The 112116-nt window shown below is 42.3% G+C and overlaps 6 protein-coding genes across 6 annotated transcripts in view; 2 read left to right on the top strand and 4 right to left on the bottom strand.

Annotated features, from left to right (window-relative positions):
• Positions 1 to 19114: 19114 nt before the first annotated feature.
• On the bottom strand, positions 19115 to 32523 carry LOC129823780 (vesicle-trafficking protein SEC22b-B-like). Its single transcript, XM_055882750.1, has 5 exons — positions 32283 to 32523; positions 24648 to 24757; positions 22887 to 23047; positions 22246 to 22392; positions 19115 to 20062 (listed from the first exon to the last, which is right to left on the bottom strand). Exons 1-5 carry the CDS (start codon positions 32355 to 32357, stop codon positions 19908 to 19910), a joined length of 648 nt encoding a protein of 215 aa, XP_055738725.1. The 5' UTR covers positions 32358 to 32523; the 3' UTR covers positions 19115 to 19907.
• A 60-nt stretch (positions 32524 to 32583) lies between these two features.
• On the top strand, positions 32584 to 44831 carry LOC129823782 (uncharacterized protein C1orf21 homolog). The gene is made up of 6 exons (XM_055882752.1): positions 32584 to 32870; positions 34493 to 34612; positions 37219 to 37301; positions 41756 to 41826; positions 41934 to 41994; positions 42320 to 44831. Exons 2-6 carry the CDS (start codon positions 34504 to 34506, stop codon positions 42356 to 42358), a joined length of 363 nt encoding a protein of 120 aa, XP_055738727.1. The 5' UTR covers positions 32584 to 32870; positions 34493 to 34503; the 3' UTR covers positions 42359 to 44831.
• LOC129823781 (tRNA-splicing endonuclease subunit Sen15-like) lies at positions 44520 to 49086 on the bottom strand. The gene is made up of 4 exons (XM_055882751.1): positions 48884 to 49086; positions 48677 to 48758; positions 45824 to 45959; positions 44520 to 45397 (listed from the first exon to the last, which is right to left on the bottom strand). Exons 1-4 carry the CDS (start codon positions 48962 to 48964, stop codon positions 45229 to 45231), a joined length of 468 nt encoding a protein of 155 aa, XP_055738726.1. The 5' UTR covers positions 48965 to 49086; the 3' UTR covers positions 44520 to 45228.
• Positions 49087 to 53297: 4211 nt separating this feature from the next.
• On the top strand, positions 53298 to 62753 carry LOC129823778 (procollagen galactosyltransferase 2-like). The gene is made up of 12 exons (XM_055882747.1): positions 53298 to 53615; positions 54642 to 54752; positions 54967 to 55084; positions 55346 to 55480; positions 57552 to 57756; positions 58018 to 58137; positions 58633 to 58706; positions 58904 to 59010; positions 59571 to 59703; positions 61165 to 61292; positions 61452 to 61658; positions 61952 to 62753. The coding sequence occupies exons 1-12, from the start codon at positions 53377 to 53379 to the stop codon at positions 62235 to 62237; spliced, it is 1863 nt and encodes a 620-aa protein (XP_055738722.1). The 5' UTR covers positions 53298 to 53376; the 3' UTR covers positions 62238 to 62753.
• Positions 62754 to 64137: 1384 nt separating this feature from the next.
• LOC129823779 (Krueppel-like factor 9) lies at positions 64138 to 71614 on the bottom strand. The gene is made up of 2 exons (XM_055882748.1): positions 70712 to 71614; positions 64138 to 67409 (listed from the first exon to the last, which is right to left on the bottom strand). The coding sequence occupies exons 1-2, from the start codon at positions 71205 to 71207 to the stop codon at positions 67156 to 67158; spliced, it is 750 nt and encodes a 249-aa protein (XP_055738723.1). The 5' UTR covers positions 71208 to 71614; the 3' UTR covers positions 64138 to 67155.
• A 38451-nt stretch (positions 71615 to 110065) lies between these two features.
• LOC129823777 (agouti-signaling protein-like) overlaps positions 110066 to 112116 on the bottom strand; it is an 8193-nt gene continuing 6142 nt past the window's right edge. Inside the window, exon 3 of the mRNA XM_055882746.1 lies at positions 110066 to 111230. Coding sequence (XP_055738721.1) covers positions 111063 to 111230 — 168 coding nt within the window. The 3' untranslated portion in view covers positions 110066 to 111062. The remainder of the gene's footprint in view (positions 111231 to 112116) is intronic.

Below are 112116 nucleotides of genomic sequence, written 5' to 3'. Positions count from 1 at the left end.
ATCACTGACATCATGATTTGACCTTGTATTTTTCCGAGTCCCCAGTTCTTTTGAACGCAGCATAACTTTCTTGTGTCTATAAAAACAGATGGATGTAACGAAGTCACACCGAAAAATAACACTTTTTTGCAAAAAAACTACAGTGTTGAATAAATATTTAGTGGTTGAAGTGTTTCCATTACCCAATTTAGGCAAATTGCGCATCCATAAATTGCCGACAGCCTGTATACCGTTCCATCTATCTATATTCTAATAATTCTCATGTGCCACGGTCCGTACCATGGTGAAACTTGCACTCTTGTAGATCTGAAATAATTGGATGGTGAAACTTGCATCCAGCCAACTAGAAAAGTAAGGCGAAGCAATTCAGGCATTCTTGAAAGTCCAGACATACATTTTTATTGTTGACCATTTTTGTTTTGCAATGAGTAGGAATTCAGAAGTTAATGTGGAGTGGAGCTTATAGTTATGTGATGACATCCTGTGCCCTACGTACCTTCAAAAGTATTGTGCCTGTTTTTTAATTATTTTTAACCTTTATTTAACTAGGCAAGTCAGTTAAGAACAAATTCTTATTTACAATGACCGCCTACACTGGTCAAATCCAGAAGACGCTATACCAACTAACCCTACACCCATTAAAACCTCACCACTATACTAACTAACCCTACACCCATTAAAACCTCACCACTATACCAACTAACCCTGCACCCATTAAAACCTCACCACTATACTAACTAACCCTACACCCATTAAAACCTCACCACTATACTAACTAACCCTACACCCATTAAAACCTCACCACTATACCAACTAACCCTGCACCCATTAAAACCTCACCACTATACTAACTAACCCTACACCCATTAAAACCTCACCACTATACTAACTAACCCTACACCCATTAAAACCTCACCACTATACCAACTAACCCTGCACCCATTAAAACCTCACCACTATACTAACTAACCCTACACCCATTAAAACCTCACCACTATACTAACTAACCCTACACCCATTAAAACCTCACCACTATACCAACTAACCCTGCACCCATTAAAACCTCACCACTATACTAACTAACCCTACACCCATTAAAACCTCACCACTATACTAACTAACCCTACACCCATTAAAACCTCACCACTATACCAACTAACCCTGCACCCATTAAAACCTCACCACTATACTAACTAACCCTGCACCCATTGAAACCTCACCACTATACTAACTAACCCAGCACCCATTAAAACCTCACCACTATACCATCTAACCCTACACCCATTAAAACATCACCACTATACCAACTAACCCTACACCCATTAAAACCTCACCACTATACCAACTAACCCTGTACCCATTAAAACCTCACCACTATACCATCTAACCCTACACCCATTAAAACCTCACCACTATACCAACTAACCCTACACCCATTAAAACCTCACCACTATACCAACTAACCCTGTACCCATTAAAACCTCACCACTATACCAACTAACCCTACACCCATTAAAACCTCACCATTATACCAACTAACCCTGTACCCATTAAAACCTCACCACTATACCAACTAACCCTACACCCATTAAAACCTCACCATTATACCAACTAACCCTGTACCCATTAAAACCTCACCACTATACCATCTAACCCTACACCCATTAAAACCTCACCACTATACTAACTAACCCTACACCCATTAAAACCACACCACTATACCAACTAACCCTACACCCATTAAAACCTCACCACTATACTAACTAACCCTACACCCATTAAAACCTCACCACTATACTAACTAACCCTGTACCCATTAAAACCTCACCACTATACCAACTAACCCTACACCCATTAAAACCTCACCACTATACCATCTAACCCTACACCCATTAAAACCTCACCACTATACTAACTAACCCTACACCCATTAAAACCTCACCACTATTCCACTATTTTGGCCCCATCTGATCCTACTCCAGGCCAGCAGCCTGGGAGAACGGGACACTATCGTTCAAAACATCATGTAACTCTTCTGCAGTAAAATCTCGTACACCCAAGAACTTCTTTGAAGCTGCCACCACAACATCTATCCTCTGTGATTTACGCTACATTCCTGTGGTACAATTGACAACCATGGCCATGAACGGCAAAAAAACACACCATACTATCACTCTCTATTGGTCTCGGCCTACTCACAAAGATCCTCTTAGGATCCCTCACCCTGGACCCATCTTCCACTACTACTCTCTTCACTGCCTCAACATAGGGCACCTTCTGTACTACTCTGATCCTGGCAATCTCAACCTGCCTTTCTCTCATCGGACACACACACACACACACACACACACACACACACACACACAAAAAGTTTCCCAACGATACTACACATTCCTTTGTCTCACGTCCTCCTGCACACTTCTCTCATCTAAAAATCTCCCTCCTACACACTGCTTCCACATGACCATAAGCTTGACACGTAAAACACTGTAATGGATTCGGGACAAAAGCTCTCATGGGATAACTGACACATCCTAACTTGACTTTATCTGGTAAAGACTCTGCATCAAAACTCAGTAGTACAGACAGTATCTTCTCAGTTTCACCACGCTCTCCACCTGGTCTGCGTCGCACCAAACGGTGGATTTTTTATTTATTTATTTCACCTTTATTTAACCAGGTAGGCAAATTGAGAACACGTTCTCATTTACAATTGCGACCTGGCAAAGATAAAGCAAAGCAGTTCGACACATACAACAACACATAGTTACACATGGAGTAAAACAAACATACAGTCAATAATACAGTGAAAAATAAGTCTATATACAATATGAGCAAGTGAGGTGAGATAAGGGAGGTGAAGGCAAACAAAATATATATATAAATAAATAAAAATATAAAAAGGCCATGGTGGCGAAGTAAATACAATATAGCAAGTAAAAAAAACACTGGAATGGTTGGTTTGCAGTGGAAGAAGGTGCAAAGTAGAGATAGAAATAATGGGGTGCAAAGGAGCAAAATAAATAAATAAATACAGTAGGTAAAGAGGTAGTTGTTTGGGCTAAATTATAGATGGGCTATGTACAGGTGCAGTAATCTATGAGCTGCTCTGACATGTCACAGACTTAATGCCACTCCAGGTACCATTCCTTTCAAGGGCGCTCTGCTCCGGAGAGGAAAGCAAGTCACAATTCTTGTCCCCAGTCGCATGGGGCTCCTTCTTCCTTGCTGTCCATAACCACGTCTATCCATTCACCACACTCTTAGCGCACCTTCATCCGCTGTATGGCTTGCAGAGTACGCATTGTTTGTGTTTTTCAGAAAACCCAACTTCTGTTCCTTAGCCCAAGTTACAAGTATGGCTATCTCATTACATTAGCTCCTCATTGTTGTTATGATTTTCGACTTCGATGTTGTCATCAACTAAACCACCCACACAGATTATCAGAGGATACTGATTGGTCTAGCCATACGGTGGACGGAAGGGAGGGGCTTAAACGGTTTGAATCTGGTCGTGGTGGAAAAAGTACCCAATTGTCATACTTGAGTAAAAGTAATAGAAAGTTACTCAAGTAAAAGTGAAAGTCACCCAGTAAAATAATACTTGAGTAAAAGTCTAAAAGTATTTGTTTTTAAATATACTTAAGTATCAAAAGTAAATGTATTTGCTAAAATATACTTAAATATCAAAAGTAAAAGTATAAATCATTTCAAATTCCTTGTATTAAGCAAAGCAGACGGCACCCTTTTCTTGTTTTAAAAATGTACGGATAGCCAGTGAATTTCACAATTTTCCTGTTCTGCTAAGCATTCAAAATGTAACTAATACTTTGGCTTGTCAGGGAAAATGTGTAAAAATTTACAATATTTTCTTTAGGAATGTAGTGAAGTAAAAGTAGTCAAAAATATAAATAGTAAAGTACAGATACTTCCAAAAAATACTTAACTAGTACTTTAAAGTATTTTAACTTGAGTACTTCATACCACTGGTTGTCATCAACTAAACCACCTCCACAGATTATCAGAGGACACTGATTGGTCCGGCCACACGGTGAACGGAAGGGAGGGGCTTAAACAGTTTGAATCTGGCCGTGGCCAAACTGTATCCATGTAGCGAAACAGAATGTAAGCTCGCGAGATCAGGATGGTTCAGACGAGGCTAAGCTAAAGTAGCTACAGTGGTAAAGTCTTATAGGCTTTTCCAATGGAGGAAAGACATCCAGTTTACATTTGGGATCCACTGCACTGGGACACCATTATTACAGTCCTAATTGTACCCCAATGACAATTCAATTTTGTGTGATTAGGAAACATTTTGAGTATTTCAGAAAGGTATCATGTGTTGGGCTAGATGTTGAAAGAGGTTACAGAAGACAGAAATGCAAATAGTTATTTATTTTGAATTCACTCTAACCGTTGAATCAAGAAATTATTGTAGGCAGAACTTTTTAGTACAGTCCCATTTACCTGGGACTGTATTCAAGATATAACACTGCCTTGTTGCTTTTATAAATCTGTTGCCAACACATATTAAAATAGCAATGAATGTCACGCCCTGACCTGAGATATCTCTGTTTTCTTTATATTTTGGTTAGGTCAGGGTGTGACTAGGGTGGATACGCTAGTTTTTGTATTGTCTAGGGGTTTTGTAATGTCTTGGGGTTTTGTATATCTAGGGTTTTGTAGGTCTAGGTATTTGTATGTTTATGGTTGCCTGATATGGTTCCCAATCAGAGGCAGCTGTTTATCGTTGTCACTGATTGGGGATCATATTTAGGTATTATTTAGTATTTCCCCTTTGGTGTTTGTGGGTTCTTGTTCTATGTTTAGTTGCCTGTCTGCACTATTCATATTAGCTTCACGGTTAGTTTTGTTCAGTGTTCATTCTTTTAATAAATTTAGAATTTACGCATACAACGCTGCGCCTTGGTCCGATTCATACGACGAACGTGACAATGAATTACATATTTTCATTCAAATGTTATTTTGATAAGTCAATTCATACAATTTCACTCTTCCACCAGAAGATATAGTTCCGATAAAAATCTGTTTTTTCGTTATTTTGGTCACGTTGCTACAGGCGCAACCAAGTCATTCATTATTTTTCCATACCGGCTATGCAAAAGGACTGGTTGTTCGTTCTAAATAGAATCAATAACGTTCTTGTCACTTACTAGCTAGCTAGCCAACTCAGTCACATCAAACATTGAACCTGGACAATACACTAGCTGCATTTGTTTGAGCTTTATTTCTAATGGCATTTACTTGGATATTGTACAGATCTCCTTTATATTTTCGCCGTAAAAGCACATGGACGTATTTGAAACGGATAAGCAAATACTTTGGGATTTAGTTATTGTTGATAATTGGATATGGAGAAGGGCGAGCCGGTCAAGGATCGATTCAGACAAGGTGATAAATTGTATGACAAGCGACAGTTTAATTATGAGTAAAGATATCTGGTACAAGCGTATACGGTCTCGTTCCTTCGGCTCATAGAGAACCCCCAGAAAAAGCCCAGATAACAGAATGCATAGGCATTTTATACAACAGAAAGTAGGTTGAGTCTGGTAGATCTGGTTTTCTGGTTGGTCCTGATCAGGTTGTTGTCTTCTCAGATTGGTCCTGATGAGCTGGACGTCATCCTTCTGAGTCTTATAGCAAAAGTTCTTTGTTATCAAATGTTCAGCTAAGCAGGAGATTTTGTGTGTGCGTAGTCAGCCCTCTGTCCTTGAGTATGTGTGTGTGTCTGCACCCTTTTCTTATCAGTGTTTCTGAATGTTCTGTGTCAGCCATCTGTCTCTGGGTGTGTGAGAAACCCTGCTTAGAAAGAAGTTAGTTATAACAATGTAATAGCAATATGCTTGTGTTATTTTAAATGGTATTTCTTACATTATATATGCGAAAACTAGTCTTATGAATTTTGTCTAAGGCGACGTTAATAAGTAGTCTAGTCAAGGATGCGATGATAATGTATTATTGGCACTCTACACTTTAGACAGACCAAGTAAAAGGGAACAAAAGTAAACCTTTAATTTAGAGGTTTAAAGAACGCCTCTAAAACCCAACTAATCCCTTTGGAAACAGTCCGTGTGTCATCGATATGAGTCAGAAACATTTATTCTAGTGTCAAAATTGACTACAAAGTGTAAATAGGATCATTTTGGTCATGAAGTCAGTATTGTCTGACAGAGTTTGGAACCTGAGTACGTCACAGCAAGTAAATTAAGGTGAGGTTTGGATTACAATTATGTCAACAATTCATGCCCCCTTTTGCCAAGCTCCACGTGGAAATCGCTCTTCTGCCCACTTCACTTCCCTTCATTGAATAGGGCTCCATTGTTTCATCGCCCCAACGTGTTCAAAGGATCAAGGCCGTTTGAGACTGAAAAACCCTCTCCGGTTCGACAATGCATGCTTCCAGCAGGATGTACCGCCAACTATTGTAAAAGGTTGCATCAATCGAATCTGGTATCAGGATAAAATGTGATTGAGTCACCGAACATAGTTTAATTATTTTTATTTAACACAAGCGATAAATGGTAAATGCAATTTTCGTATATACGGGTTCACTGTATCACCACGCAGGGTAAAGCAGAGAACTGACTGAAATAGTACAGACATCTTCTTTTATACTGTGACAGAGGTAGTTCCAACTTTAGAGTTAGAGGCTTAGCGTGGTTTAAACTTGCTAGCCTATCGGTGGTGCCCAGGCTGGTCCCAGCATCACAGCGCACAGGATCCAGATATCCGGAAATGTTTGTTGTGAAGTTTGAGCTGAGTTGTCGGTGGCTACACTGCTCAGTTCCTGTTTTCTTGTTATTCAGCATTTTTCCATCTTGTCTCAACCTTCTGGTTAGCACAGTCAACACCCTAGATTAACAACAGCTTTTCTGCAGTCACACTATGTTTTGTGATTAACATGTCCTATTTCTATAAGGCATATATTTTTGTTAAAAAGAAAACAAAACCATCCTTCACACTATGGTTTGTTTGCATGCCCTGCTGAAACACCCTACCATGCTGTATAGGTGGTTGGAGTTCGTTGGTCCCCAACGGTGGTGAGTATATCGGTAGCTAGACCATAGACTGCTGCTTATGTATCTGGCTATGTATATTTTGATAATCATTATCCTCGCTAGCATAGCTGGCTAACATTAGCCAACCTCAATACAACTCGGATTTAAAATGAAGGCAAATAATAAGTAGGAAAACATTTAGTCATGATTGTGATGTCGCCAGATTGACTGTAGAGGCAGTATAACTTTAGCCAGTTAACTAAGATTGAGGGGACCACCGTATTATAGCTAGCTAACATTACCATTTCTAGCTATTTTTGACAAACTTTACTAGTAACAGTAATGGCAACATTGCCATCTCTCTAAAGTCAATTTGACAACGTCATAATATGGCAAAGTTGTTTCCTACTAATTATTTGCCTACTTTAGCGATGCCATCGTATTTCCATGACAATATAAGTTATAAGGTAGCCTAGTGATTAGAGCAGGGGTTTCGAACTCCATTTGCCCCAGGGGCCGCATTCGGGCTTCAACGAGGTCCAGAGGGCCCGAACTGAATTTTTGTAATATTTCCCTTGATATAAAAATTTGCAAAAAATTGTCAATTTTTAAAAACATTTTCTACGCTTCCTGACTTTCTACGGATTATTAGCGAGCTGGACAGTCAAGAAACTGTATGAATAATGTCCATTATTATTTCTACACAGTTCCGATTTGGTTTTAGTAATTTTAAAGTATATTGAGTTAATTTCCCTCCACAATGTTTTGTATTACTATTATGATTTAATGTTTTTTTACCCCTGGGTTAGACACCCCTGGGTTAGAGCGTGGGGCCAGTGACCCAAAGGTTGCCGATTTGAATCCCCAAGCCGACAAGGTGAAAAATGTCAATGTGCCCTTCAGCATGGCACTTAACCATAATTTACTTCAGGGACGCTGTACTACTATGGCTGACCCTGTAAAACAACACATTTCACTGCAGCTATCTTGTGTATGTGACAATAAAACCGTATTATTTATTTATTTATTTGGGACGAAACAGTCACATTAGCCCCTGAGGTGCAACCCATGTCCAGGGCACAAATAAATATTGGATGCAGCTATTGTGGTACTAGCTAACTTATGTCTGACTATAACAGTGTACTACCTAGCAGCAACAAACCCAAACCAACTCAGGGCCATAGCGAACATTTCACAGTTGGTTACATAGTGTAATGGCGTCACAGGCCTGACTCCAATCTGGAGCCAGTCAGGCTACATCTCTGAAGCATAGAATTATCTCCCAAACAATATTGATATTTCTCGAGCTACATTATGTTAAGGGATGATGACCCTGTTTTTCTGTTAGACAAAGTGCACAGTTGGGTGCCAGGCTGATTCCCTGGTTATGAACAGATGCCGGGACCTACCAGAAGGAGGAATGGTGGTATCATAATATGTCAAGCAATGTGATTGCAATGGTTTAGCGACTTCCAAAAATAATTGAATTCACTGTTAACTTGCTATTTTCACAGCTTGTCAGGCAAGACCTCAGAATAAAAGAGTATCATCTGACACAAGTAAACACTTGTGACACCTGTGTTGTTGGCAGTCTCCCTCGACTCCCTGTTAATTGAGGTGACTCCCTGTTAATTGAGGTAGGTGACTACCTCATGAAACTGGTTGAGAGAATGCCAAGAGTGTGCAAAGCTGTCATCAAGGCAAAGGGTGGCAACTTTGAAGAATCTAAAATATATTTTACTACATGATTCCATATGTGTTATTTCATAGTTTTGATGTCTTCACTATTATTCTACAATGTAGAAAATAGTAAAAAGAAAAGAAAAACCTTGGAATGAGTAGGTGTGTCCAAACTTTTTACTGGTACTGTATATTTTCAGCAAAACAGTGTTCTTTTTAGACACAACTACAAACTTAAAGGAGTAGGGCGTTCAAGGAGTTAGTCTGATGGGAATTGGTGATGTCATCAGCCTCCCCCTTACTTGAGGAACAATAGAGAACAAAAGAGGAAAGGAGTAAAGCACACATGTGCTATTACATGACTTACATGACTTACATGTGCTATTACATGGACCACCCATTGAGATTTGCCTTAAGTAAATCAGGTGTTAAATGAGGTGAAAATGAGACTGGAGTGCTCTTACCCTAACTGTAACTCTTACCCTAACCCTTTTTCTAACAGATAGTTTGTTGATATCATGACATTCTATAGAGCATCTACTTGGGACTATCCAAATAAACTCCACGTTTTTCTAATGTTCGCAATTATGGCCCCACCACGATGTGGGATGACTAACAATCAATTGTATTCAGGCCTTACACAGTTATTAACACATACCTTGCAGAGATATGCAGAGATCTAACCCACACCCCTGGAACACAAGAAAGCAATACACATTTATTTATTTAACTAGGCAAGTCAGTTAAGAACAAATTCTTATTTACAATGATGGCCAAACCCAGACAACACTGGGACAATTGTGCGCCGCCCTATGGGACTCCCATTCACAACCGGTTGTGATACAGCCTGGAATCGAACCAGTGTCTGTAGTAACACCTCTAGCACTGAGATGCAGTACTTTAGACTGCTGGACCACTCGGGAGCTGCCACATGATGAATGCCCAGAAAGTTTGATATCAGAAATAGAACAGAGACTAGCCTGGTTTCAATCTGGTGTTTCTGCTCTCTTGCCAACTCCTTATGGAATTGTCATGTAAAACATTTGGCTTGACAATAAAAAAGGATTAGGCAAAAGTACAATCAGATCTCGGACCAGTACAGACAACATGTTAACTTGAAATACCAGCACAAATGGCAATGTATATATCATAACAATTAATCTCTTCTGAACAGAACAATAGACATCACACAACTATTAACTAGTGAGAGGCAGAACTTAATCATCGACTTCTATATTATCCTACATTATCCTTTCTAAGTGTGTATACCACCCTACTTAATCAGTGGTGTGTATTCATAGACGCTAAAACATTGACCAACATATATATTTTTAATAATAATCATTTATATTTTGTGTCTCTGTGTTGTCATAATTTTCCTTCACTTCGCATGAGGCTGAACATATCTCACCGGAGAAAGCATCCGAGCGAGCGAAACAGCGCCCCTCTGTCTCTGTATGCCATCTATCTGATGCTGTCTGGTCGTATGACATTGTTGCCGCGTGTAGCATTGAATGCAAGGGAAGCCAACGAGCATTTGGCCTCCCTTGATCATTTTTTCTTTTAAATAATAGCCAATCAGCGTCGAGCTAAACTGAGTGAGCTCAACTGTGAACGGTCCTGGCGCACCAAAAAAAGTGTCAAGGGAAGCCAGTTTGGATTTGGCTTCACTCCTATCACAGAGAAATATGTCATTGACAGAAACAACTTGAATTGATTGACAGCGTCATAGACCAATTTGTCAACATAAAAGAGAGGAGGATGGTATTGGCGTTTCTCTACAAGTAGGGTTGCATGTTTTTTTCTACTCACAAGAACGCTCACACACATCAGAACCATGGACAGCCACATCATATTCAGCTTACGATGATTGGACTCAAATTGTGTTGTTATCTTTTAGTTGCCACTGTGTTAGACTAAGCATGGGTGATTAGATGATGTTGAAATGTTTAAGGTGAAATGGTGCTGGAATAGTGGAGGCATCTCCTGTTTTCTTTGCGACTTGCAGTAACTCTCCATGGTTCTAAATCAATAGTTGTTTAGTGGTCTGAAAATGTCAGAAACAAACTTTCTTGACCATGCTGTTACTGTACATGCAATATGCTTTGTGAACTGCACTGGACAGAGGTTGTTATCCGGTTTTGTGATGAAACAAGGTTGCATTTATTCTGCCACTGTGTCTTCTTATTGTCTCGGCCTAGAGCAAACATCGCAATTATCATAACACATATACACACACATTCGTATACGATCAAATACAATACCTGACCAAAAGTATGTGGGCACCTGCTTGTCGAACAGCTCATTCCAAAATCATGGGCATTAATATGGAGTTGGTCCCCCCCTTTGCTGCTATAACAGCCTCCATTGTTCTAGGAAGGCTTTCCACTACTAACACTGCTGCGGGGACTTGCTTCCATTCAGCCACAAGAGCATTAGAGAGGTTGGGCACTGATGTTGGGCGATTAGGCATGGCTTGCAGTCGGTGTTCCAATACATCCCAAAGGTGTTCGATGGGGTTGAGGTCAGGGCTCTGTGCAGGCCAGTCAAGTTTCTTCCACACCAATCTCAATAAACCATTTCTGTATGGACCTCGCTTGGGGCATTGTCATGCATAAGCCGGAAAGGGCCTTCCCCAAACTGTTGCCACAAAGTTGGAAGCACAGAATCATCTAGAATGCCATTGTATGCTATACCGTTAAGATTTCCCTCCCTTCACTCGAACTAGGGGACCTAGCCCGAACCATGAAAAACAGCCTAGACCACTATTCCACCGCCACCAAACTTTACAGTTGGCACTATGCTTTGGGGCAGGTTGTGTTCTCCTGGCATCCGCCAAACCCAGATTCGTCCATCAGATTGCCAGATTGTGAAGCGTGATTCATCCCTCCAGAGAACACGTTTCCACTGCTCCAGAGTCCAATGGCGGTGAGCTTTACACAACTCCAGCCGATGTTTGGCATTGCATATGCTGATCTTGTGTGCGTGCGGCTGCACGGCCAAGGAAACCCATTTCAAGTAGCTCTCAAAGAACAGTTATTGTGCTGAGGTTTCTAAAAACCTGTTCTCTAAAATTTCAAAAAACCTGTTTTCACTTTGTCATTATAGGGTATTATGTGTAGATTGCTGAGGATTTATTTTTATTTAATCCATTTTAGAATAAGGCCGTAATGTAACAAAATCTGGAAAAAGTCAAGGGGCTTAATACTTTTGTAATATGGCTTTTTTTTCTGGCTTGACTTCACCACTGATTTTACCCACACAAGCTACTACTACTAATACAAATACATTGCCAATGCCGAAATACAGATAGGACAACCAAGATGACCGGACTAGCCTGTCTGAAATATATAGCTTAATATTACTGACCATGCCTTTACTGAACCTCATGCACACATAATAGCCAAAGCCCACTTTGTCTCAAGACCAAGAAAATACCACAATGTGCTTTCACTAACATGTCCAATTTACCCAACCTACCTTTCCTGAGCAACTCATAATCCTCCCCAATCAATAAAACAAGACAAACCATAGCAGGACGGCTGAGAAGGCAACGCGCTCCTGGAGGTAAAATCAGCCCGGTCACCTTGGAGAGGCAGGATGCCACTCCTTCCTATGTTTTAGCGCTCAGTGACTGGTGAGCCAGATGGGAGAAGCAAATTCAGTAATGTTGCAAGATCTAGGTCTAATTACTGGAAAGTTGTCGACAGTTACGCATACTGACTGGGCTAGCCATAGGCTCACTCACAGGCAGGCACAGCTCTTAAAGGAATACACTCAAAAACTATTAGTCCACTGTTGATACAGTCCCAAAATGTTTTGCATTTCAGCAATAAAGCTTTCAAGATGTAGGACTTTCTAAAAGCTAATTGTCACTCGCCACATCAACACGATGCAAAGGCATTTATAATTTTATTCAGGCTCCCGTGCAACAGTAACTTCAAATAAACGTGTATCTGATTGGAAAGACTTTTTCCTGTTCATCCAGTTTTGCATTTTCCCATCGGCACCTTCACTAACCTGTTTTGGGATTGCGGTTGATTCTGCTTATTACCTTAAAGCTGCTATATGTAACTTTTTGGGCAACCCGACCAAATTACCATAGACATGTGTGTTATAGATCTGTCATTCGCACTGAAAGCAAGTCTAAGACGCTGTAGATATGTTCTGTGTGCACTATTTCTATGCTTCCTGTTCTTGCTTACAAAGAAAGATGGATATGCAGAACAGAACCCCTACTGTAAAATATGGGGGTGGATCTTTGATATTATGGGGCTATTTTGATTAAGTTAAGTTTTTGCGTCTTTTGGTTTCGGCTTTGTACACCAGCTTCAAACAACTGAAAATACAATAAATCTAAACTAAGATATTAGTTTAGATTTAGTACATTGATGTTCTACACTCTATTGCTCTATTCTCTATTGCTTGTTTTTAGTGACCAGGAAATGGCAGAGTGATTTCTGTATATTTGTCATGCCCTGACCTTAGAGAGCCTTTTATTCTCAAATTGGGTTAGGTTGGGGTGTGACTAGGGTGTGTACTCTAGTTTTATTATTTATTATTTTTATTTCTATGTTGGCCTGGTATGGTTCCCAACCAGAGGCAGCTCTCTATCATTGTCTCTGATTGGGGATCATATTTAGGCATCCTTTTCCCACTGGGTTGTTGTGGGATCTTGTTTGTGTAGTTGCCTTGAACACTGCATAGCTTCACGTTCATTTTGTTCTTTATTGTTTTTTGCCGGTTCACTTAATAAAAGATGACGAACCCAAACCACGCTGCATTTTGGTGCGATTCTTACAACAACGATCGTGACAATATTACACCTTTAAAGTAAGAGAATGTTACCACTGATATATTCGTGAAGACCAGTATGAAGGGGATCTACTTTCAGGCATGTATTTTACGGCTGCTACGTTAGGTAGATGAGTAGGCAACGTGGGTGCAGGGAGAAGGGCTAAAGCTGAAAGAGCAGAGCAGAGACGTGACAACGCAACAACACACTAGCCTCTTTGTGTAGACACTCTCAAGCTGCTGCTAGTGGGGAGTGGCCACACAATCCCTCTGTGTGTGTGTGTGTGTGTGTGTGTGTGTGTGTGTGTGTGTGTGTGTGTGTGTGTGTGTGTGTGTGTGTGTGTGTGTGTGTGTGTGTGTGTGTGTGTGTGTGTGTGTGTGTGTGTATATATATACCGGGATGGGGAGGAGGGTGTGGGGATGTCAAAGCACTGGGTAGCCAGAAAGCCGCCCTTCACACATACACACCCACACGTACACACACACACACACATGGGTTCACACACACACACACACACACACACACACACACACACACACACACACACACACACACACACGCCCTCACACACACATGCATGTGCACACGCAAAAACACACACACACACACAACCACTTCATAGGAATCCTGGACGTACACACACATTCCCTCTCACTCCAGTAGTTTAGCACTGAGGACCCAATGAACACACAGTTGAACGGTTACACACTCACACACCTATTCCCAAAAGGCATTATACTGCACACTGTGTTCACTAAGATACTTTGTAAGTGAACACAGAATCCTTTTGATTAATTATTAAGCATGAGATCAAAATGAATGACAATGGCCACTGGGCACAGACAGACGTCAATTCAACGTCTATTCCACGTTGGTCCAACATATTTTCATTGAAATGACGTGAAAACAAAGTTGATTTAACCAGTGTGTGCCCAGTGGGTGATGTGTGGTAAGCAGGCATTTGCCACAGCACATTTGTTTAATTTGGTTTAATAAGACATTTTAATGCAAGAATGTTGAAAAAAATGGGCAAAGTAGGCCTACTGTTTTTAGACTGACTTGCCTTCGTCATTCGTCAACTCGCGCACTATGTCCATCTGATAAAAGTGCTGCAGTGTGTGCGTGCGTGCGTGCGTGTGTCTTTACCAATCAGATTCACGGAAATCACAGGTCGGGCATGGCACATCCTGTTCCCTCCAATATTATTTTAGCAAATAGGGAAATAACTCCAGACAGCCACAAGCAAAAACTCTTCACACAAATGTTGTAGCAGCCTACCTAAACATTAGCAATCAGATAACCTGTATTAGTCTGATCAACTGTAGGCCAGAGGTGTGTTCAATTCGCTTGAACGTTTGCTACGTTGCGGAACAGTTTATACTGAAAGACGCGTTTACCCAAAACACTTTTTTTTGTGTTGATCAAATCAAATGTTATTTGTCACATGCTTTGTAAACAAAAGGTGTATTCTAACAGTGAAATGCTAACTTACAGTTGAAGTCAGAAGTTTACATACACTTAGGTTGGAGTCATTAAAACACGTTTTTCAACAACTCCACAAATTTCTTAAGGTTAGAAGACAGGGTTAGGACAAGAGATTTCTACCATGCTAAATAGTTGCAAAGTAACTAAAATGTAGTAAATAGTTGCATAGTTGCTAAATAGATAAAATTCTAAAGTTGTCCGTGATGAGATTCGAACATGCAACCTTTGGGTTGCTAGACGTTTGCGATTTTGCCTTAAGTAACCTTCATCTGTCTTATGTAAACATACCAAACGTAACATATTACACAAATTTGAGTGTCCCGGATTTACATTTACTATGTTACGTCTAGTCTGAGACCAGTCTGCTCTGTCAACAGAGATGCAAATGTAGAGATTTATTCCTGGGGGCACTTTCTGAAGTTCTTTATGTACACTTGGCTCAAACTACCAGCCCCTCAAGTAGTCAGAAGAAAATTGACTACTTCAAAATGGAGATGGCCTCTGCCAATGGCACTGCCCATACTCTCACAGACACCATAATGGGACAGATACAATGATGTGATGTCTATGGTTTCAGTCAACTTTTTCTTCATATTGTTTTGGAACTTGGGCCTCAATAAAACTTTACATTGATTTACACCTGCTGGATCGGCATGTTAACATTGACTGTCTGTCTGCAGTGTAGCAGAGTCTCTCACACTAGGCCTATGTCATCCTGAAGTCTAATCCCTGCTCTCTGCAAATTTTTTCGCCAGTGGATTTTACATATATACTGAACAAAAATATAAACACAACATGTAAAGTGTTGGTCCCATGTTTCATGAGTTGAAATAAAACATCCCTGAAATGTTCCAATTTAGCTTCCGTCCCTCTCCTCGCCCCTACCTGGTCTCGAACCCTCTGCACACATCAACAACTGCCTCCCACGAAGAATCGTTACCTATCGCTCCACAAAAGCCGCAGCCCTTGCAGAGCAAGGAAACAACTACTTCAAAGTCTCAGAGCAAGTGACGTCACGAATTGAAACGCTATTAGCGCGCACCTCGCTAACTAGCTAGGCATTGGATGCAAATCTGTATTCCCAGTCATGTGAAATCCATAGATTAGGGCCTGATTAATTTATTTCAATTGCCTTATTCCCATATATGAACTGTAACTCAGTAAAGTCTTTGAAATTGTTACATGTTGAGTTTATATTTTGCACATTGTAGTTTCCAGAAGATACCGACCCCAGTACCATTATGCTTGTTTACACTGAGCTGCACTGGGGTCTGACCGCAATCATAGTTACATTAAGACACCGTGGAGCCAGAGCGAGATATGGGTCAGAAAACAAACCTCAGTGTAGGTATGGGATATGCTACTGTACTAAATTTTACCTTTATCCACACTGCTCCATCAAGAAGATTGAAATACTGCTACTTTTTTTTGTGGTCGTTGAATCTTCTCGGAGTAACAGTTGGGATAATGGGACAATTCGGGAGTACAGTGCATTTCTCATTCCTTGTACGTTTTGAGGCCATATCTCATACCGGCTCTATGGTATCCTAATATACACTGGAAGGCTGTCCAAAACTAGTGCAGCTGTAAACAAGTGGGTCAGATCTGCTGGCTAACCTACAGGCTTCATTTGAGTTGGATGATAGCACAGATAGGATTATCTTTAATGATAGCCTCAATGTCGACAGAGATCCAACCATATATTAGCTATTAGCAACATAAAAAAATATATTTTTTAAAGGTTGCGCTGTTGATAGAGAACCCCATAATGCTAAGTCTGATAACCCCCAGAACTCTGTCCCTACTTAACAGCCTCAGTGCTAGCCTATTTTACAACATGAGAGTGAAAGACTTACACCATCGTCTCTTAGCCATGGTAACAGTCTGATCTTTAAGCAACCTAGGTGCTTGTTTACCAGGCTGATAAATCAGACGTTCTGTTTACACACCCTGAAACTAAGCACTGCAAAAACTTTCCTTACAAGCCAGAATGTTGAATAAAATGACATTTGAACTTACTCTACCCGTTGTCTGTGCAGTTGGTCCTTCTGCTGGTCGAAATTTGAGATATAATATCTACTGGAAAGTATTGTTTACCTGACTTTTTAGAGCGCCGGTACTGCCATCAGCTGGCACATGCGCAAAACCATGTAAACACATGCACGATTTAGATTTGTATGCATGCATCGTGTGCATGTGTTTCTGTCTTGTGCACTTGCCTTAGGTCAGTTTTTCCAAACTCCATTTCCTTGAGTACCACCAACAGCGCACAATATTGTTGTCACCTAGGACAAGCACACAGACTGAACTTGTAAACTAATCATCAAGACTTCAATGAGTTGAATTAGATACGTTTTGCAACAACAAACGTGTGCTGTTGATTGTACTCAAGGAGTTGGGAAACACTGCCTAAAGTGATGAGCAAACAAATCTTGATTGCCAGACAGAGACCAGCGTTTTAAAGACGGTTTGTTTTTTAATAATACTTCCTGTGGATATTTTGTCTCAAATTTCGACCCGAATAAGAACCAACCACATGGATAATCGACAGTAAGTTCAAATAAAATTGTATTCAACATTCATGACAGACAAGGGATGTTTCATTATTTTTCCTTATAAAAATGCGTGATTATGCTATACAGGCAATGGAAAGCATAGTCACATTCGGGACTAGTTGTTTACCTGCAGTCTCCACATGTACAATAAGCTGAGCCGTAACATCAGAGAGCTTGCTCAAAAGATCTGTGATCTGGATGGCTTCAGAGCCCACAGCACAGGTCAACTATTTGAGAAAATGTATCACTGTGACCTACTGAACTCGAACTCAGGTCCCCTGCACCCAAACTGTCATCTAAAATGAACGTGTGGTAACACAGGTTTACTACAGAGTGATGATGGTGTCTAACATTTGCATCTCTTAAGTAGGCACTGGGCTAATCCCTACCAAACAGAACTTGGCTCTCAGAGAAAGTCACAGCCTCTTCATTCTGCTGGTGAATGAACCCATTCCATCTCTCGATACCAAAAGTAGATTTAGATCACGTTATTCATCAATTGTACACAAGGTCCAATGGAAATTTGACTTCTGCTTTATCCCAATCCTTCTGGAAGACACACATACTTACACAGGTTGGAGCAGGGGGCTGCCACACTGGGCACCCGTGAAACAGTTGTTGTGTGGGGGGGGGGGGGGGGGGGGTTAAGCAGTGGTGTAAAGTATTTAAGTAAAAATACTTTAAAGTAGTACATAAGTAGTTTTCTGTACTTTACTTTAATATTCATATTTTTGACTACTTTCACTTCACTACATTCCTAAAGAAAATAATGTTATTTTTACTCCATACATTTTCCCTGACACCCAAAAGTACTTTGCAGGACAGGAAAATTGTCTACATCTCCATCTCTGATTTCCAGGAGGTGGCAGCCCACCATAACGGTTAGCTTACAAATGGCTCAGAACCTGAACATGAATGTACATGAACGATGTAGAGCTGTGTGTATGTGTGCTGTGGCAATGTATTTTTCAACCCTCTGAAATGTTAGATTGTGCTTCTGTGATTATCTACAGTATTTAGTGCTTTGTGGCATTGACTGTACCTTAGCGTGGGACCAGAGACTGTCACAGACCCAGCTCTCCTTGTCACTAGGTAAGTGTTGGGTTTTGATTTTGTCTTGACTACTTTTTTATTTTCTAACATCTTGTCATTGCTCAAACCAGCTGCACTGTCCCCAAATCCTACATTATTTATTTAATCAGAAATATGATAGACTTTGTAACCTGGACTGACTCTTCAAAAACTAACTGCATGTTTGACCTACAATGATGTGAGACCACTATCAAACATAAACTGCACTTTGTCACACTTATCTTGAGAATATGTTTGAAAGCTCAAAAGTTCCAGGCATACGTTTGGATGAAGTAGTCTATGATGGTAAATAGTGTTGTACAAATGGGGATTCTAATCGTCTCATTGGTGCCTTTTGTTTCCCAGAGGGAGAATCTTGTGGCGCAGACCTATTGATCGACTGGGTCATTGAAGAGGCTTGCATGCTTATGTGTGCATTTCAAGTATGAGCGTGTGTGCGTTTAACCGTGCCACAATTTTTTGGGAGGATTATTTCTAATTTCAACATGTAGTGTTCCAAATTTTTATTTTTTTAATCTGATAAACATTGAGAAGATAGTAAATATACCTTTCAACAAATAATTACTTACAATTATGTATGTTTTGTAAACAATAAACTCACGGTAACAAGTTGTTTCACACTTAAGACCATTTGCATATAGAATTTTCCTTCAAAGACATGGTACAGAACCCCCACCTCGTAATGTAAACATTGATAACGCATTTTCAATCCCTTTTATAATCCAGTGAATGGGATTATACAAACACTATGAATGCACAGAAAGCTACACCTCGCTCACATTAGCAACCACAGGTCAGTATGTGTCCATACAGGTATGTGACATGACACAACTGAAACAGACATGAGTCCATCCACTACACAGAACAGGTCCCAGCCTCCCCCTAAGGCACCCATGTACAAGGTCCCAGCCTCCCCCTAAGGCACCCATGTACAAGGTCCCAGCCTCCCCCTAAGGCACCCATGTACAAGGTCCCAGCCTCCCCCTAAGGCACCCATGTACAAGGTCCCAGCCTCCCCCTAAGGCACCCATGTACAAGGTCCCAGCCTCCCCCTAAGGCACCCATGTACAAGGTCCCAGCCTCCCCCTAAGGCACCCATGTACAAGGTCCCAGCCTCCCCCTAAGGCACCCATGTACAAGGTCCCAGCCTCCCCCTAAGGCACCCATGTAGGAACTTAATGGTTTCTGTTAACAGCAAAGCTTAATATATTACAATTGACAGTTTTAATATTTGGTTACAAAGGGAACCCAGACTATCTCCTCTTTCACAGTCCTTACGCATCAGATCCACCAGAAACGCACATAGACGATAAGTGTAATGAAGAAGACTGCCCCGGCTGCTATCTTAGCATAGGTGGATCGGGTGTTGAGGTACTTGGCATCGCTGCGGTACTTCTTTGAAAGGCTGGACAGATTGCTGGCTTTGGTGTCGAGAGCTGGAGGGGAAAAAATGTCTGATTAATATTTAGGACCGTAATGTAACCAATAGCTGCATTATATCTAACCGTGAATGTATGCAGGCTTCAATCATAAATTAATAGGAAAGATGGGCAATTCCTGACTTCAAAGTACGACTAAAAGTTTTTTTTTTTTAAACGGGGATTTTCAAAATGTGCAACAATTTTCTAATACAAGGGAGAGTATATGTAACTGTGAACCTCAGTGTTTGGAAAATCACTGTTTTAACTTTGATGTCATCAGATATAACTTTTTTTTTTAAAGTATTCTACAAAACTTAGAAATGTGCCTTTTTCACATGTTGAAACTGGTATTGTGCTGGTGATAACTGATGTATGAAAGTGATGGTTACCATTTAATAGATATTGCGATTCAACAACTGATGTCACTGAATATGGACCCAGCTCCGTGTTAGACAACTATACAGTTGAAGTCGGAAGTTTACATACACCTTAGCCAAATACATTTAAACTCAGTTTCACAATTCCTGACATTTAATCCAAGTAAAAATTCCCTGTCTTAGGTCAGTTAGGATCACCACTTTATTTTAAGAATGTGAAATGTCAGAATAATAGTAGAAAGAATGATTTATTTAAGCTTTTATTTCTTTCATCACATTCCCAGTGGGTCAGAAGTTTACATACACTCAATTAGTATTTGGTAGCATTGCCTTTAAATTGTTTAACTTGGGTAAAACGTTTCAGGTAGCCTTCCACAAGCTTCCCACAATAAGTTGGGGGTATTTTGGCCCATTCCTCCTGACAGAGCTGGTGTAACTGAGTCAGGTTTGTAGGCCTCCTTGCTCACACACACTTTTTCAGCTCTGCCCACAAATTTTCTATGGGATTGAGGTCAGGGCTTTGTGATGGCCACTCCAATACCTTGACTTTGTTGTCCTTAAGCCATTTTGCCACAACTTTGGAAGTATGCTTGGGATCATTGTCCATTTGGAAGACCCATTTGCGACCAAGCTTTAACTTCCTGACTGATGTCTTGAGATGTTGCTTCAATATATCCACATAATTTCCCTTCCTCTTGATGCCATCTGTTTTGTGAAGTGCACCAGTCCCTCCTGCAGCAATGCACCCCCACAACATGATGCTGCCACCCCCATGGTTCACGGTTGGGTTGGTGTTCTTCGGCTTGCAAGCCTCCCCCTTTTTCCTCCAAACATAACAATGGTCATTATGGCCAAACAGTTCTATCTTTGTTTCATCAGACCAGAGGACATTTCTCCAAAAAGGACGATCTTTGTACCCATGTGCAGTTGCAAACCGTAGTCTGGCTTTTTTAATGGAGGTTTTGGAGCAGTGCCTTCTTCCTTGCTGAGCAGCCTTTCAGGTTATGTCGATATAGGACTCGTTTTACTGTGGATATAGATACTTTTGTATCTGTTTCCTCCAGCATCTTCACAAGGTCCTTTGCTGTTGTTTTGGGATTGATTTGCACTTTTCGCACCAAAGCACGTTAATCTCTAGGAGACAGAACGCGTCTCCTTCCTGAGCGTTATGACGGCTGTGTGGTCCCATGGTGTTTATACTTGCGTACTATTGTTTGTACAGATGAACGTGGTACCTTCAGGAGTTTGGAAATTGCTCCCAAGGATGAACCAGACTTGTGGAGGTCTACAATTTTTTTTCTGAGATCTTAGCTGATTTCTTTTGATTTCCCATGATGTCAAGCAAAGAGGCACTGAGTTTGAAGGTAGGCCTTGAAATACATCCACAGGTACACCTCCAATTGACTCAAATTATGTCAATTAGCCTATCAGAAACTTCTAAAGCCCTGACATCATTTTCTGGAATTTTCCAAGCAGTTTAAAGGCACAGTCAACTTAGTGTATGTAAACTTCTGACCCACTGGAATTGTGATACAGTGAATTATGAGTGAAATAATCTGTCTGTAAACAATTGTTGGAAAAATTACTTGTGTGCACGAAGTTTGCCAAAACTATAGTTTGTTAACAAGAAATTTCTGGAGTGGTTGAAAAACGAGTTTTAATGACTCCAACCTAAGTGTATGTAAACTTCTGACTTCAACTGTATGTATGAAAACATCTGCTAAACTATACATTTTAAATGAATTGTGTGTATTTTATGTCTGTATGGTGGGTTTGATGCAAGGGCTGTGTACTGTACGAGATATAATTATTATAAATTACCCGATAGGGCCTCTCCTCGTTGCAGGACCTCTTCAATGTTTGCCACCATGATCCGCTGGACATCCTGCAGTTCTGTGTTGATGCTGCCCAGGTTCCTCCGTGCCCTGCTGTCAATGTAGGTTCTTTTTGTTTTCTGGATGTACGTGTCTGAGGACAGAGGAAGGATGAGACGCAATTACACACTAAGTGTTGGTTAATGGTGCATCTCAATTACATTAAGTCATTTCGCAGACCCTCTTATCCAGAGCAACTTATAGGAGCAATTAGGGTTAAGTGCCTTCCTTCAGGGCACCAACAGATTTTTCACCTTGTTGGCTAAGGGATTCAAACCAGCGACCTTCAGGTTACTGGCCCAACGCTCTTACCTCTAGGCTACCTGACACCCTACTCTAATGTGGCATCCTATAGTTATCTACTTGTCTCTGCACTGAATCAAAAAACATGGAATAGGGGAAAGCAATATAGCAGGGAATTTGCTTTTGCCAGACTTATTTAGTTGTTGGTTTTTTACATCAGTGTGGATTAAGGAAAGGAGTTATGAAGGAAAGGCATTATGAAGGAAAGGACATTTCCCAAATGCTTTTTGCTTGCCTGGGATGTCTTAATGGGACGATAATGAGTGAAAAAAGAAAACCTCTCACCAAACTCAATGAAAGAGTACGGCCTGGAGACTGTGGGGACTTTCTTTCCATACTGCTCATGGAATTCTGTCTGGAGGTCTTCCAGGTACCCAAAGACCAGCTTCTTGGGAAACACAGCTTCGCACAAGGCCAAGTAGCATACACCATGTTCTAATACATAGCTGGGGAGACAGACATTAGTATGTAAGTGGAAAGTAACAGAGTTATCGTGAAGCTTGATTGAGATTTCCACATAGACCCACAGCATCCATCCAGTGACAGGCTAGGGAGTTATCGTAAAAGGGTAATAGCCTCCAGAGTTACCACTGTCCACATAACCAGTCTTGCCTAGTTTACTCACAAAAAACTCTGGGCCCTGAATGACACAGCAGACACACCGCGGTGCATACTAAATGAACGGTGAGGACACAATCGGAACATCACTTTAACTTCCTTAATACCAGGAAATACACAAATATAATAATGACAGTATTATAAACAGAGATTTAGGGGGAGGTCCTAGAGAGTTCCACCTTTTATTATCACACAAGACTGCTACTTGACTGGTAAATATAGAATGGTGGGTAGGCTGTATGCAAAATATAAATGACAATTGTGCATAGAAGATGAATCATGTTACTTAGTGTTAGTGTTTTCAGTATGCTGGTTATTCAAATTTAAACAAGGATGTGTTCTTAAGGCCTCATCAGCCTGGTTATTATCAGTTAGTCAATAGTTACTCAATTAATAAGTAACTTTTTGGTACAATTTTGCATGTTCAGCCAAGGAGAGCCTGTAGAGTGTGTGTGTCTAGTCCTTCCAACTACGATCCTATTGGCTGTGTGTGTGAAAGAGAAATTCATCTTCATTAGCTTATTATACTGAACAAAAATATAAACAACAATTTCAAAGATTTTACTGAGTTACAGTTCATATTTAGGAAATCACTAAATTTACAAATTCTTTAGGCCCTAATCTATGGATTTCACATAACTGGGCAGGGGTGCAGCCATGGGTGGGCCTTGGAGGGCATAGGCCCACCAACTTGGCAGTCAGGCCCCACACTGGGGAGACTCAGCCAATCAAAATTAGTTTTTCCCCACAAAAGGGCTTTATTACAGACAGAAATACTCCTCAGCAACCCCCCTCAGACGCTCCCACACGTGAAGAAGCCTGATGTGGAGGTCCTGGGTTGGCGTGGTTACGTGTGGTTTGCAGTTCTGAGGCTGGTTGGACATACTGCCAAATTCTCCAAAACGACATTGGAGGCAGTTTATGGTAGAGAAATTATCATAAAATGATGTGGTAACAGCTCTGGTAGACATTCCTGCAGTCAGCATGCTAATTGCACATGCCCTCAAAACATCTGTGGCATTGTGTTGTGTGACAAAACTGTACATTTTCAAGTGGCCTTTTATTGTCCCCAGCAAAAGGTGCACCTGTGTAATGATCATGCTGTTTAATCAGCTTAATGATATGCCACCTGTCAGGTGGATGGATTATCTTGGCGAAGGAGAAATGCTCACTAAGTGGGATGCAAACAAATTTGTGCACAAAATTTGACAGAAATAAGCTTTTTGTGCGTATGGAACTTTTCTGGGATTTTTTATTATTTCAGCTCATGAAACCAACACTTTGCGTTGATATATTTGTTCAGTGTAGTAACCTTCCCCAACAATATCAATCTGGATGCAGTAGTGACTATGATATTATTTAAGACAAACGTAAAAGATATATAAAAAATATAATATATTAAGAAAATCCACTTCTAACAATACTTACTGGAAAGACATGACCCCAGCCTCCAGGGTACATCTGTTGGGGCTCTGGGCATTGAGCTTGCGGCAGAGCTGCTTAGCCTGGCTCTGGTAGTGTTGCAAGTCTCTTCCTGACTAAACATAGGCGAGATAAAGGGGTATAAAATAACACGTTTGCAGTTATAACAAACAGCTACACTATATCTGATAGAACGCAAATCGGAAAAATAAAATGTTAGCTAGTAGTATTCATCAGAATATGATATAACTTTACAAACATGATTTAGCCTTCTAACTAGCTAGCTAGTTAAGTTAGTTAGGAAGTATGCTACATGACCAAAAGTATGCGGCTATAACCGTCCTCCTGAGAAGGGTTTCCACTAGATGTTGGAACATTGCTGCCATTCAGCCACAAGAGCATTAGTGAGGTTGGGCACTGATGTTGGGCGATTAGGCCTATCTCGCAGTCACCGCTCAAATTCATCCCAAAGGTGTAAGATGGAGTTGAGGTCAGGGCTCTGCCAGTCAAGTTCTTCCACATCGATCAACAAACCATTTCTGTATGGACCTCGCTTTGTGCATGGGGGCATTGTCATGCTGAAAGAGGAAAAGGCCTTCCCCAAACTGTTGCCACAAAGTTGTGCAGCACAGAATTGTCTGGAATGTAATTTTATGCTGTAGCATTAAGATTTCCCTTCACTGGAACTAAGGGGCCTAGCCCGAACCATGAAAAACAGCCCCAGACCATTATTCATCCACCACTAAACTTTACAGTTGCCACTATCTACTGGTGCAGATAGTGTTCTCCTGGCATCTCTCAAAACCAGATTCATTCTGTCGCACTTCCAGATGGTGATGCTGATTCATCACTCCAGAGAACGCATTTCCCCCTGCTCCAGAGTCCAATGGTGGTGAGCTTTACACCACTCCAGCCGACGCTTGGCATTGCGTATGGTGATCTTAGGCTTGTGTGCGGCTGCTCGGCAATGGAAACCCATTTTCTGAAGTTCCAGACGAACGTTGCGTCCAGAGGCAGGTTGGAACTCGGTAGTGAGTGTTGTAACCGAGGACAGACGATTTTTACACGCTTCAACACTCGGCGGTCCCGCTCTCTGAGTTTGTGTGGCTATCACGTTGCTGCTGAACCGTTGTTGCTCCTAGACATTTTCACTTCACAATAACAGCCCTTACAGTTGACCAGGGCAGCTCTAGCAGGGGAGAAATTTGACTAACTGACTTGTTCGAAAGGTGGCATCCTATGACGGTGCCACGTTGAAAGTCATGGAGCTCTTCAGTAAGGTCATTTTACTGTCAATGTTTGACTATGGAGATTGCATGGCTGTGCGCTCAAACAACTATCAGCAACGGGTGTGGCTGAAATAACCAAATCCACTCATTTAGAAGGGTGTCCACTTTTGTATATAAAGTTCAGACCCCTTCACTTTTTGTTACGTTTGTTTGTTACTTTTTGCCTTATTCTAAAATGTATTAAATTGTCCCCCCCATCAATCTACACACAATACCCCATAATGACAAAGCAAAAACAGCTTTTAGAACTTTTTGCTAATTTATTAAAAATAAAAAAACTCAAATCACATTTACATAAGTATTCAGACCCTTTACTCAGTACTTTGTTGAAGCATCTTTGGCAGCAATTACAGCCTCGAGTTGTCTTGGGTATGACGCTACAAGCTAGGCACATGTATTTTGGGAGTTTCTTCGTAGGTTCGTGCCTTTCTAGGGAGTTTTCCTAGCCACCGTGCTTCTACATCGCTTGCTGTTTGGGGTTTCTGTATAGCACTTTGTGACATTTGCTAATGTAAAAAGAGCTTTAGAAATACATTTGAAAAATTTATTCCTCCCATTCTTTTCTGCAGATCATCTCAAGCTCCGTCAGGTTGGATGGGGAGCGTCGCTGCACAGCTATTTTCAGGTCTCTCCAGAGATTGCGTTCACTTCCCTGACCAAGGCACTTCTCCCCCAATTGCTCAGTTTGGCCGGGTGGCCAGGTCTAGGAAGAGTCTTGGTGGTTCCAAACTTCTCCCATTTAAGAACGATGGAGGCCACTGTGTTCTTGGGAACCTTCAATGCTGCAGACATTTTTTGGTACCCTTGCCCAGATCTGTGTCTCGACACAGTCCTGTCTCGGAGCTCTACAGACAATTCCTTCGACCTCATGGCTTGGTTTTTGCTCTGAGGGTATACTTATGTAAATAAGGTATTTCTGCTTTTTCTTTTTAATAAATAAAAAAGTCTAATAACCTGTTTTTACTTTGTCTTTATGAGGTATTGTGTGTAGATTGATGAGGGGGGGGGGGAATTACTTGATCCATTTCAGAATAAGGCTGTAACTTAACAAAATGTGGAAAAAGTGAAGGATCTGAATACTTTCCGAATGCACTGTATAGTGTAGCTCTGAAACTCCAGGTATCATTCTGCCTTCTCCCTAGAGTTCTCAGCCATAAGCTTCACCGAAGACTGGTTCAGGTTAACTACAATTCCAACGCTGTGATTTAACGCTTAGAAACGTCAATAATCATTGCTTGCAATATGGCTTTCGAAACATATGGCCCTTATCTTTCAACAGCGAGAAAGAATCCTTCAAATAAATAAAAAAATACACTTACTGTCTCAGTTTTGCACAGATCCATACTAAAGGTCGGCCGATTAATCGATCCATACTAAAGGTCGGCCGATTAATAGGGCCGATTACAAGTTTTCAAAACAATCAGTAAGTGGGCTTTTTGAACGCCGATTACATTACAATCCATGAGAAAACTGTGTGGCAGGCTGACCACCTGTTACGTGAGTGCAGCGTCAAAAGGACCTTGTGGCTGCAATGAGCCAAGGGAAGTTGCTAGCTAGCATTAAACTTTTCTTATAAAACAATCAATCTTCACATAATCACTAGTTAACTACACATGGTTGATGATGTTACTAGGTTAACTAGCTTGTCCTGCGTTGCATATAATCAATGCGGTGCCTGTTAATTTATCATCGAATCACAGCCTACTTCAACTTTTCCAAAAGGGTGATGATTTGACAAAAGCGCATTCGCGAAAAAAAGCACATTCTTTGCACAAATTTACCTAACCATAAACATCAATGCCTTTCTTAAAATCAATACACAGAAGTATATATTTTTTAAAACCTGCATATTTAGTTAGCAGGCAATATTAACTAGGGAAATTATGTCACTTATCTTGCGTTCAGTGCAAGCAGAGTCAGGGTATATGCATCAGTTTGGGTCGCCTGGATCGTTGCGAACTGTTTCTTCCTAACAAAGACCGTAATAAATTTGCCAGAATTGTACATAATATTGAAGGTTGTGCAATGTAACAGCAATATTTAGACTTAGGGTTGCCACCCGTTCAACAAAATACGGAATGGTTCCGTATTTCACTGAAAGAGTAAACGTTTTGTTTTCGAAATTATAGTTTCCGGATTGGACCATATTAATGAGCAAAGGCTCGTATTTTTGTGTGTTTATTATAATTAATTTGATAGAGCAGTCTGAGCGGTGGTAGGCAGCAGCAGGCTCGTAAGCAGTCATTCAAACAGCACTTTACTGCATTTGGAAGCAGCTCTTACCAATGCTTGAAGCACAGCGCTGTTTATGACTTCAAGCCTATCAACTCTTGAGATTAGGCTGGCAATACTATAGTGTAAGACCATCCAATAGTCAAAGGTATATGAAATACAAATGGTATACAGAGAAATAGTCGACGCGTCATAATTCCTATAATAACTACAACCTAAAACATCTTAACTGGGAATATTGAACCACCAGCTTTCACATGTTCTCATGTTCTGAGCAAGAAATTTAAACGTTAGCTTATTTACAAGGCATATTTGCATTTTTACTTTCTTTTCGCATTATTTAAACCAAATTGAACATGTTTCATTATTCATTTGAGACTAAATAGATTTTATGTATTATATTAAGTTAAAATAAAAGGGTTCATTGTTCATTCAGTATTGTTGTAATTGTCATTATTACAAATATATATAGAAATTGGCCGATTAATCGGTATCGGCTTTTTTGGTCCTCCAATAAATCGGGTGTTGAAAAATCATAATCGGTCGACCTCTAATCCATACAGCTTCCACTTCCTGAGTCACACTTACACACAGGTGTTCTGAGCATAATAAATAATGGCACCGGAGATGGCTGCCATTTTACGGTCTCCTAACCAATTGTGCTATTGTGTGTATTTGTAACTTATTTTGTACATAATGTTTCTGACACTGTCTCTTATGACCGAAAAGAGCTTCAAGATATCAGGATATCAGAGGCAAAGGATTTACTTCAGACACCCGAGAAGAACCAAATCCCTGTGATTCACATTAGAAAGCGACGGAGATATCGGGGACGTAGGTCGGGGTGCCTTGTAAGGATCCGACGGCGAGTGGGTAATCTGCCTCTACCATCAGTCCTATTAGCCAACGTATAATCACTGGATAACAAAATAGATGAACTACAATCACAAATATCCTACCAATGGGACATTAAAAACAGTAATATCTTATGTTTCACGAGTCGTGTCTGAACGACGACATTAATAACATACAGCTGGCGGGGTTTACGCTGCATCGGCAAGATAGAACAGCCGTCGTCGGTAATACAAGGGGTGGCGGTCTGTGTATATTTGTAAACAACAGCTGGTGCACAAAATCTAATAGTAAGGAAGTCTCAAGGTTTTGCTTGGCTGAGGTAGAGTATCTCATGACAAGCTGTAGACCACACTATTTACCAAGAGAGTTTATCTATTTTCTTCGTAGCTGTCTATTTACCACCACAAACAAATGCTGGAACTAAGACAGCAACCAATGAGCTGTATACGGACATAAGCAAACAGGAAAAGGCTCATCTAGAGGCAGCGCTCCTAGCGGCCGGGGACTTTAATGCAGGAAACTTAAATCCGTTTTATCTCATTTCTACCAGCATGTTATGTGGGCAACAAGAGAAAGAAAGAAAAAAACTCTAGACCACCTTTACTCCACACACAGAGACGTGTACAAAGCACTCCATCGCCCTCCACTTGGACAATCTGACCATGATTCTATCCTCCTGATTCCTGCTTACAAGCAAAAACTAAAGCAGGAAGCACCAGTAACTCGGTCAATAAAGAAGTGGTCAGATGACACAGATGCTAAGCTACAGGACCGTTTTGCTTGCACAGACTGGAATATGTTCCTGAATTCTTCCGATGGCAGTGAGGAGTACACCACATCAGTCACTGGCTTCATCAATAAGTGCAATGATGACGTCGTCCTCCCAGTGACTGTACGTACCCCAACCAGAAGCCATGGACTACAGGCAACATCTGCACTGAGCTAAAGGGTAGAGCTGTCGCTTTCAAGGAGCTGCCCTCCGAACAACCATAACACAGGCAAAGCGTCAATACAGGACTAAGATTGAATCGTACTACACCGGCTCTAGAACTCGTCGGATGTGGCAGGACTTGCAAACTATTACAGACTACAAAGGGAAGCACATTGCCAAGTGACACAAGCCTACCAGACGAGCTAAATTACTTCAATGCTCACTTCGAGGCAAGCAACACTGATGCATGCATGAGACCATCAGCTGTTCCAGACGACAGTGTGATCGCGCTCTCAGTAGCCGATGTGCTTAAGACCTTTAAACAGGTCAACATTCACAAGGCCGCAGGGCCAGACGGATTACCATGACATGTACACCGAGCATGCACTGACCAACTGGCAAGTGTCTTCACTTATATTTTCAAACTGTCAGTGACTGAGTCAATACCAACATGTTTCAAGCACACCACCAAAGTGTTCCTGGGCACAGGGACTAAGGTAACCTGCCTAAATGACTACCGACCCATAGCACTCACATCTGTAGCCATTAAGTGCTTTGAAAGGCTGGACATGGCTCACATCAACACCATTATTCCAGAAACCCTAGACCCACTCCAATGTGCATACCGCCCCAACAGATCCACAGATGATGCAATCTCTATTGCACACCACACTGCCCTTTCCCACCTGGACAAAAATAACACCTTTGTGAGAATGCTATTAATGGACTACAGCGCAGCGTTCAAAACCATAGTGCCCTCAAAGCTCATCACTAAGCTAAGGACCTTGGGACTAAACACCTCCCTCTGCAACTGGATCATGGACTTCCCGACGGGCCGCCCCCAGGTGGTAAGGATAGGTAACAACACATCCGCCACGCTGATCCACAACACGGGGGCCCCTCAGGGTGCTCACTCCCCTCCTGCACTTCCTGTTCACGCATGACTGCATGGCCAGGCACAACTCCAACACCATCATTAAGTTTGCCAACGACCCAACAGTGGTAGGCCTGATCACCCACAAAGATGAGACAGCCTATAGGGAGGTCAGAGACCTCGCCGTGTGGTGCCAGGACAACAACCTCTCCCTCAACATGAACAAGACAAAGGAGATGATTGTGGACTACAGCAAAAAGAGGGCCGAGCACGCCCCCATTTTCATCAACGAACGGGGCTGTAGTGGAGCAGGTTGAGAGCTTCAAGTTCCTTGGTGTCCACATCACCAAGAAACTGTCATGGTCCAAACACACCAAGACAGTCATGAAGAGGGCATGCAAAGCCTATTCCCCCTCGGGAGACTGAAAAGATTTGGTATGGGTCCTCAGATCCTTAAATAGTTCTACAGCTGCATCATCGAGAGCATTCTGACTGGTTGCATCACTGCCTGGCATGGCAACTGCTTGTCCTCCGACCGCAAGGCACTACAGAGGGTAGTGCTTACGGCCCAGCACATCACTGGGGCCAAGCTTCCTGCCATCCAGGAGCTCTTTACTAGGCAGTGTCAGAGGAGGGCACTAAAAAGACTCCAGCCACCCTAATCATAGACTGTTCTCTCTGCTACCGCACGGCAAGCGGTACCGAAGTACCAAGTCTAGGTCCAAAAGGCTTCTTAACAGCTTCTACCCCCCAAGCCATAAGACTCCTGAACAGCTAATCAAATGGCTACCCAGACTATATGCATTGCTCCCCTTTTACGCTGCTGCTGCTACTCTCTGTTTGTTATCTATGCATAGTCACTTTAACTCTACCTACATGTAATATTACCTCAAATAACCCGTGCCCACGCATATCGACTCTTTACCGGTACCCCTTGTATATAGCCTCGCTACTGTTATTTTACTGCTGCTCTTTAATTATTTGTTATTTTTTAACTTACTTCTTTTTTACTTAACACTCGTTTTTCTTTAAACTGCATTGTTTGTTAAGGGCTTGTAAGTAAGCATTTATACACCCGTTGTATTCGGCGCATGTGACAAATAAAATTCGATTTTCTAGATAGCTAGCTAACTTTAATTAACACAGGTGGTTGCCTCTTGTCTTCAGTATGTTTTCCGTAAACTTGCGCTGTACCACGGAGATATGGCCAAGTGGGAACACTAACCCTTTCAAGGTGTGTATCAAATAAATAAATAAATATATTATTTCTAGCTGATTTGAAAGACAAGGTCCTTAAGCTTCCAAAAACTGTACCGCAAGCGATGTGTGTAAATGTTCAGATTGACACAACACCCACATACAGAAGACGCCTTCGTCAAATTACTTATGTGCAATGTAATGACACCGAGTCGTGATCGAGGGCTAACGTTAGCTAGGAAACACATATTATTCATTCAAACCTGCTCGTCTTCTTGCATCGATGCAGCAAGCGGCAGTCCATCTGCTACCCGAGCGATCATTGTCAGCAAAACCATATTGACCGAAATCTTTCAAATTCACACTACAGATTGAGTTGTAGGTGTTTACTGGCTGTGCCGAAACTTGAAACTTCATATAAACTTGGCTGCGTAGCTTCTGCTGTCAAATCTGACGCGCTGGAGGGAAGCTCGATGTGTGAGCTGGCCGGAAGTCCATGTTGTTGCACCCTGGAATTGGGTCCGACTGCAAATCCTTTTTTTTGCAACTTTCTTACAAATAGCCATAACTGTATCGTTTGTCAGTTATACAATAACAAACGCAACTGAATTTGTTTCAAAAAAAACGACAATATGTTGTAATGTAATTTTGTTGATATTTTTGTCTCATGAAGTTCGATTATCCAGACCGGACCAGACAGTGAGCCAGACGGATAGCACCTCGATTGCTTATGTCTGGTGGTGTATTTAGAGATGCAGATGTCCCTGATGCCGGTGCCTGTCCTTTGAAGCTGGTCGAACGCCTAAGAACCAATACAGGCAGAGAACCATGAACAGATCCTGTAAAAAATGGTAAATTTACTAATGTTTGTCCTTGCGATAACATTGTATATTTGTATTTTGTCTTGTCCAGTCGTTTTGTTTGTGTTAAGGTTTGCTGGCTCTTTGTATAGGGAATCTTTGTGCAATGGAACCGTGTTCTTATTGGATTTTCTTTTGTTATTATACTCAAAAGCTGATATTCAGCTTTCTTCAGTTTTTCATTTAAATTCAATTCTGGTCCCGTTTTTCCAGCTCTTGCTTATGAAATAAAATAATAATAGTTGCTATAGCCTGCCTATAAATAAAGCTCAATTGATCGCATCCTCGATGCATTGAAATAGCCTGATGATGGCGTACATGACCATATAGCCTATTGCATGTTTGCAGTACAAACAATACGTCTCCATTTGAGGGCTCATGTTATAAAAAATTTATCCCTGCTCTTGACCATCAACAAACATGCCTCAATAGCACACACAACCAGCCATTATTTATATACTCTCTCGTCTACCATTCGTACAAGACATCGCTGGTAACTTGATTGGGTCACGAACGCATATTCCTAATTGTCACGTCCCTCCATTTGCTGGTGGCCCAATCCGTCTCGCAGGAGATTACCCCGCGCGTTGGCACCATTGGCATCGCGAACGCCTTTGAATGGCCCATGGTGTGAGGTGCAGCAGTTGTGATTGGAGTTTACGACTGCGCATCGCTAAACCGTGTGTTGTGATTGGACAATTAAAAAGCAAGGCCTCTTCATATTTTCATGTAGACTTAGTGAAGGCCTTGGCCAGTGGGATATTATTGGATATTCATGATTACTTAATCATGGTGGAATGTTAATTTGGGTGGCCTGCTAATAGGCAAGTAAATTGACTAGTCACTGACACAAGGTCAGATATTTTCCCATCCTCCTGATGGTTAAGTTCAGATCTGTGGTTATGGGCCACTTCTATCTGGAATGTATATCCTTCACCACCACTCCTCCCCTACCCTTCACCCCCCACTCCTCCGCTTCCAGCAGCATACCACCCTGGTCTGCATCCCACTTCTGGCTTGCCTCTGTCCTACACACTGAAGAAGGCTGTAAAGCCGAAACGTCTGTGTACACTATCCCTGACACAGTAAAAAAACATTTAATAATGAAGTAATCTTTTTGAGACATATTTTTGAGTGCGAACCCATTACACCTCATTGTTTGCCTATGAAGCTAAGCAGGGTCGGTCCTGGTCAGTCCCTGGATGGGAGACCAGGTGTTGCTGAAGTGGTGTTAGAGGGCCAGTAGGGGGAAAGTCTTCCCTCTGGTCTTAAGATCAAATCCCAATGTCCCAGGGCAGTGATGGGGACATAGCCCTGCGTAGGGTGCTGTCAAAGATGGTGGATAAATTAAGATAGTTCGTTCCACCTCGTTTCTAAAGGGCATATATCACTCCTCACCTCTCCAACTGATAGCTGATGTTTGATGAGCGTCCTGGCGCAAATTGGTTGCCCTCCATCACTCAAGTTGGTGCTACACATTAGTGGTGGATGAGGTGAGCTTCCTCCTTGCTACAGTAGGTAAAGCACTTTGGGTGTCTAGAAAAGCGCTATGTAAGTCCAATAAATTAATTATTAATATCTTTGTCTCCTTTTACCTCCCTCCCTTCCTCTAGGTCAGCCTGTGATGTGTGTGGGTGAGGAGATGGGCTGCACCTCGGCCAAGCAGGTGTTGGCCGTGCCCAGTGGTGAGGAGGGCCGCAGTAAAGCCTACAGCAATGGGGATGTTCTTTCTGGTCAGTGCTGCAAACACATTCACCTGGGTTGCGTTCAGGAGACTCCAATTCATATCGGAACATGCTGTAAAACAAAAATGTGTGTGTCTCAGTAGAATATGGAATTGTATGTTAGTTTCATTTGTTACAATTCTGTCTGCAATGTTAGGAACATTTCGCCTCACTGAATAAACCCCTGATTTACAGACAGCACACTGTGCCAACGTGCTTTACCATCCTGAGGTGAAGTTTCCCCTTGGTACAGATCTAGGATCAGCTTCCTCTCCCCCAATCATAACCTAACCATTAGTGGGTCAAATGAAAAACCGCTATTCACACAGTCCCAAAAGGGTTAACTTTGGTCGTTACAATGAAACAGCAGTTTCAGTAAATTATTCAGACCAGGAGGAGTTCCTTACAGGGTTTGGAACCGGTTCTGGGAACAGAACAGAAAACCGGAAAATAATTAACATTTTCAAGGAACAGAACCGATCCATACTGTTCTGGTTATTTTAAAAGCATGGGAACCGGTTAATAACGTTATTTTACATTCCAGGCATTTTTTTCTAGTCCCACAAAAAAAACGCAACAAAGCGCTTATGCAAAGCCCTTACTCTGTGTGTTTGCCTCCCTGCCTGCCAGCTGAAAATCTTTGCCAATGTGTGTGCATGTTTAGGCTACCTGCCCATCCACCCTCTGAAGCATAGGCTATTGTACTGACGTTATCATAGGCCGTACTGACGTTACCACACTGACGTTATCATAGGCTACTGTACTGACGTTACCATAGCCTACTGTACTGACGTTACCATAGGCTACTGCACTGACGTTACCATAGGCTACTGTTCTGAAGTTACCATAGACTACTGTACTGACGTTACCATAGGCTACTGCACTGACGTTACCATAGGCTACTGTACTGACGTTACCATAGGCTACTGTACTGACGTTATCATAGGCTGTACTGGCGTTACCACACTGACGTTACAATAGGCTACTGTACTGACGTTACCATAGGCTACTGCACTGACGTTACCATAGGCTACTGTACTGACGTTACCATAAGCTACTGTACTGACGTTATAATAGGCTGTACTGACGTTACCACACTGACGTTACAATAGGCTACTGTACTGACGTTACCATAGGCTACTGCACTGACGTTACCATAGGCTACTGTACTGACGTTACAAACGTGATTCAGAAGACAGGGAAAGAGATTCTTTATTAGCTAGAGAAGAATGGAATAACTTTTTCAATGCTATTTAAGGATACTATAGGCCTAGTTATCACGTTTCACGCTGGATTTATTAACTACAAAAAGGTAAGACGTGTTTAGCTAGCTAGCTCAAAGGACATTCAAAGTTCCTCCATAGAAGCCGGTCCTCCTAGGTATAATTCTACGAACCTAATTCAGAGATAATGCATGCCATAACAAGATGCTCAACCCTCTCTCGCTCTCCTCACCCGCAAAATTTCAGTCGCATCTTGCGCCATAAGGCTACACTGTCCATCACGCATGTAAACAACTAGCTTGCCTGCTCAATTCGCACTGATTGGTGAAGTAATTTAGTTTAAAGTTTTAATGTCACATTCACAAGTACAGTGAAATGCCTTTCTTGCAAACTCAAAACCCAACAATGCAATAATCAATAACAATGTAATGCTAGAAAAAAAAGAGAGAAAAAAGAAGAAATATGAAGAACACAATAAGTAAATTAGCATATTATATACAGATAAACTGAGTAGCAGCAGCTTAATGAGCTAAATGTTGTTGTTTTTTTAACTTGATTTCACATGTTAAAAAAGGAACTGAAAGGAACAATATAAACCTGCAATTTTTGGGGGTTCGAACCAGTTCAGAACTTTATTTTGCCGTTTGGAACAGTGGAAAGGACCACATTTTTTTGTGGTTCTGTTCAGAAAAATAATCTTGGTTCCAATCCTTGGTTCCTAATATGGGTCCCATATTTTCCATTAATACCAATCATTTTATCTTGTTCCTATTGACCTGTAAAATGAGGAACAAGAAGACCTTGTGCTACTGTTATGACATTATGTTCTGATGAGGCTTGTTTATGGCTGCATGTCTGTTGTCAGGTCATTCTCTCTTTATTAGGTCATTGGCTGTGCATCATGCATCTGTTTCCCTTTCCTCTAATCTCTCTGCTTAGTGTGTGTGTGTGTGTGTGTGTGTGTGTGTGTGTGTGTGTGTGTGTGTGTGTGTGTGAGGGGGGGGGGGGGGGGGGGGGGCAGGAGCTGTCCTGCTTTCCAACCATTTTGAAAAGAGGATCTTCTTTGAACAGTTAATTTGAGCATGTCATTATTTTAGTCAAGTATTGACCTGGATGCCACTGATTGTTCTGCTGATTACTGCAGCTCCTCCTCTCCTCTTATCTGGATGAACAGTCGATTCCTGATCAATATAATTGATGGGGACTTTCATGAATATATGCTCTAATCAGTCATCCTCTAGTCTGAAGCATGCAGATATCAAATAAAAATGTATTGTCACAAGCAAAAATAAGTTGATGTTGCTGGTAGTGTTAACAATGGCAAAAAATATAAATGCACTCTTGCATTTTTTTTTTTAACCAAATCCCTCATACGCCCGCTCTTTCTTACAGATGAGTACAAGAAAGGCGTGGCAAGTGTGAAGTATATAAATAGAGAAGAGGACAGACTGAACAACTGCGACCAGGACAGCACGGTGAGAAAGACTGATGTTAAGTTACTCATTAGATTTATAGATCAATAGATTTATTTTTCATACAGTTTGACACACACTTTTTCAAATCGTTTAACAAAGAATGTCCTATTTTTTTTATTTATTTAAGCAGGTAGGCCAGTTGAGAACAAGTTCTCATTTACAACTGCGACCTGGCCAAGATAAAGCAAAGCACTGCGACACAAACAACAGAGTTACACATGCGATAAACAAACATACAGTCAATAACACAATAGAAAAATCTATATTCAGTGTGTTCAAATGTAGTAAGATTAGGGCATTAAGACAATAAATAGGCCATAGTGGCGAAATAACTACAATTTAGCATGAACACGAGTGATAGATCTGCAGAAGATGATGTGCAAGTAGAGATACTGGGGTGCAAAGGAGCAAAAAAATAAATAACAATATGGGGACGTGGTAGTTGGGTGGGCTATTTACAGATGGGCTGTGTACAGGTGCAATGATCAGTAAGATGCTCTGACAGCTGATGCTTAAAGTTAGTGAGGGAGATATGTCTCCAGCTTCAGTGATTTTTGTAATTCGTTCCAGTCATTGGCAGCAAAGAACTGGAAGGAAAGGCAGCCAAAGGAGGAGTTGGCTTTGTCGATGACCAGTGAAATATACAGTTGAAGTCAGAAGTTTACATACACCTTAGCCAAATACATTTGACCTCAGTTTTTCACAATTCCTGACATTTAATCCTAGTAAAAATTCCCTGTCTTAGGTCAGTTAGGATGACCACTTTATTTTAAGAATGTGACATATCAGAATAATAGTAGGGAGAATTATTTATTTCAGCTTTTATTTCTTTCATCACATTCCCAGTGGGTCAGAAGTTTACATACACTCAATTAGTATTTGGTAGCATTGCCTTTAAAGTGTTTAACTTGGGTAAAACGTTTTGGGTAGCCTTCCACAAGCTTCCCACAATAAGTTGGGTAAATTGTGGCCCATTCCTCCTGACAGAGCTGGTGTAACTGAGTCAGGTTTGTAGGCCTCCTTGCTCGCATGCACTTTTTCAGTTCTGCCCACAAATTTTCTATATAATTGAGGTCAGGGCTTTGTGATGGCCACTCCAATACTTTGACTTTGTTGTCCTTAAGCCATTTTGCCACAACTTTGGAAGTATGCTTGGGCTCAATGTCCATTTGGAAGACCCATTTGCAACCAAGCTTTAACTTCCTGACTGATGTCTTGACATGTTGCTTCAATATATCCACAGAATTTTACTTCATGATGCTATCTATTTTGTGAAGTGCACCAGTCCCTCCTGCAGCAAAGCACTCCCACAACATGATGCTGCCACCCCAGTGCTTCATGGTTGGGATGGTGTTCTTCGGCTTGCAAGCCTCCCCCTTTTTCCTCCAAACATAACGATGGTCATTATGGCTAAACAGTTCTATTTTTGTTTCATCAGACCAGAGGACATTAATCCAAAAAGTACGATCTTTGTCCCCATGTGCAGTTGCAAACCGTAGTCTGGCTTTTTTATGGCGGTTTTGGAGCAGTGGCTTCTTCCTTGCTGAGCGGCCTTTCAGGTTATGTTGATATAGGACTCGTTTTACTGTGGATATAGATACTTTTGTACCTGTTTCCTCCAGCATCTTCACAAGTTCCTTTGCTGTTGTTCAGGGATTGATTTGCACTTTTCGCACCAAAGTACGTTCATCTCTAGGAGACAGAACGCGTCTCCTTCCTGAGCAGTATGACGGCTGCGTGGTCCCATGGTGTTTATAATTGCGTCCTATTGATTGTACAGATGAATGTGGTACCTTCAGGCGTTTGGAAATTGCTCCCAAGGATGAATCAGACTTGTGGAGGTCTACAATTTTTTTTCTGATGTCTTGGCTGATTTCTTTTGATTTTCCAATGATGTCAAGCAGAGGCATTGAGTTTGAAGGTAGGCCTTGAAATACATCCACAGGTACACCTCCAATTGACTCAAATTATGTCAATTAGCCTATCAAAAGCTTCTAAAGACATGACATCATTTTCTGGAATTTTCCAAGCAGTTTAAAGGCATAGTCAACTTAGTGTATGTTTTTTTTAAATTTTATTTCACCTTTCATTTACCAGGTAGGCTAGTTGAGAACGTGTTCTCATTCACAACTGCGACATGGCCAAGATAAAGCAAAGCAGTGCAACACAAACAACAACACAGAGTTACACTCGGAATAAACAAACATACAGTCAATAATACAATAGAAAAAGTCTATATACAGTGTGTGCAAATGAGGTAGGATAACGGAGGTAAGGCAATAAATAGGCCATAGTGGCGAAATAAGTACAATATAGCAATTAAACACTGGAGTGATAGATTTGCAGAAGATGAGTGTGCAAGTAGAGATACTGGGGTGCAAAGGAGCAAAATTAATTAAATAAATAACAGTATGGGGATGAGGTAGTTGGATGGGCTATTTACAGATGAGCTATGTACAGGTGCAGTTATCTGTGAGCTGCTCTGACAGCTGGTGCTTAAAGCTAGTGAGGGAGATATGAGTCTCCAGCTTCAGTGATTTTTGCAATTCGTTCCAGTCATTGGCAGCAGAGAACTGTAAGGAAAGGCGGCCGAAGGAGGAATTGGCTTTGGGGGTGACCAGTGAAATATACCTGCTGGAGCGCGTGCTACGGGTGGGTGCTGCTATGGTGACCAGTGAGCTGAGATAAGGCGGGGCTTTACCTAGCAAAGACTTGTAGATGACCTGGAGCCAGTGGGTTTGGTGACGAATATGAAGCGAGGGCCAACCAATGAGAGCATACAGGTCGCAGTGTTGGGTAGGATATGGGGCTTTGGTGACAAAATGGATGGCACTGTGATAGACTACATCCAATTTGCTGAGTAGAGTGTTGGAGGCTATTTTGTAAATGACATCGCCGAAGTCGAGGATCGGTAGGATAGTCAGTTTTACGAGGGTATGTTTGGCAGCATAAGTGAAGAATGCTTTGTTGCGAAATAGGAAGCTGACTCTAGATTTAATTTTGGATTGGAGATGCTTAATGTGAGTCTGGAAGGAGAGTTTACAGTCTAACCAGACACCTAGGCATTAGTAGTTGTCCACATATTCTAAGTCAGAACCGTCCAGTGTAGTGATGCTGGACAGGCGGGCAGGTGTGGGCGGCGATCGGTTGAAGAGCGTGCATTTAGTTTTACTCGCATTTAAGAGCAGTTGGAGGCCATGGAAGGAGAGTTGTATGGCATTGAAGCTGGTCTGGAGGTTAGTTAACACAGTGTCCAAAGAAGGGCCAGAAGTTTACAGAATGGTGTCGTCTGCGTAGAGGTGGATCAGAAAATCACCAGCAGCAAGAGCGACATCATTGATATATACGGAGAAAAGAGTCGGCCCAAGAATTGAACCCTGTGGCACCCCCATAGAGACTGCCAGAGGTACGGACAACAGGCACTCCGATTTGACACACTGAACTCTATCTGAGAAGTAGTTGGTGAACCAGGCGAGGCAGTCATTTGAGAAACCAAGGCTGCCGATAAGGATGCGGTGATTGACAGAGTCGAAGGCCTTGGCCAGGTCAATGAAGACGGCTGCACAGTACTGTCTTTTATCGATGGCGGTTATGATATTGTTTAGGACCTTGAACGTGGCTGAGGTGCACCCATGACCAGCTCGGAAACCAGATTGCATAGCGGAGAAGGTACGGTGGGATTCGAAATGGTCGGTAATCTGTTTCTTAACTTGGCTTTCGAAGACTTCATAAAGGCAATGTAGGATAGATATAGGTCTGTAACAGTTTGGGTCTAGAGTGTCTCCCCCTTTGAAGAGGGGGATGACCACGGCAGCTTTCGAATCTTTAGGGATCTTAGACGATACGAAAGAGAGGTTGAACAGGCTAGTAATAAGGGTTGCAACAATTGCGGTGGATCATTTTAGAAAGAGAGGGTCCAGATTGTCTAGCCCAGCTGATTTGTAGGGGTCCAGATTTGCAGCTCTTTCAGAACACCAGAGATCTGGATTTGGGTGAAGGAGAAGTGGGGGAGGCTTGGGCAAGTTGCTGTGTGGGGTGCAGAGCTGTTGGCCGGGGTAGGGATAGCCAGGTGGAAAGCATGGCCAGCCGTAGAAAAATGTTGGTCATCTTGCCGACACCTATGAGGTCATTGCTAAAATCCCAGATCTGTTTGGTCGTCTTGCCAACCCCTATGAGGTCATTGCTAAAAAATATAAAGGGCGGAGTACGTTCTAAGGAGATGTGTTCCATTACAAAATGTGGATACTTAATATATTGGCCAGAACTCATCTATTAAAATCCAATCAAATTTGTATTTTTCACATGCTCCGAATACAACAGCTATTTGACCTTACAGTCAAATGCTTACTTACAAGCCCTAAACCAATAATGCAGTTTAAAGAGAAAGTTAAGAAATAAAAGTAACAAATATTTAAGGAGCAGCAATATCAGTGATAGCCCTGTGTGTGTTTCAGGAGAATACTGCCCTGCTCACCACGGTCCAACAAACAGACGACACAGGATCAAATGGCAATGGGAAGACACAGTGAGCTCAACCAACTATTTTTGTTGTCATTCTGTCACACAATGCAGGGTTTTCCCTCTCTGAACTAACAGTGTTGAATTGGAACTGTCTTGTGTCTTTCTCCACAGGATCCATTCTTCAGAGAGCCAGCAAGAGTTCTTCAGGATGCTGGATGAGAAGATAGAAAAGGTGAGAGTTCAATGACCTCATAGGGGTCGGCAAGACGACCAAACAGATCTGTGATTTTAGCAATGACCTCATAGGGGTCAGCAAGACGACCAAACAGATCTGGGATTTTAGCAGTGATCTCATAGGGGTAGGCAAGACGACCAAACAGATCTGGGATTTTAGCAGTGATCTCATAGGGGTAGGCAAGACGACCAAACAGATCTGGGATTTTAGCAGTGACCTCATAGGGGTAGGCAAGACGACCAAACAGTGTGTGTGTGTGGGGGTGGTTAGATCAGTGTCTGGGGAGGACTTCATTCTACTCTCTTCTGTTTTGCTTTTTCAGGGGCAGGACTACTGCTCAGAGGAAGAGGATATGACATAGCACTGAGGTCCATCATCTGCTCACCTGAGAGGAAGGATTTGTCCAATGGCATGGACAGGCCTGTACCACATAACCCTTACCCAACGGCCCTCTTCTCTTTAGACCATTTCGAAGATGGAGGGGGAGACACATTGACCCAAACCAAGCACCTTTGCCCGGCCCTGTGTCTATATCTACAACCCTGGCTCCCCGTAACAGATCTACGAGTCCAATGCGACAATGTTTTACCCCCAAAGGAGCAATGTTACAAGACATGGCCAGACATGGCCAGGACTACTTTCAGCACCAGGACTATTATACTGAACGGCTCTCCAAGTCTGTCGCCATGGTAACCATGGACAATAAGTACAGCAGCCGCTCGGCTCTGTGACTGTGGTCCATTAAAAGCCAACGGAGGTCGAGTCATTTTGAACCCATGGATTGACTGAGATCATGGTTATTCGTAATGGCTTAAAGGAACATTTGTCATTCCTCATCTGATTGGATGATGAACAATGGAGGTAGTTGGGGGGGGGGCAGAGGAAAATGAATCTGGGAATTATTCCTGGGTCGTATTCATTAGGCACCAAATGGAAGAAAACAGACTGAAACAGGGAAGAACTTCCAATAAGAAACGCTAGTTGACGTTTTCCGTTGCAAAACATTTGGCTACGGTGTGCCTTAATGAATGCAATCCAGGTGGCTGAAACGTTCACCGCATTGCAGATAGAAACTTAAAGAGAGCTGGGGATTCTCCCATCATCGTATTGTATCATTGATTCTCTTATCAGTGTCGCTCTATGTAGCGTATTTCTATCTGCAATATTCTGAGCGTGTCACCCCAATGAACACACCCCTGGAGGGGAAACCGGGGTTACTTACTTCCTGCATTCCAGGATACTTTTTGAATTTCCTTTTCTACAGTATGTTCATAAAGTGCATTCGGGAAGTATTCAGACCCCTTCACTTTGTCCACATTTTATTACGTTAGTCTTATTCTAAAACTGATTAATGTTCCTCATCAATCTATACACAATACTCTATAATGACAAAGCGAAAAACTGATTTAGACATTTTTGCAAATGTATTCAAAATAAAACGCAGAAATACCTTATTTACATAAGTATTCAGACCATTTGCTATGAGACTCGAAATTGAGCTCAGGTGCATCCTGTTTCTTTTTATCATCCTTGAGATGTCTCTACAACGTGATTGAAGTCTACCGGAGGTCAATTCCAAAACATTTCTGCAGTATTGAAGGTCCCCAAGAACACAGTGGCCTCCATCATTCTTAAATGGAAGAAGTTTAGAAACAACACTCTTACTAGAGCTGGCCACCCGGCAAACTGATCAATCAGGGGAGAAGAGCCTTGGTCAGGGAGGTGACCAATAACCCGATGGTCACTCTGACAGAGCTCCAGAGTTCCTCTGTGGAGATGGGAGAACCTTCCAGAAGGACAATCATCTCTGCAGCACTCCACCAATCAGGCTTTTATGGTAGTGTGGCCAGACAGAAGCTACTCCTTAGTAAAAGTCACATGACAGATCCTTGATGAGAGATCCTTGATGAAAACCTGTTCCAGAGCACTCAAGACCTCAGACTGGGGAAAAGGTTTACTTTCCAACAGGACAACAATCCTAAGCACACAGTTTTTGCTTTGTCATTGTGGGTAGACTGATAATGGGGGGGGGGGACTATTTAATCCCTTTTAGAATAAGGCTGTAACGTAACAAAATGTGGAGGGGTCTGAATACTTTCCAAATGCACTATGTGATTCATAGTCGGCCCATGTCTTCTTACTTTACTACGTAGGGTATTCTTGTTTAATGTCAATGCTCAGGGTTGAAGTGTTCTAGTCATTGTTGTTTTGTAGTCGAGCCTACCTCCTCATTAGGCTCTGTTGCACCAATTGTACACACAGCTGTCAGTATCAGTTCTTACCTGTTAATAAGACCACATCAGTGTTCAATCTAAAGACATTATACTGTATAAGGAGCATAGTCAGATTATGTAGTGCTCTTTGCATTTGTTGTCATGCTCATTTTTGCTTGTTCAATTTGAGTTTTTCTAGTAAAATAAAGTGTTTTCAGGTCACTGTAATATAATTTGTCAAACAAAATGGTTTCTCACATGGTCCTTGTGGTGTTACTAATACCTCATAATGCACAGGCACACCCATCATTGTGTTTACTGTTGTCTTTATCTGTCAATGTCAAATGACTGTCTAGCAATGATATCATTGAGGCATCCATGGTAGTTTTCATGCCCTCTACAGTTTAAAAATCACAAATGCATTTAAAGTAAATGGGTATGGAGTCGGCACAAAACAAAACAGTGTTACAGTAACTATAACCATCTGAACGAGTTCTAAGTGGTGTCATATGGAAGTAGCCTACTGCAGTCTGCTACATAAGCATGTATTGCTTCATGGATGTACTGTATGGAGATTTAATTCAATACAACTTATGTATCCTCTGGCAATTTTATGTCCAACTGCAATCCAGTGTCTTGTTTGATTGTCTGTCAATTGTCCGAGAAGCTATAAAACAAACCCTCTGGCCCACAGAGACTGTAGCACCTTTTTAAGGCAGTTATGGCTGTTGTAAATTTGTCATTTCTCTTGATGCAGTCTCTCAGGGTCTGTCATACTTTGTCGGCTAGCTGTTGAGCCTTAAGAAAGTCGCTATGCCCAGGTTCCCAAAAACAGTTCAGAAACGGAGCAATGAAGCTAGGCACGCCCTGACAAATTTAAGGAAATCACTGGCACTTTGGTTCATCATTACGAGACCACAACAGCCTGCCATTCAGTCTGTGGTCCTCTCCTGGTCACTGCAGACGTCATCACCAGACCATAGCGGTCTACTAACGGTCACTGTGGTTCTGCTGCGGTTCAATGTTGCTGGCGTCTTTTACGGTGCTGCCGGCGGCCCTGGTCCTGGATGCCCACGGGGGGGTCAGGGGTCAGCAGGCCATCACACATCCTCTGGTAGACAAGGCTGGAGTCAGATGCCACCACACACAGGAGCATGGGCGAGCCTCTGGCAAGCACTGACCGCACACTAGGAGAGGGAGGAGAAGAGGTCAGAGATGGACCAAATCATAGATATGTATAAAGAAATGATCTTACATTGAAGAAAATACACAGTAATCACACTCCAGTTTCAGTTTGCCTACATTCTTTGGGGCCGGCTGCATTCATTATCCGCTGGTGTTCCGCAAGTGTTGCAAAATGTTGATTTGTGGCGTAATCTAACGTTGGGTCAATTCCATTTCAATGACAGTCAACAAATTCCAATTCCAAATGTTCCTCATTGAAAAGTTGGGTACTTCCTGAACTGACTAGAATTTAAATGGAATTGACTGCAACCCTGTAGCATAGCATCAGTCTTATTTTTGTACATTAATTAATTCCTTTCTATGTTCCCTGCATTTGGAGGTCTTATAGCTGAGTGGGTATTCGATTAAGAGGCCCAGTCTTATCTCACCTTCTATGGCACAGGCCTCTGTGTACAGGTAGTGGGAGCACCGTCTGAGTGGGCTCTCCTTCCTTCTCCCTTCCCTCCAGCAACACCAGTCGCAGCTCAGAGCACCCCACTCCACTCACCTCCTTCCATTGACGCACTGTAATGGAAAGGACAGAGATGACTCGCTAGCTAGCTAATGTTGGCACAGTCAGGAGCATGATAAGTAACTTGCTATACACTAGGTACACCTGGCTAATAATAGGTTTTCATTGCAAAGTACTTAGTTTACATTTTATGTAGCCTAGGTAGGTTTATACAACTGATATCATCTGTAGAACTAGCCCTTGCATGTCCTCTTTTGCCTTGTTAGGGAAATTCCCCGACGCTGCCCAAATGCTCTGTCTAAACGCAAATATGCCTCACCCGCAACATGGTTTTGGAACTTAACTTTCATATATATATATATATATATATATATATATTTGCGTTTAGACAGAGCATTTGGGCAGCGTCGGGGCATTTCCCTCACAAGGCAAAAGGGGACATGCAAGGGCTAGTGCTACAGATGTGTGTGTTGGAGTCATTAAAATTCATTTTTCAACCATTCCACAAATTTCTTGTTAAACTATAATTTTGCCAAGTCGGTTAGGACATCTACTTTGTGCATGACAAGTCATTTTTCCAACAATTGTTTACAGACAGATTATTTAACTTTTAACTCACTGTATCTCAATTCCAGTGGGTCAGAAGTTTACATACACTAAGTTGACTGTGCCTTAAAACAGCTTGGAAAATTCCAGAAAATGTCATGGCTTTAGAAGCTTCTGATAGGCTAATTGACATAATTTGAGTCAACTGGAGGTGTACCTGTGGATGTATTTCAAGGCCTACCTTCAAACTCAGTGCCACTTTGCTCGACATCATGGGTAAATCAAAAGTAAAAATCAAGAACAATTTCCAAATGCCTGAAGGTACCACATTCATCTGTACAAACAATAGTACACAAGTATAAACACCATGGGACCACACAGCCGTCATACCGCTCAGGAAGGAGACGCGTTCTGGTGCAAAAAGTGCAAATCAATCCCAGAACAACAGCAAAAGGACCTTGTGAAGATGCTGGAGGAAACGGGTACAAAAGTATCTATATCCACAGTAAAACGAGTCCTATATCGGCATAATCTGAAAGGCCGCTCAGCAAGAAAGAAGCCACTGCTCCAAAACCACCATAAAAAAAACAGACTACGGTTTGTAACTGCACATGGGGACACAGATCATACTTTTTGGAGAAATGTCCTCTGGTCTGATGAAACAAACCGTTTGGCCATAATGACCATTGTTATGTTTGGAGGAAAAAGGGGGAGGCTTGCAAGCCGAAGAACACCATCCCAAACGTGAAGCACAGTGGTGGCAGCATCATGTTGTGGGGGTGCTTTGCTGCAGGAGGGACTGATGCACTTCACAAAATAGACAGCACCATGAGGAAGGAATATTATGTGGATATATTGAAGCAACATCTCAAGACATCAGTCAGGAAGTTAAAGCTTGGTCGCAAATGGGTCTTCCAATTGGACAATGACCCCAAGCATACTTCCAAAGTTGTGGCAAAATGGCTAAAGGACAACAAAGTCAAGGTATTGGAGTGGCCATCACAAAGCCCTGACCTCAATTATATAGAAAATTTGTGGGCAGAACTGAAAAAGCGTGTGTGAGCAAGGAGGCCTACAAACCTGACTCCGTTACACCAGGTCTGTCAGGAGGAACGGCCCAAAATTCACCCAACTTATTGTGGGAAGCTTGTGGAAGGCTACCCGAAACGTTTGACCCAAGTTAAACAATTTAAAGGCAATGCTACCAAATACTAATTGAGTGTATGTAAACTTCTGACCCACTGGGAATGTGATGGAAGAAATAAAAGCTGAAATAAATCAATCACTCTCTCTACTATTATTCTGACATTTCACATTCTTAAAATAAAGTGGTGATCCTAACTGACCTAAGACAGGGAATTTTTACTAGGATTAAATGTCAGGAATTGTGAAAAACTGAGTTTAAATATATTTGGCTAAAGCGTATGTAAACTTCCGACTTCAACTATATATATATACATACACACACACATACATACACCTTTATTTTTTTTTATCCCATTCCCACAGGAGACCTTTTGTCTTTAGGTAGGCCGTCATTGTAAATAAGAATTTGTTCTTAACTGATTTGACTTGTTAAATACAATTTTACAAAATTGCATGGCAGTTGCAGCGCGTTCAGTGTGGTGCATAGGTTGGATTTATCGAAGGTATGAGTCAAACATTCAGATGATGCTGCATACTATTTCGCGCAATGACACGGTCGATGTGATCGAGGCTTAACACTTGCTGGAAATGTGGAATGGAATGGTCCAATGGAAATGTGAGCGTGCTTCTAGACCTGCATTGCTTGCTGTTTGGGGTTTTAGGCTTGGTTTCTGTACAGCACTTTGAGATAGCAGCTGATGTAAGAAGGGCTATATAAATACATTTGATTTAATTTGGAGAGAGGATGTGTCATACCTCGACTGGAGGCTGTCTTACTGCCGGCTGTAACTTTGCTAAACTCCGTACATTAAGTGGATCTTTTGTATTTGAAAGATCATTTCTTGGTAGTATGAAAGTTAGAAATGTTTCCAAAACCGTATTACATGCGTTTGAAAAGTTTAAAAAGAGCGTCGGGATTGTAGTTCACATTGTGCTGTCCTCCATTCCTTCAGCTGAAAACCCAAAAGTTGGGCCGGATGGAAGCCCCCTTGGGTAGCACTCGCCTGAAAGGTCAAGTAGCTAGTTTGTGATGATGCAAAACAGAGTTGATTGTCGATCCAATTCATGGTTAACTCACCTTCAGCAAGATCCAGGTACACCAAGAAAGCTGCATGCACCTGAGCACTGTCTCCAACATCTAGGTTCATCAGATGCTGGTACTATGAGCATGAGGGTAACAGTTTAAAACGTTAGCTAGTACTGCATCAGTTACATTGGTGCATCGGTTATTGTTGTTGTTCATGCCTAACGTCAGCTATGTTTGTTGATGGCATTTGGCACTTACCATTGGATGCTGTAAAATCCAGTTAGGGGGAAGTGGTTTCTCAATTACATCCTCGTCTGTTTTCTTCGTCAACTCCGACATATTTCCTCGTCTGTATTTTGTAAATCACTTTAAATCCCACACATACACTGTGATGCTGACAACGTGTGAACTCTGTGAAAGTGCCTCACTCCCATTTAGAACGCTAAAGTACTGCAATATAAACGGTCCGGGTGAATTTTTTTTCCGGTATTACAAGTTCCGGGGCACTTCTAACTCCCTTTCTTTAGGTAGATATGGAGATGTGTTTTAATTATGATTATTTTATTTTTTTTAAAGTTAAACTAACAAAATCAAATATTTGATTAGGTGTACAACTTCAGTAAGCGGTTAGTGTGGACAACCTAATCATGAACCTGGTCTACAGCACCAGACAGACAGGTGCTTCTTCTCATAGATCTGAGTCTCTTTAGTTAAATGTATGCCTTGGGAGAGTAACTTCTTACTGAAAAACTGCATTGCTATTCTACGTGCCAAATGTATTTATTGTAGTAAGTGAGCTTACACGTAATAGTTAGTCAGTACTTATGGTTTCAGTGAAAACAGAACACATTTGCAAAGAAATTACACATTTAATGTAATTACACAACTACAAATACCTAGGTGTCTGGTTAGACTGTAAACTCTCTTTCCAGACTCACATTAAGCATCTCCAATCCAAAATTAAATCTAGAATCAGCTTAATTATTTGGAACAAAGCATCCTTCACTCATGCTGCCAAACATACCCTCATAAAACTGACTATCCTACCGATCCTCGACTTCGGCGATGTCATTTACAAAATAGCCTCCAACACTCTACTCAGCAAATTGGATGTAGTCTATCACAGTGCCATCCGTTTTGTCACCAAAGCCCCATATCCTACCCAACACTGCGACCTGTATGCTCTCATTGGCTGGCCCTCGCTTCATATTCGTCACCAAACCCACTGGCTCCGGGTCATCTATAAGTCTTTGCTAGGTAAAGCCCCGCCTTATCTCAGCTCACTGGTCACCATAGCAGCATCCACCCATAGCACGCGCTCCAGCAGGTATATTTCACTGGTCACCCCCAAAGCCAATTCCTCCTTCGGCCGCCTTTCCTTACAGTTCTCTGCTGCCAATGACTGGAACGAATTGCAAAAATCACTGAAGCTGGAGACTCATATCTCCCTCACTAGCTTTAAGCACCAGCTGTCAGAGCAGCTCACAGATAACTGCACCTGTACATAGCTCATCTGTAAATAGCCCATCCAACTACCTCATCCCCATACTGTTATTTATTTTATTAATTTTGCTCCTTTGCACCCCAGTATCTCTACTTGCACACTCATCTTCTGCAAATCTATCACTCCAGTGTTTAATTGCGATATTGTACTTATTTCGCCACTATGGCCTATTTATTGCCTTACCTCCCTTGTCCTACATCATTTGCACACATTGTATATAGACTTTTTCTATTGTATTATTGACTGTATGTTTGTTTATTCAGAGTGTAACTCTGTGTTGTTGTTTGTGTTGCACTGCTTTGCTTTATCTTGGCCATGTCGCAGTTGTGAATGAGAACTTGTTCTTAACTAGCCTACCTGGTTAAATAAAGGTTAAATAAATAAATAAATAATGAACATTCTGTCTCAATGTTCAAAACAATGTTAAAAACAATGATAAAAAGTTAACAACACACAACTAAAATGACTATTTTGCTTGTAAGGGGTATCTGGTTTTCATCTGCCTGAGCAACTCAGTGAGCCTGAAAAATAAAGACAAAAAAATAAGGGAAAAAAACAGTTATTTACAACTGTGTTGACAGAATGTCTTGCTACGATATTAGTGAACTGAAATACAGAATACAGAAATACAGGCTCTGTCTCCTTTCCTCTGCCCCCCTCTCAGTGCTCTCCAGAGTCCATGGAAGCAGCCAGTTCCTGCAGGCTGGTGGAGGACTCCTCTCCAAGGAACAAAGTGTTTCTGGTGGTCAGTACCTCAGCTTACTTGTTGTATCATCGTTCACAGCTAGAAATGTGCCATCCTGAGGGCCCACAGAGCTCACTGGCAACTCTCCAGGGGAGATAAAGGGAATCGTTAAAATCACCTATAAGTGACTTTGTTGAGCTTCACAATCAATTGTAGATACTTTTGGATGATTTGGACATTATGAGCGAAAAAAGCTACTATCAGTCCCATGAATTGAATGAAATTTGTGCCACACATACTAAAACGTCAGCATGTGGAAACAGTTCCAGGGAAACTAAACCAAAGCATGGATTGCTGTCATACCTTGTCCATAGACTGCTTGCAGGGTAAGGAAACCAATGTGTAATTTTGTAATTAACTATCCCTTTAAAACATACTAATTAGCCTGTAATGGGGAATTGTGTTTGATTAATTCCTCTCCTGTATTCCTCTCCTGTTCTGTTGCTAAGTACTGAGGTTGGTATGTTTGACCTGTTAATTAAACTGCCAGTATCAAATATCAGCCAGTGTTGAGTGTTATGGTTAAAGTTTGATGCCACACTGAGCCAAGGGCACACTGATATTGTGACACTGTGTGATTCTGTAGCCGCTGATGTTGTGTCTTCCTCCCAGCCTTTCGAGTTGGTGTTTACAGAACATTTGTTACTGTCTGATTAAAATATTAAGTGCCTTCTCAGATAAGGACTGCTAGACATTTTCTCTGCTTCTATGCCGGTGATGTCTCCCTTTTCCAACTTGTTATTAAACTTTATTTATGATTGACAATATCCGCGCCTGCTCTTCTCTTTTACAACTATACAGAAACCCTAAAATCCCCTATTACAATACCCCACCAACGTTAGACAACGATACAGAAAACCCTAAAATCCCCTATTACAATACCCCACCAACGTTAGACAACTATACAGAAAACCCTAAAATCCCCTATTACAATACCCCACCGACGTTAGACAACTATACAGAAAACCCTAAAATTGCTGAAATAAAGTATATGAAATCAATTAGATAATAGTGAGATTAACTGATAACTGACACAGATGTTTTGGTGTAGCAGGAAGATCGGGAATGCTGTGAACCCAGAGGTTCTGAGTTCAAAACCCAGGTGAGGACATGTTGAATAATAATTACTGTATGAACATGCACAATGGAATCATGTAAGTCAAAGTGTGTTAAATATGTAAGTTGAAAACATTGTAAGTTACAGGCTCTGGGTGGATCAGTGGTTCACCAATTGGGGTCTTGATTGGCTTGTCAACAGTAACAAGTGGGGGCATGTGAAGAGATGTTTCTTTGGGGGGGGGGGGGGGGGGGGGGGGGGGGGGGTTTCTTTGGGACCATCAGGAGACGTTGTAAAAATGTATTTAGGGACATTGCAGGAACAAGCTGGGAACTAGAAAAACCTCCAGAGGGCCATAACTGTCACGTTCCTGACCTGTTTTCTGTTATTTTTGTATGTGTTTAGTTGGTCAGGGCGTGAGTTGGGGTGGGCATTCTATGTTTTGTGTTTCTAGTTTTAGGTCATTTGTAATTAGCCTTATATGGTTCTCAATCAGAGACAGGTGTTTGACTTTTCCTCTGATTGAGAACCATATAAAGCTAGGCTGTTCACACTGTTTGTTTGTGGGTGGTTGTCTTCCGTGTCTGTGCACCACACGGGACTGGTTCGTTCGTTCGTTCGTTCGTTCGTTCGTTCGTTCGTTCGTTCGTTCGTTCGTTCGTTCGTTCGTTCGTTCGTTCGTTCGTTCGTTCGTTCGTTCGTTCGTTCGTTCGTTCGTTCGTTCGTCCGTTCGTTCGTCCGTGTCGTCTGTACCTGTTCATGCGTTCTTCGTGTATATGTAAGTTCGTTTGTTTCAGGTCTGTTGACTTCGTTTATAATTTTGTTAGTTATTCAGGTGTTCTTCGTGTTTCGTCTTTAATTTAATAAATTCATCATGTCGTATAACAATGCTGCGTTTTGGTCCAATCCATACTCCTCCTCTTTGGAAGAAGAGGAGGAGGACAACCGTTACAATAACCGAACATCCTACTTTTTCAACATCATGAACAACATCTTGCAATGTTTCTATGAAACATGTCTAGAACATTAACATCTTATATTCTGAGAACATTGTAACTACGTTCTAGGTAAATTCAATTTGACATTGAGGAAATGGTCTCTTGGAAACGGTCCTTGTACATCACTGGAAATGTTCCTATGAAAACTTTAGGTAATGACATAATGAGACTCTTAAGGAAACATTCTCTAAAGTTGTGGGAACGTTTGTATTTAGCTGGGATATGTCTAAATTGGTAGTCCTACACCGCAAGGAAAACCCCCATAAAACATAAATAATAAAACATATTTGGGTGGATAGTCGGCTTACCAGCCGTTCACCGGTTGTCTTCACACTGTCTGCATCTCACCTACCAGATCAGTGCCACATACTCGATTTGCACCATTCATCCATTCTCAGCTGCAGTACATGTAGTTCAGGAGGGAGATCGAGCACCCTTAAGGAAATAATGCCGTTTGAAATTGTGGGTTTCGGATTGCTTTTTTTGATTTTGACCGGGATACTCCCATACAACACCTGTACAGAAGACTTGATAACTGAACCCGTAGAACCTGTCCTGCTCGAGTCTTTGTTGCTGAAGCCTAAAGTATTGCTCAGTATCCTTGCGCGCAATGCGGAGCACAGTCTTCCCTACTTCTTGGGGTGCATCGACAGGCTGGAATATCCTAAGGATCGTATCGCCATCTGGTAAAACATTTAATATTTTTTAATTAAAACATTTTAACATATAATTTAATAACAACATTTAATATTTTGTTCCACATTGTTTCTTACTTTTAGATATTTTACCCTTTGAAATAAATACAATTATTTTAATTATTTATCATATTCATGGTTAGTCAGAGTATGGCTAGCTCATTGAGTGATGTAAACTAAAGCAGTCACGTATTGTCGCATTGTTGCCCATCAATTCCAGAAGACACCACATGCTTTCATTTTGGGAATATTGGGTATTTTTGTGTAAAGAGCACCAGATTTTAGTTTTGAATTGAAAAATTCCTCAGTTCCACTAAGGACGTTACTGAGGTGGAGTTCGATAGATTATTTACAGCATCACCCAGCCCTATGGGCTAATTATAACTGCATTTTACCATAATAAATGAATAAAATATATATCAATCCCTGAATGGAGGGCACTTTCATTGGGCAAAACCTATTAAAAACCAGTTGCCGTCAGTGGATTAAGTGGCCTGAGTTCAACCTCTCTACCGAAATACTCAGAGATGAATATGAGATGAATGTGAGAAGAGTAAATAGTGGTCTGGGAGCAGAGAGAGAGGGTGAGATGTGAAGTGGAGTGGCACAGCACGGTGAATGACAGCGACCAGGCAGAGAGAGAGAGAGAGAGAGAGAGAATAAGGAAGTCTATGCTGATGCAATACTGTAAAATGTTTTTATCTGAAGACACTTACAGCAAATCACATGCCATGTAGAAATCTGGTGTCCTGAACCTCTGTTCATCATGCTTAAATCTAGGTTTAATCTGGTGTCCTGAACCTCTGTTCATCATGCTTAAATCTAGGTTTAATCTGGTGTCCTGAACCTCTGTTCATCATGCTTACATCTAGGTTTAATCTGTGTCCGGGAAACCCGGTCCAAGGCTCATGTGGGAATCAAATTTAAAACCATGGTGTGGAAAGCACTATGCTCCAACCAACTATCTGATCCAGCCAGTAGCACTAGTGGGCTGATGCTCTAGCCACTTTGTTCCAGTGCTGCTGCAGACCACAGTGTGGACAACACCACAGCCATGCTGCAGGAGTGGATCAGAGGGGTGCAGAGCCAGTATCATTCTGTGAAGTGGACACCCATGGAAGAACCAAGGTGAGCACACTCTGAAATACATCCTTCCATTTTCTCCACATTCACTTTACATGTCTTCTTCTCAGACGACCCACCTTTCCCTGTGAAGCTGGGGTGTTCATAACTATCAAGGACCCATATTGTGCACTCTTGTCATTCAATATCTATGTCAACAAAAGTCAAGAATAAAGACCTCTCCACTCATTTCTCTCCTTCCATCTCCCCTCTCCCCTAGCTCGCATGTGGGTGAGTTGGGGCCGAAGCACTGGCCTAACTCTCGGTTCACCCACGTGATGAAGCTAAAACAGGCTGCTCTCAAATCAGCTAGGGCTCTCTGGGCTGATTACATACTGGTGAGGTCACCCACAACTCAACACTGTGGGACAACAACACTCAGTAGTAGGTGTCATTAGGCGCAGAGGCATCACATTTTGAGATGGCAAACTGTTTTGTTTTAGGCACTGTTCACTGTTACAGTAACGACACCTTCATTTTTTTAAATCTGTAACTTGTCGAAAGTACCAAAAATAGCCAATTGTGAATTCCCCTCACTTTACTTGAGCCAGCCCGCAGAAACTCAGAATTTCCACTGAGATGATTCCTTCTTCAATCAGTTTGTGGACACTGACAACTTGCTGACCAACCGGCGGGTGCTGACTGAGATGATAGCAGAGAATTTAACGGTGGTAGCGCCCATGTTGGAGTCCCGCGTCCTGTACTCCAACTTCTGGTGTGGCGTGACCCCACAGGTACACCCTTCATTAATCTCTGTCACAATCGCTCCAACCTCCAACTTTTTCTGGCCCACAACTGGACCCATTCTCAGAAGACAACTTTATTGTTTAGCTGCCATCCAAATGTTTATTCAATCTGAAGCATAACATTTGTCTATTTGTCTGTCTGTCTGTCTGTCTGCCTACCATGCCAAGCTTGTCTGTCTGTCTGCTTGTCTATCTGTCAGTCTGTCTGTCAAGCTTGTCTGTCTGTCTGTCTGTCTGTCTGTCTGCCAAGCTTGTCTGTCTGTCTGCTTGTCTGTCTGTCTGCCTACCATGCCAAGCTTGTCTGTCTGTCTGCTTGTCTATCTGTCTGTCTGTCTGTCAAGCTTGTCTGTCTGTCTGTCTGTCTGCCAAGCTTGTCTGTCTGTCTGCTTGTCTGTCTGTCTGTCTGCCTACCATGCCAAGCTTGTCTGTCTGTCTGCTTGTCTATCTGTCTGTCTGTCTGTCAAGCTTGTCTGTCTGTCTGTCTGTCTGCCAAGCTTGTCTGTCTGTCTGCTTGTCTGTCTGTCTGTCTGCCTACCATGCCAAGCTTGTCTGTCTGTCTGCTTGTCTATCTGTCTGTCTGTCTGTCTGTCAAGCTTGTCTGTCTGTCTGTCTGTCTGTCTGTCTGCTTGTCTACCAAGCTTGTCTGTCTGTATGTCGGCCAAGCTTGTCTGTCTGTCTGTCTGTCTGTCTGTCTGTCTGTCTGTCTCTGTTAGTGTCATGGTGAAAAGGGTTTTGGTAGGGGCAGGGAAACAGATGGAGCCATTCCTTTGATGATTTGCGTTCTGCTATCTTCGCATCACCACTCCCCTAGCCACTTTCCCTTAGTGGCTCTTCTGTCCTTTCCCATTTTTTGTCTTCTGGTTTGTCAGTTTTCTATGGCATTGATAATCAATTCAATTAGCGAGTATGTCATTTTTTAGATATACACTCAGAGGCCAGTTTATTAGGTACACCACCTCCTTTCACGAAAATGGATCGCTCCTTTCACGTGGCCTTGGCTTGCTGTATAAAGCAGGCAGAAAGGAATCGAAGCATTTAGAGACTGTTTGGTTTAACGTTAGAATGGGCAAAACGAGTGACCTAAGCGACTTTGAGCGTGGTAGGATCGTCGGTACCAGGCGGTTCCAGTATCTCAGAAACTGACTCTTGGGGTTAACACGCACAACGGTGTCTAGGGTTCACAGAGAATGGCGAAACAAACAAAAAACATCCAGTCAGCGGCAGTCCTGTGGGTGAAAACAGCTCGTTGATGAGAGGTAGAAGAACGGCAAGAATTGTGCAAGCTAACAGGCGGGCCACAAACAGGCAAATAACGGTGCAGTACAACAGTGGTGTGCAGAACGATATCTCAGAGCGCACAACTCGTCGGTCCTTGTCACGGATTGGTTATTGCAGCAGACGACCACACAGGGTTCTACTCCTATCAGCTAAAAGCAAGAAGAAGCGGCTCAAGTGGACGTGTGATCACCAACACTGGGCAATTGACGAGTGGAAAAACATTGCCTGGTCCGACGAATCTGGGTTCCTGTTGCATCATGCTGATGGCAGAGTCAGGATTTAGCGTAAGCAGCATGAGTCCATGGCCCATCCTGCCTGGTGTCAACGTTACAGGCTGGTGGTGTAATGGTGTGTGGAATGTTTTCCTGGCACACGTTAGGTCCCTTGATACCAATTGAGAAATGTTTCCATACCCCAAAGAATTCAGAATGTTCTGGAGGGGGTCCGACCCGGTACTCGATGGATGTATCTAATAAACTGGCCACTGAGTGTAGATATCAAGAATCTTTGTAACTCATGAGGATTTATACCTCTAATGCTCATTAAATGTGTTTTCTTTTGTTAATTCATTGTATTATACCATCTTGCTTTTGTGTTCACTCACCATTGTATTTGAAGACTTAAATTATTCACATTTCCAGAGAGCATACTATTGAAGTTTTTTTATTCATCAAATACATTTATGTCAAGGGGCCACAGAAAATGTAACGATGGGCCGAATTGGCCCTGGGGACTCTATTTAAGTTTCTCTGATCCACTGTGTCTCTCCCTGCCCTCTTAGGGTTACTACAAACGCACCCCTGAGTACATCCCCATCAGGAACTGGAAACGCCAGGGCTGCTTCGCTGTTCCCATGGTGCACTCTACTTTCCTGGTGGACCTGAGGCGGAGCGCTACCCGGGCGCTGGCCTTCCACCCTCCACACCACGATTACACCTTCCCCCTGGATGACATCATGGTCTTCGCCTTCTCTGCGCGGCGGGCAGGTCAGTCATAGAGTCATAATGAATTGTGTTAAAATGCTCAGTTTCCTTACTGTGTATTGAATGTGTTTCATATCTTAGTTCAAATAGTCATTGTTTTCTTTCAAATACTTTAGTTGCGCTTGATTGAGCTTGTCTGGCGCAGTGGAGCCAGGGGAAAAGCCAGGCTATGTGGCACTCCAGGCAGGCTCAAACAAACACTGAATTATTATTTATATCTATTATGTTTTATGTGTCTAATGTTAAACCTGTGACTCCATACAGATGTGCAGATGTACATATGTAATAGAGAGCATTATGGGTATCTGCCACTGCCTCTGAAGCAAGAGCAAAGTCTGGAGGAGGAGGTGGAGAGCTTTAGCCACACCATGACCGAGGCTCTGAGTGAGTACTCTGATGCACACACAGGGGCGGCAGGGTAGCTTAGTGGTTAGAGTGTTGGGCTAGTAACTGAAAGATTGCAAGTTCGAATCCCCAAGCTGACAAGGTACAAATCTGTCGATCAGCCCCTGAACAAGGCTGTCATTGAAAACTGACTTGCCTAGTTAAATAAAAAAATAAACACACTACCCTCACTATATTTTAACATATCTCTCCGCTCTTGACTTTCTTTCTTTCCTGCTATTCCCTCTCCTACAGACCAGTCTCTGTGATGCCGTTTGACTTTCACTTTCACAGCCGTGTCAGAATTCTCACTCTTCTGTTATCTCTTTTGCTTCTCCGTCTCTCCCCGTCTCTTCAGAGAATCCCTAAACTGTTCATTAATGAGAGACTGACGAATTCCCTTACAAATCATAGATGGCAAATGTCTTAACACAGTGTGATCTGCTTTTATCTTTTATCTAGTAATAAGAGTCTAATACAGGTATTTTTCTTCAGTCGATTACCTCATGAAGCCGTCCAAATACATGCACCATACAGCTAAACCTCTGGAAAAGATGGGATTTGATGAGGTACTGAGAATGTACTTACAGTATATCTACTCTATTGTATATCTACACTACTGTATATCTACAGTATATCTTTAGTCATCCACTGTCATTGTTTGAAAGAAATCCCAGAAACGTCTATTTCATACAAATCATGAGAAAGGTGATAATGGATGGAACAGTCGGATTTTAGTGACCTGTTCTCCCCGCCTTCATTCTAGATCTTTCTGATTAATCTGAAGCGTCGCATTGACCGGCGGGATCGAATGCTGAGCACCCTTGCCGTTCTGGGCATTGATATCACACTGACAGAGGCGGTGGATGGCAAGTACGACACAACAATCCAAAAGCACTTTACATAACCGTCTGCACCTGTTATTTCAGAAGGAAATAAAATACATTGCCTGCTATCCATACTGAATCCTCACTCCTCTCCACTATGGTTCCACTCTGGCTCCTGAGTGGCGCCGCAATCTAAGGCACTGCATCTCAGTGCTAGAGGCATCACTACAGACACTGGTTCGATTCCAGGTTGTATCACAACCGGCCGTGATTGGGAGTACCATAGGGCGGCGCACAATTGGCCGGGGTAGGCCATCATCGTAAATAAGAATTTGTTTTTAACTGACTTGCCAAGTTAAATAAAGGTTAAATAAAGTATGTAATAAAGTGAGCATGGATTCCTCAAACATGAAACGTTGATGTATTATCAGTATGTTAATTTTCCTTTGATCTTTTGTTCTACCGTTCTGAATTGAATCAGAAAAAGAACAGGTGCCAACACTGCACAGGTGCAAACTTGTAGTAAATCGAGACCTACGCACCTGAGCTGGGTTTGAACATTTAATTATGTTTTATGAATCTTTTCTTTTCTTCTCTTTTCTTCAGAGCCCTGAACTCCTCCCAGCTGCAAGCGATGGGCATAGACATGTTGCCTGGGTACAAAGACCCGTATTCGGGGCGTGTGCTGACGCGAGGGGAGATCGGCTGCTTCCTCAGTCACTACAACATCTGGAAACAGGTACACATCTAGTCTATACATGGAACAGGTACACATCTAGTCTGTACACGGAACAGGTACACATCTAGTCTATACATGAAACAGGTACACATCTAGTCTGTACATGGAACAGGTACACATCTAGTCTATACATGGAACAGGTACACATCTAGTCTATACATGAAACAGGTACACATCTAGTCTATACATGAAACAGGTACACATCTAGTCTGTACACGGAACAGATACACATCTAGTCTATACATGAAACAGGTACACATCTAGTCTATACATGGAACAGGTACACATCTAGTCTATACATGAAACAGGTACACATCTAGTCTATACATGAAACAGGTACACATCTAGTCTATACACGGAACAGGTACACATCTAGTCTGTACATGGAACAGGTACACATCTAGTCTATACATGGAACAGGTACACATCTAGTCTATACATGGAACAGGTACACATCTAGTCTATACATGAAACAGGTACACATCCAGTCTATACATGAAACAGGTACACATCTAGTCTATACATGAAACAGGTACACATCCAGTCTATACATGAAACAGGTACACATCTAGTCTATACATGAAACAGGTACACATCTAGTCTATACATGAAACAGGTACACATCTAGTCTGTACACGGAACAGGTACACATCTAGTCTGTACATGGAACAGGTACACATCTAGTCTATACATGAAACAGGTACACATCTAGTCTGTACATGACACAGGTACACATCTAGTATGTACATGGAACAGGTACACATCTAGTCTATACATGAAACAGGTACACATCCAGTCTATACATGAAACAGGTACACATCTAGTCTATACATGAAACAGGTACACATCTAGTCTATACATGAAACAGGTACACATCTAGTTTATACATGAAAATCGATTCTATACACTTGCAAACGTTGCGTAAAAATCCTAATAAATCTTTATAGCTGCCACTTTTATTGATAATGGTACACCCCTTTCCTGCAGTCAAATGACCAGATCGCCCTCTAGTGGCCTTATGGGTGGAATGTTCATAGTTAATAAACTTTCCTTTCTTTTTTTGGCCCGAAAATCCGGTGTTTTTATGTCAAACGGTTTTGTTGCATTTAAGTCTTCTGTGATGTATATAAAGTGTAATATTAGTATACAAAATCAAAACTGAATACATTTCAACTCTATATCTGACATGGTACAGGTGTCTTCTTTTTTAAGCCCATAACCATGTGTGTGTGTCGTATACTTTAGTTTCAAAGTAGATTTGTTTAAGACCACGAAGAATCACTCTGTGTGACCCTGATTTATCCCACTGCAGTAAAAGGATAATGATCTGTAACAGTGCTCAAACTATTTTAGATGTAAAGATATAAGATAGAAAGCAATGTCACTTGTTTTAATGTATCAAGTATTTGGAGATTCAAACCCTGGCTCAGTGGCTGTCCTGTGGTGCATGTCTACCCCTAGGTGGTGGAACAGGGACTGCAGCGTGTGCTGGTGCTGGAGGATGATGTGAGGTTTGAGCCGCGTTTTCGCAGCAGACTGGTGACCATCATGGAGAACGTGGACCGAGTGGGACTGGACTGGGATCTGATGTGAGGGCTGATTGGCTGCATACACACTCGAACATAGACAGGCAGACAGACAGACAAGATGCCAACATGTGTCTGATCTTAGGATGCAGCATAATAGTGTAAAATGGCTTTATAAAATGAACGGAAAGAGGTTGACTTTTCTCTCCCTCTCTCTCTCAGCTACGTGGGGCGTAAGCGGCTGCAGGTGAAGCAGCCGGAGCGCTGGGTGGAGGGGGTCAGTAACCTGGTACACCCTGACTATTCCTACTGGACCCTGGGTTACGCCCTCTCCTTGCAGGGGGCCAAGAGGCTCCTGGGAGCCCGGGCCCTGGGCAAGATGCTACCTGTGGATGAGTACCTGCCTGTCATGTTCAACAAGCACCCAAGGTGAGTTCCAGTGGTCGGACAGGCTTTTAACTGCAGTGTCCACATTCTAACTCTATCTCTCTCCCGCAAGCATCTTATTCACCCAGCACATGCTTGTTGAGTGACATTTGTCCCCGCACACCCAGTGTTTGCTGATCTTAAGAGACCAGGTAGAGATTAAAACGGTGCAAACAATATGGCGGTGTTTCCAGGCAGATCTTCCAATGGGCCTTTTGGAGCTAGGAGAAGGGGTTGTTTTCATACAGGGCATGTGTTGTTGTTTTTTAGTTCTCCTCAACTCTCCTTGCCCTCAGGGAGGAGTACATGGCCCAGTTTGAGCAGAGGGACCTGCTGGCGTTCTCTGTGGAGCCACTGCTCCTCTTCCCCACCCACTATACTGGCGAGCCGGGCTACTTCAGCGACACAGAGACCTCCACCATCTGGGACGATGAGGCCACAACCACCGACTGGGACCGGCAGAACACCCAGCGAAGCAGCAAGCAGGACGGCCAGGGACGGCCTATGCCCCCAGCCATCGTCAAGGAAGGAGGAGGCGTGCCCCCAACCTCCTCAGCCAGCAATCAAAGAGATGAACTCTGATGAGTTGAGGTCACATAAACACACACGTTACTCTTATGATTAATAAATCAAATCTTACATTGCCATATTGGCTGGCAACATTCTTATCTCTTGCTTGCTACGGCTAACTTACAGTCACATCAAACATTGCAGCCAGAATAACAACAGTAGCTGCATTTGCATTTGTTTAAACTGTTTTCTAGTGAACTTTATTTGGATACATGCATAACAATGAGCTAATGTGGCGCGATTTCCCCTGGCATATAATTTTTTTATTCAACCTTTATTTAACTTGGCAAGTTAGTTAAGAACAAATTCTTATTTACAATGATGGCATTGACATTGTGCGTTCACAATGCATTCAGAATGACATTTTGCTCTCTCTTCAGGACACTGTTGATCAGAGGAGCTAGCCAACAACACACCTAATACAATCACTTCAAACTGAAGCTGGAAATACTGCAAACTAGCTGCATCTCGTTTCGTTTGACCTTTTTTCAATTGACATTACTTTATATATATTTATCAAAATTATGTCAGCTGATTCATGATTTCGGCTGGTTTAGAAACGCTACCTGCCTATCTGTCTTGCCCCGACCCCGACACGTTCATTACTATGAAACAGCTGGAGATCTAATTTTAATATTGAAACAATGTTGCAAATGTCGGAAAGACAGACAGCAAGGTTTATACAAATCTCCGCTGTTGAAAACTAAATGTTAGTCTAAAAGAAATGTGAGATATTGTCTAGATGCTTTTTATAGTGGAGATCGGGTTATAAATTGCCTGGCTGGGCTGATGAGACAGTGGATTGTGCAGTCAGATGGAACAAAGTAAATAGGCATTTTAATGTCATGGATTTAGCCGGTGGTAATTTGTGGAATAGACACCGGCTGGAATGCGGTTTTAACCAATCAGCATTCTGGATTAGACCCATCTGTTATATAATCAAGATTATAAACTGAGTGGTTCGAGCCATGAATGCTAATTGGCTGACAGCCGTGGTATATCAGACCGTATACCATGGGTATGACAAAACATGTATTTTTACTGCTCTAATTACGTTGGTAACCAGTTTATAATAGCAATAAGGCACCTCGGGGGGTTGTGGTATATGGCCATTATACCATGGCTAAGGGCTGTGTCCAGGCACTCCGTGATACGTTGTGCATTAGAACAGCCCTTAGCCGTAGTATATTGGCCATATACCACACCTCCTCATACCTTATTTCTTAATTAAAGAAGTATGCCTTTTAGCTATCTGCAAACATGTGTATCCCATATTAGTTTATGGGATACACACATTCAGTATTTTATAGGGATAGTTCACCGAAATTACAGAATTACATATTGGATTCCTTACCATGTAAGCAGTCTACGGACAAGGTATGACAGCAATCCATGCTTTGGTTTTGTTCACCTGGCCACTGTTTCTTTTGCATCTGTGGCACAAATCAAGTGCAAGTCAATGGTTCTGATATTAGCATTTTTCTATTTTAATGTCCAAGTCATCCTAAAGTATCTAAAAAGCTCAATGAAGTTACTTATAGATCATTTGGACACGAGACCCGAAAATGTACTTACACAGGTACCGTCGACTTGCACTGGATTGGTGCCAGATTGTAAAAATATTGCAGTTGTCAAGTAAACAAGCCAAATCATGAATCAAGGATTGTGGTCATACCTTGTCCGTAGACTGCTTACAGGGTAAGGAAACCAACATGTTATTTTGTATTTTGGGTGAACTATTCTTTTCAAGGGATTGATCAAATTGTCCTTACTTTGAAAGCCATCTACGGACAACCTTCCCTTCAACTTAACAATATTCACAAAAAAGTGGATATGTCAAGTATAAATCAACATTTATATACAGATACAAGTTAAAGTCATCTGTTAACAAGAAAATAACACACACAAAAAATTCAACTTAAGGTTTTTATTTATTATTAAAAAGCACTGGCAGTTTTGTATCAAGCAAACAATGGAACCAAATTATTAGTATATGTTCCATATCACAAAATAATAAGCTATGGGGAAAAAATGAATTGAACCACGCAAATTATAAACCGTAATAAATTAATCCTTAAAATAATAGCAACAATACATGATTACACTTGGGTGTTGCACAGGAAATATGGAAGAAATGTTTAAAAGACACCTGAGAGTATAAATATCAAAGAACAAGTCGCAGCATTTATTCAATTAGTTCCACAGGTCCTCTTATCTACGTAACCAGAGCTCAAATAAGAGGTTTCTTAAAGAGTTATTGATGTAAAAATGTGGCTTAACAAAACTCTAAAAACATTGGTTCTATACAAACAATGCAGCTGTGTATATTTGTTTAATTAGTGTACAGAGGGAAACAATTAGCATAGTATGCCCTAAGGTGTTCAGCACGATTAATTAAATTGTTTGAGATATGGTTATGCCCCCTCCCCCTCAGACAGATTTAGTGGTTTGTAAAATGTATATTGAGTTATTGGTAACTTTATCTGAAGCAAACCTACATAAGGACTTTATAACCCATTCATAACCCATACAGTACACATTTATAAGCAGTTAATGAATATTGCATAAATGTTTGTTTGTTAACTGCAAATAGTGAACACTGAAATATCAACTTGTTAACATAAGCATTTAAGCAATGTTCATGTACTACTTATGAATGTGTTATGAATGGCTTATTAAGTCCTTATGTAGGTACCACTGAAATGAAGTGTTAAAAAATGTAACGCAGTAGGTCCAAACTAAACTGATATAAGTAGCAACATGAAGGGTAGTGATACATACTGAACACTTGTGAGATGCCAAAACTGACGATCAGCACTATTGAACACCACAGGTACGTAATATACTATGAAAAAGTGTTAAGCACAGTCGAAACTCTGTACACGGAGCATACAAGAGAATATAGACAAGACAACTAAAGAGATGTTTCCCTGGCAGAGTGTAGTTTTCACTTGAAGAGCACGGGAAGTTCAAACCTAAGGCCTGATTGTGTTTAGAAGCGTTTCATGAGAAAAGGTGAGTTTCTTAATGGACTCCCCTTTTGTCCAACTACTTTCCAAGGGAAGACAAGTATTACACAAGCATTGCGAGGTGAATTGTTACCCTTTGTGAAATAATCATAAATTTGGCGCGAGGCAGACTTACTGTCAGAAAATTAAACAAATACATTTGGAAAATGATGACATCCATGAAGACATTTTCAATTCATTTGAAAACATAGCAAACACTTTTACTAAGTCATATTGTGGCTTTGTTTGAAGTAGTTCATTTTTGTTCGATAACTGCCAGCAGTTACCAAGAGCTGTAAGATAAGAACTTGTGAAAATGTGTACAAATGGCAAAAGCGTTTCAACTTAAAAGTTGAATACAGGTACATCCCATTACAATGGAACTAACAGTGATCAAATGATGCAGCAAGAATGATCAATTAAAGTCAGTTTGTTAGTAAAGACAGAGAAGGAATATATTGGAGGGACTGTATGACGAGAGAGGTGCCTTAGTCATGCAATTCAATCTTTCTGTGGAAGAAATAACAAGGCTCTGAGAGCATAGTGTCTGAGAAAAGCCACATACATCATTATGCTCAGCAAAGAAACAGTTCAAAAACAAACACATAATAACCCCAATCTATCCTTTACCGCACTTTCCTAAAGCACTTGGACAAATGTGGCTTACTAACCCAACCATTGGTTCTAATAAGTATAATGAGATCACATGTATCTTTATCAAATTCCACAGTGTTCAATTGTAGAAGCATATTAACAGAGGGAATACCTATCACACAAATTAACCAAGTAGCTAGCATTAAAAGCAACCTCTGGTTAAAAGTGGCATATTGCATATGTGTATTTGTATTGTGCCGACGAGTTGGCGTAAACCTGTAGAAATGATTCAAACTGTAAACATGGTGCAAAAATAAGTATGAAATAGTTTAAGGCTTTCTGAATTTCCTGAAGCATTGTTCACTGAGATAAAGTAATTATGTCCATTTAGATGGACAGACAGTGGAAACAGTAGAAAGTGTCTTCTCTTTCTATAACAAAATGTCATTAGAGACACACGCTTACTCACAGGCAGCGCTATCCTATCCAAGTGTATAGTCTGTCACCCCTAATATAAGGACTACAATTCATCACAAGTATTACTTCCTCTAATATTTGTTCACGATATTCTCTACAATAGAAGGTTAAAGGTTATATACATTTGCATCCGTAACGGATATAATACTACGTGTATCATTCGTCAAGGTTTCATGGATAGTAAAAAGAAAAGTTGATCTAGAATTAATAAGGATGGTATGTAACCAGCTAGTCTTCAGCGGTTTAAACCATTCATCATCATTACTGAAAGTTAAGTTGACCTGCATTTAAAATTATAATACAGTAAATACGATATTACAAAAAAATGTTTTATAACTAAGCCAACTAAATTCCAATGGCAAAAATGCATGGAATGTGCAACTTCTAGAAACTGAGGACATGTCATCAGCAAAGCTGCTACACTTTTAGTTGACCTCAGCCTCTCTACGCCTCTAGTTAAATATCACAAAATGGCGCTAGCAAGAAAGGAAACAGCCACAGTAAAAAAGCATGGAGCACCATCTCTCTAAAATAAGCAGAGAAAAGAAGGAAAATATTTGGCTGATGCGTGTGCTGAGACTGCGGAGTGAAGACAGTGAGAATTCCCTGCATGTGTGAGTGTTTTTCAGTTAAAGGTTTTGAGTTTTAGTTGAGCGTTGAGACTGGTGTCATCTTCATCCGTCGGGGTGGGTGGTGAACGTGCCCCAACCTAGATACTGTTGTGTGGGGAGTTGTGACAGACAGGCCTGGCTAGTGGATCTGATTGGTTAGGACCTTTGGTTAAGACCACTCCCTGTGACCCTTGCTGACCCCAGCCCTAGACGTGGGAGTGAACCCACTGACCCCTGCACTCACTGGCCCATGGCGGGGCTGGACGCCCCCTGGCCCCCAGGGGACGAGGCCTTGCGGCCCAGCATGGACGGCTGGAAGTCGGGGTGGCGGCGGGCGTGCTTGATCAAGTGGTCACTGCGCATGAAGCGCTTGTCGCACAGTGGGCACAGGAAGCGCTTCTCGCCTGTGTGTGTGCGCGTGTGGCGAGCCAGCTCGTCCGAACGGGCAAATTTTTTCTGGCAGTCGGGCCAGGTACAGGGAAAAGGTCGTTCACCTGATGAAGGGAGACAGAGAGACATTCAAATGAACATACTGAGTGTGGCACAAATGTCAGACTGGCAAATATTGCCCTGCTCGTTCCAGTCACTAACACTAGATATGCAGCGGTCGGTAGTAAGCTAGACTCTTGGCAGACCCTTGTATACCAATCAAGTTAGTAGAAAGTGTATAATATTATCAGCATACATTTTCTTTATAACGCAAAAAGGTAATCCACCCCTCTGCTCTATTTTTTCTACCATGTTTTTGACTTGTTTATTGTTTACTCCATGTGTAACTCTGTGTTGTTGTCTGTTCACACTGCTATGCTTTATCTTGGCCAGGTCGCAGTTGCAAATGAGAACTTGTTCTCAACTAGCCTACCTGGTTAAATAAAGGTGAAAAAAAATAATAATAATTATGCACCAAATCAATCTACGTTTTAAAGAAAAACCTACTCTGGTCATGGTTCATATTGAAGAGAGACATTTTGAAAAGTGAATGCAAAACGTAGAGAGCAATAGATATTGACACTCATAGGGCAGACAAACACAAACATACAGTGTGGGTGGCCATCTTAGAAAGGCGCCCTCAACACATCCCATAGAGATAGATAGAGGACTCTAGTGCCCAAAAGCCTGTTTTAGCATGGGCAGTGCATATTTGAGGACTTTCGCCATTTTGGAGTATCAAATCAAATTTTATTTGTCACGTGCACCGAATACAATAGTTGTAGACCTTAGCGTGAAATGCTTACTTACAATCCCTTAACCAACAATGCAGTCAAGAAAATAAGAGTTAAAGAAATATTTACTAAAACTAAAGTAAAAAATGTACAATAAAATAACAATAACAAGGCTATATACAGGGTGTACCGGTGCCGAGTCAATGTGCGTGGGTACAGGTTGGTTGAGGTAATATGTACATGTAGGTAGGGGTAAAGTGACTATGCATAGATAATAAACAGAGAGTAGCAGCAGTGTAATGCAAATAGTCCGGGTAGCCATTTGATTAATTGTTCAGCAGTCTTATGGCTTGAGGGTAAAAGCTGTTAATGAGCATTGGAAACTAAAGTTAAAAAAATAACACAATAAAATAACGGGGCTATATACAGGGGGTACCGGTACCGAGTCAATGAACGGGGGTACAAGTAGTCAACTGGGTGGGACTTCCTATGGGTGAAGGAAGAATCACATAACATATAATCAATTCCATCCAGGTTACTAGGAGATCGGCCAGTGAATTATACTCGTGAGGAAACATTCCCTAACTGCAGGTGGCAGTAAATCAACAACCTTGGCCTTGTATCTGTTCAAACAAAACACTCTAGGTGGCAGTGTGCACCCTTTCAGTTTGTTTGCCAACTCAGAAGTAGTAGATGAAGAAAATGGACTACTTCAAAATGGAGATGGCCTCAACAGTATATGTCATTTAGCAGGCACTTTTATCCAAAGCGACTTACAGTCATGCGTGCATACATTTAACTCTTGGGTGGCCCCAGGAATCGAACCCACTACCCTGGCTTTACAAGTGCTGTGCATTACTGAGCTACAAAGGATCAATAGAGCTCCCAAGACGGTTTTCATATGAATATTCTAAAATCGGCATAAAACATTTTCCCACCAGAGATGCGTTACCAACAAACGTATTTATTGCGAATAAAAGTCTGTGCGTGATGTGGCAGTGCACATAAAAATAACTTGTGGTTAAATTCTTATGCACCAAATAAAAAATACAAGGTAAATGGGTTTCAATCGCATTTTCAGTTCTGCTGATGGATTTGTCACAAAAACTGTTGCGTTATATAGCAAATGTGCCCACTCTGGTCTTGGCACGTGTGCTCTAGCCAACAGCTCACATATACAGTGAGGGTAGGCTACTTAGATGATGATATGGATAAGAGCAAGATGTCACGGCAGCCTGACATCGATCATCATGTCACTAGAATAAGACCCTCGATATTTATTGGAAAGGAGCATCAAACTCATCACCTTGTACTTTCACCACCCTGTGAAGTTCATCATTCAATCTATAGCCGAGTAAACTGCATGCTTTCCCGTGTCGTAGTGGGACAACCACACAACATATCGTCGCATGACTACAAGTTTACGTCGATGTGATGGTCATTATATAATTTTTGGTGAATAAAGGAGTTTCCACCGTTGAGGACAACCTTTATGTTGACTAGACTTTAATGCATGAAGGTATCCACAATGTGCAGCCTCCTACGCCTATTTTGTGGCCCTAATACAATAGAGTAACATTGCTAATAGGAGTCAACCCAGGACAGACGAAAGGGGTGCCAGGAGCTATTATCAAGACCGCAAAGCGGATCTGCGTTTTGCAAAACTCCACACTCCCACTCACTGGTCATGGCTAGAAGGGATACCGATTTTAGCTAGCAAATGATTCAGTGGAAATCAAATCAAATTCAGTCTGCTGTAGAACTCAACGCTGTGTAAAAACGCAAACTCTCGTCGTAGTGAACGAGACTATGACGTTTTTTTGACGAAACCCTTCTAGCCACGATCCACTCACTCCCGTTTTGTGGGCGTTCCCTAACGATTTGTTCTATTCAGCACGCGTTCCTGTTCTAATCCATCATTGACCCTGAACACCCCCCCCCCCCCCCCCCCCCCCCCCCCGCCGCCCCCCAGGACTGTGCGGACACCTGGGCAATGGACACCTGATGCATATACACATGTATACAAAGTTACAGCGCTAAACATACCATTTTGACTGGGAAAACTATGACAGCAATGGCTGATTTCAATAAATATGTTTTCGAAAAAGACGTGACTGTTACACGATGGCCACATTGATGCGAGGTGGGATTAAAAGATTTGGCTGTTTGAGTTGAAAGAGCCACCGAACCTGCGCAAACGCCCCGAATGTTACATTTAATCTCGAACTCACTTCGTATGCAAATCCAACCTAGTTGTAGCATGTTCGTCACTAGTCTTTTTTTCGTCCAGCCCCATTCTTTTGTTCGATTACTTCTTTGTTATGAGCCCTCTATTTGAGTTTTTCCCTTTTGTTCTGGGAGTATTGTAACGTTACTAACTCGCGGGTAAACGACTCGTCTCGTCCACCCAATCGACAGTGTATCCCTGTGAAGAAAAACACTTTTCTTCAGCCAGAAATATGATAATTGTAGATCGGAGTGACTCACAAAGGGGGGAGTGCTTAGTTAGAATGGACAAATGTGAAGTTCTGAATCAAATTGCATAATAAAATTACATTTGTGGAGACTATAGCTAATTCCCAATTATTATTTTTACAGTTTAAACTATATAACAGCCAGCTATATAATTGTACCTGTATGGGTTCTGATATGGGCTTTCAGATGAGATGATTTTCCATAAACTCGGTCACAGCCGTCGTAAATGCACTGATGTCGCTTTACTGGGGACCGAGGCGCCCCTCCTCCCCACTGCTGTTGAGTAGCATTGTACTGTCCAGGAATTGGAGTAGCAGAGGGGGTCATGGTTGGGGTAGTTGAGTCAGACAACGTGGTGTAGCCGCTCTCCCCACATGAGGAGTTGCTGCTCTCCGAGTAGGCAGACATGGACCGGAATTTGCCGTGGAGGTCCGTGAGGATCCCGGCCACCGTCATCATGTTGGCCCCTTCGAGTCTCAGCGTCTCACGCACCTCCCTGTCTTCGTTCGACCCTTCGGGCTCCCCAGGATGAACGGCCTGGGGAGGGGGCTGGGCGGCGAGGACAACCGGGGTGGGTCGGTGTAGGACGGGACCGCTAGAGATCGACATCAGACACTCGGCGGCTAAGTAATCCGAATACGCAACCATCGACATTCTTGTTTTATGTTGTTGACTTTAGCAAGTCCTTTGTAAAATGTTGTTTTGTTTTCGGTGTCGTTTTCGAAGGGGACTAGCCAGAGATTTCGACTTCGTTATGTCAGACGAACTCGTTGAACCGACCTTTTCCAGCTATCCCTATACCGTCACAAAGTCTTGTCGATATGTGTGCTCGAAATTATATAAAACAAAAGCAACTATACTAAAAAACTATACTGCCAAAACGTGCCCGTGCCTCCAGCCCCACATGCATGATTTACATCATCCGAGGGCTCATTGTGTCTGCCTCTGAAAAGCCGGTCAAACCTACGCCCACCGATACAGAGCAACACGCACAATCTGACGTTGCGGACTGACGTGAAGAGCGGGCGTGGTGGATGTGTATCTTAGTGGGTGGAAGCGACCGATACAGCAGCGTGGAAAGGTGGTGCTCTGTGCTTGAGTTGAGGGTGTAGCCCTACTGTAAATGGTTTATCACATTTCATGACTTCCTCTTACACCCTATTTCTCCTTTGTCAACAACATATATATGAAGCACTAAAAATGCGTGTGCTATTTCAGCAATAATTACATTTTTTGTTATTTTGATTCCATTACCATAGTACATCATTATCTTTATGCTGTATATTAGATTTATGGATTATTTTACTCTTTTGAAAGTCATTTTAAGGTCTAGTACCTAAGAGCAGAGGCTAGACAAAGACACTAGATGTCTCTCTTGTACCTGTTCTTCTTTAGCTTCTGCTCACTTCCATATATAGCATCACATAAACAGTCACACCACATTTTCTCTGGCTGGCTGTTTGTGATGCCATCTGTCGCACCATAATTACTCACTTGGAGGCTTAACCAAATCTGACCCCAACAATGAACTGGTGGATATCATCGTGCCGTAATAGAGACGCAATAGAGCCTATAGGCAATACGATTAATGAAAATGACCGTTATGTACACTCCCATCATAATATAAAAACATGGACAACCCTTGATTACAGTGTTATGGGTGGATTATAAGGGTGCATAGAATATTTGGGTCACAGAACATACATCTATTGTATATGCAACAATATGACAACCAGGTTGCCATAACATTGTTGATTCTCACTAAAAAGCAACAAACATAAAACTTTAAAATCCCAAATGTGAGTTGTGCTTTTCTGTCTGGAAGGAACCCTTCTTTAGCCATAGGGGGGTTTATATACCCTAAAGTGTCTTTGCATTGAGGGGGGGGGGGGTAATGTTGTGTCAAGTGACTGGCTCAGTGGATGTTTGTAGCTCCAGGCTGGAAGGTATTTCCTGATTGGATACTGTGAGTAGTGCTGGTCACTGTGGAAACAGGAGCAGGCACAAGCATGGCCATTCACTGCCTGTGTGAGAAAAGGGACTGTTCTTCAGTCCAACTACTGTACTTACATGTGGAGTCTTGGAAGCCAGGGCTGCTGCAGTGATTTGAGAATGCTATATGGCACCAATCAGGCCTTCGAGGACTGGTGTTGCCCACCCCTGCTATATGGCACCAATCAGGCCTTCGAGGACTGGAGTTGCCCACCCCTGCTATATGGCACCAATCAGGCCTTCGAGGACTGGAGTTGCCCACCCCTGCTATATGGCACCAATCAGGCCTTCGAGGACTGGTGTTGCCCACCCCTGCTATATGGCCATGTCTCAGCTTGGATTATGACTCTCTCATCTTCATAGCTCTCATTCTACTACACCGTAAGATATCTATGGTTTGTGATTGGATTTGTGATTTGACTTATTCCTAAAGTTTGTTCTCATTTCGGACAGAGATGACTGACTGTTTTTCAGTGAAGAATGGACAGTAACTGTTGATACTTTTTGAAAGAGGAGAAAATGAGTTCCTACATTATGACTACTGGCATTTGCAAATTAGACATTTCAATTGAGTGAATTAAACATTGAATCTGGGGTTTTCACTGAGTTTTTAAGCTTGTTTAAAGGGTTTGTGTGTAGATTTTGTGATTTTAAAAATATTTTTCTATAGCACTTCAGATGGATCATCAGCTTTTGTAATCCCGAATGCATAGGTGCGAACGAATTTAATGATAAATCATACAGTACATTCTTAAGTGCTTTTTTATGGTGACACTTCATAATAACTTCAATTTACAAGCCATTAATAGATGGCTTTTCTTTCCAGCAAGTCATTAACACATTCATTATAAATTATTTATTAATAGCGTATTATTGAATGTTATTATAAAGTGTTACTGTTCCATGTTTTGAATTGAATAAGATAACTACTTCTCTCAAATGCACTTCATCTTCAAATAATATTTTTGCAGGAATCTCCTTGCGAATGATTTTGCCGAAGATTGTATCTACTTCTCAAAGCTGGGCTGTTGACATTCAGAATTTATTTTTAATTTAAAAAAACAAGCATTCTAAATGGTCTGTTATTTGATGGCTACAGCTTCCTCATCACCAGACAACTCGTAGCAGAGAGGGGTGAGTTACACCTGCAGATAAGCACGACGATAGCCACTCCTCTACAAGGCTATATCTCAGGCAGAAATGGACTGACTCTCAACTGTGTGTGTCACCTGATGATGCAGGTCAGATATACAGAAATATTCACACCGTTAAGGTGATTTTTTGGGGGTGAAAATGTGACTTTGAATCATTGAATCATTGACTTTGAATCATTGAATTCACCTTGAAAATAACATTTTTACAGGCCAATAATTATTTCACTTTTGGAACTCAGTTCCCCCGAGTTCCTCCTTATTTCCAGCACTGAATATAATGAAACATGGGAAATTAATATGATATGGGACTTTTAGTGATGTTCTTTTCTATGCTCCCTATAGATTAGGAATCCCCAGAAGGAACATTTTGTGCATTTTGAGGTAAATCTGAAATGACAGCATGAATATTGATTGCTTTGTGCGTTTTGTGTTCTTTCTCTTCCTTGCTCGTGTGCGGGTTTCCCCCTTGATTTTATGTGCTGTGCTTAATACAATGTACCCATTGATTATTTCTGTTTGTGCTATAAAATCATTAATTATTATGGATGATTTGAGTTACAAAAGCACATATCATCCACATGATTTAGACACATGCATGATTTAGTCACAAAATAGTGCAGAAATTATATAAACACAGTAGTCCCAGATAATTCCAGAACATTGCAATTGTTTTTCCTTAGAATGTGATAATCTGCTCCGACAACCATCATGAGTCTGTATCAAGTTTGCCAAAGCTGTGCTGAAACAAAAGCCTGATATCCTGCAGCTTCCCAGAACCACGTTTGGATACCTATGTCGTCGTCATATCATATTGTATAGTCGATAATCCTCGTGACTTTTTTCCATCCTGTGTCAATTCTTGAGACAGATCTGTACTGGACCTGCGCTAGTACTGTAGGTGTGAGAGGAGACGCCCTCTACTGGTGAAGATGAGGAACCTCAGTCAGTGTCAACGGGCCGACTTCTGACACTCCCACACAAAACACCAACACATTCACATACGCTACATATGCACACACACACACGCATAGCGACACAACACAAACACACATACATACACATTACACACTCACTTTTACACTCATAATTTGCTGCTGCTACTCTGTTTTTATTTTACTCTTATTATTATCTATTCTTATTTACTCTGCCATCATGTATATACACTGCTCAAAAAAATAAAGGGAACACTTAAACAACACAATGTAACTCCAAGTCAATCACACTTGTGTGAAATCAAACTGTCCACTTAGGAAGCAACACTGATTGACAATAAATTTCACATGCTGTTGTGCAAATGGAATAGACAAAAGGTGGAAATTATAGGCAATTAGCAAGACACCCCCCAAAACAGGAGTGATTCTGCAGGTGGTGACCACAGACCACTTCTCAGTTTCTATGCTTCCTGGCTCATGTTTTGGTCACTTTCGAATGCTGGCGGTGCTCTCACTCTAGTGGTAGCATGAGACGGAGTCTACAACCCACACAAGTGGCTCAGGTAGTGCAGTTCATCCAGGATGGCACATCAATGTGAACTGTGGCAAAAAGGTTTGCTGTGTCTGTCAGCGTAGTGTCCAGAGCATGCAGGCGCTACCAGGAGACAGGCCAGTACATCAGGAGACGTGGAGGAGGCCGTAGGAGGGCAACAACCCAGCAGCAGGACCGCTACCTCCGCCTTTGTGCAAGGAGGTGCACTGCCAGCGCCCTGCAAAATGACCTCCAGCAGGCCACAAATGTGCATGTGTCTGCTCAAACGGTCAGAAACAGACTCCATGAGGGTGGTATGAGGGCCCGACGTCCACAGGTGGGGGTTGTGCTTACAGCACAACACCGTGCAGGACGTTTGGCATTTGCCAGAGAACACCAAGATTGGCAAATTCGCCACTGGCGCCCTGTGCTCTTCACAGATGAAAGCAGGTTCACACTGAGCACATGAGCACATGTGACAGACGTGACAGAGTCTGGAGACGCCGTGGAGAACGTTCTGCTGCCTTCAACATCCTCCAGCATCACCGGTTTGGCGATGGGTCAGTCATGGTGTGGGGTGGCATTTCTTTGTGGGGCCGCACAGCCCTCCATGTGCTCGCCAGAGGTAGCCTGACTGCCATTAGGTACCGAGATGAGATCCTCAGACCCCTTGTGAGACCATATGCTGACACATGCACATTTGTGGCCTGCTGGAGGTCATTTTGCAGGACTCTGGCAGTGCACCTCCTTGCACTAAGGCGGAGGTAGCGGTCCTGCTGCTGGGTTGTTGCCCTCCTACGGCCTCCTCCACGTCTCCTGATGTACTGGCCTGTCTCCTGGTAGCGCCTGCATGCTCTGGACACTACGCTGACAGACACAGCAAACCTTTTTGCCACAGTTCGCATTGATGTGCCATCCTGGATGAACTGCACTACCTGAGCCACTTGTGTGGGTTGTAGACTCCGTCTCATGCTACCACTAGAGTGAGAGCACCGCCAGCATTCAAAAGTGACCAAAACATCAGCCAGGAAGCATAGGAACTGAGAAGTGGTCTGTGGTCACCACCTGCAGAATCACTTCTGTTTTGGGGGGTGTCTTGCTAGTTGCCTATAATTTCCACCTTTTGTCTATTCCATTTGCACAACAGCATGTGGAATTTATTGTCAATCAGTGTTGCTTCCTAAGTGGACAGTTTGATTTCACAGAAGTGTGATTGACTTGGAGTTACATTGTGTTGTTTAAGTGTTCCCTTTATTTTTTTGAGCAGTGTATTTACCTCAAATACCTCGTACCTCATTGATCTGGTACTGGTACTCCCTGTATATAGCTTCACATTGATTTGGTACTCCCTGTATATAGCTCCTCATTGATCTGGTACTCCCTGTATATAGCTCCTCATTGATCTGGTACTCCCTGTATATAGCTCCTCATTGATCTGGTGCTGGTACTCCCTGTATATAGCTCCTCATTGATCTGGTACTCCCTGTATATAGCTCCTCATTGATCTGGTACTCCCTGTATATAGCTCCACATTGATCTGGTACTCCCTGTATATAGCTCCACATTAATCTGGTACTCCCTGTATATAGCTCCTCATTGATCTGGTACTCCCTGTATATAGCTCCACGTTAATCTGGTACTCCCTGTATATAGCTCCTCATTGATCTGGTACTCCCTGTATTTAGCTCCACATTGTTCTGGTACTGGTACTTCCTGTATATAGCTCCACATTGATCTGGTACTGGTGTAACGGATGTGAAATGGCTAGCTAGTTAGTGGGTATGCGCTACTAGCGTTTCAATCAGTTACGTCACTTGCTCTGAAACCTAGAAGTAGTGTTGCCCCTTGCTCTGCAAGGGCTAGTGCTTTCGTGGAGCGATGGGTAATGACACTTTGTGGGTGACTGTTGTTGATGTGTGCAGAGGGTCCCTGGTTCGCGCCCAGGTTGGGGCGAGGGGACGGTTTAAAGTTATACTGTTACACTGGTACTCCCTGTATATAGCTCCACATTGTTCTGGTACTGGTAATCTCTGTATATAGCTCCACATTGATCTGATACTCTCTCTCTCTCTCTCTCTCTCTCTCGTACTCTGTTCTAGATCATACAATATGCATATTATTATTACTGTTGGATAGAAAAGACTCTGAAGTTTCTAAAACTGTTTGAATTATATCTGTGAGTAAAACAGAACTCATTTGGCAGCAAACTTCCATACAGGAAGTGAAAAATCTGAAAACGAGGCTCTGTGTCAGGGCCTGCTTATTCAACTGGCTTTTATTTATCGATATGTATGCACTTCATACGCCTTCCACTAGATGTCAACAGGCAGTAGAAGGTTGAATGGGGTGTCTAGGTTGATGTGAGGCCGAATAAGAGCTTTTGGAGTGGCAGGTCCGGTATTTTGTCAGTTTTCGACAGCGCGCAGGGGAACTCGACATTGTCTTCTGAAAAGCGTTCGGTATACACCGCGAATTGCTCCGGCTCTGATTTTATTTGATACATATGAGAAAAATATCATAAAGTAGGATTTTTCAACCGAGTTTGATCAGTTTATTCAACGTTTATTGGGAATTTTGAATTTTTCGTTCCATGCGTCAAGAGCTGATGGACACGTGAGCTTGACATTGCTAGCCAAAGTTGCTAATTCGACAGAAGAAATGGACATTCTAAAACCAAACAACGATTTATTATGGACCTAGGACTCCTTGCACAACATTCTGATGGAAGAACAGCAAAAGTAAGACAACATTTATGATGTTATTTTTTATTTCTGTGTAATATGTTGACTCCAACACCGCGGAGAATAGGTGAGCGCTGTCTCACAATAACGCATGCTGTATGTTGTGGTAAAGTTATTTTTTTAAATCTAACACAGCGGTTGCATTAAGAACCAGTGTATCTTTCATTTGCCATACAACAAGTATTTTTATGTAAAGTTTATGATGAGTTCTTTCCTCAGATTAGGTGAGTGTCCAAAATATCTCCGGACATTCTGGTGAATTGTTGCTACGTATTCACAATGTATAACCACGATTTGCAGCTCTAAATATGCACATTTTCGAACAAAACATAAATGTATTGTATAACATGATGTTATAAGACTGTCATCTGATGAAGTTGTTCAAGGTTAGTGATTAATTTTATCTCTATTTTGTCGGTTTTGTGAAAGCTATTTTGGCAGGGAGTAAATGGCGTTGTGTGTTTGGCTATTGTAGTGAGCTAATAGAAATATATATTGTGTTTTCGCTGCAAAACGCTTAAAAAATCGGAAATATTGGCTGGATTCACAAGATGTTAATCTTTCATTTACTGTACACCATGTATTTTTCATAAATGTTTTATGATGAGTATTTAGGTATTTCACGTTGCTCTCTGTAATTATTCTGGCTGCTTTGGTGCTATTTGTGATGGTGGCTGCAATGTAAAACTATGATTTATACCTCAAATATGCACATTTTTGAACAAAACATAAATGTATTGTATAACATGATGTTATAAGACTGTCATCTGATGAAGTTGTTCAAGGTTAGTGATTAATTTTATCTCTATTTCTGGGTTTTGTGAAAGCTACCTATGCGGTGAAAACATGCCGTTGTGTGTTTGGCTATTGTGGTTAGCTAATAGAAATACATATTGTGTTTTCGCTGTAAAACATTTTAAAAATCGGAAATGATGGCTGGATTCACAAGATGTTTATCTTTCATTTGCTGTATTGGACTTGTGATTTCATGAAATTATATTATATGATATCCCTGTGGCTTTAGGCTAGGCTATGCTAGTCAGCTTTTTTGAAGAGGAGGATCTCGGATCCGGGAGAGAGAAGCGGTAGAGGTTAAAACCTTTTGTCAATAGGGGGAGCTGTTAACATTTTTTATTTCTGGGTGTCGCCAAATTAAACTGCCTCGTGCTCAATTCTTGCTCGTACAATATGCATATTATTTATTCTATTGGATAGAAAACACTCTCTAGTTTCATAAACCGTTGGAATTATGTCTGTGGGTGACCCAGAACTCTTTCTACAGCGAAATCCATGACAGGTACTGCGATGGTCTGAGAGCGAAGCTCTGGTTTCAGATCAGTTTTAAAAGTCTGTGTGTATCCTATGGAACGACATGAACTGCACCCGCCTTCCCCTGGATGTCAGTAACCAATGAGAAGTGGAATGGGCTTGCTACGTAGCTCTCAGAGGTTATAAAAGGCCAAGGAGTGAGGGTAGCCTTCCTTTCGACGCTGAGCATTGCGCAGAGAGGGACCTCAGGATGCCATTTTCAAACGCTCAATTATCAACGTTAGATGTATCCGTCTGTAATTTAATTAGATATAGGTGTTAGAAGCATCATAACGAAGCTATTTTAAACCGAGTTATATCAGATTGTGGGGGTATATTGCTATTTTTCGGAATTTCCTCAGTATTGCGCCTTGAGGATTTGGACACGTTGGGGCAAAATAGCTATTGTTAGCTATTGTTAGCTGCTATATCAGAGGTTGAATGCAACGTTTTACAACCAAGCAACGATTCTTTTGGACAAAGGACCACCATGCCAAGATTCTGATGGAAGCTCGTCGAAAAGTAAGAGCTATTTATGATGTTATTCCGTTTTTATGTGGAAAAATGTAAACTCCATAATGGCGATTAGTGACGCGATTATTGCAGCACTAGTCTGGCTGTAACGCACACTGTATGTCTAGTAACGTTAATTTTAAAAATCTAACTCAGCGGTTGCATTAATAACTAATGCATCTTTCATTTCATGTCCAACCTGTATTTTTTTAGTCAAGTTTATGAATAGTTTTTGATAAAAATATTTGTATTTTCAAAATGGCGCCGGGCAGATTGCTTGAGTAGTTGAACACTATTTCCATTGTGTAAGCACGATTTGTGCTGCTAAATATGCACATTTTTCGATCAAACTCTATATGGATTGTATAATATGATGTTACAGGAGTGTCATCGGAAGAATTCTGAGAAGGTTAGTGAAAAAATTAATATATTTTTGGCGATGATTACGATATCGCTCTCTTTGGCTTGAATCAGTGCTCGGGTAACGTTTGCATATGTGGTATGCTAATATAACGATTTATTGTGTTTTCGCCGTAAAACAGTTAGAAAATCTGAAATGTTGTCTGAATTCACAAGATCTGTGTCTTTCCATTGCTATGTGCTGTGTATTTTTAAGAAATGTTTTATGATGAGTAAATTGGTAATACAAGTTGCTCTCTGTAGTAATTCTAGTCGCTTTGGTGAGATTTGTGATGGTGGCTGCAATGGCAAACTATGATTTATACCTGAAATAGGCACATTTTTCTAACAAAACCTATCCTATACCATAAATATGTTATCAGACTGTCATCTGATGAGGTTTTTTCTTGGTTAGTGGCTATCAATATCTTAGTTTAGCCGAATTGGTGATAGCTACTGGTGGAGAGAAAAAATGGTGGACAAAGAAAAATGGTGTCTTTTGCTAACATGGTTAGCTAATAGATTTACATATTTTGTCTTCCCTGTAAAACATTTTAAAAATCTGAAATGGTGACTTTATTCACAAGATCTGTATCTTTCATTTGGTGTCTTGGACTTGTGATTTAATGATATTTAGATGCTACTATTTAAATGTGACGCTATGCTAGTGATGCTAATCAGTGTGTGGGGGGGGGGGGGGGGGGGGGGGGGGGGGGTATCCCGGATCCGGGTTTCTGAGGCGGTTAAAGTTAACCTAGAGGTAACAAATGCATGGATTAATTTTTCTGCATCATTTTTTGACAGAAAATTTCAGATTTTTGCAATGTTAAGTAGATGGAAAAAAGCTGTCCTTGAAACTGTCTTGATATATTCGTCAAAAGAGAGATCAGGGTCAAGAGTAACGCCGAGGTCCTTCACAGTTTTATTTGAGACGACTTTACATCCATCAAGATTAATTGTCAGATTTAACAGAAGATCTCTTTGTTTCTTGGGACCTAGAACAAGCATCTCTGTTTTGTCCGAGTTTAAAAGTAGAACGTTTTCAGCCATCCACTTCCTTATGTCTGAAACACAGGCTTCTAGCGAGGGCAATTTTGGGGCTTTACCATGTTTCATTGAAATGTACAGCTGTGTGTCATCCGCATAGCAGTGAAAGTTAACATTATGTTTTCGAATAACATCCCCAAGAGGTAAAATATACAGTGAAAACAATAGTGGTCCTAAAACGGAACCTTGAGGAACACCGAAATGTACAGTTGATTTGTCAGAGGACAAACCATTCACAGAGACAAACTGATATCTTTCCGACAGATAAGATCTAAACCAGGCCAGAACTTGTCCGTGTAGACCAATTTGGGTTTCCAGTCTCTCCAAAAGAATGTGGTGATCGATGGTGTCAAAGGCAGCACTAAGGTCTAGTAGCATGAGGACAGATGCAGAGCCTCGGTCTGACGCCATTAAAAGGTCATTTACCACCTTCACAAGTGCAGTCTCAGTGCTATGATGGGGTCTAAAACCAGACTGAAGCATTTTGTATACATGGTTTGTCTTCAGGAAGGCAGTGAGTTGCTGCGCAACAGCTTTTTCTAAAATTTTTGAGAAGAATGGAAGATTCGATATAGGCCGATAGTTTTTTATATTTTCCGGGTCAAGGTTTGGCTTTTTCAAGAGAGGCTTTATTACTGCCACTTTTAGTGAGTTTGGTACACACACCCGGTGGATAGAGAGCCATTTATTATGTTCAACATAGGAGGGCCAAGCACATGAAGCAGCTCTTTCAGTAGTTTAGTTGGAATAGGATCCATTATGCAGCTTGAAAGTTTAGAGGCCATGATTATTTTCATCATTGTGTCACGAGATATAGTACTAAAACACTTAAGTGTCTCTCCCGACCCCAGGCCCGGGCAGAGCTGTGCATATCCAGGACAGCTATCCCTGGAGGAATACGCAGATTTAAAGAGGAGTCCGTAATTTGCTTTTTAATGATCATGATCTTTTCCTCAAAGAAGTTCATGAATTTATTACTGCTGAAGTGAAAGCCATCCTCTCTTGGGGAATGCTGCTTTTTAGTTAGCTTTGCAACAGTATCAAAAATACATTTTGGATTGTTCTTATTTTCCTCAATTAAGTTGGAAAAGTAGGATGATCGAGCAGCAGTGAGGGCTCTTCGATACTGCACGGTACTGTCTTTCCAAGCTAGTCGGAAGACTTCCAGTTTGGTGTGGCGCAATTTCCGTTCCAATTTTCTGGAAGCTTGCTTCAGAGCTCGGGTATTTTCTGTATACCAGGGAGCTAGTTTCTTATGACAAATGTTTTTCGTTTTTAGGGGTGCAACTGCATCTAGGGTATTGCGCAAGGTTAAATTGAGTTCCTCAGTTAGGTGGTTAACTGATTTTTGTCCTCTGACGTCCTTGGGTAGGCAGAAGGAGTCTGGAAGGGCATCAAGGAATTTTTGTGTTGTCTGAGAATTTATAGCACGACTTTTGATGCGCCTTGGTTGGGGTCTGAGCAGATTATTTGTTGCGATTGCAAACGTAATAAAATGGTGGTCCAATAGTTCAGGATTATGAGGAAAAACATTAAGATCTACAACATTTATTCCATGGGACAAAACTAGGTCCAGAGTATGAGTGAGTAGGTCCAGAGACATGTTGGACAAAACCCACTGAGTCGATGATGGCTCCGAAAGCCTTTTGGAGTGGGTCTGTGGACTTCTCCATATGAATATTAAAATCACCAAAAATTAGAATATGATCTGCTATGACTACAAGGTCCGATAGGAATTCAGGGAACTCAGAGAGGAACGCTGTATATGGCCCAGGAGGCCTGTAAACAGTAGCTATAAAAAGTGATTGAGTAGGCTGCATATATTTCATGACTAGAAGCTCAAAAGACGAAAACATCATTTTTTTTTTGTAAATTGAAATTTGCTAAGCTAAGGCGAACACCGCCATGTTTAGTTTTGCCCAACCTAGGTCGAGGCACAGACACAGTCTCAATGGGGATGGCTGAGCTGACTACACTGACTATGCTAGTGGCAGACTCCATTAAGCTGGCAGGTTGGCTAACAGCCTGCTGCCTGCTGCCTGGCCTGCACCCTATTTCATTGTGGAGCTAGAGGAGTTAGAGCCCTGTCTATGTTGGTAGATAAGATGAGAGCACCCCTCCAGCTAGGATGGAGTCTGTCACTCCTCAGCAGGTCAAGCTTGGTCCTGTTTGTGGGTGAGTCCCAGAAAGAGGGCCAATTATCTACAAATGCTATCTTTTGGGAGGGGCAGAAAACAGTTTTCAACCAGCGATTGAGTTGTGAGACTCTGCTGTAGAGCTCGTCACTCCCCCTAACTGGGAGGGGGCCAGAGACAATTACTCGATGCCGACACATCTTTCTAGCTGATTTACACGCTGAAGCTATGTTGCGCTTGGTGACCTCTGACTGTTTCATCCTAACATCCTTGGTGCCGACGTGGATAACAATATCTCTATACTCTCTACACTCGCCAGTTTTAGCTTTAGCCAGCACCATCTTCAGATTAGCCTTAACGTCGGTAGCCCTGCCCCCTGGTAAACAGTGTATGATCGCTGGGTGATTTGTTTTAAGTCTAATACTGCGGGTAATGGAGTCACCAATGACTAGGGTTTTCAATTTGTCCGAGCTAATGGTGGGAGCCTTCGGCGTCTCAGACCCCGTAACGGGAGGAGTAGAGACAAGAGAAGACTCGGCCTCAGACTCCGACTCGCTACTTAATGGGGAAAACCGGTTGAAAGTTTCTGTCGGCTGAATGAGGGACACCAGTTGAGCATTCCTACAGCATTTCCCTCCAGAAGCCATGAGAAAGTTGTCCGGCTGCGGGGACTGTGCGGGGGGGATTTATACTATCTGTACTTACTGGTGGCACAGACGCTGTTTCATCCTTTCCTACACTGAAATTACCCTTGCCTAACGATTGCGTCTGAAGCTGGGCTTGCAGCACAGCTATCCTCGCCATAAGGCGATCGTTCTCCTGTATATTATGAGTACAGCGACTGCAATTAGAAGACATCATGTTAATGTTACTACTTAGCTTCGGCTGTTGAAAGTGCTGACGAACCATGTCCAGATAAAGCGTCCGGAGTGAAAAAGTTGAATGAGGGAAAAAAGTTGTGATGGAAAAACTAAAAATATAAACGGTAATTAAAAAGAAAAAAAACGTAAAGTTGTCAGCTAGCAAAGTAAGGTTGGCAACAAAACGCACAGCAAAAAAACGCACAGCAACACATCTGCAAATTCAAGAGGAATTTGGTTTTAAAGACATCAAGCAGAGGTTTATATACAGTATTCTGTATCTATTTTATTAGATATCTCTATTGAATTCTGTGGCTGAGAATGTTGCATATAGGTCTACATATGATTAATAATTTTTGCAGGAAACTCACTGAAAACCCGATCGATACCTTTATTCCTCAACACTGTTGAGGTCACATCCAACACACTCATGAAACACATAATCAGAGATAAACATAGACATACAATGGGCCCACCCTACCTGAAACCTTTTATTGCGCAAATTTTCGCTCAGGCATTGCTGAAGACACCTGAGGTGCAGACCAAGGCCCTGTTGACTGGGTTCTTCCCTGTTCCACCTGCTATGTCAGAGGAGTCAGTGTCCCTGCAGTCTCATTCCCCAGGCCCAGAGCTTCATACAGGCCCTGAAGGACACCCTGGGAGAGGGCTCTGCAGGAGAGAAACCAGAGGTATCCAGATACAGAATAATTATATTATAATGGTGATTGTCAGCCAAAATTGCCTGGTACTTGGAGGAATTCATTATGCCAGCAATCTTAACCAGTGCCTCTGGACCTCTGGAATTAAAACAGCCCCAAAACATCACTGACCCACCACCATATTTCACCGTGAGTATGAGGTGCCTCTCCTTGTATGCATCTCTGGTTCGACGCCAAACATGCCGATGCTGTATCTGACAAAAGCGTTACATTTTGGTCTCATCTGACCAGAGCACCGTCTTCCAATCATAATTTAAATGACGTTTGGCAAACTCCAAGCGCTTGCGTCTGTGTCTTGGGGTCATTAAGGGCTTTCTTCTGGCAACCCTTCCAAAGAGCCTGTGGAGGTGGAGGTAGCGTCTGATGGTGATTTTTTAAACCTGGTGACCCCAAGACGCCACCAAGACCTGCAATTCTTTCACAGTGATTCTGGGGGCTTTGTTGCTTCTCTCAAGATCCTCCTCCCTAGCCTGGGGGACAAAATGCATTTGCGTACTCTACCCGTGAGGTTTTCAACTGTTCCATATCTTTTGAATTTTTTAATAATTGTCCTGATAGTGCTCAGCGGTATATTCAATCGTTTGTGGATCTTCTTGTAGCTATTACCAGCTACCAGCTTTATGAAGGTCTACGACCATCTGTGTCTTTTGAACTGCCAGTTCTTTTGTTTTCTTCATGGTGTTGGATGACAAAAGGATATTGCATGCGTGTTACCTCATTTTTATACCCTAGTGAAACAGGAAGTGATATAATGGCTCAAAATAGTTCCTTAACACTTAGATAAACTTACATAAGTGGAATTTAATTCATGGTTTCATTTTGGTAGATGTTATTTACAATAATATTTAAGGGTGCCATTAATTGTGAAACCTTGATTTGGAAGACATAGATTTTTAATGACTTCTTGTCAATATGGGGGCGCTGTTTTCACTTTGTAAAAATTTGTTCCCAAATTAAACTGCCTCGTACTCAATTCTTGCTCGTACAATATGCATATTATTATTACTATTGGAATGAAAACACGCTCTAGTTTCTAAAACCGTTTGAATTATATCTGTGAGTAAAACAGAACTCAAGTTGCAGCTAACTTCCTGTCAGGAAGTGAGAAATCTGAAATCGGGCACTCTGTTGCAGGGTCAGTTTATTAATTTACATGTAATCTATGAGTCGACATGCACTGCATACGATTTCCCCTAGATGTCAGTAAGCAGTGAGAATTGGAATGGTGTTGCTAGGCAGATCTGAGGCCATATAAAGGGTCTTGGAACGTGGGGTGCACTCTTTTCAACGTTCGTCATGGCGCAAGACAGACCTCAGGATGGCATTCTGAAAAGCTCTCGTTATAGGCCTTAGATATATCCGGCTCTGATTTTATTCGATATAGGTGTTAAAGACATCATAATGTAGTTATTTTAAACCGGGTTATATCAGTTTATATCAGTATATTGCGATTTTCGGATATTTCTTTGTGCTGCGTTATGAAGAGTTGGACACGTCTGGGCCACATAGCTAATGTTTGCTGCTAATTCCTAAGTTGAAGACGTCAATCTACAACCGAGCAACGATGATTCTGGACAAAGGACCACTTGCACAAGATTCTGATGGAAGCTCATCAAAAAGTAAGAACTATTTATGATGTTAATTCGTTGTTCTGTTGAAAAATGTAAAACTACTATTCCGACATTAATTTCGGTGCGGTCTCGCTTTAACACACGCTGTATGTCGTAGTAACGTTACTTTTAAAAATCTAACACAGCGGTTGCATTAAGAACTAATGTATCTTTCATTTGCTGTCCAACCTGTATTTTTTAGTCAAGTTTATGATTAGTTATTGATTTGATTAGGTGCCTCTCCCAAGATTTCTCCCGACATTTTGTTGGCAGCTTGGCTACTATTCACATTGTATAACCAGGATTTGTGCCGCTAAATATGCACATTTTCGAACAAACAATATATGTATTGTGTAATATGATGTTATAGGACTGTCATCTGATGAAGTTTTGAGAAGGTTAGTGAAAAATTGAATATCTTTTGCTGGTTTATTCGCTATCGCTAACGTGCATGAATCAATGCTGCTGTGTGGTTGGCTGTTGTAGTAAGCTAATATAATGCTAAATTGTGTTTTCGCTGTAAAACACTTTAAGAATCTGAAATATTGGCTGGATTCACAAGATCTTTGTCTTTCATTTGCTGTACGCTGTGTATTTTTCATAAATGTTTTATGATGAGTATTTAGGTAATTCACGTTGCTCTCTGTAGTTATTCTAGTTGCTTTGGTGAGAGTTGTGATGGTGGCTGCAATGTAAAACTATGATTTATACCTGAAATATGCACATTTTTCGAACAAAACATATGCTATACAATAAATATGTTATCAGACTGTCATCTGATTAAGTTGTTTCTTGGTTAGTGACTATTTATATCTTTATTTGGTCGAATTTGTGATAGCTACCTATGCAGGAAGAAAATGGTGGAAAAAAAAGTTGTGTCTTTTGCTATGGTGGTTAGCTAATAGAAATACATATTGTGTCTTCCCTGTAAAACGTTTTAAAAATCAGAAATGATGGCTGGATTCACAAGATGTGTATCTTTCATTTGGTGTCTTGGACTTGTGATTTCATGAACATTTTATTATATGATATCCCTGTGGCTTTAGGCTAGGCTATGCTAGTCAGCTTTTTTGATGGGGGGATCCCAGATCCGGGTTTGTAACTCGTTAGAGGTGAAATCAATAAATTATTTTGTTGGGTTCCATTGAAACATTAATAAAGTACAGTATTTTTCACCTGTTGGTATTTTGAGTTTGTCTCTATAATTATATTGTTTTTTATATTTGTTTAAGTATTGTTTTTGCATTGCCAGTCAGGGGTGCCAGTAATTTTGGAGCCCACTGTATATATATATATATATATATATATATATATATATATATATATATATATTCAAACCACAGGAGGTTGGTGGCACCTTAATTTGGGAGAACGGGCTCGGGGTAATATATATATATATATATATGTATGTATGTATGTATGTATGTATGTATGTATGTATGTATGTATGTATGTATGTATGTGTATATATATATATATATATATATATATATATATATATATATATATATATATATATGTATATGTATGTATATGTCCACCAGGATGGCACAGTAGAGCTCAGCGGGGGTGCGGGCGATGCCAACTGCTGCCAATCTGGTCAAACATTCCCAGTGGGTGGCACCTTGGCAGCAGCTCTGCTTCAGGACACCGGTGATCAACAGCACCACGTTCTCAATCATGTAGCTGTAGCATGGAGACAAGGACAGATGGGGGAGAGTGTGGGCCTAGTTCCAATTCATTTCAAATGCTTCCGTCCCTTCTTTCCTACTGTATTCCCTGATTTTAACAATTTATCTGCTACGGTTTGATGAGTGTACGTGATATATTGCCTTAATTTATCCAATCACATACAGATCAGTGATGACCTCAATGAAGGAGGAACGTAAGGATACATTTGAGAAATTCAACATTGCTAATGTATTGTTTGAATCTCAGGAGGCTGCTAAAGGGAGAACGGCTCATAATAATGGCTGGAACGGAGCAAATGGAATGGCATCAAACACCTGGAAACCAGTCATTACCACGAGCCCGTTCTCCCAAATTAAGGTGCCACCATCCTCCTGTGGTTTGAATACCCTCATACCAACTATTGAGCTTCAACGAAGCTAGTGAATAGTAAGGTGTAAGTAGTGTAGGCAGCTCTATTCCTGCGGGTTGAATATCAAACCAAACAGGAGCACTGAACCCACTGAATCTAAATACCTACATGTTTTATTATAATATATGCCATTTAGCACACACCTTTATCCAAATTATAGTTATGCTTGTATACATTTGTTATGTATGGGTGGTCCCATGAATTAGACCCACTATCCTAGCGATGCAAGCGCCATTCTCTACTAACTGAGCTACATAGGACCGTGGAAAGAATGTAGTCACGTTTCAATGTAACACCAGAGAAGATTCAATGATGGCCAGATTGAAACTCAGCAAAATAAGAAACGTCCTCTCACTGTCAACTGCGTTTATTTTAAGCAAATTTAACATGTGTAAATATTTGTATGAACATAACAAGATTCAACAACTGAGACTGAACAAGTTCCACGGACATGTGACTAACAGAAATGGAATAATGTATCCCTGAATAAAGGGGGGGGGGGGGGGGGGTCAAAATCAAAAGTAACCGTCAGTATCTGGTGTGGCCACCAGCTGCATTAAGTACTGCAGTGCATCTCCTCCTCATGGACTGCACCAGATTTGCCAGTTCTTGCTGTGAGATGTTACCCCACTCTTCCACCAAGGCACCTGCAAGTTCCTGGACATTTCTGGGGGGAATGGCCCTAGCCCTCACCCTCTGATCCAACAGGTCCCAGACGTGCTCAATGGGATTGAGATCCGGGCTCTTCGCTGGCCATGGCAGAACACTGACATTCCTGTCTTGCAGGAAATCACGCACAGAACGAGCAGTATGGCTGGTGGCATTGTCATGCTGGAGGGTCATGTCAGGATGAGCCTGCAGGAAGGGTACCACATGAGGGAGGAGGATGTCTTCCCTGTAACGCACAGCATTGAGATTCCCTGCAATGACAACAAGCTCAGTCCGATGATGCTGTGACACACCGCCCCAGACCATGAAGGACCCTCCACCTCCAAATCGATCCCGCTCCAGAGTACAGGCCTCGGTGTAACGCTCATTCCTTCGACGATAAACGCGAATCCGACCATCACCCCTGGTGAGACAAAACCGTGACTCGTCAGTGAAGAGCACTTTTTGCCAGTCCTGTCTGGTCCAGCAACGGTGGGTTTGTGCCCATAGGCGACGTTGTTGCCGGTGATGTCTGGTGAGAACCTGCCTTACAACAGGCCTACAAGCCCTCAGTCCAGCCTCTCTCAGCCCATTGTGCACAGTCTGAGCACTGATAGAGGGATTGTGCGTTCCTGGTGTAACTCGCGCAGTTGCTGTTGCCATCCTGTACCTGTCCCGCAGGTGTGATGTTTGGATGTACCAATCCTGTGCAGGTATTGTTACGTGTTGTCTGCCACTGCGAGGTTGATCAGCTGTCCGTCCTGTCTCCTTGTAGCTCTGTCTTAGGCGTCTCACAGTATGGACATTGCAATTTATTGCCCTGGACACATCTACAGTCCTCATGCCTCCTTGCAGCATGCCTAAGGCACGTTCACGCAGATGAGCAGGGACCCTGAGCATCTTTCTTTCGGTGTTTTTCAGAGTCAGTAGAAAGGCCTCATTAGTGTCCTAAGTTTTCATAACTGTGACCTTAATTGCCTACCGTCTGTAAGCTGTTAGTGTCTTAACGGCCGTTCCACAGGTGCATGTTCATTAATTGTTTATGGTTCATTGAACAAGCATGGGAAACAGTGTTTAAACCATTTACAATGAAGATCTGTGAAGTTATTTGGATTTTTGCGAATTATCTTTGAAAGACAGGGTCCTGAAAAAGGGCCATTTCTTTTTTTGCTGAGTTTATATATATTTTTTTACATTTAACCTTTATTTAACTAGGCAAGTCAGAACAAATTCTTATTTACATTGACGGCCTACCCCGGCCTAACCCGGACGACGCTGGACCAATTATGTGCCTCCCTATGGGACTCCCAATCACAGCCAGATAGCAGAAAGAGGAAGGAGAGGTGAATCAAAATTAGTAGTAGATTTGATGCTATAAGGTTACTGGCATACATCTACTTAGTCAAGGAAGGTGTAGAGACGCAGGCAGGCAGACAGACACAGACGGACAAGACAGGGAGCCAAGACAGCCAGCTAAAGATAGCCTGCCTGCCAGAGGCAAGGAGACAGACAGACGTGAGGTTGTGACAGTGATGTAGTCAAGGAAGGTGTAGAGACGCAGGCAGGCAGGCAGGAAGTCAGGCAAACAAGACAGGCAGACAGACAAGACAGGCTGACAAGACAGGCAGATGTGATTTATTACAACACTCCTACATGATGTAGTCGAGAAAATTGGAAAGGTGCGGTAGGGAGTTAGTGTGTAGGCAGCTTGTTCAGAATGTTCTCTTTCACAGTCAGGTCCTCGTTCCCAGAGGTCAGGAGGCTACCAGGCAGCTTGTTCAGAATGTTCTCTTTCACAGTCAGGTCCTCGTTCCCAGAGGTCAGGAGGCTACCAGGCAGCTTGTTCAGAATGTTCTCTTTCACAGTCAGGTCCTCGTTCCCAGAGGTCAGGAGGCTACCAGGCAGCTTGTTCAGAATGTTCTCTTTCACAGTCAGGTCCTCGTTCCCAGAGGTCAGGAGGCTACCAGGCAGCTTGTTCAGAATGTTCTCTTTCACAGTCAGGTCCTCGTTCCCAGAGGTCAGGAGGCTACCAGGCAGCTTGTTCAGAATGTTCTCTTTCACAGTCAGGTCCTCGTTCCCAGAGGTCAGGAGGCTACCATCGTCTGTACTCTGCAGTTGCAGCTTGATGTCTACATTGAGATATTATTAAACAGACAGAGGTCATATGTGGAAAGGGGATTGAACCATTGAACCATGAGGGTGCCTGGCAGTGCTGGCCACTCCAATAACAAGTCTGAGCACCCCTACGTGTAGTGTAGCAATATTAACTAGAGCACCCCCTTAAGCGTTGAAAACACTCAATTGGTCCAGTCCACAATTTTTGGGACAACCTAAGAGTTAATGTTGGTAAATGATAACAAACCTAAAACTGAATAGTGCTCAATGATAACACATTTTGTCAACGGCAAAGGCATACAATTCTAAATATTTAAAGACACATTTTTAAGATAGTTCTATTTGTCTGTAAAACTGTGAAAGGGTGTTTTATGTCTTTCATAAGTCACATTGGCTTTTGTTTGTCCAAATCTGAAATTCCAGTCAATTCCAGTTAACCTTTGAAGTTAAGAGTTGTCTGACAAATCATCATCATTTTATTCTTAAGACTATAATTGCACATAAACTGCCCATAACTCATTGCTTCCACTGTGTGGAGCTGATGATGATGACTAACAAGGAAACACACACAATTCCACACATTCATGCACCCACCCAACCACCCACACATGCTCACACACCTCACACACACACACACACACACACACACACACACACACACACACACACACACACACACACACACACACACACACACACACACACACACACACACACACACACACACAGACTTCTACCACAGTTTAGACTGCAATGTGCGAACATCGCATTCCGCTTTACTTAACCAATATATGGATAATTGTGTAATTGCAAACTATAACTACATAAAACTATAATCTAACTATGAGTATGACTATATGTTAAACTATAACTATACACATAACTATCACTATCATTATCACAATAACAATAACTATCACTAAAACTATAACTATAATATAATTATCACTATAACTATAACCATACATAAAACTAGGACTAGGCCTATAACTATAATATAACTATAACTATAATATAACTAAATTAGAGGATGATGCCTCTGGAATTTATACACTGATTGAATAGGTGAAGTTCTGGAGATTGTACACAAAATCACACCAGAGAGTGTTTGCTTCTGGGGATTGTAGTTTTTGCAGGCAGACATTTTGTGATCTGTAGTTCTTGTAGGAGTGGCCATTTTGTGCTTTGTAGTTCACAACCTGGCCATCCCTTAGTGAGAGGGCAGAGCCCGTTTATTAGTTATGCCCTCACATATCTGCCCCCTTCTTTGCCACACATCTCCACCCTAGCTTCGATCCCCTAGGTCAGGCTACCGCAGCAAACTAGGCGTGCATGCGGGATAACCCATCCACATTTCCCATTTCTTTCCCTGCTCTATGTTTTAAGTCAAAGTGAAACGGTTGGAGACTCAAAAACCACTGCATCACCCGAGTGTTCTTCTCTTTAACCCTATGCATCCAGGTGAGCGGGCCATGTTCACTGATGAAGTGTGAAGTGGCGCCCTATCAGGTAATATTTCAGGCTTTCTGGAGCCCACTTTACTGCCTGCGCTTCTTTCTCAACGACTGTGTAGTTGGCCTCCCGTGGTTTCAGCTTCCTGCTTAAAGAGAGGATGGGGTGTTCCACCCCTTTCACCTTTTGGGAGAGCACGGCTCCCAACCCGACCTTAGAGGCATCCGTCTGAACAACGAACTCGCACTCAGAGTCTGGTACCACCAACACTGGATTACAGCAAAGAGCCTCCTGTAATGTCTGGCACCACCAACACTGGATTACAGCAGAGAGCCTTCTGTAATGTCTGGTATCACCAGCACTGGATTACAGCAGAGAGCCTCCTGTAATGTTCTAAATGCTTTTGTGGCCTTTTCATCCTATTTTACCATGTTTGGTCCTCTGCTTCTAGTCATGTCGGTGAGTGTGGCGGCCACTGTGGCATAATTTGTGATGAACCGTTGGTAGTAACCTGTCAAACCTAGGAAGGCTCGAACCTGCTTCTTATTTACTGGTCTCGGCCATCCTCTAATTGCTTCGATCTTCTTCAGTTGGGGTTTGATTAACCCTCTTCCCACGGTGTATTCTAGATCCTCAGTTTCCTTTAACCCCACGTAACACTTTGCAGGGTTCGCCGTGAGCCTTCCTAAGGGTGTCTAGCACTGCCTGTACCCGGGGCAAGTGGGATTCCCAATCTGGGCTGTAGAGCCCCACGTCATCTAAATAAGCTGCGGTGTAAGCTCGTGGCGGTTTTAGGACCTGGTCCATTAGCCGTTGAAAGGTGGCTGGGCCCAGTGTAAGCCGAATGGCATGCCGGTGTATTGAAACAAACTGTCAGGGGTTGCAAATGCTGTCTTTTCTTTGGCTCTGGGGTTCAGGGGAATTTGCCAGTAACCTTTGGCTAGGTCCAGGGTCGTAATGTACCGAGCGTTACCAATTTTCTCCAATTGTTCATCTACTCGGGGGATGGGGTAGGCATCAAACTTGGAGATTTAATTTACCTTCCGAAAATCATTACACATTTTTTTTAAAACAATAATTTCTCCATCGTTGGGAAATAATATCATGAGGACGTAACCTCAGTTCGCCCTGGTATCCCTGAAAATACATCTCTGTTTTTCTGGATCAGGGTCTTTACTTCCTGTACTTCCTGTTGGGGACAGTGTAGATGAAACATGCACTTCTACTGCCTCCTGAGTGGGTGTGGGGTACGTGACGATTAGGTTCTCTCTCTTTCCACGGTTTTAACAGGTTTACGCGATAGATCTGTTCCCGGGGGTCGATGACCTGGCTGTCGGATCCAATAATGAACTTCTCCTATTCTCCCCAGCACTTCATATGGTCCTTTCCATGTGGTTAACAGTTTACACTCTACCGTGGGGACCAGCCCCAACACATATTCTCCCGGTTGAAATTCCCTCAGGGTAGCCTGTCGGTTATAAGTGTGCTGCTGGTACTCTTATGCTTGCCTCATGTGCTCTTTTATTATGGGTGTGACTGTGGCTATCCTGTCTTGCATGGCCGTAACGTGCTCTATAACACTAATATAGGGGGTGGACAGGGGCTCCCAGGTTTCCCCTGCAATGTCTAAGATTCCCCGGGGGTGCCTCCCATATACCAGCTCAAAGTGTGAAAACCCCAGCTGTGCTTGGGGAACCTCTCCAGCATCAGACACGGCAACATGAAATCCAGGTTTTTCCCATACTTATCGATTACCTTTCTGAGCATTGACTTCAGGGTGCAGTTGAATCTCTCAACCAGCCCCTCCGTCTGAGGATGGTAAACCGATATCCTCAACTGTTTCACCCGCCACAACTTACAAAGGTCCGCCATAAGGCGGGACATAAAGGGTGTCCCCTGGTCAGTAAGTATCTCTTTCGGAATCCCTACCCTGGTGAACACAAGCACTAATTCCTATATTTTTGGAAGCCATCGTCGGAAAGGGAATGGCTTCTGTGTAGTGTGTGGCATAATCTAGGATGACAAGATTGTATTGGTGCCCTCTGGTGGATTTGGGAAGCGGGCCCACTATATCCATTGCTATCCTCTCAAATGGCATTTCAATTATGGGGAGTGGTACAAACGGGCTTCTAACAGCTGGTTGGGGAGCTGTTAACTGGCACCTGGGGCACTCCCCACAATGTCGAGCCACTTCAGCCTGAATCCCTGGCCAGTGGAACCTCCTCAAAATCATGTATCGGGTTTATCAATGCCAAGGTGTGTCCCCAGAATGTGCCCATGAGCTAAGTCCAGTACTGTTCTCCGGTACCGGGTGGAGACCAACAACTGTTCCACTACAGCGTCCCCTAGTTTGGCCACTCTGTACACCAAACCCTATTCCATGATGAAGTGGGGGAAACTATTGGGCATCGTGTCGTCATTTATGGGGGTACCATCTACGACCTGCACATCTGTTCTGGCTTGCTGCAGGGTTGGATCCTGGATCTGGGCCATACCAAAGTTGTTCAGGGAGCCGGCCAGGCCTGTTGGTTCTAGATAGTCCCTCTCTGTGCCCTCTGGCACCAAATCAACCCCGGTTCCACTAGTACTGGGCTGCTCATTATGGACGGTGTCTGCCCTTTATTCCTCATCCTCCCATGAGATTGGTCCCTGGAGACCTTCTCTTTTCTTGGCTTTGGTTGAGGGCTAGATGCTACTGCCTGCTTGGTCAGGGGTTTTGGATTCTCAAATATGCCGTTCTTTTGGCCTAACCTCGCAAAGTTAGCAAAGTATCTACCCAGTATTACATTGTACGGCATCGTCGGGACCACACCGAATTCATAATCCAGTAAGCCATCCTCACTTTGTATGCTCACTACGGCAGTGGGGTACGGGCGTGTATTTATTTTTATTTTTTATTTCACCTTTATTTAACCAGGTAGGAAAATTGAGAACACGTTCTCATTTACAATTGCGACCTGGCCAAGATAAAGCAAAGCAGTTCGACACATACAACAACACATAGTTACACATGGAGTAAAACAAACATACAGTCAATAATACAGTGAAAAATAAGTCTATATACAATATGAGCAAGTGAGGTGAGATAAGGGAGGTGAAGGCAAACAAAATATATATATAAATAAATAAAAATATAAAAAGGCCATGGTGGTGAAGTAAATACAATATAGCAAGTAAAAAAAACACTGGAATGGTTGGTTTGCAGTGGAAGAAGGTGCAAAGTAGAGATAGAAATAATGGGGTGCAAAGGAGCAAAATAAATAAATACAGTAGGTAAAGAGGTAGTTGTTTGGGCTAAATTATAGATGGGCTATGTACAGGTGCAGTAATCTATGAGCTGCTCTGACAGCTGGTGCCTAAAGCTAGTGAGGGAGATAAGTGTTTCCAGTTTCAGAGATTTTTGTAGTTCGTTCCAGTCATTGGCAGCAGAGAACTGGAAGGAGAGGCGGCCAAAGGAAGAATTGGTTTTGGGGGTGACCAGAGAGATATACCTGCTGGAGCGCGTGCTACGGGTGGGCGTTGCTATGGTGACCAGCGAGCTGAGATGAGGGGGGACTTTACCTAGCAGGGTCTTGTAGATGACCTGGAGCCAGTGGGTTTGGTGACGAGTGTGAAGCGAGGGCCAGCCAACGAGAGCGTACAGGTCGCAGTGGTGGGTAGTATATGGGGCTTTGGTGACAAAACGGATGGCACTGTAATAGACTGCATCCAATTTATTGAGTAGGGTTTTGGAGGCTATTTTGTAAATGACATCACCGAAGTCGAGGATTGGTAGGATGGTCAGTTTTACAAGGGTATGTTTGGCAGCATGAGTGAAGGATGCTTTGTTGCGGAATAGGAAGCCGATTCTAGATTTAACTTTGGATTGGAGATGCTTGATGTGAGTCTGGAAGGAGAGTTTACAGTCTAACCAGACACCTAGGTATTTGTAGTTGTCCACATATTCTAAGTCAGAGCCATCCAGAGTAGTGATGTTGGACAGGCGGGCAGGTGCAGGCAGCGATCGGTTGAAGAGCATGCATTTAGTTTTACTTGTATTTAAGAGCAGTTGGAGGCCACGGAAGGAGAGTTGTATGGCATTGAAGCTCGCCTGGAGGGTTGTTAACACAGTGTCAAAAGAAGGGCCAGAAGTATACAGAATAGTGTCGTCTGCGTAGAGGTGGATCAGAGACTCACCAGCAGCAAGAGCGACATCATTGATGTATACAGAGAAGAGAGTCGGTCCAAGAATTGAACCCTGTGGCACCCCCATAGAGACTGCCAGAGGTCCGGACAACAGACCCTCCGATTTGACACACTGAACTCGATCAGAGAAGTAGTTGGTGAACCAGGCGAGGCAATCATTAGAGAAACCATGTATCACCATGAATGCACGTAACACTGACGTTCTGATTTTTATCCAGTTTATGAGTCGGCACTAAGTTTGCTACAACCAAGGTTAACATACTGCCAGAATCAAGCAGGGCGGCCACCTCTTTCACTTCAACCTTCACCAAACACATGTATTCATTGCTTGGTCTTTCAAGTACAGTGGTTACCACAGGACATGCCTATAATATATCAGTTTCTTATTTTTCACCGATGTTACATTGCATTGGCTCCTCTTTAATAGGGAGGAGAAGGTCATTGAGCGACTCTCCTTTATGTTACAGCAAACAGTTAAACACAATCCTATCCTTTCCATTGTGATGCACAATATGGTGGGGTATAAACCAGGACTCAGGAGATTGTTCAGCTATCTTGGGTGGCACCAGTGACACGTTTCCTGCCGTCTGCAGCTTCTTTATCCTCCTGGCAGTACACCTCAGCGCGTTTTGGGGGCTAGGGTGTCTTGGCAGTACAGCTTCTTTGGCGCGTCTAGAGTTGCATCATTGCCTCTACAAAGCAGGGGTGTAGCATAGCGCTGAACGCCATCAACTTCTATACTAGAGGTGGATGTCTGGATTTATGGCTTGCTGGTCTTGTTTCAATCGAGGCGCCAACTTTTCACTCACATAGGGAATGGTATTGATCTGCCAAAGTACACACTGGCTGTATGGGTATCAGGAGGTGAGGCATGTCTGAACCAATCAGCAGCGTTCGGAATGGCAGGAGTGTTCGGAATGGCCTAGGTTGTTTGCGGTGAATGCCTGCCATATCCGATACTTCTTAAAAGGTTTGAGCAGGGGGACACATCAAGGGTAACTGAGGCACCTTGCAGTTGCACAAGGGTTTGTCGACCTGTCCTGAGGGTGAGAGTCTCAGGCTCAGAAGTGAGGTTTATTTGTTGAACAGCCTATGGCAGGACGATGCTACACTTCGAGCCATCGTTGAGCACAACGTATGTCTCCAGGGATCGGTCACCATTGTGAAGTAAGACTTTCACGACCTTCAGCAATTGATTGGGTCTGTCCAGGTATACCTTGGTCGTAGGGACACTCACCATGAGAATGCTTTTCTTGTTTTCCTGAATGGCGTCATGAAGTATCGTTAGGTGCTGCTGTTTACATGTCTTCCAGGATTCTCTGAAGGTGCAAGCATCAGCTTTATAGATTCGTCTACACTTCTAACACCTTTTTACATTCTTTATCCACTTGATTATCTATCCTGTGTTTAGCTTCTTGAACTCTTCACGTTAGTTGAGAAAGTGTTCTTTACTGTCACAGTGGGGACAGAATGGCTTGGGTTTGGATTTCTCCTTCGATTGAGCAGGCTCCTTGGGGTTTGGTACTTCACTTGCGTTGAAGAGGATTGAAGCAGATTTCTCCCTCTGTCTCGTCGAGGCACGGTGGTCAACCTTGAATGGCTTAGGCATATCACATTGATAGAGGGCTGCGGCTTTGCTTGATATGCGCTTAGCCCGGGACGTCTTCTGCAACCACACTGCCAAGTACTGCAGGGTGTATGTCTGGTCCGTGCCAGTCCTGAGGATGCCGCGATCGAAGCAGTACTCAACGAATTCATCCCGGAAGCTCTGTGGCATCTTGCTCAAGAGCCAGTCGATGTGGGATCTGAGCTCATAGCGGTTTTACTCCTCAAGGGTCCTGAGCATGCCTATCAGTGAGTGGATAGACAGGACAAAGTAGTCGAAGGCTTCTGCATCTCCGAACCTGACAGCGAGGGAGTTTAGGATGGTGCTAGCTCACACGGGACGAGTTGGCGGAGCTGACCGTACTTGTCCTGCAGGCTTGTAAGGCAGCAATGTAAGGTCTCGGGTCGTGCATGTAGGCGTTAGTTAGCGAGCTGGACTGCACTCTATAGTTTCAGGTGGGCCAGGAGCACTTTATACTTATACCGCTCATTTAGGTGTCTGTGACTGCTCAACAGGTCATCTAGGGCCATCTTGAGTATGGCAAAGTCACTCTCTCTACCACTCTTGAAGTAGGGCAATGATGGCTTCAGCATGCCATATGATGAGGCAATCAGCTGATCTTTGATAAGTGGCGGAGCAGGCTCTGGGTAGGGTGCCATCTGTCCCCGGCCATGTTATGGTGCTGCTGGATTGGGATAGGACACGCCTAAGCCTGGATAGAAGCCTGGTGCTGCTGGAGCTGAATAAGTCATGCTTTGCCCCGCAGGTATGTAGGGTTCACCTGGAACAGGGTATGGTGCAAATCCTGGTGCAGGATGTTACGCTGCAGTTGCTGGTCCAGGGTATGGAGCCACGGGAACTGGAGCTGGGTGAGGAACCACGGGAGCTGGAGCAGGGTGCAGAACCATGGGAGCTGGAGTAGGGTGCACAACCACAAGAGCTGGAGTAGGGTGCAGAACCACAGGAGCTGGAGTAGGGTGCAGAACCACAGGAGCTGGAGCAGGGTACAGAACCACAGGAGATGGAGCAGGGTGCAGAACCACAGGAGATGGAGCAGGGTGCAGAACCATGGGAGCTGGAGCAGGGTGCAGAACCACAGGAGCTGGAGTAGGGTGCAGAACCACGGGAGCTGGAGCAGGGTGCAGAACCACGGGAACTGGAGCAGGGTGCAGAACCACGGGAGCTGGAGCAGGGTACAGAACCACAGGAGCTGGAATAGGGTGCAGAACCACGGGAGCTGGAGCAGGGTGCAGAACCACGGGAACTGGAATAGGGTGCAGAACCACGGGAGATGGAGCAGGGTACAGAACCACGGGAGCTGGAGTAGGGTGCGGAACCACAGGAGCTGGAGAAGGGTGCAGAACCACGGGAGCTGGAGAATGGTGCAGAACCACGGGAGCTGGAGCAGGGTGCAGAACCACAGGAGCTGGAGCAGGGTGCAGAACCATGGGAGCTGGAGCATGGTGCAGAACCACGGGAGCTGGAGCAGGGTGCAGAACCACGGGAACTGGAGCAGGGTGCAGAACCACGGGAGCTGGAGCAGGGTACAGAACCACAGGAGCTGGAATAGGGTGCAGAACCACGGGAGCTGGAGCAGGGTGCAGAACCACGGGAACTGGAATAGGGTGCAGAACCACGGGAGATGGAGCAGGGTACAGAACCATGGGAGCTGGAGTAGGGTGCGGAACCACAGGAGCTGGAGAAGGGTGCAGAACCACGGGAGCTGGAGAATGGTGCAGAACCACGGGAGCTGGAGCAGGGTGCAGAACCACAGGAGCTGGAGCAGGGTGCAGAACCATGGGAGCTGGAGCATGGTGCAGAACCAAGGGAGCTGGAGCAGGGTGTAGAACCACAGGAGCTGGAGCAGGGTGCAGAACCACAGGAGATGGAGTAGGGTGCAGAACCACGGGAGCTGGAGTAGGGTGCAGAACCACGGGAGCTGGAGCAGGGTGCAGAACCACGGGAGCTGGAGCAGGGTGCAGAACCACGGGAGCTGGAGCAGGGTGCAGAACCACGGGAGCTGGAGTAGGGTGCAGAACCACGGGAGCTGGAGCAGGGTGCAGAACCACGGGAGCTGAAGCAGGGTGCAGAACCACGGGAGCTGGAGTAGGGTGCAGAACCACGGGAGCTGGAGTTTAGTGCCTCAGGTAGGCAGGGAGAAGACAATGTGAGTCTTCATAGACCCTGCCTCTTTCTCCTAGGTTGGCGTTTTGTGGTTGTGTCAGTGAGTCAGACACAAAGCTGCCACATGATTCATCAGACGGTGCTGGTGAGGGGGCTCATCTGACTGAGTCATCTGGGGTCTGGCTGCATCAACATCTTCATCCTTTTCTTTAAGAAATTATATGACAAGCTTGGCTAGCTCTAGCACATCAGCTACCTTCTGTAGATGCCGCCTGTTCAGTTGTGTAGCTATTGCTTCTCGGGCCTGTTGAGCTTCCTTCTGTCGACGCTGAGCTTCTTCCTGTTGTCGCTGAGCTTCAGCTAATATGCGTCGACACTCTACGTCAACGTTGTGATTTTGCTCTAGCTGAAGTTGTAGGTCATTAAACTCCATGAGCTTCATTCTTTCCTCCAACATAGCTGCTTGGAGGTCGGATAGGTCTGGGAATCGGCTCACTGATGAGCGGGCACTATATCTGGATCTGTCAGCACTCCTCTCTGTTCGGATGTCTGCTTGACTACTATAACTGTAAATATAACTATAATATAAGTATAACTGTCACTATCACAATACCTATAATTATCACTATAATAGAACTATAACTATACATACAACTCAATGGGTTTTAGAGCATACTTGATAAACAAAGATTTCCACCATACAGAGACCTAAGCTTATGGGGTGGGCAACTCCAGTCCTCGGGGGCCAGATTGGTGTCAAACTTTTTCTCCATCCCTAGAAAACACAGCTGATTAATCAAATTGCGTTCAAACTGAAGATCATGATTAGTTGATTATTGGAGGCAGGTGTGTTAGCTGGGGCAAAACTGTGACACCAATCAGGCCCCCGAGGACTGAAATTGCCCACCCCTGCGTCTAGTGTGTCACAGGTTGTGGTAGTTGGGCCGAGTCAATATCCCGGCCTTCAGTCCTCGTACCAGCCCCTCCAAGTAGCCACGGTCCGTCCACATTGAAGCTCAGCTCTGGACACAGCGATATTCTCCCAAACGACAAGATAGTTCATCTTACCCTCTCTTCTTATTCTACTCACAGCTTTGACTCTTTCTCTCTTCCAACTTCCCCCTTTTCTTTCAATGACTGATGATCAGATAATTCTCTCTTCCTCTTTGACACGTAAGAATTTCCTTGCCTCTTAACTATTTATATATGTTTTATAAATTGACTGTATCAGCATACCGTCAAAAATATATAAGGTAGTGTATATGGGGGATTTTGCAAATACGGGCCTTTTTTATGTCTAAAGGTTAGATTTTTACATCCATTAAGTAAAGACTAAAATAACCTTCAACTCTTTTTTTCAGCTTTCATGATGTTTTTTTAATCTTATTTTCTAAAGCATTTCATGTCTTGATTTCAATGTTTTTGTCCTATCTCACACCCAGACTTTTGACATTCTGCTATGTATTACACTTACAAAAGTCCTGATAATTATGAAATATTTAACGCACCTCTAAAAGATAGAGTCAAAGAAAAGCAAACGATATACATATTAGATGTGCATAAGCCATTTGTTACTTTTTTTACACAAAATACAGTTGTCTCTAACTATTGTGTCATTACCAAGACAACAAGCAAATAGGTCTGTGTACTTGGTTACCATGGATTTGAGAAGTGACAGTGGAGAACATGGATGTCATGGAGGGAGATTCAAATGTTGATGCTGGGAAATGATAGAAAAATAAAAGTAAATATGACTTGAGAATATAATATTGTATGTTATTACCAAATAGACTAGAATTTCATCAAATGATGTTAGATTTTTTTAAATTCTGTTTTAATTATCTGTATTTAGGATACATTAGAATCCCTGCTATTTGTGACCAAATACTGTAAAAATGTAATTCGTAACATACGTCATTACCACCACATAATGAACTGTTATGGTAAGGACAGAATGTGGTGGTAATGACTAAATGTATTATTTAACAAATTCAGACTTAGCTTAAGACCTGAAAAGACACATAAATTACATACATGATCATGCTTAAGTTGAAATTGAACACTTATTTGCTAAATAAGACCATAACATTTTGTATTATGTTAGAATGACTGAGTGATTTTGATGTCTATTTTTGTGACTTACTATGGTTATTGCTGACTTTAATTGATTATTTAGATTTTTTTCTATAAGATGCCCACTAAATCAACCAAGGAGAGGAAAAGGACAAATATAAACAAAATCAAACAAGACCCTATAAGATACCAGGAGTATCTTAAGAAACAAAAAGAAAGTGGTGAACTGAAATCCATCTCATATCTTTCCCAGTGAGAAAAAAGGGGGAAAAGGAGGCCATGGAAACCAAAGAAACAGAAGATCAACTATCCAGAAAATAGTGGTTATGGAGTCATACCTGTCAAGGAACACACCACCTCACTCACCTGAAGTTCTACAGCTACAGAACGATGACCTACCTGCCCCTCAAATGGCACAGGATTTCCCATCCTGTTCAAACTCATAAACACCAAGACAGAGAGGCCGTAGAAAGGTGAAAAAAACAGATCCAAAGTCTACAGGGATCTATAGGCTGCAAAAAGAAAACGGAGAAAGTATTTAAAAATATATATGATAGATTGTCAGAGAAGATCCGGATTTTGAATTCCCCCAGAACAAAAACACAAATGCGGTCAAAGCCACAGAATCAGAGAAAAATACTTTTGTTACATAATACCATCATCTCAGAGCTGCGAGAGAAATACCAGAAGCAACAGAGTGCAAAAGACCAACAAGTGATATCCAAGGTTTTGGCTGGGAAAATACTGAAAAAGCACTGCATGGTGAAAATGGCACAAATAGAATTTGAATTCTCTGCAAAGACAATGCGGACAAACAACAAACGGCCAACCTGTCTGAAGTACTCAAGAAAGAGACATTTGAATGCAATCAGCCCAGCAATAGAATATTAAATAAAAAGGTTTAGAACGTGATGATAACAGTCAAGCATCAAAAGGAAAAAGGGAAATTGACAATTGACAAGACACAAGAATAAAATGCAGAAGAGATACCTGAACGACACACTGGCAAAACTCCATCAGAAGTTCAAGATAGAATTACCAGAGGTCAAGCTGTCATACACAGAGTTCACCAAAATACGTCCCTTTTGGATTGTCCATCCACCAGTGAAAGACAGGGATATATGCCAATGTTAGACACATGCCAACCTTCAGTTCATGGCAGACAAGTTGTTATATCACAAAGAGCTCCAGACTTCCTCTTTTGATGGTGGACAACAAACATGGTGGTTTGAGTGGAAAGGGAAGGCAGAAGAGAGAAAGAGAAGAAAACAAAAGATGGAACAAAAGAGAAGTTTACTGTCCATTTGACTGTAAAGGTACCCTTCAAACTCTACTGGAAGACTGTCACGATCGTGTGGCGGATTGACGGACCAAAACGCAGCATTTGGAAAATAAGCCATCTTCTTTTATTTTAAAAACGACGAAAAATAAACACGAAACACTTAATACAAACTAACAAAACAACAAACGATCGTGAAGCTAATAAACGATGTGCACACACAGGCTACAAACGTATCACATAGACAACTACTCACAACCAATGAAAGCCTATGGCTACCCTAAATAAGGCTCCCAATCAGAGACAACCGAAATCAGCTGTCTCTAATTGGGAACTCATTCAGGTAACCATAGACTCTCCTAGACAACTAAACATACATAGACAACACTAGACACATGTACTCAACACAAACCCATATACTATACCCAACAACCCCTTTACCATAAAAACACCCAAAACCAACAAAACACAAACATTCCCCATGTCACACCCTGACCTAACTAAACTAATAAAGAAAACAAAGAATACTAAGGCCAGGGCGTGACAAAGACTTCACATCCAATGTGAAGAACACACTTGGGAAACATGTCTTCAATATCAGACATCACTATTCCACATTAAGAAGTCTCAGAAAACATCTTATAGAAGTTAAGTTAATCCTTCATGTGGATTTCACAGTCAAATGTGAAGCTCTTTTACATCACAGAGCAAGAGATTGAGGAAATGGATCCCCTGCTACCAGATTGTCTCGAGAGGATCCGTGGAACAATGAAAATACACCAGGTAATATTGATCATGTAAAACTATAGATTTGTAATGACAAAATGTAGATCAAACTGTAGATTTTCAAATCATTCTTTATCTTTTCATTATGTTAACACTTTCAGGTAACACTTAAATTACTCAACAAAATGTGTTAGAGATTTCCTGTATGTTCATCAATTTAAGAAATCTTCTATGTGTTTACAGATCGTTCCTGCCATTCCAGAACAAATCACATGGAGAGTTCTAAGTTGTTTCTGCTCAACTCCACATCTATGTGATTGTTATGGCCCACAGACCATGATAATTCAATAAACAGAGGCAGAAAGCAAAACCTTCCACTTCCACTTGCACAGCACCACAGCCATCTCCTAGCTCAATACAGCCCATTGCCGACATACATGAGGGACCGATTGGAAAGTGGTGTGTTGTGAAATATGATGAAGACCCTTACCCTGGTATTATACAAGATGTTGATGCAGAGAGCTGTGCTCTAGTCAAAATGATAAGTCGTGTGGGAGCCAACCGATTATTTTGGCCAATGAGAGAGGACATTGTATGCTTGGGCTTTTCTCTGAGCCTCATCCAGTGACAAAACAGCATATGATGCTTGATGGCGCAGTCTTAGAAGACATTTGCTCTCTTGTTAAGCAATAGAGAGCATTAAGGGCTAATCTTGAGTGAGCACACACCTGTCTCATGAGTCTCAATCAATAGACTGCAACCAGTGAACAATAATTTGTTTCATTTCAACCAGTGTTTCCAACCTTGTACATGTATTTCTGCCTCATGCTTTGAATCCTAAAATTGTTCTAAAAGATGCTTTAAGTTCTTGAGGCATGCAGACTTTGTGTTTTGAGGTTTTGAATGGTGTGTTCTTTGTCTTCAATAAAATGAAACATGTACAACTGTGACATTAAAATGTTTAATGGTATTTTTCATCAGTTGTTTAATTTGAAATGTAATTTCCACCACACTCTGTCATTACCACAACGCTAAGTCATTACCATCACGGTACATATTTTTGAGGAAAAGGTGTATTCAATTACAATTGATATTGATGATTTTCCCATAAGTGAAACTTATATGCTTGTTCTTAAGATAATTCCGAAAATAATGTAAAATATAAACATTTTGATGTGGTAAATACATGTTTTTGAGTATCATCAAGGCATATATGGACTTTTAGACATGACAATGATGAATACATATACATAAGAACATTTCTAAATAGCAAAAAAAGCATGATTTAACAAAAATCTTCTAAAATGTTCTATAAAATACCTAAAACAAAATTTCTGTAATTTCCTTTCAACTAAAATAGCAAATTTTATGACATGGTGGTAATGACATTTCCCCTCTGGTATTTAGGGAAACCGATAAAAATCTTTATATTCTTAAATAGTATGTTCTCAGCCACTATTGGAACTTTATTCCAGAATTAAGAAAATATTCCGATAGATAAAAAGCAGTTTCAAGTGGTTTCAATTTCAAAAACATTTAACATCCAAGAGTGCCTGTATTTGCAAAATCAACCATATGCAGATGTTCATGCAGGTTAACTTTAACTGCAGAAACATGTGAGCAAGATAAGAGTGATGTTTTTAAAGAGGCTGTAAAGAAATTGTGCCTCCGGGGATACTTTTGAGCGAAAGAGGTCAACTAAATGGACATAAATATTGCTGGACAGATTGGGGCTCACCTCCCCACACCCATGAGTAATAGCATATTGTTTTACTAAACTTAGGATTTGTGTGGTTTGCAGTAACAGAAAACAGAAAAGATTTTAAAAAACATCCACAATACTGAAGTAAAAAAATAATCTCATGTTAACTCTGGGGTCGATCAAGGGGAAAACACTGTTTTCATCACCTGACAGACAATTTTAGCAGAGTCATAATGACCTCTGACCACAAAGCTTAACAACAGAAGAAAGAAGTAACAAGACTATTATTTATATTCTCTCTCAGTCTTTAAGATTCATAAACTTTTCTCTAAACCATTGCATGTCATTTTCAATTGGAAATTGGACCAAGATGCGAGCCACACACACAGATCTGCATGGTTGTCTAGTTAGCATTTGTCCTGAGGGAACAATTTGACACATACATCTTGAGTGAATAAATCTTGAAGTTACAGTAATGAGAGGAATAAGAGTAATGGCGTGGAGCCTGCGGTCTCTGTTCTCTTGGTGAATGTATCACTGTGTGAACCAGCTCTCTGCGAGGTATGTGTGACTAATAGAATGAAAGCGTACCCAAACACGCTTCAGCCCAGTTTAAACAAAACGGGGAATCAGGTGCTCAATCGAGGGACTTGATCATGTGTGACTGTGTGTGACTGTATGTACTTCATGCCTATCAGAGAGTACACCTCTGGACTACACTTTGATGATTTTACACTGAACTGTGTGTGTGTGTGTGTGTGTGTGTGTGTGTGTGTGTGTGTGTGTGTGTGTGTGTGTGTGTGTGTGTGTGTGTGTGTGTGTGTGTGTGTGTGTGTGTGTGTGTGTGTGTGTGTGTGTGTGTGTGTGTGCGTGTGTGTGTGTGTGTGTGTGCATGCGTGTGTGTGTGTGTCTCTGTGTGTCTCTGTGTCTCTGTGTGTCTGTGTCTGTGTGTCTCTGTGTGTGTGTATCTGTGTCTGTGTGTGTGTGGGGGGGGGGGGGGCATCTTGAATGACTCTCCTTCCACTGTAGCTAAAGGCTATAGACTGGTTACAGGCTACTGTCACGTCTACTCCCGCTCCCCCCTCTCCAGTGCTCGACTTCGCCGGTCTACTAGCCACCGGTACTGGCAACCCAGCTACATTCACGTGGATAATTTTTTGTTATCATTTATTACAACTTATTCTCTATTCAGAGCCGTGCACTAGCCAATCAGGCTGGCTTAAAATATATATCAAATGAAATAAATGAATTTGATTTGTTGTTTGTATTGTCTCCTGACTAATCGGAAATGTAGAAAAATGCAGGAGGTTCCTGGAATCTAATTGGGGTGCTTCCAATCCTTATATATGTCTCTATCCGTCTGACTGAGCTGCACACTAGGTTCTGACTGAGCTGCACACCCGCTTCTGACTGAGCTGCACACCCACTTCTGACTGAGCAGCACACCCACTTCTGACTGAGCTGCACACTAGGTTCTGACTGAGCTGCACACCCGCTTCTGACTGAGCTGCACACCCGCTTCTGACTGAGCAGCACACCCGCTTCTGACTGAGCTGCACACCCGCTTCTGACTGAGCTGCACACTAGGTTCTGACTGAGCTGCACACTAGGTTCTGACTGAGCTGCACACCCGCTTCTGACTGAGCTGCACACCCGCTTCTGACTGAGCTGCACTCCCGCTTCTGACTGAGCTGCACACCCGCTTCTGACTGAGCTGCACACCCGCTTCTGACTGAGCTGCACACTAGGTTCTGACTGAGCTGCACACCCGCTTCTGACTGAGCTGCACACTAGGTTCTGACTGAGCTGCACACTAGGTTCTGACTGAGCTGCACACTAGGTTCTGACTGAGCTGCACACCCGATCCAGAAGGATCCATATGGAATAATGAGAGCAGCAGCGGCCTGTCTGCCAGCGTCTAGTATTACTGAAAGAATCACTGCTGGACCCATGCGATCACTATCATGTCTCTGATGAGAATGCTGAATTAACCGTGTTTATTCAGCAACTGCGTCGGAAAGTTGGGGGGAGGTCAGGAATTCAAATCCCTGGACATTTTCCCTCACATCAATAGACTACTAAAGACCATCATCACCCTTCCAGTGACTTTATGTAGTGTTGAGAGACGACTCTCCACTACAGGCCGTATCAAGACATCAATCAGATCGTCTCAATAATCTAGCCCAGTTGTTCTTCGAAAGGGAATTCAGTGACTATGATGCAATAATCTCCACCTTCAACACCAATCCTAGGCGTCTAAGTCGTGTGCTTTAAAACGTGAAACACACAAGAAATGTTACGCCTGAATATTTACTGTTCATAGGATGTAGCCTCATGTTTTCATGTCTACCCTGGTAGGCTTATATGTGTTGGATTCAAAGTGAGCTTCTGTATTCATACCCGCCATGATATTAGGCTATGTATGATCATTTCATATTTTCATGCCTATACAGTAACGTTTGCTCATTTAAAGTGAGCTATTCATTTCATACCCGCCGTACAGTTCAAGGTATAGGCCTAAAGTGTTGGTATGGTATTGTGTGTCACGGTTTTAATATGGTGAACAGTGTGCACTTTTGGGCTTAATGAAAACCCTTTCAGGGCATTCTATTCTTCCTTGCTTCTTTGTGCAATAAGCTGTTTGCGCATATTCCAATCCAGTGGCGAGCTGATGTCCAGCAGGACCAATGGTCCTGAATCTACCTGTTGTTCTGTACTGTAGATCGCTCCTTTAACTGGGAATGGCCGATCTAATCTGATAATGTATGTTGATTATTTCATGACACCACATGAAATAAGGTTAGACTGTCGGACTGAACACTTCATACATTAGCTGTATTTTGTGACGGTAACATTTTTCCAATTTTATCACTTGTCTGCGGCTGTAAAATCTTTCATATTTTTTTGTTTGTTTCTTTGTTTGTTTTTCTCTCTCTGAGTATTGGGATGGCAGCGTAGCATAGTGGTTAGAGTGTTGGACTAATAACCGAAAGGTTGAAAGTTCAAATCCCTGAGCTGACAAGGTACAAATCTGTCGTTCTGCCCCTGAACAAGGCAGTTAACCTACTGTTCCTAGGACATCATTGAAAATAATAATTTGTTCTTAACTGACATTAAAAAAAGGTTAAAAATAAAATGGAGGTTATAGACGTGTTGTGTGTTTCCTTACTGTTGTACTCAGACAGTCTGCCTGCTTTGTCAGCAGTGTTGTAGTAAGCGGTTGCGTAGTTCGCACTGTGGTATTTTTTGGTTACATTTATCCTGTATTATGTTTTAAATAATCCAATGTGAATCACAAATTTTCACTTAAATATGTCAGGTATTTTTGCCGGAAAATGTTAGCCCAGCCACTTTTACTTATGTCCAGCCACACAGCTATCCCTGTCTACGCCGCTGCCCCAAAGCTCTCACTTCCTTTTATCTACTTTAATCCACTGGGGAGTTTGCTAGTAATTTCAAAATGTATGTAACCACAGCAGCAAAACCTGTTATTGAGCATACAGCAATACGTTTTGCCAGCAGGGATAACTGGTGAGAATAGCAATAAAAAGTAGATGAGTGAGGCTAACAAAGTTATTTATTCAATAGAGAAAATATAGAGAGGCTGTTTGTCGAAGTTATTTGATGTTTTTATGGGTTAGCATTGGCGCGACATGACCTACAATCTACAGTAGCAGAGGTGCACAGTTATACAAAAGCAGAATTAGTACAGTTATGCAGGAAACGTATACTGTTACATATCCACAACACATCCATACATCGTTTATATACATACATAGAAAATATTGTGGGCCTTGCGATACGTGATGTGTCATTGAACCTATATTGTGGGCCTTGCGATATGTGATGTATCATTGAACCTATATTGTGGGCCTTGTGATATGTGATGTATCATTGAACCTATATTGTGGGCCTTGCGATATGTGATGTGTCATTGAACCTATATTGTGGGCCTTGCGATATATGATGTGTCATTGAACCTATATTGTGTATATTGTGGGCTTTGCGATATGTGATGTGTCATTCATTAGATCCAAAACATTTAAGCATATATCTGTGTAGTATGTCCATGTTTTTGTATCAGTATGTGTTTACCTGTGCAAGTGCATCAGTGTGATGTCTAGCAGTCTCTGTGAGATGTGTGAGTGTGTGTGTTTGCCTGTACATAGTCTCTGGTTCCTCTTGGGGCAGTGCTGGCCCAGTTTCCAACAGTGGCAGTCGTGTGTGTATACGTGGTGAAGAGTTGTGTATGGTGTGTGGTGTGTGTGGTGTGTATGTGGTGAAGTGGTGTGTGTGTGAGTGTGTGTGTGTGTTGAAGCGGTATGTGTGTGTGTGTGTGTGTGTGGTGTGTGTGTGTATGGGAAGTGTGTGTGTGTGAAGTGTGTGTGGTGTGTATGTATGGTGTGTATGTATGGTGTGTGGTGTGTATCTGGTGAAGCTGTGTGTGTGTGTGTGTGTGTGTGTGTGTGTGTGTGTGTGTGTGTGTGTGTGTGTGTGTGTGTGTGTGTGTGTGTGTGTGTGTGTGTGTGTGTGTGTGTGTGTGTGTGTGTGTTTGTCTAGGTCTTCTTGGGGCAGTGTGGGCCCAGTCTCCAGCAGTGGCAGATGGTGTTGAAGAGGCGACAGCGGCAGGAGGCACAGGGGTCACAGCAGGGGGTGTGAGGGGCACAGCTATCCATCAGACGACCACACCGCCGGGCAGGGGCTGCAGGCTCGTGTTTCTGAAACTTCACCCACAGGGAAAGATATGTTGGAACGCCAAATATCAGTCATTGAGAAAAATATTATTTACATACTGAATCACCTAACATCACCCATAGACAAATACATACTGAATCACCCAACATCACCCATAGACAAATACATACTGAATCACCCAACATCACCCATAGACAAATACATACTGTATTTGCTCTGAAATGCACTGTCAACTGTGGGACCTTATACAGACAGATGTGTGCCTTTCCAAATCATGTCCCATCAATAGAATTTACATCAGGTGGACTCCAATCAAGTTGTAGAAACATCTCAAGGATGATCAATGGAAACAGGAGGCTGAGCTAAATTTCGAGTCTCATAGCAAAGGGTCTGAATACTTATGTAGATAAGCTATTTCTGTTTTTTATTTTGAATACATTTTCTAAAATTTCTATTAACCTATTTTCGGTTTGTCATTATTGGGTATTGTGTGTAGTGTATTTAGATCTGTGTGCTCGAGAGGAATCCGATGAGTGCTAACGGTCCCTTTACACCAGGAAGCGGCATCGTGCGGTGAAACATCGTAAGCCATTCGCTATCAACGGAAGGAAAGTGAGAAAAGCGTAGTGGGCAGGGGACAGTCGAGCGATGTAAGCATGGGCAAGAGAGTTGAACATAGCAGGATTAATGTTGGGGAAAGCTGAACTTTATTCTCCACCCGGCACAGCCAGAAGAGGACTGGCCACCCCTCATAGCCTGGTTCCTCTCTAGGTTTCTTCCTAGGTTTTGGCCTTTCTAGGGCGTTTTTCCTAGCCACCGTGCTTCTACACCTGCATTGCTTGCTGTTTGGGGTTTTAGGCTGGGTTTCTGTACAGCACTTCGAGATATTAGCTGATGTACGAAGGGCTATATAAA

The sequence above is a fragment of the Salvelinus fontinalis genome, chromosome 26, assembly GCF_029448725.1.
Source record: "Salvelinus fontinalis isolate EN_2023a chromosome 26, ASM2944872v1, whole genome shotgun sequence".
In the NCBI taxonomy this organism is placed as follows: domain Eukaryota; kingdom Metazoa; phylum Chordata; class Actinopteri; order Salmoniformes; family Salmonidae; genus Salvelinus; species Salvelinus fontinalis.
Note: the sequence above shows the minus strand (reverse complement) of the source record. Positions and strands in the feature narration are given on the sequence as shown.

Bases quoted from the DNA above. Each gene is read 5' to 3' on its own strand.
- LOC129823780 (XM_055882750.1), bottom strand. From the start codon at position 32,357: ATGGTTTTGCTGACAATGATCGCTCGGGTAGCAGATGGACTGCCGCTT. The intron at 22,393-22,886 runs GTGAGAGGTTTT...CTCTGTCCTCAG, and splicing joins GTACTCTTTCATTGAGTTTG to ACACGTACATCCAGAAAACA. The intron at 20,063-22,245 runs GTAATTTATAAT...TTTCCCCTCCAG, and splicing joins ACGAGGAGAGGCCCTATCGG to CTCTCGACACCAAAGCCAGC.
- LOC129823782 (XM_055882752.1), top strand. From the start codon at position 34,504: ATGTGTGTGGGTGAGGAGATGGGCTGCACCTCGGCCAAGCAGGTGTTG. The intron at 34,613-37,218 runs GTCAGTGCTGCA...TCTTTCTTACAG, and splicing joins CAATGGGGATGTTCTTTCTG to ATGAGTACAAGAAAGGCGTG. The intron at 41,827-41,933 runs GTGAGCTCAACC...CTTTCTCCACAG, and splicing joins AATGGCAATGGGAAGACACA to GATCCATTCTTCAGAGAGCC.
- LOC129823781 (XM_055882751.1), bottom strand. From the start codon at position 48,964: ATGTCGGAGTTGACGAAGAAAACAGACGAGGATGTAATTGAGAAACCA. The intron at 48,759-48,883 runs GTAAGTGCCAAA...TCATGCTCATAG, and splicing joins GGATTTTACAGCATCCAATG to TACCAGCATCTGATGAACCT. The intron at 45,398-45,823 runs GTGAGATAAGAC...TCCCTCTCCTAG, and splicing joins AGAGGCCTGTGCCATAGAAG to TGTGCGGTCAGTGCTTGCCA.
- LOC129823778 (XM_055882747.1), top strand. From the start codon at position 53,377: ATGCCGTTTGAAATTGTGGGTTTCGGATTGCTTTTTTTGATTTTGACC. The intron at 61,293-61,451 runs GTGAGGGCTGAT...TCTCTCTCTCAG, and splicing joins GGACTGGACTGGGATCTGAT to CTACGTGGGGCGTAAGCGGC. The intron at 61,659-61,951 runs GTGAGTTCCAGT...CCTTGCCCTCAG, and splicing joins ATGTTCAACAAGCACCCAAG to GGAGGAGTACATGGCCCAGT.
- LOC129823779 (XM_055882748.1), bottom strand. From the start codon at position 71,207: ATGTCGATGGTTGCGTATTCGGATTACTTAGCCGCCGAGTGTCTGATG. The intron at 67,410-70,711 runs GTACAATTATAT...TCCCTTCATCAG, and splicing joins CCATATCAGAACCCATACAG to GTGAACGACCTTTTCCCTGT.